This window comes from Nothobranchius furzeri, chromosome 7 (genome assembly GCF_043380555.1).
Source record: "Nothobranchius furzeri strain GRZ-AD chromosome 7, NfurGRZ-RIMD1, whole genome shotgun sequence".
Taxonomy (NCBI): Eukaryota; Metazoa; Chordata; class Actinopteri; order Cyprinodontiformes; family Nothobranchiidae; genus Nothobranchius; species Nothobranchius furzeri.
Window position 1 is genome coordinate 2613785 of NC_091747.1, and position 144179 is coordinate 2757963.

Sequence of the window (144179 nt, forward strand, 5' to 3'; positions counted from 1 at the left end):
CTTCTTTAAAGTGACACCAGATCCGGTGACCTTTGGGACATGGTTTGACCCCCTATAGGAATGTGCGATCATCATGAAACGTTCATATCACTTACAACTCAATAGATTCTACCTTCTTGTAACGTTTCAGCCTGATTGGACCTTGTTTTCACACAAATCGACCCAGAATGATGTGAAATTGTGCTTCGTGCAACATAATTCTGGGTGCCATTTACAAACCATAAGTGCTAATGACTCCATTCCTTTTTGTGGTTGTAGGGGCTGTTGATTGGAGTACACTAAAACAAACCTGATCTCTCTAGGACATTCAGAAGCCAAGTTATAAGCCCACAAATGTGTAACTGGACTACTTCTTTAAAGTGACACCAGATCCGGTGACCTTTGGGACATGGTTTGACTCACTTGGGAATGTGCAATCATCATGAAACGTTCAGATCACTTAACACTCAATAGATTCTACCTTCTTGTAACGTTACAGCCTGATTGGACCTTGTTTTCACACAAATGGATCCAGAATTATGTGAAATTGTGCTTCGTGCAACATAAATCTGGGTGCCATTTAAAAACCACAAGTGCTAATGACTCCATTCCTTTTTGAGGTAATAGGGGCTGTTAATGGGAGTACTCTAAAACAAACCTGACCTCTCTAGGATATTCAGAAGCCAAGTTATAAGCCCACAAAGGTGTAACTGGACTACTTCTTTAAAGTGACACCAGGCCCGGTGACCTTTGGGACATGGTTTGACCCCCTATAGGAATGTGCGATCATCATGAAACGTTCAGATCACTTACAACTCAATAGATTCTACCTTCTTGTAACGTTTCAGCCTGATTGGACCTTGTTTTCACACAAATGGACCCAGAATGATGTGAAATTGTGCTTCGTGCAACATAATTCTGGGTGCCATTTACAAACCATAAGTGCTAATGACTCCATTCCTTTTTGTGGTTGTAGGGGCTGTTGATTGGAGTACACTAAAACAAATCTGACCTCTCTAGGACATTGAGAAGCCAAGTTATAAGCCCACAAATATGTACCTGGACTACTTCTTTAAATTGACACCAGATCCGGTGACCTTTGGGACATGGTTTGACCCCCTTAGGAAAGTGCTATCAACATGAAACGTTCAGATCACTTACAACTCAATTGATTCTACCTTCTTGTAACGTTTCAGCCTGATTGGACCTTGTTTTCACACAAATGGACCCAGAATGATGTGAAATTGTGCTTTGTGCAACATTATTCTGGGTGCCATTTACAAACCATAAGTGCTAATGACTCCATTCCTTTTTGTGGTTGTAGGGGCTGTTGATTGGAGTACACTAAAACAAGCCTGATCTCTCTAGGACATTCAGAAGCCAAGTTATAAGCCCACAAATGTGTAACTGGACTACTTCTTTAAATTGACACCAGATCCGGTGACCTTTGGGACATGGTTTGACCCCCTTAGGAAAGTGCTATCATCATGAAACGTTCAGATCACTTACATTTCAATAGATTCTACCTTCTTGTAACGTTTCAGCCTGATTGGACCTTGTTTTCACACAAATGGACCCAGAATGATGTGAAATTGTGCTTCGTGCAACATAATTCTGGGTGCCATTTAAAAACCATAAGTGCTAATGACTCCATTCCTTTTTGGGGTAATGGGGGCTGTTAATTGGAGTACTCTAAATTAAACCTGACCTCTCTAGGATATTCAGAAGCCGAGTTATAAGCCCACAAAGGTGTAACTGGACTACTTCTTTAAATTGACACCGATCCGGTGACCTTTGGGACATGGTTTTACCCCCTTAGGAAAGTGCTATCATCATGAAACGTTCAGATCACTTATAACTCAATAGATTCTACCTTCCTGTAACGTTTCAGCCTGATTGGACCTTGTTTTCACACAAATGAACCCAGAATGATGTGAAATTGTGCTTTGTGCAACATAATTCTGGGTGCCATTTAAAAACCATAAGTGCTAATGACTCCATTCCTTTTTGGGGTAATGGGGGCTGTTAATTGGAGTACTCTAAATTAAACCTGACCTCTCTAGGATATTCAGAAGCCGAGTTATAAGCCCACAAAGGTGTAACTGGACTACTTCTTTAAAGTGACACCAGGCCCGGTGACCTTTGGGACATGGTTTGACCCCCTATAGCAATGTGCGATCATCATGAAACGTTCAGATCACTTACAACTCAATAGATTCTACCTTCTTGTAACGTTTCAGCCTGATTGGACCTTGTTTTCACACAAATGGACCCAGAATGATGTGAAATTGTGCTTCGTGCAACATAATTCTGGGTGCCATTTAAAAACCTTAAAGAGCAAGTAACGTCTAAATTAACTTTTTTTTGCTGATGAACTGTATAAATGAGTGTCTAATAGTGTTTTAAATGTGTGCATTCTTTATTTTAGCATTTTGGTGCATTTTCTTTAAAAATTAAAAATTCTGTCTAAAAACCACAGTAATGCGCCACCTTCAGCTGAAAACATAGAATTTGAGTCATTTTGAATAAATTTTAGCCAATGGCTAAAGAGTAAAGTACTACGTAAACCAGTAGAGTACTACGTAGCAGCTCCATGCCAAAGTTATAAAAGCAACGAGCGTCTCGGCCACGCCCTGTGGCGAGTGGGAGTTGGATTTGCAAGCGAGTGTAGGAGGTCAGCGGTAGTTCAGCATTAGCATATAGCATTAGCATATCCTAGTCTTTAGCATATCTTTTAGTGTTATAAATACTTATTTAGTGTTAGCTTGGCTGTTGTATATTGTAGTTTAGTTAGTGTTTGGCTGTTAGTGTAATTGGGAAAGTATTTCGGGTTTAGTGTTCCATATCGTCTTAGTATTGGTGAGTAGGTGTAGTGTAGTATGGTTGCGGTGACTCTGTGGGCATTTTACCCGCGATTCTGCACGCCTCCGTTTGAAGAGGGAGGCTGCCCACCGTGGCTCTTCCGCGATTTAGATGCAGCCCACTGACTCTGCTCCCCCACCACGGCGGGCTCCAGTCTGAGGTGAGTCAGCTAAATAAACGTTTTAACATCTTCTAAAGACAATTCCCTACCTAAATGCAAAGTCTGAGAGACGTGGTTCACTTCCTTTAGCTAGTCAGTCGGCAATTCTGCAACAGTGTCTCTAACTAACGCTGCACTAGTTGACAGCATTACAGCGTGAAATCCAGCTTGTGACCCGGTTCTGTGAGGAATTCTGTTCAGGAGGTCGCATTTCAGGCTCTCCACATCATATGTGACTGACTTTTACGTTATAACAACGATCACACACTAGGAATGTTATAAAGCGCCTATATAGGAGATTCTTTTGTATATTATCTGACTTTATAAACTCCCAACAACAATGTGCTTCTATTTTTTTTTTTCAGGCTAAATCTACCCAAGACACTGGCTGTCAGACTGATTTAGCTGCAAGAATGCACTTGTCCAGGCTGACGTGAAACCTTCCCTGTAGCAAAGGTGAATTATTTTTAATAATCTTCTATGTAAACATTTTATTATCACCTTCTAGTTTTAATTTGTTTTACAGATTATTTTTACACGTGATTTTATGCTCTTTTAAACATTTATAAATGTGCTGCTTCTTTGTTTTTACATAGCCAGCCAGAATGGAGTTCACAGCCGCAGTGTGTCTGGTGACCCACAGGGACCATGATGAAAATTCATCTTCCAGAAGGTCCCAGAGCGTCCAGACCCCCTGAAAAGACCAAGATGTAAGGTGTCTGCTGTTGATTCCAGCTTCCACCTCAGTGACAGTGCAAGCTCAGTGAACTGTTCAAGGTAAAAAAAAAAAATTAAAACATTTCAGAATTTTTAAGATATTAACAATTAAATAAGTATGTGATTACATCATGAAGGAGGCTACTGATTCTGCCCCTGTGACACTTGGTGGTGACGTGTGAGCTGATTCTCCTGGAAAATAACTTTTACATTAAATATTTTGTTTTTGCTATCAAAAGTAAAGTAACTAATAACCTGCATTATTGCAGGACATTCAGCAAAATATGGACTCTACACCATGAGGCATGCACACATTAATATTCTATAAGAGCACATAAGGTGAGCAACACCACATATTGTACACTGTCCTGAATTTGTTTTCTTTCTGCATCTCATTAGCCTGGCTGATCACCTGATAACTCCTGTCATCTGGTTATGACAGCATGAGGATGTCCTCACACACCTGTAACCTATCAGATCATCTGGCAGAATAGAGAGAGAAGAGACAACACCACATCTCCTGTTCCTGGAAAGCCTTCAGCCATCCTTCGATGACTGAGAACCTCCATCAGCTCTGTCTCCTGTCTGCCTACAATTATTATAATAAATATTGTGTTTGACAAGTTTTTTGTGCTGCCAAATATCTCATTTAGATTCCAGTTTTGATATTTTAATGGATATTTATAAATTACATTGAATATCACATTTTTGTTGCATGTTTAACTAGCTCTATTGTGATTAATTAAACTAGCACCTCACTGTTAAAAGCTCGTTCTAATTTCAAGCATGTTTAAGTATTTATGGACATGAACAAAAACAGGAAATATATATATTGAGATTTATTTAATTAATATAACAAATAAGGGGGAAAGAGTCATCGAAAGGCACATTCTTCTGGAAGTTCCTGATCCTGAGGACACCAGCAGAGACCAGCTGCAGACACCAGAGGACCTAGAACCGAGAGAGCAGCTGTTATTAGTAAATAAATAAAGAAATCAGGGCAGTTTTAGTGGGCTGAACACATTACAGAATGATTTTCTCATGGGGTATTTTCATAACTTTATATTCAGCAGACTGTAACTTGAGCCCAGGGCTACCGGAGAGCTATCCAGCATGTTTCAGTGGATTTTCCTGCTTTAACAGGTTAGATTAGCTGTTAAGCAGCTCAGCTATTTGTTGCTGATTAAAACCAGGTGTGCTGAAGCAGATAAACCTCTAAAACATGCTGAATACTAGCTTTTTAGGGCCGTGGAGACAAACCCTGCAGCTAATCCAATGCTATGGCTAACGGCTACTTACCTTTCAGAGGTGATTCTGTTGGGTCGGTTCTGGGAGTTTCAGGCAACTCACAAGCTCAAAACAATAAGACTCAGGTCCGCTTGTCTCCTCCAAATAGACTTGGTCCCTTTCTTCTCGAGTGTCTGTGTAAGGAGGGGGAGAAACGTCCTCCACTTCTATCAACTGCTCAGAGTGAAGGGAGCTAGCTTCGTCTAGTTAGCCATCGTCTTCGTCACTGCCGCGGCTCCGCCCTCTCGGTCCTCCAGGCAACGCCTACTAATGTTGCATTTTTTAAAATTGATACGTGGGTGGAGAAGGACTCCGAGGCTCAATTGACCCGCTCTTTAAGTTCTAATGACTCCATTCTTTTTTGTGGTTGTAGGGGCTGTTGATTGGAGTACACTAAAACAAACCTGATCTCTCTAGGACATTCAGAAGCCAAGTTATAAGCCCACAAATGTGTAACTGGACTACTTCTTTAAAGTGACACCAGATCCGGTGACCTTTGGGACATGGTTTGACCCACTTAGGAATGTGCGATCATCATGAAACGTTCAGATCACTTACAACTCAATAGATTCTACCTTCTTGTAACGTTTCAGCCTGATTGGACCTTGTTTTCACCCAAATGGACCCAGAATGATGTGAAATTGTGCTTCGTGCAACATAATTCTGGGTGCCATTTAAAAACCATAAGTGCTAATGACTCCATTCCTTTTTGGGGTAATGGGGGCTGTTAATTGGAGTACTCTAAAACAAACCTGACCTCTTTAGGATATTCAGAAGCCAAGTTATAAGCCCACAAAGGTGTAACTGGACTACTTCTTTAAAGTGACACCAGGCCCGGTGACCTTTGGGACATGGTTTGACCCCCTGTAGGAATGTGCGATCATCATGAAACGTTCAGATCACTTACAACTCAATAGATTCTACCTTCTTGTAACGTTTCAGCCTGATTGGACCTTGTTTTCACACAAATGGACCCAGAATGATGTGAAATTGTGCTTCGTGCCACATAATTCTGGGTGCCATTTACAAACCATAAGTGCTAATGACTCCATTCCTTTTTGTGGTTGTAGGGGCTGTTGATTGGAGTACACTAAAACAAACCTGATCTCTCTAGGACATTCAGAAGCCAAGTTATAAGCCCACAAAAGTGTAACTGGACTACTTCTTTAAATTGACACCGATCCAGTGACCTTTGGGACATGGTTTGACCCCCTATAGGAAAGTGCTATCATCAGGAAACGTTCAGATCACTTACAACTCAATAGATTCTACCTCCCTGTAACATTTCAGCCTGATTGGACCTTGTTTTCACACAAATGAACCAAGAATGATGTGAAATTGTGCTTTGTGCAACATAATTCTGGGTGCCATTTACAAACCATAAGTGCTAATGACTCCATTCCTTTTTGTGGCTGTAGGGGCTGTTGATTGGAGTACACTAAAACAAGCCTGACCTCTCTAGGACATTCAGAAGCCAAGTTATAAGCCCACAAAGGTGTAACTGGACTACTTCTTTAAAGTGGCACCAGGCCCGGTGACCTTTGGGACAAGGTTTGACCCCCTATAGGAATGTGCGATCATCATGAAACGTTCAGATCACTTACAACTCAATAGTTTCTACCTTCTTGTAACGTTTCAGCCTGAATGGACCTTGTTTTCACACAAATGGACCCAGAATGATGTGAAATTGTGCTTTGTGCAACATAATTCTGGGTGCCATTTACAAACCATAAGTGCTAATGACTCCATTCCTTTTTGTGGTTGTAGGGGCTGTTGATTGGAGTACTCTGAAACAAACCTGATCACTCTAGGACATTCAGAAGCCAAGTTATAAGCCCACAAATGTGTAACTGGACTACTTCTTTAAATTGACACCAGATCCAGTGACCTTTGGGACATGGTTTGACCCCCTTAGGAAAGTGCTATCATCATGAAACGTTCAGATCACTTACAACTCAATAGATTCTACCTTCCTGTAACGTTTCAGCCTGAATGGACCTTGTTTTCACACAAATGGACCCAGAATGATGTGAAATTGTGCTTCGTGCCACATAATTCTGGGTGCCATTTACAAACCATAAGTGCTAATGACTCCATTCCTTTTTGTGGTTGTAGGGGCTGTTGATTGGAGTACACTAAAACAAACCTGATCTCTCTAGGAAATTCAGAAGCCAAGTTATAAGCCCACAAATGTGTAACTGGACTACTTCTTTAAAGTGACACCAGATCCGGTGACCTTTGGGACATGGTTTGACACACTTAGGAATGTGCGATCATCATGAAACGTTCAGATCACTTACAACTCAATAGATTCTACCTTCTTGTATCGTTTCAGCCTGATTGGACCTTGTTTTCACACAAATCGACCCAGAATGATGTGAAATTGTGCTTCGTGCAACATAATTCTGGGTGCAATTTACAAACCATAAGGGCTAATGACTCCATTCCTTTTTTTGGTTGTAGGGGCTGTTGATTGGAGTACACTAAAACAAACCTGATCTCTCTAGGACATTCAGAAGCCAAGTTATAAGCCCACAAAGGTGTTACTGGACTACTTCTTTAAAGTGACACCAGGCCCGGTCACCTTTGGGACATGGTTTGACCCCCTATAGGAATGTGCGATCATCATGAAACGTTCATATCACTTACAACTCAATAGATTCTACCTTCTTGTAACGTTTCAGCCTGATTGGACCTTGTTTTCACACAAATCGACCCAGAATGATGTGAAATTGTGCTTCGTGCAACATAATTCTGGGTGCCATTTACAAACCATAAGTGCTAATGACTCCATTCCTTTTTGTGGTTGTAGGGGCTGTTGATTGGAGTACACTAAAACAAACCTGATCTCTCTAGGACATTCAGAAGCCAAGTTATAAGCCCACAAATGTGTAACTGGACTACTTCTTTAAAGTGACACCAGATCCGGTGACCTTTGGGACATGGTTTGACTCACTTGGGAATGTGCAATCATCATGAAACGTTCAGATCACTTACAACTCAATAGATTCTACCTTCTTGTAACGTTACAGCCTGATTGGACCTTGTTTTCACACAAATGGATCCAGAATGATGTGAAATTGTGCTTCGTGCAACATAATTCTGGGTGCCATTTAAAAACCTTAAAGAGCAAGTAACGTCTAAATTAACTTTTTTTTGCTGATGAACTGTATAAATGAGTGTCTAATAGTGTTTTAAATGTGTGCATTCTTTATTTTAGCATTTTGGTGCATTTTCTTTAAAAATTAAAAATTCTGTCTAAAAACCACAGTAATGCGCCACCTTCAGCTGAAAACATAGAATTTGAGTCATTTTGAATAAATTTTAGCCAATGGCTAAAGAGTAAAGTACTACGTAAACCAGTAGAGTACTACGTAGCAGCTCCATGCCAAAGTTATAAAAGCAACGAGCGTCTCGGCCACGCCCTGTGGCGAGTGGGAGTTGGATTTGCAAGCGAGTGTAGGAGGTCAGCGGTAGTTCAGCATTAGCATATAGCATTAGCATATCCTAGTCTTTAGCATATCTTTTAGTGTTATAAATACTTATTTAGTGTTAGCTTGGCTGTTGTATATTGTAGTTTAGTTAGTGTTTGGCTGTTAGTGTAATTGGGAAAGTATTTCGGGTTTAGTGTTCCATATCGTCTTAGTATTGGTGAGTAGGTGTAGTGTAGTATGGTTGCGGTGACTCTGTGGGCATTTTACCCGCGATTCTGCACGCCTCCGTTTGAAGAGGGAGGCTGCCCACCGTGGCTCTTCCGCGATTTAGATGCAGCCCACTGACTCTGCTCCCCCACCACGGCGGGCTCCAGTCTGAGGTGAGTCAGCTAAATAAACGTTTTAACATCTTCTAAAGACAATTCCCTACCTAAATGCAAAGTCTGAGAGACGTGGTTCACTTCCTTTAGCTAGTCAGTCGGCAATTCTGCAACAGTGTCTCTAACTAACGCTGCACTAGTTGACAGCATTACAGCGTGAAATCCAGCTTGTGACCCGGTTCTGTGAGGAATTCTGTTCAGGAGGTCGCATTTCAGGCTCTCCACATCATATGTGACTGACTTTTACGTTATAACAATGATCACACACTAGGAATGTTATAAAGCGCCTATATAGGAGATTCTTTTGTATATTATCTGACTTTATAAACTCCCAACAACAATGTGCTTCTATTTTTTTTTTTCAGGCTAAATCTACCCAAGACACTGGCTGTCAGACTGATTTAGCTGCAAGAATGCACTTGTCCAGGCTGACGTGAAACCTTCCCTGTAGCAAAGGTGAATTATTTTTAATAATCTTCTATGTAAACATTTTATTATCACCTTCTAGTTTTAATTTGTTTTACAGATTATTTTTACACGTGATTTTATGCTCTTTTAAACATTTATAAATGTGCTGCTTCTTTGTTTTTACATAGCCAGCCAGAATGGAGTTCACAGCCGCAGTGTGTCTGGTGACCCACAGGGACCATGATGAAAATTCATCTTCCAGAAGGTCCCAGAGCGTCCAGACCCCCTGAAAAGACCAAGATGTAAGGTGTCTGCTGTTGATTCCAGCTTCCACCTCAGTGACAGTGCAAGCTCAGTGAACTGTTCAAGGTAAAAAAAAAAAATTAAAACATTTCAGAATTTTTAAGATATTAACAATTAAATAAGTATGTGATTACATCATGAAGGAGGCTACTGATTCTGCCCCTGTGACACTTGGTGGTGACGTGTGAGCTGATTCTCCTGGAAAATAACTTTTACATTAAATATTTTGTTTTTGCTATCAAAAGTAAAGTAACTAATAACCTGCATTATTGCAGGACATTCAGCAAAATATGGACTCTACACCATGAGGCATGCACACATTAATATTCTATAAGAGCACATAAGGTGAGCAACACCACATATTGTACACTGTCCTGAATTTGTTTTCTTTCTGCATCTCATTAGCCTGGCTGATCACCTGATAACTCCTGTCATCTGGTTATGACAGCATGAGGATGTCCTCACACACCTGTAACCTATCAGATCATCTGGCAGAATAGAGAGAGAAGAGACAACACCACATCTCCTGTTCCTGGAAAGCCTTCAGCCATCCTTCGATGACTGAGAACCTCCATCAGCTCTGTCTCCTGTCTGCCTACAATTATTATAATAAATATTGTGTTTGACAAGTTTTTTGTGCTGCCAAATATCTCATTTAGATTCCAGTTTTGATATTTTAATGGATATTTATAAATTACATTGAATATCACATTTTTGTTGCATGTTTAACTAGCTCTATTGTGATTAATTAAACTAGCACCTCACTGTTAAAAGCTCGTTCTAATTTCAAGCATGTTTAAGTATTTATGGACATGAACAAAAACAGGAAATATATATATTGAGATTTATTTAATTAATATAACAAATAAGGGGGAAAGAGTCATCGAAAGGCACATTCTTCTGGAAGTTCCTGATCCTGAGGACACCAGCAGAGACCAGCTGCAGACACCAGAGGACCTAGAACCGAGAGAGCAGCTGTTATTAGTAAATAAATAAAGAAATCAGGGCAGTTTTAGTGGGCTGAACACATTACAGAATGATTTTCTCATGGGGTATTTTCATAACTTTATATTCAGCAGACTGTAACTTGAGCCCAGGGCTACCGGAGAGCTATCCAGCATGTTTCAGTGGATTTTCCTGCTTTAACAGGTTAGATTAGCTGTTAAGCAGCTCAGCTATTTGTTGCTGATTAAAACCAGGTGTGCTGAAGCAGATAAACCTCTAAAACATGCTGAATACTAGCTTTTTAGGGCCGTGGAGACAAACCCTGCAGCTAATCCAATGCTATGGCTAACGGCTACTTACCTTTCAGAGGTGATTCTGTTGGGTCGGTTCTGGGAGTTTCAGGCAACTCACAAGCTCAAAACAATAAGACTCAGGTCCGCTTGTCTCCTCCAAATAGACTTGGTCCCTTTCTTCTCGAGTGTCTGTGTAAGGAGGGGGAGAAACGTCCTCCACTTCTATCAACTGCTCAGAGTGAAGGGAGCTAGCTTCGTCTAGTTAGCCATCGTCTTCGTCACTGCCGCGGCTCCGCCCTCTCGGTCCTCCAGGCAACGCCTACTAATGTTGCATTTTTTAAAATTGATACGTGGGTGGAGAAGGACTCCGAGGCTCAATTGACCCGCTCTTTAAGTTCTAATGACTCCATTCTTTTTTGTGGTTGTAGGGGCTGTTGATTGGAGTACACTAAAACAAACCTGATCTCTCTAGGACATTCAGAAGCCAAGTTATAAGCCCACAAATGTGTAACTGGACTACTTCTTTAAAGTGACACCAGATCCGGTGACCTTTGGGACATGGTTTGACCCACTTAGGAATGTGCGATCATCATGAAACGTTCAGATCACTTACAACTCAATAGATTCTACCTTCTTGTAACGTTTCAGCCTGATTGGACCTTGTTTTCACCCAAATGGACCCAGAATGATGTGAAATTGTGCTTCGTGCAACATAATTCTGGGTGCCATTTAAAAACCATAAGTGCTAATGACTCCATTCCTTTTTGGGGTAATGGGGGCTGTTAATTGGAGTACTCTAAAACAAACCTGACCTCTTTAGGATATTCAGAAGCCAAGTTATAAGCCCACAAAGGTGTAACTGGACTACTTCTTTAAAGTGACACCAGGCCCGGTGACCTTTGGGACATGGTTTGACCCCCTGTAGGAATGTGCGATCATCATGAAACGTTCAGATCACTTACAACTCAATAGATTCTACCTTCTTGTAACGTTTCAGCCTGATTGGACCTTGTTTTCACACAAATGGACCCAGAATGATGTGAAATTGTGCTTCGTGCCACATAATTCTGGGTGCCATTTACAAACCATAAGTGCTAATGACTCCATTCCTTTTTGTGGTTGTAGGGGCTGTTGATTGGAGTACACTAAAACAAACCTGATCTCTCTAGGACATTCAGAAGCCAAGTTATAAGCCCACAAAAGTGTAACTGGACTACTTCTTTAAATTGACACCGATCCAGTGACCTTTGGGACATGGTTTGACCCCCTATAGGAAAGTGCTATCATCAGGAAACGTTCAGATCACTTACAACTCAATAGATTCTACCTTCCTGTAACGTTTCAGCCTGATTGGACCTTGTTTTCACACAAATGAACCCAGAATGATGTGAAATTGTGCTTCGTGCAACATAATTCTGGGTGCCATTTAAAAACCATAAGTTCTAATGACTCCATTCCTTTTTGGGGTAATGGGGGCTGTTAATTGGAGTACTCTAAATTAAACCTGACCTCTCTAGGATATTCAGAAGCCAAGTTATAAGCCCACAAAGGTGTAACTGGACTACTTCTTTAAAGTGACACCAGGCCCGGTGACCTTTGGGACATGGTTTGACCCCCTTAGGAATGTGCGATCATCATGAAACGTTCAGATCACTTACACCTCAATAGATTCTACCTTCTTGTAACATTTCAGCCTGATTGGACCTTGTTTTCACACAAATGGACCCAGAATGATGTGAAATTGTGCTTCATGCAACATAATTCTGGGTGCCATTTACAAACCATAATGACTCCATTCCTTTTTGTGGTTGTAGGGGCTGTTGACTGGAGTACACTAAAACAAACCTGATCTCTCTAGGACATTCAGAAGCCAAGTTATAAGCCCACAAAGGTGTAACTGGACTACTTCTTTAAAGTGACACCAGGCCCGGTGACCTTTGGGACATGGTTTTACCCCCTATAGGAATGTGCGATCATCATGAAACGTTCATATCACTTAAAACTCAATTGATTCTACCTTCTTGTGACGTTTCAGCCTGATTGGACCTTGTTTTCACACAAATGGACCCAGAATGATGTGAAATTGTGCTTCGTGCAACATAATTCTGGGTGCCATTTACAAACCATAAGTGCTAATGACTCCATTCCTTTTTGTGGCTGTAGGGGCTGTTGATTGGAGTACACTAAAACAAGCCTGACCTCTCTAGGACATTCCGAAGCCAAGTTATAAGCCCACAAAGGTGTAACTGGACTTCTTCTTTAAAGTGACACCAGGCCCGGTGACCTTTGGGACATGGTTTGACCCCCTATAGGAATGTGCTATCATCATGAAACGTTCAGATCACTTACAACTCAATAGATTCTACTTTCTTAGAAACGTTTCAGCCTGAATGGACATTCTTTTCACACAAATGGACCCAGAATGATGTGAAATTGTGCTTCGTGCAACATAATTCTGGGTGCCATTTACAAACCATAAGTGCTAATGACTCCATTCCTTTTTGTGGTTGTAGGGGCTGTTGATTGGAGTACACTAAAACAAACCTGATCTCTCTAGGACATTCAGAAGCCAAGTTATAAGCCCACAAAGGTGTAACTGGACTACTTCTTTAAAGTGACACCAGGCCCGGTGACCTTTGGGACATGGTTTGACCCCCTATAGCAATCTGCGATCATCATGAAACGTTCAGATCACTTACAACTCAATAGATTCCACCTTCTTGTAACGTTTCAGCCTGATTGGACCTTGTTTTCACACAAATCGACCCAGAATGATGTGAAATTGTGCTTCGTGCAACATAATTCTGGGTGCCATTTAAAAACCATAAGTGCTAATGACTCCATTCCTTTTTGAGGTAATAGGGGCTGTTATTTGGAGTACTCTAAAACAAACCTGACCTCTCTAGGATATTCAGAAGCCAAGTTATAAGCCCACAAATGTGTAACTGGACTACTTCTTTAAAGTGACACAAGATCCGGTGACCTTTAGGACATGGTTTGACCCCCTTAGGAAAGTGCTATCATCATGAAACGTTCAGATCACTTACAACTCAATAGATTCTACCTTCCTGTAACGTTTCAGCCTGATTGGACATTGTTTTCACACAAATGAACCCAGAATGATGTGAAATTGTGCTTTGTGCAACATAATTCTGGGTGCCATTTAAAAACCATAAGTGCTAATGACTCCATTCCTTTTTGGGGAATGGGGGCTGTTATTTGGAGTACTCTAAAACAAACCTGACCTCTTTAGGATATTCAGAAGCCAAGTTATAAGCCCACAAATGTGTAACTGGACTACTTCTTTAAAGTGACACCAGATCTGGTGACCTTTGGGACATGGTTTGACCCCCTTAGGAATGTGCGATCATCATGAAACGTTCAGATCACTTATAACTCAATAGATTCTACCTTCCTGTAACGTTTCAGCCTGATTGGACCTTGTTTTCACACAAATGAACCCAGAATGTTGTGAAATTGTGCTTCGTGCAACATAATTCTGGGTGCCATTTACAAACCATAAGTGCTAATGACTCCATTCCTTTTTGTGGCTGTAGGGGCTGTTGATTGGAGTACACTAAAACAAGCCTGACCTCTCTAGGACATTCAGAAGCCAAGTTATAAGCCCACAAAGGTGTAACTGGACTACTTCTTTAAAGTGGCACCAGGCCCGGTGACCTTTGGGACATGGTTTGACCCCCTATAGGAATGTGCGATCATCATGAAACGTTCAGATCACTTACAACTCAATAGATTCTACCTTCTTGTAACGTTTCAGCCTGAATGGACCTTGTTTTCACACAAATGGACCCAGAATGATGTGAAATTGTGCTTCGTGCAACATAATTCTGGGTGCCATTTACAAACCATAAGTGCTAATGACTCCATTCCTTTTTGTGGTTGTAGGGGCTGTTGATTGGAGTACTCTGAAACAAACCTGATCACTCTAGGACATTCAGAAGCCAAGTTATAAGCCCACAAATGTGTAACTGGACTACTTCTTTAAATTGACACCAGATCCGGTGACCTTTGGGGCATGGTTTGACCCCCTTAGGAAAGTGCTATCATCATGAAACGTTCAGATCACTTACAACTCAATAGATTCTACCTCCCTGTAACATTTCAGCCTGATTGGACCTTGTTTTCACACAAATGAACCAAGAATGATGTGAAATTGTGCTTTGTGCAACATAATTCTGGGTGCCATTTACAAACCATAAGTGCTAATGACTCCATTCCTTTTTGTGGCTGTAGGGGCTGTTGATTGGAGTACACTAAAACAAGCCTGACCTCTCTAGGACATTCAGAAGCCAAGTTATAAGCCCACAAAGGTGTAACTGGACTACTTCTTTAAAGTGGCACCAGGCCCGGTGACCTTTGGGACAAGGTTTGACCCCCTATAGGAATGTGCGATCATCATGAAACGTTCAGATCACTTACAACTCAATAGATTCTACCTTCTTGTAACGTTTCAGCCTGAATGGACCTTGTTTTCACACAAATGGACCCAGAATGATGTGAAATTGTGCTTTGTGCAACATAATTCTGGGTGCCATTTACAAACCATAAGTGCTAATGACTCCATTCCTTTTTGTGGTTGTAGGGGCTGTTGATTGGAGTACTCTGAAACAAACCTGATCACTCTAGGACATTCAGAAGCCAAGTTATAAGCCCACAAATGTGTAACTGGACTACTTCTTTAAATTGACACCAGATCCAGTGACCTTTGGGACATGGTTTGACCCCCTTAGGAAAGTGCTATCATCATGAAACGTTCAGATCACTTACAACTCAATAGATTCTACCTTCCTGTAACGTTTCAGCCTGAATGGACCTTGTTTTCACACAAATGGACCCAGAATGATGTGAAATTGTGCTTCGTGCCACATAATTCTGGGTGCCATTTACAAACCATAAGTGCTAATGACTCCATTCCTTTTTGTGGTTGTAGGGGCTGTTGATTGGAGTACACTAAAACAAACCTGATCTCTCTAGGAAATTCAGAAGCCAAGTTATAAGCCCACAAATGTGTAACTGGACTACTTCTTTAAAGTGACACCAGATCCGGTGACCTTTGGGACATGGTTTGACACACTTAGGAATGTGCGATCATCATGAAACGTTCAGATCACTTACAACTCAATAGATTCTACCTTCTTGTATCGTTTCAGCCTGATTGGACCTTGTTTTCACACAAATCGACCCAGAATGATGTGAAATTGTGCTTCGTGCAACATAATTCTGGGTGCAATTTACAAACCATAAGGGCTAATGACTCCATTCCTTTTTTTGGTTGTAGGGGCTGTTGATTGGAGTACACTAAAACAAACCTGATCTCTCTAGGACATTCAGAAGCCAAGTTATAAGCCCACAAAGGTGTTACTGGACTACTTCTTTAAAGTGACACCAGGCCCGGTCACCTTTGGGACATGGTTTGACCCCCTATAGGAATGTGCGATCATCATGAAACGTTCATATCACTTACAACTCAATAGATTCTACCTTCTTGTAACGTTTCAGCCTGATTGGACCTTGTTTTCACACAAATCGACCCAGAATGATGTGAAATTGTGCTTCGTGCAACATAATTCTGGGTGCCATTTACAAACCATAAGTGCTAATGACTCCATTCCTTTTTGTGGTTGTAGGGGCTGTTGATTGGAGTACACTAAAACAAACCTGATCTCTCTAGGACATTCAGAAGCCAAGTTATAAGCCCACAAATGTGTAACTGGACTACTTCTTTAAAGTGACACCAGATCCGGTGACCTTTGGGACATGGTTTGACTCACTTGGGAATGTGCAATCATCATGAAACGTTCAGATCACTTACAACTCAATAGATTCTACCTTCTTGTAACGTTACAGCCTGATTGGACCTTGTTTTCACACAAATGGATCCAGAATGATGTGAAATTGTGCTTCGTGCAACATAATTCTGGGTGCCATTTAAAAACCTTAAAGAGCAAGTAACGTCTAAATTAACTTTTTTTTGCTGATGAACTGTATAAATGAGTGTCTAATAGTGTTTTAAATGTGTGCATTCTTTATTTTAGCATTTTGGTGCATTTTCTTTAAAAATTAAAAATTCTGTCTAAAAACCACAGTAATGCGCCACCTTCAGCTGAAAACATAGAATTTGAGTCATTTTGAATAAATTTTAGCCAATGGCTAAAGAGTAAAGTACTACGTAAACCAGTAGAGTACTACGTAGCAGCTCCATGCCAAAGTTATAAAAGCAACGAGCGTCTCGGCCACGCCCTGTGGCGAGTGGGAGTTGGATTTGCAAGCGAGTGTAGGAGGTCAGCGGTAGTTCAGCATTAGCATATAGCATTAGCATATCCTAGTCTTTAGCATATCTTTTAGTGTTATAAATACTTATTTAGTGTTAGCTTGGCTGTTGTATATTGTAGTTTAGTTAGTGTTTGGCTGTTAGTGTAATTGGGAAAGTATTTCGGGTTTAGTGTTCCATATCGTCTTAGTATTGGTGAGTAGGTGTAGTGTAGTATGGTTGCGGTGACTCTGTGGGCATTTTACCCGCGATTCTGCACGCCTCCGTTTGAAGAGGGAGGCTGCCCACCGTGGCTCTTCCGCGATTTAGATGCAGCCCACTGACTCTGCTCCCCCACCACGGCGGGCTCCAGTCTGAGGTGAGTCAGCTAAATAAACGTTTTAACATCTTCTAAAGACAATTCCCTACCTAAATGCAAAGTCTGAGAGACGTGGTTCACTTCCTTTAGCTAGTCAGTCGGCAATTCTGCAACAGTGTCTCTAACTAACGCTGCACTAGTTGACAGCATTACAGCGTGAAATCCAGCTTGTGACCCGGTTCTGTGAGGAATTCTGTTCAGGAGGTCGCATTTCAGGCTCTCCACATCATATGTGACTGACTTTTACGTTATAACAACGATCACACACTAGGAATGTTATAAAGCGCCTATATAGGAGATTCTTTTGTATATTATCTGACTTTATAAACTCCCAACAACAATGTGCTTCTATTTTTTTTTTCAGGCTAAATCTACCCAAGACACTGGCTGTCAGACTGATTTAGCTGCAAGAATGCACTTGTCCAGGCTGACGTGAAACCTTCCCTGTAGCAAAGGTGAATTATTTTTAATAATCTTCTATGTAAACATTTTATTATCACCTTCTAGTTTTAATTTGTTTTACAGATTATTTTTACACGTGATTTTATGCTCTTTTAAACATTTATAAATGTGCTGCTTCTTTGTTTTTACATAGCCAGCCAGAATGGAGTTCACAGCCGCAGTGTGTCTGGTGACCCACAGGGACCATGATGAAAATTCATCTTCCAGAAGGTCCCAGAGCGTCCAGACCCCCTGAAAAGACCAAGATGTAAGGTGTCTGCTGTTGATTCCAGCTTCCACCTCAGTGACAGTGCAAGCTCAGTGAACTGTTCAAGGTAAAAAAAAAAAATTAAAACATTTCAGAATTTTTAAGATATTAACAATTAAATAAGTATGTGATTACATCATGAAGGAGGCTACTGATTCTGCCCCTGTGACACTTGGTGGTGACGTGTGAGCTGATTCTCCTGGAAAATAACTTTTACATTAAATATTTTGTTTTTGCTATCAAAAGTAAAGTAACTAATAACCTGCATTATTGCAGGACATTCAGCAAAATATGGACTCTACACCATGAGGCATGCACACATTAATATTCTATAAGAGCACATAAGGTGAGCAACACCACATATTGTACACTGTCCTGAATTTGTTTTCTTTCTGCATCTCATTAGCCTGGCTGATCACCTGATAACTCCTGTCATCTGGTTATGACAGCATGAGGATGTCCTCACACACCTGTAACCTATCAGATCATCTGGCAGAATAGAGAGAGAAGAGACAACACCACATCTCCTGTTCCTGGAAAGCCTTCAGCCATCCTTCGATGACTGAGAACCTCCATCAGCTCTGTCTCCTGTCTGCCTACAATTATTATAATAAATATTGTGTTTGACAAGTTTTTTGTGCTGCCAAATATCTCATTTAGATTCCAGTTTTGATATTTTAATGGATATTTATAAATTACATTGAATATCACATTTTTGTTGCATGTTTAACTAGCTCTATTGTGATTAATTAAACTAGCACCTCACTGTTAAAAGCTCGTTCTAATTTCAAGCATGTTTAAGTATTTATGGACATGAACAAAAACAGGAAATATATATATTGAGATTTATTTAATTAATATAACAAATAAGGGGGAAAGAGTCATCGAAAGGCACATTCTTCTGGAAGTTCCTGATCCTGAGGACACCAGCAGAGACCAGCTGCAGACACCAGAGGACCTAGAACCGAGAGAGCAGCTGTTATTAGTAAATAAATAAAGAAATCAGGGCAGTTTTAGTGGGCTGAACACATTACAGAATGATTTTCTCATGGGGTATTTTCATAACTTTATATTCAGCAGACTGTAACTTGAGCCCAGGGCTACCGGAGAGCTATCCAGCATGTTTCAGTGGATTTTCCTGCTTTAACAGGTTAGATTAGCTGTTAAGCAGCTCAGCTATTTGTTGCTGATTAAAACCAGGTGTGCTGAAGCAGATAAACCTCTAAAACATGCTGAATACTAGCTTTTTAGGGCCGTGGAGACAAACCCTGCAGCTAATCCAATGCTATGGCTAACGGCTACTTACCTTTCAGAGGTGATTCTGTTGGGTCGGTTCTGGGAGTTTCAGGCAACTCACAAGCTCAAAACAATAAGACTCAGGTCCGCTTGTCTCCTCCAAATAGACTTGGTCCCTTTCTTCTCGAGTGTCTGTGTAAGGAGGGGGAGAAACGTCCTCCACTTCTATCAACTGCTCAGAGTGAAGGGAGCTAGCTTCGTCTAGTTAGCCATCGTCTTCGTCACTGCCGCGGCTCCGCCCTCTCGGTCCTCCAGGCAACGCCTACTAATGTTGCATTTTTTAAAATTGATACGTGGGTGGAGAAGGACTCCGAGGCTCAATTGACCCGCTCTTTAAGTTCTAATGACTCCATTCTTTTTTGTGGTTGTAGGGGCTGTTGATTGGAGTACACTAAAACAAACCTGATCTCTCTAGGACATTCAGAAGCCAAGTTATAAGCCCACAAATGTGTAACTGGACTACTTCTTTAAAGTGACACCAGATCCGGTGACCTTTGGGACATGGTTTGACCCACTTAGGAATGTGCGATCATCATGAAACGTTCAGATCACTTACAACTCAATAGATTCTACCTTCTTGTAACGTTTCAGCCTGATTGGACCTTGTTTTCACCCAAATGGACCCAGAATGATGTGAAATTGTGCTTCGTGCAACATAATTCTGGGTGCCATTTAAAAACCATAAGTGCTAATGACTCCATTCCTTTTTGGGGTAATGGGGGCTGTTAATTGGAGTACTCTAAAACAAACCTGACCTCTTTAGGATATTCAGAAGCCAAGTTATAAGCCCACAAAGGTGTAACTGGACTACTTCTTTAAAGTGACACCAGGCCCGGTGACCTTTGGGACATGGTTTGACCCCCTGTAGGAATGTGCGATCATCATGAAACGTTCAGATCACTTACAACTCAATAGATTCTACCTTCTTGTAACGTTTCAGCCTGATTGGACCTTGTTTTCACACAAATGGACCCAGAATGATGTGAAATTGTGCTTCGTGCTACATAATTCTGGGTGCCATTTACAAACCATAAGTGCTAATGACTCCATTCCTTTTTGTGGTTGTAGGGGCTGTTGATTGGAGTACACTAAAACAAACCTGATCTCTCTAGGACATTCAGAAGCCAAGTTATAAGCCCACAAATGTGTAACTGGACTACTTCTTTAAATTGACACCGATCCAGTGACCTTTGGGACATGGTTTGACCCCCTATAGGAAAGTGCTATCATCAGGAAACGTTCAGATCACTTACAACTCAATAGATTCTACCTTCCTGTAACGTTTCAGCCTGATTGGACCTTGTTTTCACACAAATGAACCCAGAATGATGTGAAATTGTGCTTCGTGCAACATAATTCTGGGTGCCATTTAAAAACCATAAGTTCTAATGACTCCATTCCTTTTTGGGGTAATGGGGGCTGTTAATTGGAGTACTCTAAATTAAACCTGACCTCTCTAGGATATTCAGAAGCCAAGTTATAAGCCCACAAAGGTGTAACTGGACTACTTCTTTAAAGTGACACCAGGCCCGGTGACCTTTGGGACATGGTTTGACCCCCTTAGGAATGTGCGATCATCATGAAACGTTCAGATCACTTACACCTCAATAGATTCTACCTTCTTGTAACGTTTCAGCCTGATTGGACCTTGTTTTCACACAAATGGACCCAGAATGATGTGAAATTGTGCTTCATGCAACATAATTCTGGGTGCCATTTACAAACCATAATGACTCCATTCCTTTTTGTGGTTGTAGGGGCTGTTGATTGGAGTACACTAAAACAAACCTGATCTCTCTAGGACATTCAGAAGCCAAGTTATAAGCCCACAAAGGTGTAACTGGACTACTTCTTTAAAGTGACACCAGGCCCGGTGACATTTGGGACATGGTTTGACCCCCTTAGGAATGTGCGATCATCATGAAACGTTCAGATCACTTACAACTCAATAGATTCTACCTTCTTGTTACGTTTCAGCCTGATTGGACCTTGTTTCACACAAATGGACCCAGAATGATGTGAAATTGTGCTTCGTGCAACATAATTCTGGGTGCCATTTACAAACCATAAGTGCTAATGACTCCATTCCTTTTTGTGGTTGTAGGGGCTGTTGATTGGAGTACACTAAAACAAACCTGATCTCTCTAGGACATTCAGAAGCCAAGTTATAAGCCCACAAAGGTGTAACTGGACTACTTCTTTAAAGTGACACCAGGCCCGGTGACCTTTGGGACATGGTTTTACCCCCTATAGCAATCTGCGATCATCATGAAACGTTCAGATCACTTACAACTCAATAGATTCTACCTTCTTGTAACGTTTCAGCCTGATTGGACCTTGTTTTCACACAAATCGACCCAGAATGATGTGAAATTGTGCTTCGTGCAACATAATTCTGGGTGCCATTTAAAAACCATAAATGCTAATGACTCCATTCCTTTTTGAGGTAATAGGGGCTGTTATTTGGAGTACTCTAAAACAAACCTGACCTCTCTAGGATATTCAGAAGCCAAGTTATAAGCCCACAAATGTGTAACTGGACTACTTCTTTAAAGTGACACAAGATCCGGTGACCTTTAGGACATGGTTTGACCCCCTTAGGAAAGTGCTATCATCATGAAACGTTCAGATCACTTACAACTCAATAGATTCTACCTTCCTGTAACGTTTCAGCCTGATTGGACATTGTTTTCACACAAATTAACCCAGAATGATGTGAAATTGTGCTTTGTGCAACATAATTCTGGGTGCCATTTAAAAACCATAAGTGCTAATGACTCCATTCCTTTTTGGGGAATGGGGGCTGTTATTTGGAGTACTCTAAAACAAACCTGACCTCTTTAGGATATTCAGAAGCCAAGTTACAAGCCCACAAAGGTGTAACTGGACTACTTCTTTAAAGTGACACCAGGCCCGGTGACCTTTGGGACATGTTTTGACCCCCTATAGGAATGTGCAATGATCATGAAACATTCAGATCACTTACAACTCAATAGATTCTACCTTCTTGTAACGTTTCAGCCTGATTGGACCTTGTTTTCACACAAATGGACCCAGAATGATGTGAAATTGTGCTTCGTGCAACATAATTCTGGGCGCCATTTACAAACCATAAGTGCTAATGACTCCATTCCTTTTTTTGGTTGTAGGGGCTGTTGATTGGAGTACACTAAAACAAACCTGACCTCTCTAGGACATTCAGAAGCCAAGTTATAAGCCCACAAATGTGTAACTGGACTACTTCTTTAAAGTGACACCAGATCTGGTGACCTTTGGGACATGGTTTGACCCCCTTAGGAATGTGCGATCATCATGAAACGTTCAGATCACTTATAACTCAATAGATTCTACCTTCCTGTAACGTTTCAGCCTGATTGGACCTTGTTTTCACACAAATGAACCCAGAATGTTGTGAAATTGTGCTTCGTACAACATAATTCTGGGTGCCATTTACAAACCATAAGTGCTAATGACTCCATTCCTTTTTGTGGATGTAGGGGCTGTTGATTGGAGTACACTAAAACAAGCCTGACCTCTCTAGGACATTCAGAAGCCAAGTTATAAGCCCACAAAGGTGTAACTGGACTACTTCTTTAAAGTGGCACCAGGCCCGGTGACCTTTGGGACATGGTTTGACCCCCTATAGGAAAGTGCTATCATCATGAAACGTTCAGATCACTTACAACTCAATAGATTCTACCTCCCTGTAACATTTCAGCCTGATTGGACCTTGTTTTCACACAAATGAACCAAGAATGATGTGAAATTGTGCTTTGTGCAAAATAATTCTGGGTGCCATTTACAAACCATAAGTGCTAATGACTCCATTCCTTTTTGTGGCTGTAGGGGCTGTTGATTGGAGTACACTAAAACAAGCCTGACCTCTCTAGGACATTCAGAAGCCAAGTTATAAGCCCACAAAGGTGTAACTGGACTACTTCTTTAAAGTGGCACCAGGCCCGGTGACCTTTGGGACAAGGTTTGACCCCCTATAGGAATGTGCGATCATCATGAAACGTTCAGATCACTTACAACTCAATAGATTCTACCTTCTTGTAACGTTTCAGCCTGAATGGACCTTGTTTTCACACAAATGGACCCAGAATGATGTGAAATTGTGCTTTGTGCAACATAATTCTGGGTGCCATTTACAAACCATAAGTGCTAATGACTCCATTCCTTTTTGTGGTTGTAGGGGCTGTTGAATGGAGTACTCTGAAACAAACCTGATCACTCTAGGACATTCAGAAGCCAAGTTATAAGCCCACAAATGTGTAACTGGACTACTTCTTTAAATTGACACCAGATCCAGTGACCTTTGGGACATGGTTTGACCCCCTTAGGAAAGTGCTATCATCATGAAACGTTCAGATCACTTACAACTCAATAGATTCTACCTTCCTGTAACGTTTCAGCCTGAATGGACCTTGTTTTCACACAAATGGACCCAGAATGATGTGAAATTGTGCTTCGTGCCACATAATTCTGGGTGCCATTTACAAACCATAAGTGCTAATGACTCCATTCCTTTTTGTGGTTGTAGGGGCTGTTGATTGGAGTACACTAAAACAAACCTGATCTCTCTAGGACATTCAGAAGCCAAGTTATAAGCCCACAAATGTGTAACTGGACTACTTCTTTAAAGTGACACCAGATCCGGTGACCTTTGGGACATGGTTTGACACACTTAGGAATGTGCGATCATCATGAAACGTTCAGATCACTTACAACTCAATAGATTCTACCTTCTTGTATCGTTTCAGCCTGATTGGACCTTGTTTTCACACAAATCGACCCAGAATGATGTGAAATTGTGCTTCGTGCAACATAATTCTGGGTGCAATTTACAAACCATAAGGGCTAATGACTCCATTCCTTTTTGTGGTTGTAGGGGCTGTTGATTGGAGTACACTAAAACAAACCTGATCTCTCTAGGACATTCAGAAGCCAAGTTATAAGCCCACAAAGGTGTTACTGGACTACTTCTTTAAAGTGACACCAGGCCCGGTCACCTTTGGGACATGGTTTGACCCCCTATAGGAATGTGCGATCATCATGAAACGTTCAGATCACTTACAACTCAATAGATTCTACCTTCTTGTAACGTTTCAGCCTGATTGAACCTTTTTTTCACACAAATGGACCCAGAATGATGTGAAATTGTGCTTCGTGCAACATAAATCTGGGTGCCATTTAAAAACCACAAGTGCTAATGACTCCATTCCTTTTTGAGGTAATAGGGGCTGTTAATGGGAGTACTCTAAAACAAACCTGACCTCTCTAGGATATTCAGAAGCCAAGTTATAAGCCCACAAAGGTGTAACTGGACTACTTCTTTAAAGTGACACCAGGCCCGGTGACCTTTGGGACATGGTTTGACCCCCTATAGGAATGTGCGATCATCATGAAACGTTCAGATCACTTACAACTCAATAGATTCTACCTTCTTGTAACGTTTCAGCCTGATTGGACCTTGTTTTCACACAAATGGACCCAGAATGATGTGAAATTGTGCTTCGTGCAACATAATTCTGGGTGCCATTTACAAACCATAAGTGCTAATGACTCCATTCCTTTTTGTGGTTGTAGGGGCTGTTGATTGGAGTACACTAAAACAAATCTGACCTCTCTAGGACATTCAGAAGCCAAGTTATAAGCCCACAAATATGTACCTGGACTACTTCTTTAAATTGACACCAGATCCGGTGACCTTTGGGACATGGTTTGACCCCCTTAGGAAAGTGCTATCATCATGAAACGTTCAGATCACTTACAACTCAATTGATTCTACCTTCTTGTAACGTTTCAGCCTGATTGGACCTTGTTTTCACACAAATGGACCCAGAATGATGTGAAATTGTGCTTTGTGCAACATTATTCTGGGTGCCATTTACAAACCATAAGTGCTAATGACTCCATTCCTTTTTGTGGTTGTAGGGGCTGTTGATTGGAGTACACTAAAACAAGCCTGATCTCTCTAGGACATTCAGAAGCCAAGTTATAAGCCCACAAATGTGTAACTGGACTACTTCTTTAAATTGACACCAGATCCGGTGACCTTTGGGACATGGTTTGACCCCCTTAGGAAAGTGCTATCATCATGAAACGTTCAGATCACTTACATTTCAATAGATTCTACCTTCCTGTAACGTTTCAGCCTGATTGGACCTTGTTTTCACTCAAATGAACTCAGAATGATGTGAAATTGTGCTTCGTGCAACATAATTCTGGGTGCCATTTAAAAACCATAAGTGCTAATGACTCCATTCCTTTTTGGGGTAATGGGGGCTGTTAATTGGAGTACTCTAAATTAAACCTGACCTCTCTAGGATATCCAGAAGCCAAGTTTTAAGCCCACAAAGGTGTAACTGGACTACTTCTTTAAAGTGACACCAGGCCCGGTGACCTTTGGGACATGGTTTGACCCCCTATAGGAATGTGCGATCATCATGAAACGTTCAGATCACTTACAACTCAATAGATTCTAAAATATTCTGTATGTGACCACATTATGGTGATCCTTGGGTCGTGATGATGGAGCCCTTGAATATTGTTGCCCAGGGTACAACAAAGTGTTAATCTGGCCCTGGTTCCGCCGTCACATTCCCGCAGAAACTGGTTGATCACACCGGGGCCAGACTAGCATGTGGTTTTACAACCACAATGTCCTCAGAAGCAAAAACGCTTTTAAAAGGGAGGGAGGAGTCCTAACTAATGCTGCAGGCGTGTTGTGTGAGAGTGCAGTTATATACTGGTTAATATATTTTTGGGTTCAGTTGCTTTCATGTGGCCTAATGTGAGTCTATTTGGGATCATTGGAATGATCAGCAGCATTTCTTGATGTGACATTATGGCGTTGCCCAGGGCATCAACGCAAGGAGGATGGCATTCATTTACTTTTGTTTTATTTGGTATTTTTTCAGTCATTTTTGGAAATAGTGATCAATTTTGATTAATTCACGGCCTATGTTTAATTACATTTAAAATAAATGTCAACAGATGAGATCAAACAAAACAGATGAGAATTGCCCTTAAGCTGTTTAACTTGGACCAAGCATTTTAGGTCACAGATAGATGTAGCTTAGGGTCTCTGTCTATACACCTTATGAGACAATTTAGGTGATGGTATGTTGTTTTTCTGCTATTGAACTGTTTTCTAATAATGTTGTGTTAAATAAAGTGAAGGAAGGAGAGAAATAACGTTTCCCTAGCGGTTTTTAAAAATTTCCCCATGTAATCCGATTAATCGATTAATCGTGTCGAGACCCCATCCGATTAATCGATTATCCAAATAATTGTTTGTTGCAGCCCTAATCTGAACGTTTCATGATGATAGCACATTCCTAAGTGGGTCAAACCATGTCCCAAAGGTCACCGGATCTGGTGTCACTTTAAAGAAGTAGTCCAGTTACACCTTTGTGGGCTTATAACTTGGCTTCTGAATGTCCTAGAGAGATCAGGTTTGTTTTAGTGTACTCCAGTCAACAGCCCCTACAACCACAAAAAGGAATGGAGTCATTAGCACTTATGGTTTGTAAATGGCAGCCAGAATTATGTTGCACGAAGCACAATTTCACATCATTCTGGGTCCATTTGTGTGAAAACAAGGTCCAATCAGGCTGAAACGTTACAAGAAGGTAGAATCTATTGAGTTGTAAGTGATCTGAACGTTTCATGATGATCGCACATTCCTAAGGGCGTCAAACCATGTCCCAAAGGTCACCGGGCCTGGTGTCACTTTAAATAAGTAGTCCAGTTACACCTTTGTGGGCTTAAAACTTGGCTTCTGAATATCCTAGAGAGGTCAGGTTTAATTCAGAGTACTCCAATTAACAGCCCCCATTACTCCAAAAAGGAATGGAGTCATTAGCACTTATGGTTTGTAAATGGCACCCAGAACTATGTTGCACGAAGCACAATTTCACATCATTCTGGGTCCATTTGTGTGAAAACAAGGTCCATTCAGGCTGAAACGTTACAAGAAGGTAGAATCTATTGAGTTGTAAGTGATCTGAACGTTTCATGATGATTGCAGATTCATATAGGGGGTCAAACCATGTCCCAAAGGTCACCGGGCCTGGTGTCACTTTAAAGAAGTAGTCCAGTTACACCTTTGTGGGCTTAAAACTTGGCTTCTGGATATCCTAGAGAGGTCAGGTTTAATTTAGAGTACTCCAATTAACAGCCCCCATTACCCCAAAAAGGAATGGAGTCATTAGCACTTATGGTTTTTAAATGGCACCCAGAATTATGTTGCACGAAGCACAATTTCACATCATTCTGAGTTCATTTGAGTGAAAACAAGGTCCAATCAGGCTGAAACGTTACAGGAAGGTAGAATCTATTGAAATGTAAGTGATCTGAACGTTTCATGATGATAGCACTTTCCTAAGGGGGTCAAACCATGTCCCAAAGGTCACCGGATCTGGTGTCAATTTAAAGAAGTAGTCCAGTTACACATTTGTGGGCTTATAACTTGGCTTCTGAATGTCCTAGAGAGATCAGGCTTGTTTTAGTGTACTCCAATCAACAGCCCCTACAACCACAAAAAGGAATGGAGTCATTAGCACTTATGGTTTGTAAATGGCACCCAGAATAATGTTGCACAAAGCACAATTTCACATCATTCTGGGTCCATTTGTGTGAAAACAAGGTCCAATCAGGCTGAAACGTTACAAGAAGGTAGAATCAATTGAGTTGTAAGTGATCTGAACGTTTCATGATGATAGCACTTTCCTAAGGGGGTCAAACCATGTCCCAAAGGTCACCGGATCTGGTGTCAATTTAAAGAAGTAGTCCAGGTACATATTTGTGGGCTTATAACTTGGCTTCTCAATGTCCTAGAGAGGTCAGATTTGTTTTAGTGTACTCCAATCAACAGCCCCTACAACCACAAAAAGGAATGGAGTCATTAGCACTTATGGTTTGTAAATGGCACCCAGAATTATGTTGCACGAAGCACAATTTCACATCATTCTGGGTCCATTTGTGTGAAAACAAGGTCCAATCAGGCTGAAACGTTACAAGAAGGTAGAATCTATTGAGTTGTAAGTGATCTGAACGTTTCCTGATGATCGCACATTCCTATAGGGGGTCAAACCATGTCCCAAAGGTCACCGGGCCTGGTGTCACTTTAAAGAAGTAGTCCAGTTACACCTTTGTGGGCTTATAACTTGGCTTCTGAATATCCTAGAGAGGTCAGGTTTGTTTTAGAGTACTCCCATTAACAGCCCCTATTACCTCAAAAAGGAATGGAGTCATTAGCACTTGTGGTTTTTAAATGGCACCCAGATTTATGTTGCACGAAGCACAATTTCACATCATTCTGGGTCCATTTGTGTGAAAAAAAGGTTCAATCAGGCTGAAACGTTACAAGAAGGTAGAATCTATTGAGTTGTAAGTGATCTGAACGTTTCATGATGATCGCACATTCCTAAGGGGGTCAAACCATGTCCTAAAGGTCACCGGATCTGGTGTCACTTTAAAGAAGTAGTCCAGTTACACCTTTGTGGGCTTATAACTTGGCTTCTGAATATCCTAGAGAGATCAGGTTTGTTTTAGTGTACTCCAATCAACAGCCCCTACAACCACAAAAAGGAATGGAGTCATTAGCACTTATGGTTTGTAAATGGCACCCAGAATTATGTTGCACGAAGCACAATTTCACATCATTCTGGGTCGATTTGTGTGAAAACAAGGTCCAATCAGGCTGAAACGTTACAAGAAGGTAGAATCTATTGAGTTGTAAGTGATATGAACGTTTCATGATGATCGCACATTCCTATAGGGGGTCAAACCATGTCCCAAAGGTGACCGGGCCTGGTGTCACTTTAAAGAAGTAGTCCAGTAACACCTTTGTGGGCTTATAACTTGGCTTCTGAATGTCCTAGAGAGATCAGGTTTGTTTTAGTGTACTCCAATCAACAGCCCCTACAACCACAAAAAGGAATGGAGTCATTAGCCCTTATGGTTTGTAAATTGCACCCAGAATTATGTTGCACGAAGCACAATTTCACATCATTCTGGGTCGATTTGTGTGAAAACAAGGTCCAATCAGGCTGAAACGATACAAGAAGGTAGAATCTATTGAGTTGTAAGTGATCTGAACGTTTCATGATGATCGCACATTCCTAAGTGTGTCAAACCATGTCCCAAAGGTCACCGGATCTGGTGTCACTTTAAAGAAGTAGTCCAGTTACACATTTGTGGGCTTATAACTTGGCTTCTGAATGTCCTAGAGAGATCAGGTTTGTTTTAGTGTACTCCAATCAACAGCCCCTACAACCACAAAAAGGAATGGAGTCATTAGCACTTATGGTTTGTAAATGGCACCCAGAATTATGTGGCACGAAGCACAATTTCACATCATTCTGGGTCCATTTGTGTGAAAACAAGGTCCATTCAGGCTGAAACGTTACAGGAAGGTAGAATCTATTGAGTTGTAAGTGATCTGAACGTTTCATGATGATAGCACTTTCCTAAGGGGGTCAAACCATGTCCCAAAGGTCACTGGATCTGGTGTCAATTTAAAGAAGTAGTCCAGTTACACATTTGTGGGCTTATAACTTGGCTTCTGAATGTCCTAGAGTGATCAGGTTTGTTTCAGAGTACTCCATTCAACAGCCCCTACAACCACAAAAAGGAATGGAGTCATTAGCACTTATGGTTTGTAAATGGCACCCAGAATTATGTTGCACAAAGCACAATTTCACATCATTCTGGGTCCATTTGTGTGAAAACAAGGTCCATTCAGGCTGAAACGTTACAAGAAGGTAGAATCTATTGAGTTGTAAGTGATCTGAATGTTTCATGATGATCGCACATTCCTATAGGGGGTCAAACCTTGTCCCAAAGGTCACCGGGCCTGGTGCCACTTTAAAGAAGTAGTCCAGTTACACCTTTGTGGGCTTATAACTTGGCTTCTGAATGTCCTAGAGAGGTCAGGCTTGTTTTAGTGTACTCCAATCAACAGCCCCTACAGCCACAAAAAGGAATGGAGTCATTAGCACTTATGGTTTGTAAATGGCACCCAGAATTATGTTGCACAAAGCACAATTTCACATCATTCTTGGTTCATTTGTGTGAAAACAAGGTCCAATCAGGCTGAAATGTTACAGGGAGGTAGAATCTATTGAGTTGTAAGTGATCTGAACGTTTCATGATGATAGCACTTTCCTAAGGGGGTCAAACCATGCCCCAAAGGTCACCGGATCTGGTGTCAATTTAAAGAAGTAGTCCAGTTACACATTTGTGGGCTTATAACTTGGCTTCTGAATGTCCTAGAGTGATCAGGTTTGTTTCAGAGTACTCCAATCAACAGCCCCTACAACCACAAAAAGGAATGGAGTCATTAGCACTTATGGTTTGTAAATGGCACCCAGAATTATGTTGCACGAAGCACAATTTCACATCATTCTGGGTCCATTTGTGTGAAAACAAGGTCCATTCAGGCTGAAACGTTACAAGAAGGTAGAATCTATTGAGTTGTAAGTGATCTGAACGTTTCATGATGATCGCACATTCCTATAGGGGGTCAAACCATGTCCCAAAGGTCACCGGGCCTGGTGCCACTTTAAAGAAGTAGTCCAGTTACACCTTTGTGGGCTTATAACTTGGCTTCTGAATGTCCTAGAGAGGTCAGGCTTGTTTTAGTGTACTCCAATCAACAGCCCCTACAGCCACAAAAAGGAATGGAGTCATTAGCACTTATGGTTTGTAAATGGCACCCAGAATTATGTTGCACGAAGCACAATTTCACAACATTCTGGGTTCATTTGTGTGAAAACAAGGTCCAATCAGGCTGAAACGTTACAGGAAGGTAGAATCTATTGAGTTATAAGTGATCTGAACGTTTCATGATGATCGCACATTCCTAAGGGGGTCAAACCATGTCCCAAAGGTCACCAGATCTGGTGTCACTTTAAAGAAGTAGTCCAGTTACACATTTGTGGGCTTATAACTTGGCTTCTGAATGTCCTAGAGAGGTCAGGTTTGTTTTAGTGTACTCCAATCAACAGCCCCTACAACCAAAAAAAGGAATGGAGTCATTAGCACTTATGGTTTGTAAATGGCGCCCAGAATTATGTTGCACGAAGCACAATTTCACATCATTCTGGGTCCATTTGTGTGAAAACAAGGTCCAATCAGGCTGAAACGTTACAGGAAGGTAGAATCTATTGAGTTGTAAGTGATCTGAATGTTTCATGATCATTGCACATTCCTATAGGGGGTCAAAACATGTCCCAAAGGTCACCGGGCCTGGTGTCACTTTAAAGAAGTAGTCCAGTTACACCTTTGTGGGCTTGTAACTTGGCTTCTGAATATCCTAAAGAGGTCAGGTTTGTTTTAGAGTACTCCAAATAACAGCCCCCATTCCCCAAAAAGGAATGGAGTCATTAGCACTTATGGTTTTTAAATGGCACCCAGAATTATGTTGCACAAAGCACAATTTCACATCATTCTGGGTTAATTTGTGTGAAAACAATGTCCAATCAGGCTGAAACGTTACAGGAAGGTAGAATCTATTGAGTTGTAAGTGATCTGAACGTTTCATGATGATAGCACTTTCCTAAGGGGGTCAAACCATGTCCTAAAGGTCACCGGATCTTGTGTCACTTTAAAGAAGTAGTCCAGTTACACATTTGTGGGCTTATAACTTGGCTTCTGAATATCCTAGAGAGGTCAGGTTTGTTTTAGAGTACTCCAAATAACAGCCCCTATTACCTCAAAAAGGAATGGAGTCATTAGCATTTATGGTTTTTAAATGGCACCCAGAATTATGTTGCACGAAGCACAATTTCACATCATTCTGGGTCGATTTGTGTGAAAACAAGGTCCAATCAGGCTTAAACGTTACAAGAAGGTAGAATCTATTGAGTTGTAAGTGATCTGAACGTTTCATGATGATCGCAGATTGCTATAGGGGGTCAAACCATGTCCCAAAGGTCACCGGGCCTGGTGTCACTTTAAAGAAGTAGTCCAGTTACACCTTTGTGGGCTTATAACTTGGCTTCTGAATGTCCTAGAGAGATCAGGTTTGTTTTAGTGTACTCCAATCAACAGCCCCTACAACCACAAAAAGGAATGGAGTCATTAGCACTTATGGTTTGTAAATGGCACCCAGAATTATGTTGCACGAAGCACAATTTCACATCATTCTGGGTCCATTTGTGTGAAACAAGGTCCAATCAGGCTGAAACGTAACAAGAAGGTAGAATCTATTGAGTTGTAAGTGATCTGAACGTTTCATGATGATCGCACATTCCTAAGGGGGTCAAACCATGTCCCAAATGTCACCGGGCCTGGTGTCACTTTAAAGAAGTAGTCCAGTTACACCTTTGTGGGCATATAACTTGGCTTCTGAATGTCCTAGAGAGATCAGGTTTGTTTTAGTGTACTCCAATCAACAGCCCCTACAACCACAAAAAGGAATGGAGTCATTAGCACTTATGGTTTGTAAATGGCACCCAGAATTATGTTGCACGAAGCACAATTTCACATCATTCTGGGTCCATTTGTGTGAAAAGAATGTCCATTCAGGCTGAAACGTTTCTAAGAAGGTAGAATCTATTGAGTTGTAAGTGATCTGAACGTTTCATGATGATCGCACATTCCTATAGGGGGTCAAACCATGTCCCAAAGGTCACCGGGCCTGGTGTCACTTTAAAGAAGTAGTCCAGTTACACCTTTGTGGGCTTATAACTTGGCTTCGGAATGTCCTAGAGAGGTCAGGCTTGTTTTAGTGTACTCCAATCAACAGCCCCTACAACCACAAAAAGGAATGGAGTCATTAGCACTTATGGTTTGTAAATGGCACCCAGAATTATGTTGCACGAAGCACAATTTCACATCATTCTGGGTCCATTTGTGTGAAAACAAGGTCCAATCAGGCTGAAACGTCACAAGAAGGTAGAATCAATTGAGTTTTAAGTGATATGAACGTTTCATGATGATCGCACATTCCTATAGGGGGTCAAACCATGTCCCAAAGGTCACCGGGCCTGGTGTCACTTTAAAGAAGTAGTCCAGTTACACCTTTGTGGGCTTATAACTTGGCTTCTGAATGTCCTAGAGAGATCAGGTTTGTTTTAGTGTACTCCAATCAACAGCCCCTACAACCACAAAAAGGAATGGAGTCATTATGGTTTGTAAATGGCACCCAGAATTATGTTGCATGAAGCACAATTTCACATCATTCTGGGTCCATTTGTGTGAAAACAAGGTCCAATCAGGCTGAAACGTTACAAGAAGGTAGAATCTATTGAGGTGTAAGTGATCTGAACGTTTCATGATGATCGCACATTCCTAAGGGGGTCAAACCATGTCCCAAAGGTCACCGTGCCTGGTGTCACTTTAAAGAAGTAGTCCAGTTACACCTTTGTGGGCTTATAACTTGGCTTCTGAATATCCTAGAGAGGTCAGGTTTAATTTAGAGTACTCCAATTAACAGCCCCCATTACCCCAAAAAGGAATGGAGTCATTAGAACTTATGGTTTTTAAATGGCACCCAGAATTATGTTGCACGAAGCACAATTTCACATCATTCTGGGTTCATTTGTGTGAAAACAAGGTCCAATCAGGCTGAAACGTTACAGGAAGGTAGAATCTATTGAGTTGTAAGTGATCTGAACGTTTCCTGATGATAGCACTTTCCTATAGGGGGTCAAACCATGTCCCAAAGGTCACTGGATCGGTGTCAATTTAAAGAAGTAGTCCAGTTACACATTTGTGGGCTTATAACTTGGCTTCTGAATGTCCTAGAGAGATCAGGTTTGTTTTAGTGTACTCCAATCAACAGCCCCTACAACCACAAAAAGGAATGGAGTCATTAGCACTTATGGTTTGTAAATGGCACCCAGAATTATGTAGCACGAAGCACAATTTCACATCATTCTGGGTCCATTTGTGTGAAAACAAGGTCCAATCAGGCTGAAACGTTACAAGAAGGTAGAATCTATTGAGTTGTAAGTGATCTGAACGTTTCATGATGATCGCACATTCCTACAGGGGGTCAAACCATGTCCCAAAGGTCACCGGGCCTGGTGTCACTTTAAAGAAGTAGTCCAGTTACACCTTTGTGGGCTTATAACTTGGCTTCTGAATATCCTAAAGAGGTCAGGTTTGTTTTAGAGTACTCCAATTAACAGCCCCCATTACCCCAAAAAGGAATGGAGTCATTAGCACTTATGGTTTTTAAATGGCACCCAGAATTATGTTGCACGAAGCACAATTTCACATCATTCTGGGTCCATTTGGGTGAAAACAAGGTCCAATCAGGCTGAAACGTTACAAGAAGGTAGAATCTATTGAGTTGTAAGTGATCTGAACGTTTCATGATGATCGCACATTCCTAAGTGGGTCAAACCATGTCCCAAAGGTCACCGGATCTGGTGTCACTTTAAAGAAGTAGTCCAGTTACACATTTGTGGGCTTATAACTTGGCTTCTGAATGTCCTAGAGAGATCAGGTTTGTTTTAGTGTACTCCAATCAACAGCCCCTACAACCACAAAAAAGAATGGAGTCATTAGAACTTAAAGAGCGGGTCAATTGAGCCTCGGAGTCCTTCTCCACCCACGTATCAATTTTAAAAAATGCAACATTAGTAGGCGTTGCCTGGAGGACCGAGAGGGCGGAGCCGCGGCAGTGACGAAGACGATGGCTAACTAGACGAAGCTAGCTCCCTTCACTCTGAGCAGTTGATAGAAGTGGAGGACGTTTCTCCCCCTCCTTACACAGACACTCGAGAAGAAAGGGACCAAGTCTATTTGGAGGAGACAAGCGGACCTGAGTCTTATTGTTTTGAGCTTGTGAGTTGCCTGAAACTCCCAGAACCGACCCAACAGAATCACCTCTGAAAGGTAAGTAGCCGTTAGCCATAGCATTGGATTAGCTGCAGGGTTTGTCTCCACGGCCCTAAAAAGCTAGTATTCAGCATGTTTTAGAGGTTTATCTGCTTCAGCACACCTGGTTTTAATCAGCAACAAATAGCTGAGCTGCTTAACAGCTAATCTAACCTGTTAAAGCAGGAAAATCCACTGAAACATGCTGGATAGCTCTCCGGTAGCCCTGGGCTCAAGTTACAGTCTGCTGAATATAAAGTTATGAAAATACCCCATGAGAAAATCATTCTGTAATGTGTTCAGCCCACTAAAACTGCCCTGATTTCTTTATTTATTTACTAATAACAGCTGCTCTCTCGGTTCTAGGTCCTCTGGTGTCTGCAGCTGGTCTCTGCTGGTGTCCTCAGGATCAGGAACTTCCAGAAGAATGTGCCTTTCGATGACTCTTTCCCCCTTATTTGTTATATTAATTAAATAAATCTCAATATATATATTTCCTGTTTTTGTTCATGTCCATAAATACTTAAACATGCTTGAAATTAGAACGAGCTTTTAACAGTGAGGTGCTAGTTTAATTAATCACAATAGAGCTAGTTAAACATGCAACAAAAATGTGATATTCAATGTAATTTATAAATATCCATTAAAATATCAAAACTGGAATCTAAATGAGATATTTGGCAGCACAAAAAACTTGTCAAACACAATATTTATTATAATAATTGTAGGCAGACAGGAGACAGAGCTGATGGAGGTTCTCAGTCATCGAAGGATGGCTGAAGGCTTTCCAGGAACAGGAGATGTGGTGTTGTCTCTTCTCTCTCTATTCTGCCAGATGATCTGATAGGTTACAGGTGTGTGAGGACATCCTCATGCTGTCATAACCAGATGACAGGAGTTATCAGGTGATCAGCCAGGCTAATGAGATGCAGAAAGAAAACAAATTCAGGACAGTGTACAATATGTGGTGTTGCTCACCTTATGTGCTCTTATAGAATATTAATGTGTGCATGCCTCATGGTGTAGAGTCCATATTTTGCTGAATGTCCTGCAATAATGCAGGTTATTAGTTACTTTACTTTTGATAGCAAAAACAAAATATTTAATGTAAAAGTTATTTTCCAGGAGAATCAGCTCACACGTCACCACCAAGTGTCACAGGGGCAGAATCAGTAGCCTCCTTCATGATGTAATCACATACTTATTTAATTGTTAATATCTTAAAAATTCTGAAATGTTTTAATTTTTTTTTTTTACCTTGAACAGTTCACTGAGCTTGCACTGTCACTGAGGTGGAAGCTGGAATCAACAGCAGACACCTTACATCTTGGTCTTTTCAGGGGGTCTGGACGCTCTGGGACCTTCTGGAAGATGAATTTTCATCATGGTCCCTGTGGGTCACCAGACACACTGCGGCTGTGAACTCCATTCTGGCTGGCTATGTAAAAACAAAGAAGCAGCACATTTATAAATGTTTAAAAGAGCATAAAATCACGTGTAAAAATAATCTGTAAAACAAATTAAAACTAGAAGGTGATAATAAAATGTTTACATAGAAGATTATTAAAAATAATTCACCTTTGCTACAGGGAAGGTTTCACGTCAGCCTGGACAAGTGCATTCTTGCAGCTAAATCAGTCTGACAGCCAGTGTCTTGGGTAGATTTAGCCTGAAAAAAAAAAATAGAAGCACATTGTTGTTGGGAGTTTATAAAGTCAGATAATATACAAAAGAATCTCCTATATAGGCGCTTTATAACATTCCTAGTGTGTGATCGTTGTTATAACGTAAAAGTCAGTCACATATGATGTGGAGAGCCTGAAATGCGACCTCCTGAACAGAATTCCTCACAGAACCGGGTCACAAGCTGGATTTCACGCTGTAATGCTGTCAACTAGTGCAGCGTTAGTTAGAGACACTGTTGCAGAATTGCCGACTGACTAGCTAAAGGAAGTGAACCACGTCTCTCAGACTTTGCATTTAGGTAGGGAATTGTCTTTAGAAGATGTTAAAACGTTTATTTAGCTGACTCACCTCAGACTGGAGCCCGCCGTGGTGGGGGAGCAGAGTCAGTGGGCTGCATCTAAATCGCGGAAGAGCCACGGTGGGCAGCCTCCCTCTTCAAACGGAGGCGTGCAGAATCGCGGGTAAAATGCCCACAGAGTCACCGCAACCATACTACACTACACCTACTCACCAATACTAAGACGATATGGAACACTAAACCCGAAATACTTTCCCAATTACACTAACAGCCAAACACTAACTAAACTACAATATACAACAGCCAAGCTAACACTAAATAAGTATTTATAACACTAAAAGATATGCTAAAGACTAGGATATGCTAATGCTATATGCTAATGCTGAACTACCGCTGACCTCCTACACTCGCTTGCAAATCCAACTCCCACTCGCCACAGGGCGTGGCCGAGACGCTCGTTGCTTTTATAACTTTGGCATGGAGCTGCTACGTAGTACTCTACTGGTTTACGTAGTACTTTACTCTTTAGCCATTGGCTAAAATTTATTCAAAATGACTCAAATTCTATGTTTTCAGCTGAAGGTGGCGCATTACTGTGGTTTTTAGACAGAATTTTTAATTTTTAAAGAAAATGCACCAAAATGCTAAAATAAAGAATGCACACATTTAAAACACTATTAGACACTCATTTATACAGTTCATCAGCAAAAAAAAGTTAATTTAGACGTTACTTGCTCTTTAAGGTTTTTAAATGGCACCCAGAATTATGTTGCACGAAGCACAATTTGACATCATTCTGGGTCCATTTGTGTGAAAACAAGGTCCAATCAGGCTGAAACGTTACAAGAAGGTAGAATCTATTGAGTTGTAAGTGATCTGAACGTTTCATGATGATCGCACATTGCTATAGGGGGTCAAACCATGTCCCAAAGGTCACCGGGCCTGGTGTCACTTTAAAGAAGTAGTCCAGTTACACCTTTGTGGGCTTATAACTCGGCTTCTGAATATCCTAGAGAGGTCAGGTTTAATTTAGAGTACTCCAATTAACAGCCCCCATTACCCCAAAAAGGAATGGAGTCATTAGCACTTATGGTTTTTAAATGGCACCCAGAATTATGTTGCACAAAGCACAATTTCACATCATTCTGGGTTCATTTGTGTGAAAACAAGGTCCAATCAGGCTGAAACGTTACAGGAAGGTAGAATCTATTGAGTTATAAGTGATCTGAACGTTTCATGATGATAGCACTTTCCTAAGGGGGTAAAACCATGTCCCAAAGGTCACCGGATCGGTGTCAATTTAAAGAAGTAGTCCAGTTACACCTTTGTGGGCTTATAACTCGGCTTCTGAATATCCTAGAGAGGTCAGGTTTAATTTAGAGTACTCCAATTAACAGCCCCCATTACCCCAAAAAGGAATGGAGTCATTAGCACTTATGGTTTTTAAATGGCACCCAGAATTATGTTGCACGAAGCACAATTTCACATCATTCTGGGTCCATTTGTGTGAAAACAAGGTCCAATCAGGCTGAAACGTTACAAGAAGGTAGAATCTATTGAAATGTAAGTGATCTGAACGTTTCATGATGATAGCACTTTCCTAAGGGGGTCAAACCATGTCCCAAAGGTCACCGGATCTGGTGTCAATTTAAAGAAGTAGTCCAGTTACACATTTGTGGGCTTATAACTTGGCTTCTGAATGTCCTAGAGAGATCAGGCTTGTTTTAGTGTACTCCAATCAACAGCCCCTACAACCACAAAAAGGAATGGAGTCATTAGCACTTATGGTTTGTAAATGGCACCCAGAATAATGTTGCACAAAGCACAATTTCACATCATTCTGGGTCCATTTGTGTGAAAACAAGGTCCAATCAGGCTGAAACGTTACAAGAAGGTAGAATCTATTGAGTTGTAAGTGATCTGAACGTTTCATGATGATCGCACATTCCTATAGGGGGTCAAACCATGTCCCAAAGGTCACCGGGCCTGGTGTCACTTTAAAGAAGTAGTCCAGTTACACCTTTGTGGGCTTATAACTTGGCTTCTGAATATCCTAGAGAGGTCAGGTTTGTTTTAGAGTACTCCCATTAACAGCCCCTATTACCTCAAAAAGGAATGGAGTCATTAGCACTTGTGGTTTTTAAATGGCACCCAGATTTATGTTGCACGAAGCACAATTTCACATAATTCTGGATCCATTTGTGTGAAAACAAGGTCCAATCAGGCTGTAACGTTACAAGAAGGTAGAATCTATTGAGTTGTAAGTGATCTGAACGTTTCATGATGATTGCACATTCCCAAGTGAGTCAAACCATGTCCCAAAGGTCACCGGATCTGGTGTCACTTTAAAGAAGTAGTCCAGTTACACATTTGTGGGCTTATAACTTGGCTTCTGAATGTCCTAGAGAGATCAGGTTTGTTTTAGTGTACTCCAATCAACAGCCCCTACAACCACAAAAAGGAATGGAGTCATTAGCACTTATGGTTTGTAAATGGCACCCAGAATTATGTTGCACGAAGCACAATTTCACATCATTCTGGGTCGATTTGTGTGAAAACAAGGTCCAATCAGGCTGAAACGTTACAAGAAGGTAGAATCTATTGAGTTGTAAGTGATATGAACGTATTATGATGATCGCACATTCCTATAGGGGGTCAAACCATGTCCCAAAGGTGACCGGGCCTGGTGTCACTTTAAAGAAGTAGTCCAGTAACACCTTTGTGGGCTTATAACTTGGCTTCTGAATGTCCTAGAGAGATCAGGTTTGTTTTAGTGTACTCCAATCAACAGCCCCTACAACCAAAAAAAGGAATGGAGTCATTAGCCATTATGGTTTGTAAATTGCACCCAGAATTATGTTGCACGAAGCACAATTTCACATCATTCTGGGTCGATTTGTGTGAAAACAAGGTCCAATCAGGCTGAAACGATACAAGAAGGTAGAATCTATTGAGTTGTAAGTGATCTGAACGTTTCATGATGATCGCACATTCCTAAGTGTGTCAAACCATGTCCCAAAGGTCACCGGATCTGGTGTCACTTTAAAGAAGTAGTCCAGTTACACATTTGTGGGCTTATAACTTGGCTTCTGAATTTCCTAGAGAGATCAGGTTTGTTTTAGTGTACTCCAATCAACAGCCCCTACAACCACAAAAAGGAATGGAGTCATTAGCACTTATGGTTTGTAAATGGCACCCAGAATTATGTGGCACGAAGCACAATTTCACATCATTCTGGGTCCATTTGTGTGAAAACAAGGTCCATTCAGGCTGAAACGTTACAGGAAGGTAGAATCTATTGAGTTGTAAGTGATCTGAACGTTTCATGATGATAGCACTTTCCTAAGGGGGTCAAACCATGTCCCAAAGGTCACTGGATCTGGTGTCAATTTAAAGAAGTAGTCCAGTTACACATTTGTGGGCTTATAACTTGGCTTCTGAATGTCCTAGAGTGATCAGGTTTGTTTCAGAGTACTCCAATCAACAGCCCCTACAGCCACAAAAAGGAATGGAGTCATTAGCACTTATGGTTTGTAAATGGCACCCAGAATTATGTTGCACAAAGCACAATTTCACATCATTCTTGGTTCATTTGTGTGAAAACAAGGTCCAATCAGGCTGAAATGTTACAGGGAGGTAGAATCTATTGAGTTGTAAGTGATCTGAACGTTTCATGATGATAGCACTTTCCTAAGGGGGTCAAACCATGCCCCAAAGGTCACCGGATCTGGTGTCAATTTAAAGAAGTAGTCCAGTTACACATTTGTGGGCTTATAACTTGGCTTCTGAATGTCCTAGAGTGATCAGGTTTGTTTCAGAGTACTCCAATCAACAGCCCCTACAACCACAAAAAGGAATGGAGTCATTAGCACTTATGGTTTGTAAATGGCACCCAGAATTATGTTGCACGAAGCACAATTTCACATCATTCTGGGTCCATTTGTGTGAAAACAAGGTCCATTCAGGCTGAAACGTTACAAGAAGGTAGAATCTATTGAGTTGTAAGTGATCTGAACGTTTCATGATGATCGCACATTCCTATAGGGGGTCAAACCATGTCCCAAAGGTCACCGGGCCTGGTGCCACTTTAAAGAAGTAGTCCAGTTACACCTTTGTGGGCTTATAACTTGGCTTCTGAATGTCCTAGAGAGGTCAGGCTTGTTTTAGTGTACTCCAATCAACAGCTCCTACAGCCACAAAAAGGAATGGAGTCATTAGCACTTATGGTTTGTAAATGGCACCCAGAATTATGTTGCACGAAGCACAATTTCACAACATTCTGGGTTCATTTGTGTGAAAACAAGGTCCAATCAGGCTGAAACGTTACAGGAAGGTAGAATCTATTGAGTTATAAGTGATCTGAACGTTTCATGATGATCGCACATTCCTAAGGGGGTCAAACCATGTCCCAAAGGTCACCAGATCTGGTGTCACTTTAAAGAAGTAGTCCAGTTACACATTTGTGGGCTTATAACTTGGCTTCTGAATGTCCTAGAGAGGTCAGGTTTGTTTTAGTGTACTCCAATCAACAGCCCCTACAGCCACAAAAAGGAATGGAGTCATTGGCACTTATGGTTTGTAAATGGCACCCAGAATTATGTTGCACGAAGCACAATTTCACAACATTCTGGGTTCATTTGTGTGAAAACAAGGTCCAATCAGGCTGAAACGTTACAAGAAGGTAGAATCTATTGAGTTGTAAGTGATCTGAATGTTTCATGATCATTGCACATTCCTATAGGGGGTCAAACCATGTCCCAAAGGTCACCGGGCCTGGTGTCACTTTAAAGAAGTAGTCCAGTTACACCTTTGTGGGCTTGTAACTTGGCTTCTGAATATCCTAAAGAGGTCAGGTTTGTTTTAGAGTACTCCAAATAACAGCCCCCATTCCCCAAAAAGGAATGGAGTCATTAGCACTTATGGTTTTTAAATGGCACCCAGAATTATGTTGCACAAAGCACAATTTCACATCATTCTGGGTTCATTTGTGTGAAAACAATGTCCAATCAGGCTGAAACGTTACAGGAAGGTAGAATCTATTGAGTTGTAAGTGATCTGAACGTTTCATGATGATAGCACTTTCCTAAGGGGGTCAAACCATGTCCTAAAGGTCACCGGATCTTGTGTCACTTTAAAGAAGTAGTCCAGTTACACATTTGTGGGCTTATAACTTGGCTTCTGAATATCCTAGAGAGGTCAGGTTTGTTTTAGAGTACTCCAAATAACAGCCCCTATTACCTCAAAAAGGAATGGAGTCATTAGCACTTATGGTTTTTAAATGGCACCCAGAATTATGTTGCACGAAGCACAATTTCACATCATTCTGGGTCGATTTGTGTGAAAACAAGGTCCAATCAGGCTGAAACGTTACAAGAAGGTAGAATCTATTGAGTTGTAAGTGATCTGAACGTTTCATGATGATCGCAGATTGCTATAGGGGGTCAAACCATGTCCCAAAGGTCACCGGGCCTGGTGTCACTTTAAAGAAGTAGTCCAGTTACACCTTTGTGGGCTTATAACTTGGCTTCTGAATGTCCTAGAGAGATCAGGTTTGTTTTAGTGTACTCCAATCAACAGCCCCTACAACCACAAAAAGGAATGGAGTCATTAGCACTTATGGTTTGTAAATGGCACCCAGAATTATGTTGCACGAAGCACAATTTCACATCATTCTGGGTCCATTTGTGTGAAACAAGGTCCAATCAGGCTGAAACGTAACAAGAAGGTAGAATCTATTGAGTTGTAAGTGATCTGAATGTTTCATGATGATCGCACATTCCTAAGGGGGTCAAACCATGTCCCAAATGTCACCGGGCCTGGTGTCACTTTAAAGAAGTAGTCCAGTTACACCTTTGTGGGCTTATAACTTGGCTTCTGAATGTCCTAGAGAGATCAGGTTTGTTTTAGTGTACTCCAATCAACAGCCCCTACAACCACAAAAAGGAATGGAGTCATTAGCACTTATGGTTTGTAAATGGCACCCAGAATTATGTTGCACGAAGCACAATTTCACATCATTCTGGGTCCATTTGTGTGAAAAGAATGTCCATTCAGGCTGAAACGTTTCTAAGAAAGTAGAATCTATTGAGTTGTAAGTGATCTGAACGTTTCATGATGATAGCACATTCCTATAGGGGGTCAAACCATGTCCCAAAGGTCACCGGGCCTGGTGTCACTTTAAAGAAGAAGTCCAGTTACACCTTTGTGGGCTTATAACTTGGCTTCGGAATGTCCTAGAGAGGTCAGGCTTGTTTTAGTGTACTCCAATCAACAGCCCCTACAGCCACAAAAAGGAATGGAGTCATTAGCACTTATGGTTTGTAAATGGCACCCAGAATTATGTTGCACGAAGCACAATTTCACATCATTCTGGGTCCATTTGTGTGAAAACAAGGTCCAATCAGGCTGAAACGTCACAAGAAGGTAGAATCAATTGAGTTTTAAGTGATATGAACGTTTCATGATGATCGCACATTCCTATAGGGGGTCAAACCATGTCCCAAAGGTCACCGGGCCTGGTGTCACTTTAAAGAAGTAGTCCAGTTACACCTTTGTGGGCTTATAACTTGGCTTCTGAATGTCCTAGAGAGATCAGGTTTGTTTTAGTGTACTCCAATCAACAGCCCCTACAACCACAAAAAGGAATGGAGTCATTATGGTTTGTAAATGGCACCCAGAATTATGTTGCATGAAGCACAATTTCACATCATTCTGGGTCCATTTGTGTGAAAACAAGGTCCAATCAGGCTGAAATGTTACAAGAAGGTAGAATCTATTGAGGTGTAAGTGATCTGAACGTTTCATGATGATCGCACATTCCTAAGGGGGTCAAACCATGTCCCAAAGGTCACCGGGCCTGGTGTCACTTTAAAGAAGTAGTCCAGTTACACCTTTGTGGGCTTATAACTTGGCTTCTGAATATCCTAGAGAGGTCAGGTTTAATTTAGAGTACTCCAATTAACAGCCCCCATTACCCCAAAAAGGAATGGAGTCATTAGAACTTATGGTTTTTAAATGGCACCCAGAATTATGTTGCACGAAGCACAATTTCACATCATTCTGGGTTCATTTGTGTGAAAACAAGGTCCAATCAGGCTGAAACGTTACAGGAAGGTAGAATCTATTGAGTTGTAAGTGATCTGAACGTTTCCTGATGATAGCACTTTCCTATAGGGGGTCAAACCATGTCCCAAAGGTCACTGGATCGGTGTCAATTTAAAGAAGTAGTCCAGTTACACATTTGTGGGCTTATAACTTGGCTTCTGAATGTCCTAGAGAGATCAGGTTTGTTTTAGTGTACTCCAATCAACAGCCCCTACAACCACAAAAAGGAATGGAGTCATTAGCACTTATGGTTTGTAAATGGCACCCAGAATTATGTGGCACGAAGCACAATTTCACATCATTCTGGGTCCATTTGTGTGAAAACAAGGTCCAATCAGGCTGAAACGTTACAAGAAGGTAGAATCTATTGAGTTGTAAGTGATCTGAACGTTTCATGATGATCGCACATTCCTACAGGGGGTCAAACCATGTCCCAAAGGTCACCGGGCCTGGTGTCACTTTAAAGAAGTAGTCCAGTTACACCTTTGTGGGCTTATAACTTGGCTTCTGAATATCCTAAAGAGGTCAGGTTTGTTTTAGAGTACTCCAATTAACAGCCCCCATTACCCCAAAAAGGAATGGAGTCATTAGCACTTATGGTTTTTAAATGGCACCCAGAATTATGTTGCACGAAGCACAATTTCACATCATTCTGGGTCCATTTGGGTGAAAACAAGGTCCAATCAGGCTGAAACGTTACAAGAAGGTAGAATCTATTGAGTTGTAAGTGATCTGAACGTTTCATGATGATCGCACATTCCTAAGTGGGTCAAACCATGTCCCAAAGGTCACCGGATCTGGTGTCACTTTAAAGAAGTAGTCCAGTTACACATTTGTGGGCTTATAACTTGGCTTCTGAATGTCCTAGAGAGATCAGGTTTGTTTTAGTGTACTCCAATCAACAGCCCCTACAACCACAAAAAAGAATGGAGTCATTAGAACTTAAAGAGCGGGTCAATTGAGCCTCGGAGTCCTTCTCCACCCACGTATCAATTTTAAAAAATGCAACATTAGTAGGCGTTGCCTGGAGGACCGAGAGGGCGGAGCCGCGGCAGTGACGAAGACGATGGCTAACTAGACGAAGCTAGCTCCCTTCACTCTGAGCAGTTGATAGAAGTGGAGGACGTTTCTCCCCCTCCTTACACAGACACTCGAGAAGAAAGGGACCAAGTCTATTTGGAGGAGACAAGCGGACCTGAGTCTTATTGTTTTGAGCTTGTGAGTTGCCTGAAACTCCCAGAACCGACCCAACAGAATCACCTCTGAAAGGTAAGTAGCCGTTAGCCATAGCATTGGATTAGCTGCAGGGTTTGTCTCCACGGCCCTAAAAAGCTAGTATTCAGCATGTTTTAGAGGTTTATCTGCTTCAGCACACCTGGTTTTAATCAGCAACAAATAGCTGAGCTGCTTAACAGCTAATCTAACCTGTTAAAGCAGGAAAATCCACTGAAACATGCTGGATAGCTCTCCGGTAGCCCTGGGCTCAAGTTACAGTCTGCTGAATGAAAATACCCCATGAGAAAATCATTCTGTAATGTGTTCAGCCCACTAAAACTGCCCTGATTTCTTTATTTATTTACTAATAACAGCTGCTCTCTCGGTTCTAGGTCCTCTGGTGTCTGCAGCTGGTCTCTGCTGGTGTCCTCAGGATCAGGAACTTCCAGAAGAATGTGCCTTTCGATGACTCTTTCCCCCTTATTTGTTATATTAATTAAATAAATCTCAATATATATATTTCCTGTTTTTGTTCATGTCCATAAATACTTAAACATGCTTGAAATTAGAACGAGCTTTTAACAGTGAGGTGCTAGTTTAATTAATCACAATAGAGCTAGTTAAACATGCAACAAAAATGTGATATTCAATGTAATTTATAAATATCCATTAAAATATCAAAACTGGAATCTAAATGAGATATTTGGCAGCACAAAAAACTTGTCAAACACAATATTTATTATAATAATTGTAGGCAGACAGGAGACAGAGCTGATGGAGGTTCTCAGTCATCGAAGGATGGCTGAAGGCTTTCCAGGAACAGGAGATGTGGTGTTGTCTCTTCTCTCTCTATTCTGCCAGATGATCTGATAGGTTACAGGTGTGTGAGGACATCCTCATGCTGTCATAACCAGATGACAGGAGTTATCAGGTGATCAGCCAGGCTAATGAGATGCAGAAAGAAAACAAATTCAGGACAGTGTACAATATGTGGTGTTGCTCACCTTATGTGCTCTTATAGAATATTAATGTGTGCATGCCTCATGGTGTAGAGTCCATATTTTGCTGAATGTCCTGCAATAATGCAGGTTATTAGTTACTTTACTTTTGATAGCAAAAACAAAATATTTAATGTAAAAGTTATTTTCCAGGAGAATCAGCTCACACGTCACCACCAAGTGTCACAGGGGCAGAATCAGTAGCCTCCTTCATGATGTAATCACATACTTATTTAATTGTTAATATCTTAAAAATTCTGAAATGTTTTAATTTTTTTTTTTTACCTTGAACAGTTCACTGAGCTTGCACTGTCACTGAGGTGGAAGCTGGAATCAACAGCAGACACCTTACATCTTGGTCTTTTCAGGGGGTCTGGACGCTCTGGGACCTTCTGGAAGATGAATTTTCATCATGGTCCCTGTGGGTCACCAGACACACTGCGGCTGTGAACTCCATTCTGGCTGGCTATGTAAAAACAAAGAAGCAGCACATTTATAAATGTTTAAAAGAGCATAAAATCACGTGTAAAAATAATCTGTAAAACAAATTAAAACTAGAAGGTGATAATAAAATGTTTACATAGAAGATTATTAAAAATAATTCACCTTTGCTACAGGGAAGGTTTCACGTCAGCCTGGACAAGTGCATTCTTGCAGCTAAATCAGTCTGACAGCCAGTGTCTTGGGTAGATTTAGCCTGAAAAAAAAAATAGAAGCACATTGTTGTTGGGAGTTTATAAAGTCAGATAATATACAAAAGAATCTCCTATATAGGCGCTTTATAACATTCCTAGTGTGTGATCGTTGTTATAACGTAAAAGTCAGTCACATATGATGTGGAGAGCCTGAAATGCGACCTCCTGAACAGAATTCCTCACAGAACCGGGTCACAAGCTGGATTTCACGCTGTAATGCTGTCAACTAGTGCAGCGTTAGTTAGAGACACTGTTGCAGAATTGCCGACTGACTAGCTAAAGGAAGTGAACCACGTCTCTCAGACTTTGCATTTAGGTAGGGAATTGTCTTTAGAAGATGTTAAAACGTTTATTTAGCTGACTCACCTCAGACTGGAGCCCGCCGTGGTGGGGGAGCAGAGTCAGTGGGCTGCATCTAAATCGCGGAAGAGCCACGGTGGGCAGCCTCCCTCTTCAAACGGAGGCGTGCAGAATCGCGGGTAAAATGCCCACAGAGTCACCGCAACCATACTACACTACACCTACTCACCAATACTAAGACGATATGGAACACTAAACCCGAAATACTTTCCCAATTACACTAACAGCCAAACACTAACTAAACTACAATATACAACAGCCAAGCTAACACTAAATAAGTATTTATAACACTAAAAGATATGCTAAAGACTAGGATATGCTAATGCTATATGCTAATGCTGAACTACCGCTGACCTCCTACACTCGCTTGCAAATCCAACTCCCACTCGCCACAGGGCGTGGCCGAGACGCTCGTTGCTTTTATAACTTTGGCATGGAGCTGCTACGTAGTACTCTACTGGTTTACGTAGTACTTTACTCTTTAGCCATTGGCTAAAATTTATTCAAAATGACTCAAATTCTATGTTTTCAGCTGAAGGTGGCGCATTACTGTGGTTTTTAGACAGAATTTTTAATTTTTAAAGAAAATGCACCAAAATGCTAAAATAAAGAATGCACACATTTAAAACACTATTAGACACTCATTTATACAGTTCATCAGCAAAAAAAAGTTAATTTAGACGTTACTTGCTCTTTAAGGTTTTTAAATGGCACCCAGAATTATGTTGCACGAAGCACAATTTCACATCATTCTGGGTCCATTTGTGTGAAAACAAGGTCCAATCAGGCTGAAACGTTACAAGAAGGTAGAATCTATTGAGTTGTAAGTGATCTGAACGTTTCATGATGATCGCACATTGCTATAGGGGGTCAAACCATGTCCCAAAGGTCACCGGGCCTGGTGTCACTTTAAAGAAGTAGTCCAGTTACACCTTTGTGGGCTTATAACTCGGCTTCTGAATATCCTAGAGAGGTCAGGTTTAATTTAGAGTACTCCAATTAACAGCCCCCATTACCCCAAAAAGGAATGGAGTCATTAGCACTTATGGTTTTTAAATGGCACCCAGAATTATGTTGCACAAAGCACAATTTCACATCATTCTGGGTTCATTTGTGTGAAAACAAGGTCCAATCAGGCTGAAACGTTACAGGAAGGTAGAATCTATTGAGTTATAAGTGATCTGAACGTTTCATGATGATCGCACATTCCTAAGGGGGTCAAACCATGTCCCAAAGGTCACCAGATCTGGTGTCACTTTAAAGAAGTAGTCCAGTTACACATTTGTGGGCTTATAACTTGGCTTCTGAATGTCCTAGAGAGGTCAGGTTTGTTTTAGTGTACTCCAATCAACAGCCCCTACAACCAAAAAAAGGAATGGAGTCATTAGCACTTATGGTTTGTAAATGGCACCCAGAATTATGTTGCACGAAGCACAATTTCACATCATTCTGGGTCCATTTGTGTGAAAACAAGGTCCAATCAGGCTGAAACGTTACAAGAAGGTAGAATCTATTGAGTTGTAAGTGATCTGAACTAGGGCTGCAACAACGAATCGATAAATTCGCTGAAAATCGATTACTAATAGTGTTGGCAACGAATTGCGTCATCGATTCGTTGTGTCGCACAACTCTTCCAAAAGCGCCCCCCCCACCCCCTTCCTGCCCGCCGTTGCGCGCAGACCAGAGCAAGTCAGATCAGCGTGAGGGAGAGCCGGCAGATCAGCGGGAGGGAGAGCCGCAGATCAGCGCGAGGGAGAGCCGGCAGATCAGCGCGAGGGAGAGCCGGCAGATCAGCGCGAGGGAGAGCCGCAGATCAGCGGGAGGGAGAGCCGCAGATCAGCGCGAGGGAGAGCCGGCAGATCAGCGCAAGGGAGAGCCGGCAGATCAGCGCGAGGGAGAGCCGCAGATCAGCGTGAGGGAGAGCCGGTAGCTGCAGATCAGCGCGAGGGAGAGCCGGCAGACTTGCGCTGCTGCGAACCGGTTCCGCATTGTTGCACAGCGATCCAGGCAGCTGCTTCCAGCGCACGGTCCATTCTCAAAGTGGCGCAACCAAAAAACTATAATTAGCACACGATCGTTCATGTCCGCACATGTTCTCTATTTTCTGTCTTATTTGTGCCTGAAGCGCGCTACTGCGGAGCTCATCACCTGTGCTGCGGTGATTTCACCTCACGCAGCGTCGAAAACGCGCTCTCCGCTTTATGGTCAGGAGATCCCTTTGATCTGCTCAAAAGTAACTGATGAGGTGAAAAGGTAAGAATCCAGGCAGCAGTTTTTCTGGAGAATTAAGAGGAGATGCAGGAAGATGAGAGACAGACAGGACAGGAAAATAGTTCAATAAAAACAAGAAAACAAAACAAAGTGTTGAAAAGTAAAATGTAGGTAGATTTATCTCCACTACACGTTTTTACCAGTAAAAAACAATAAGTTATACACATGTAATATTTATACATCTGATACAATTCAGATCACCTTCAAAACTCAGTCACACACCCAGGGCCGTTTCAAGACATTTTGGGGGCCAAGGCAAAATGCCCCCCCCCACCCCCCCAATAACTGGGCTCCCCAGAAGCCTCAGTGTAATTCATGCCCTCTCCAGTAGTGTTAGTTATATGGTGTTTATAAAAGCCCCTCAGACATTACTGACATGTTCTAATATTATCAGATGAAAAACTAAATTATCAGACATGCTGTCTCATCTGCTTCTTTTCTAAACTTGCAAAAAGTAACAAAACCATGTGAAAGCCACTATTTGTGGATTCTCTGAAAGTTTCCATGGAGTGTGTGACAACTTATTTTTTCATTGATCCTATCGTCTAATCTCACAGCTGAAACAAGCATCCTTAATAATCTGTGCATAGGAAGCTTACCGATGCTGTAGTAAAACAAAAGGTATTATAATTTATTATTAATAAAACCTTGTTGCAGCACTAAAGCAGAAAAATTAGATTTTGCATTAAATATGCAAAATATTTACATATGAATTGTTTTAGAGCCCTTTAATTGGCAGAATCTGATATTAATTTAGTTCTTACAAAAAATGGGTCCCAACATGGTTTGTGTGGCGTTGCCATAGTGTGACGTCATAGGCACAGATCCCTGTCCTCTTGTTTGGAAATGGAAATATGGTCACCCTACATTAAACAAACTGTCCACCCGGGCTTTTGCGCTGCACAGAGACGCATCGCTGCCTACGACTGAACGTCAGTTGAGAGTCAGTCTCATGCAGAATGACCAATGAAGAGAGGGCCTCAAGTTAAGACCCTTTCCTCATTGGTCAGTCCACACGAGGTGGGTCAAAGGTTACTCTGGGCGGGTTACGTGTTGTCAGGCATTCAAGTATTGAGTATATTTACTGCACATTACAGTAAAATATTCTGTATGTGACCACATTATGGTGATCCTTGGGTCGTGATGATGGAGCCCTTGAATATTGTTGCCCAGGGTACAACAAAGTGTTAATCTGGCCCTGGTTCCGCCGTCACATTCCCGCAGAAACTGGTTGATCACACCGGGGCCAGACTAGCATGTGGTTTTACAACCACAATGTCCTCAGAAGCAAAAACGCTTTTAAAAGGGAGGGAGGACTCCTAACTGTTGCTGCAGGCGTGTTGTGTGAGAGTGCAGTTATATACTGGTTAATATATTTTTGGGTTCAGTTGCTTTCATGTGGCCTAATGTGAGTCTATTTGGGATCATTGGAATGATCAGCAGCATTTCTTGATGTGACTTTATGGCAGTTGCCCAGGGCATCAACGCAAGGAGGATGGCATTCATTTACTTTTGTTTTATTTGGTATTTTTTCAGTCATTTTTGGAAATAGTGATCAATTTTGATTAATTCACGGCCTATGTTTAATTACATTTAAAATAAATGTCAACAGATGAGATCAAACAAAACAGATGAGAATTGCCCTTAAGCTGTTTAACTTGGACCAAGCATTTTAGGTCACAGATAGATGTAGCTTAGGGTCTCTGTCTATACACCTTATGAGACAATTTAGGTGATGGTATGTTGTTTTTCTGCTATTGAACTGTTTTCTAATAATGTTGTGTTAAATAAAGTGAAGGAAGGAGAGAAATAACGTTTCCCTAGCAGTTTTTAAAAATTTCCCCATGTAATCCGATTAATCGATTAATCGTGTCGAGACCCCATCCGATTAATCGATTATCCAAATAATCGTTTGTTGCAGCCCTAATCTGAACGTTTCATGATGATAGCACATTCCTAAGTGGGTCAAACCATGTCCCAAAGGTCACCGGATCTGGTGTCACTTTAAAGAAGTAGTCCAGTTACACCTTTGTGGGCTTATAACTTGGCTTCTGAATGTCCTAGAGAGATCAGGTTTGTTTTACTGTACTCCAATCAACAGCCCCTACAACCACAAAAAGGAATGGAGTCATTAGCACTTATGGTTTGTAAATGGCAGCCAGAATTATGTTGCACGAAGCACAATTTCACATCATTCTGGGTCCATTTGTGTGAAAACAAGGTCCAATCAGGCTGAAACGTTACAAGAAGGTAGAATCTATTGAGTTGTAAGTGATCTGAACGTTTCATGATGATCGCAGATTCATGTAGGGGGTCAAACCATGTCCCAAAGGTCACCGGGCCTGGTGTCACTTTAAAGAAGTAGTCCAGTTACACCTTTGTGGGCTTAAAACTTGGCTTCTGAATATCCTAGAGAGGTCAGGTTTAATTTAGAGTACTCCAATTAACAGCCCCCATTACCCCAAAAAGGAATGGAGTCATTAGCACTTATGGTTTTTAAATGGCACCCAGAATTATGTTGCACGAAGCACAATTTAACATCATTCTGAGTTCATTTGTGTGAAAACAAGGTCCAATCAGGCTGAAACGTTACAGGAAGGTAGAATCTATTGTGTTGTAAGTGATCTGAACGTTTCATGATGATAGCACTTTCCTAAGGGGGTAAAACCATGTCCCAAAGGTCACCGGATCGGTGTCAATTTAAAGAAGTAGTCCAGTTACACCTTTGTGGGCTTATAACTTGGCTTCTGAATGTCCTAGAGAGGTCAGGTTTGTTTTAGTGTACTCCAATCAACAGCCCCTACAACCACAAAAAGGAATGGAGTCATTAGCACTTATGGTTTGTAAAGAGCACCCAGAATTATGTTGCACGAAGCACAATTGCACGTCATTCTGGGTCCATTTGTGTGAAAACAAGGTCCAATCACGCTGAAACGTTACAAGAAGGTAGAATCTATTGAAATGTAAGTGATCTGAACGTTTCATGATGATAGCACTTTCCTAAGGGGGTCAAACCATGTCCCAAAGGTCACCGGATCTGGTGTCAATTTAAAGAAGTAGTCCAGTTACACATTTGTGGGCTTATAACTTGGCTTCTGAATGTCCTAGAGAGATCAGGCTTGTTTTAGTGTACTCCAATCAACAGCCCCTACAACCACAAAAAGGAATGGAGTCATTAGCACTTATGGTTTGTAAATGGCACCCATAATTATGTTGCACAAAGCACAATTTCACATCATTCTGGGTCCATTTGTGTGAAAACAAGGTCCAATCAGGCTGAAACGTTACAAGAAGGTAGAATCAATTGAGTTGTAAGTGATCTGAACGTTTCATGATGATAGCACTTTCCTAAGGGGGTCAAACCATGTCCCAAAGGTCACCGGATCTGGTGTCAATTTAAAGTAGTCCAGTTACATATTTGTGGGCTTATAACTTGGCTTCTCAATGTCCTAGAGAGGTCAGATTTGATTTAGTGTACTCCAATCAACAGCCCCTACAACCACAAAAAGGAATGGAGTCATTAGCACTTATGGTTTGTAAATGGCACCCAGAATTATGTTGCACGAAGCACAATTTCACATCATTCTGGGTCCATTTGTGTGAAAACAAGGTCCAATCAGGCTGAAACGTTACAGGAAGGTAGAATCTATTGAGTTGTAAGTTATCTGAACGTTTTATGATGATAGCACTTTCCTAAGGGGGTCAAACCATGTCCTAAAGGTCACCGGATCTGGTGTCACTTTAAAGAAGTAGTCCAGTTACACATTTGTGGGCTTATAACTTGGCTTCTGAATATCCTAGAGAGGTCAGGTTTGTTTTAGAGTACTCCAATTAACAGCCCCTATTACCTCAAAAAGGAATGGAGTCATTAGCACTTATGGTTTTTAAATGGCACCCAGAATTATGTTGCACGAAGCACAATTTCACATCATTCTGGGTCCATTTGTGTGAAAACAAGGTCCAATCAGGCTGTAACGTTACAAGAAGGTAGAATCTATTGAGTTGTAAGTGATCTGAACGTTTCATGATGATTGCACATTCCTAAGTGAGTCAAACCATGTCCCAAAGGTCACCGGATCTGGTGTCACTTTAAAGAAGTAGTCCAGTTACACATTTGTGGGCTTATAACTTGGCTTCTGAATGTCCTAGAGAGATCAGGTTTGTTTTAGTGTACTCCAATCAACAGCCCCTACAACCACAAAAAGGAATGGAGTCATTAGCACTTATGGTTTGTAAATGGCACCCAGAATTATGTTGCACGAAGCACAATTTCACATCATTCTGGGTCGATTTGTGTGAAAACAAGGTCCAATCAGGCTGAAACGTTAGAAGAAGGTAGAATCTATTGAGTTGTAAGTGATATGAACGTTTCATGATGATCGCACATTCCTATAGGGGGTCAAACCATGTCCCAAAGGTGACCGGGCCTGGTGTCACTTTAAAGAAGTAGTCCAGTAACACCTTTGTGGGCTTATAACTTGGCTTCTGAATGTCCTACAGAGATCAGGTTTGTTTTAGTGTACTCCAATCAACAGCCCCTACAACCACAAAAAGGAATGGAGTCATTAGCACTTATGGTTTGTAAATGGCACCCAGAATTATGTTGCACGAAGCACAATTTCACATCATTCTGGGTCGATTTGTGTGAAAACAAGGTCCAATCAGGCTGAAACGATACAAGAAGGTAGAATCTATTGAGTTGTAAGTGATCTGAACGTTTCATGATGATCGCACATTCCTAAGTGTGTCAAACCATGTCCCAAAGGTCACCGGATCTGGTGTCACTTTAAAGAAGTAGTCCAGTTACACATTTGTGGGCTTATAACTTGGCTTCTAAATGTCCTAGAGAGATCAGGTTTGTTTTAGTGTACTCCAATCAACAGCCCCTACAACCACAAAAAGGAATGGAGTAATTAGCACTTATGGTTTGTAAATGGCACCCAGAATTATGTGGCACGAAGCACAATTTCACATCATTCTGGGTCCATTTGTGTGAAAACAAGGTCCAATCAGGCTGAAACGTTACAAGAAGGTAGAATCTATTGAGTTGTAAGTGATCTGAACGTTTCATGATGATCGCACATTCCTACAGGGGGTCAAACCATGTCCCAAAGGTCACCGGGCCTGGTGTCACTTTAAAGAAGTAGTCCAGTTACACCTTTGTGGACTTATAACTTGGCTTCTGAATGTCCTAGAGAGATCAGGTTTGTTTTAGTGTACTCCAATCAACAGCCCCTACAACCACAAAAAGGAATGGAGTCATTAACACTTATGGTTTGTAAATGGCACCCAGAATTATGTTGCACGAAGCACAATTTCACATCATTCTGGGTCGATTTGTGTGAAAACAAGGTCCAATCAGGCTGAAACGATACAAGAAGGTAGAATCTATTGAGTTGTAAGTGATCTGAACGTTTCATGATGATAGCACTTTCCTAAGGGGGTCAAACCATGTCCCAAAGGTCACTGGATCTGGTGTCAATTTAAAGAAGTAGTCCAGTTACACATTTGTGGGCTTATAACTTGGCTTCTGAATGTCCTAGAGTGATCAGGTTTGTTTCAGAGTACTCCAATCAACAGCCCCTACAACCACAGAAAGGAATGGAGTCATTAGCACTTATGGTTTGTAAATGGCACCCAGAATTATGTTGCACGAAGCACAATTTCACATCATTCTGGGTTCATTTGTGTGAAAACAAGGTCCATTCAGGCTGAAACGTTACAAGAAGGTAGAATCTATTGAGTTGTAAGTGATCTGAACGTTTCATGATGATCGCACATTCCTATAGGGGGTCAAACCATGTCCCAAAGGACACCGGGCCTGGTGCCACTTTAAAGGAGACATAACATGCTTTTAAGTTATTCCTTTTTACATCTAAATCCTTCAGTTGGGGGTCTAAAAACAGTGGAACTGCAGTTCTTTGGTCTGATTTCCTCATTATTGTTGCTCTACAGACCCTCATCTACCCCTGTTCTGAGGAGAGTCTTGAGAACGAGCCGTTTTGGGGTACTGTCTCTTTAAACTGGAGGAGGAGCTGTAAACTCCGCCCCCCTCCATAGTGCAGTCCTGTACTCTCCTCCCCCAGTCGGACTTTGTAGTTCTATAGAGAAATCATTATTTAGCATAGCAGATTTAGCATAGCATATTAGCATTTTTAAAACACGTGGGGAGAGTAGTTCATCAAGCTGTTTCATGGCTGCTAACTCTCTCATGCATTTGTCTGTAGTCACTCACACACACCCGTCACGGCCGACGGAGGGACAAGCGAGCAGGCACACGCGCGCGCGCACACACACACACAAGGAATGCTGCTTGCTTATTTCTGTAAAAAAAATTTAAAAAAATGATACACCTCATTAAAACACCATTCAAAGAATATATTTTATTAAGATCTCTATCTATATACATACATATAATTATAAATAATTTTATAAGTAGTCTTATTTTATATTGGGTGTCTTAATGGCTGAAAATGGATAAAAAGCAGTTACATTTTAATTTAAAGAGTTGAGATTCTAGTCAAAAATAAAGAACATTCCTCCAAGTGTTCTTTAATATCATCATTATAATTCTAATGCTTACAACTTTGTTTTTATTGTCTGCAATGCGTAGCCTATATCTTTATTAAATGTGTTTATAGCTGTAAAGTGGTAATTCTCTCTAATGTGTACAGATAGGTGGACATCAGTGCTGCAGTGAAATTCCCAAGATCAGTCTGCTTTGCTAACAAATATAGTTAAATCTTACCTGCATTCTAAATAAATACCGTTAGGTGAAAACATCAGTAGGCATTGAGTTATTGATACAATCCCTAACAGCCAGAATGGAAGAAGAGCATGCTGGGTCATCCTGGACCTGAGCCTGTTCTGTGTATTTACCTACAGGATGCAATAAATGTCTACAAGGCTGAGTTTGGACCATTACATCTAAAAGAAAGCATACAATCAGTGATTTTTTTTATTGTTTACATTAATATACAAATTTTCTAAGTATTAACCTCACAGCAAATAAGTAGAACAATATAATAAACAGGCTTTAGTAGTTAAAACAGGCGTTGTGCACACAGGTGCTTTGTGTCCCGGTGCTGGTGGTATCTAGGTCTCAGAGTTCCTGTCCTCCTGCCGTCTTCTGTTGTCCTCAGGATACGGATTGATGTTTCCTGATGATGAGGGAGGGGCAGTATGTGGGCTTCAAACTGGTCCTGGACAACAGTGGGAGACCTCCGTTGTCTGAATACTGAGACCAGAGAGTTGGTGAGATGCAGATCTTCTCTACCTCATCTAGAAACGGAGTTGGTTCAGGGAAAACTTTTCCAAAGACCAGTTCCATGATGTCATCGCCATATTCTGCAATGATAGACAATAACTTTAATGACATATTTTGTTTACAAGCAGCTTTAGGAAAGTTGTTTCTTTAGCTTTCATGTTTATAGTCACGTTTGTGTTGTTTTGGTTTACTTTGTTTACAAGTTCACTTTGCTGCAGTGACTTCATATTTTCTTACAAATGTGATAAAATAGTGACACTAAAATTATACGAATGATTCCTTATGAAAGGAAGCTCATTAGAGAGCAGTGCAGACAGACTTACTACATGCTGCAGCTGTTTTTGTAGGCCAGCTGCTGCTGAATTTGGGGAAAGTTATTCTGCACACATCCAGATCAGATGGTCGATTACAGAAAATAATGTAATTCAATAATTTCTAAACAGACTAAACAAGTAAAACATCAAATAAATCACTCTGCTGTCATCAGACGGAGTGATTCAGGGAGTGAGGTGTTCTTAATGATGAGGGTGGCTGAGGTGTGTCATCACTCACTTTGGTCTGGTCCAGCTACCATCTCTTTACTGGTGGGTCTCCTTCCTCAGTAGGTGACGTGAAACGCCAACATCTGAACGTTCTGTGTTCCTTAGAGGAGAAGAAAAGTAACATTAGCAAGCTGGCTAAATTATTTTTTACTAGCATCTCAAGGCCTTGGAGAAGCAGATCTTCACTTACCTAAACATCAGACCAGTTTGTCCCAGCTGAGCTCATCAGGGCGTTAGTCTGACAGCCTGTCAGTGAAACACGGCTCCAGTCTTCTGGATGTGGACTCTAAAAAGCAAAGGAACATTTTTACTTTGTTTTAATTATTTTACAGCCAATTTTATCAGCTTTCCGACGCTCACGCTCATACAGACGGTGAGCTTTGCTGCGTCTGACTGATGCAGAGTTAGTTTTTATATCTGCAGTGAGACAAAAAACTAACCTCACTTCACTTAGAGATCGTTCTTTAAAACTCTATTAAATCCACTGTGTTGACGCACTTTAATGACTTTGTCACGCTGCATTTTAGCTGATATGGGACTTTATTTACTGGATGCTAAGATTATATCACACTCATGTAGAATAACACACAGGCTCTCTGCTGTTACAATCAGTGGGAGGTTATCATCTGGTGTAAAATAAGGCGTTGATCAGAAATAAAGTTTTATTCCACGAAAATCAGCCAAATCCACATTAATCTGGGTGCTAACTTTACTAGCATACTGTGCTAGCGATAGCAAGCCGGATGCTAACGCTTTAGTGCTGCTAATGCCCGTAAATCTAAAGTAAAGTTTGTCGACATTTTAGAGTGATATGAAGCTTACCGCTCTGCTGCTGTGTCCCGGTGCTGCCAAATTCAGATGGAAATAACTCCTTTTAGATAGATGAAGCCCTCAGTACTTAGCCACTAGCCTGGAGACAGAACGAACGAACCACGCGCGCGCGCGCGCACGCACACACACACAAACAAACAAACAAACGCAAACACACTACTTTTTCTTCTGTGTTTTTTTTAGCAGTAGTGTCATCAGCTCCTGGGTTTAAATACTGCCACACCACCCTTCCTTAAAACGAGGAACAGTTTTGAGCTGTGTGTGGCTAAAATAACCAGACATTCTGCATTTTTCCAATAGGACTACAAAAAATCTTAGCGAGAAGAAAAAATGGCGGATTGGCTCTGTGTTTAGCCGAGGGCCATTACCATATTTGGTAGTTATCCTCACTAAATTAATTACTGATGTAATAGATAATGTAAAAACTGAACGGGTGGACAAATATGCCCAAAACTTAATTATTAAATATCTAAATAGCAACTCCAGTGAATAATATAAGCCTTTTTGCTCACTTAGACACTTAAAATGTGAAACACACCGTGTTAATGGATAAAAAAGTGGGTTTTTCATGTTATGTCTCCTTTAAAGAAGTAGTCCAGTTACACCTTTGTGGGCTTATAACTTGGCTTCTTAATGTCCTAGAGAGGTCAGGCTTGTTTTAGTGTACTCCAATCATCAGCCCCTACAGCCACAAAAAGGAATGGAGTCATTAGCACTTATGGTTTGTAAATGGCACCTAGAATTATGTTGCACAAAGCACAATTTCACATCATTCTGGGTTCATTTGTGTGAAAACAAGGTCCAATCAGGCTGAAATGTTACAGGAAGGTAGAATCTATTGAGTTGTAAGTGATCTGAACGTTTCATGATGATAGCACTTTCCTAAGGGGGTCAAACCATGTCCCAAAGGTCACTGGATCTGGTGTCAATTTAAAGAAGTAGTCCAGTTACACATTTGTGGGCTTATAACTTGGCTTCTTAATGTCCTAGAGAGGTCAGGCTTGTTTTAGTGTACTCCAATCATCAGCCCCTACAGCCACAAAAAGGAATGGAGTCATTAGCACTTATGGTTTGTAAATGGCACCTAGAATTATGTTGCACAAAGCACAATTTCACATCATTCTGGGTTCATTTGTGTGAAAACAAGGTCCAATCAGGCTGAAATGTTACAGGAAGGTAGAATCTATTGAGTTGTAAGTGATCTGAACGTTTCATGATGATAGCACTTTCCTAAGGGGGTCAAAGCATGTCCCAAAGGTCACTGGATCTGGTGTCAATTTAAAGAAGTAGTCCAGTTACACATTTGTGGGCTTATAACTTGGCTTCTGAATGTCCTAGAGTGATCAGGTTTGTTTCAGAGTACTCCAATCAACAGCCCCTACAACCACAAAAAGGAATGGAGTCATTAGCACTTATGGTTTGTAAATGGCACCCAGAATTATGTTGCACGAAGCACAATTTCACATCATTCTGGGTCCATTTGTGTGAAAACAAGGTCCAATCAGGCTGTAACGTTACAAGAAGGTAGAATCTATTGAGTTGTAAGTGATCTGAACGTTTCATGATGATTGCACATTCCTATAGGGGGTCAAACCATGTCCCGAAGGTCACCGGATCTGGTGTCACTTTAAAGAAGTAGTCCAGTTACACATTTGTGGGCTTATAACTTGGCTTCTGAATGTCCTAGAGAGATCAGGTTTGTTTTAGTGTACTCCAATCAACAGCCCCTACAACCACAAAAAGGAATGGAGTCATTAGCACTTATGGTTTGTAAATGGCACCCAGAATTATGTTGCACGAAGCACAATTTCACATCATTCTGGGTCGATTTGTGTGAAAACAAGGTCCAATCAGGCTGAAACGTTACAAGAAGGTAGAATCTATTGAGTTGTAAGTGATATGAACGTTTCAAATGATCGCACATTCCTATAGGGGGTCAAACCATGTCCCAAAGGTGACCGGGCCTGGTGTCACTTTAAAGAAGTAGTCCAGTAACACCTTTGTGGGCTTATAACTTGGCTTCTGAATGTCCTAGAGAGATCAGGTTTGTTTTAGTGTACTCCAATCAACAGCCCCTACAACCACAAAAAGGAATGGAGTCATTAGCACTTATGGTTTGTAAATGGCACCCAGAATTATGTTGCACGAAGCACAATTTCACATCATTCTGGGTCCATTTGTGTGAAAACAAGGTCCAATCAGGCTGAAACGTTATAAGAAGGTAGAATCTATTGAGTTGTAAGTTATATGAATGTTTCATGATGATCGCACATTCCTATAGGGGGTCAAACCATGTCCCAAAGGTCACCGGGCCTGGTGTCACTTTAAAGAAGTAGTCCAGTTACACCTTTGTGGGCTTATAACTTGGCTTCTGAATGTCCTAGAGAGATCAGGTTTGTTTTAGTGTACTCCAATCAACAGCCCCTACAACCACAAAAAGGAATGGAGTCATTAACACTTATGGTTTGTAAATGGCACCCAGAATTATGTTGCACGAAGCACAATTTCACATCATTCTGGGTTCATTTGTGTGAAAACAAGGTCCAATCAGGCTGAAACGTTACAGGAAGGTAGAATCTATTGAGTTGTAAGTGATCTGAACGTTTCATGATGATAGCACTTTCCTAAGGGGGTCAAACCATGTCCCAAAGGTCACCGGATCTGGTGTCAATTTAAAGAAGTAGTCCAGTTACACATTTGTGGGCTTATAACTTGGCTTCTGAATGTCCTATAGTGATCAGGTTTGTTTCAGAGTACTCCAATCAACAGCCCCTACAACCACAAAAAGGAATGGAGTCATTAGCACTTATGGTTTGTAAATGGCACCCAGAATTATGTTGCACGAAGCACAATTTCACATCATTCTGGGACCATTTGTGTGAAAACAAGGTCCATTCAGGCTGAAACGTTACAAGAAGGTAGAATCTATTGAGTTGTAAGTGATCTGAACTAGGGCTGCAACAACGAATCGATAAATTCGATGAAAATCGATTACTAAAAGCGTTGGCAACGAATTGCGTCATCGATTCGTTGTGTCGCACAACTCTTCCAAAAGCACCCCCCCCCCTTCACGCCCGCCGTTGCGCGCAGACCAGAGCAAGTCAGATCAGCGTGAGGGAGAGCCGGCAGATCAGCGGGAGGGAGAGCCGCAGATCAGCGCGAGGGAGAACCGGCAGATCAGCGCGAGGGAGAGCCGGCAGATCAGCGCGAGGGAGAGCCGCAGATCAGCGGGAGGGAGAGCCGCAGATCAGCGCGAGGGAGAGCCGGCAAATCAGCGCAAGGGAGAGCCGGCAGATCAGCGCGAGGGAGAGCCGCAGATCAGCGTGAGGGAGAGCCGGTAGCTGCAGATCAGCGTGAGGGAGAGCCGGCAGACTTGCGCTGCTGCGAACCGGTTCCGCATTGTTGCACAGTGATCCAAGCAGCTGCTTCCAGCGCACGGTCCATTCTCAAAGTGGCGCAACCAAAAAACTATAATTAGCACACGATCGTTCATGTCTGCACATGTTCTCTATTTTCTGTCTTATTTGTGCCTGAAGCGCGCTACTGCGGAGCTCATCACCTGTGCTGCGGTGATTTCACCTCACGCAGCGTCGAAAACGCGCTCTCCGCTTTATGGTCAGGAGATCCCTTTGATCTGCTCAAAAGTAACTGATGAGGTGAAAAGGTAATAATCCAGGCAGCAGTTTTTCTGGAGAATTAAGAGGAGATGCAGGAAGATGAGGGACAGACAGGACAGGAAAATAGTTCAATAAAAACAAGAAAACAAAACAAAGTGTTGAAAAGTAAAATGTAGGTAGATTTATCTCCACTACACGTTTTTACCAGTAAAAAACAATAAGTTATACACATGTAATATTTATACATCTGATACAATTCAGATCACCTTCAAAACTCAGTCACACACCCAGGGCCGTTTCAAGACATTTTGGGGGCCAAGGCAAAATGCCCCCCCCCCACCCCCCCAATAACTGGGCTCCCCAGAAGCCTCAGTGTAATTCATGCCCTCTCCAGTAGTGTTAGTTATATGGTGTTTATAAAAGCCCCTCAGACATTACTGACATGTTCTAATATTATCAGATGAAAAACTAAATTATCAGACATGCTGTCTCATCTGCTTCTTTTCTAAACTTGCAAAAAGTAACAAAACCATGTGAAAGCCACTATTTGTGGATTCTCTGAAAGTTTCCATGGAGTGTGTGACAACTTATTTTTTCATTGATCCTATCGTCTAATCTCACAGCTGAAACAAGCATCCTTAATAATCTGTGCATAGGAAGCTTACCGATGCTGTAGTAAAACAAAAGGTATTATAATTTATTATTAATAAAACCTTGTTGCAGCACTAAAGCAGAAAAATTAGATTTTGCATTAAATATGCAAAATATTTACATATGAATTGTTTTAGAGCCCTTTAATTGGCAGAATCTGATATTAATTTAGTTCTTACAAAAAATGGGTCCCAACATGGTTTGTGTGGCGTTGCCATAGTGTGACGTCATAGGCACAGATCCCTGTCCTCTTGTTTGGAAATGGAAATATGGTCACCCTACATTAAACAAACTGTCCACTCGGGCTTTTGCGCTGCACAGAGACGCATCGCTGCCTACGACTGAACGTCAGTTGAGAGTCAGTCTCATGCAGAATGACCAATGAAGAGAGGGCCTCAAGTTAAGACCCTTTCCTCATTGGTCAGTCCACACGAGGTGGGTCAAATGTTACTCTGGGCGGGTTACGTGTTGTCAGGCATTCAAGTATTGAGTATATTTACTGCACATTACAGTAAAATATTCTGTATGTGACCACATTATGGTGATCCTTGGGTCGTGATGATGGAGCCCTTGAATATTGTTGCCCAGGGTACAACAAAGTGTTAATCTGGCCCTGGTTCCGCCGTCACATTCCCGCAGAAACTGGTTGATCACACCGGGGCCAGACTAGCATGTGGTTTTACAACCACAATGTCCTCAGAAGCAAAAACGCTTTTAAAAGGGAGGGAGGAGTCCTAACTGTTGCTGCAGGCGTGTTGTGTGAGAGTGCAGTTATATACTGGTTAATATATTTTTGGGTTCAGTTGCTTTCATGTGGCCTAATGTGAGTCTATTTGGGATCATTGGAATGATCAGCAGCATTTCTTGATGTGACTTTATGGCAGTTGCCCAGGGCATCAACGCAAGGAGGATGGCATTCATTTACTTTTGTTTTATTTGGTATTTTTTCAGTCATTTTTGGAAATAGTGATCAATTTTGATTAATTCACGGCCTATGTTTAATTACATTTAAAATAAATGTCAACAGATGAGATCAAACAAAACAGATGAGAATTGCCCTTAAGCTGTTTAACTTGGACCAAGCATTTTAGGTCACAGATAGATGTAGCTTAGGGTCTCTGTCTATACACCTTATGAGACAATTTAGGTGATGGTATGTTGTTTTTCTGCTATTGAACTGTTTTCTAATAATGTTTTGTTAAATAAAGTGAAGGAAGGAGAGAAATAACGTTTCCCTAGCAGTTTTTAAAAATTTCCCCATGTAATCCGATTAATCGATTAATCGTGTCGAGACCCCATCCGATTAATCGATTATCCAAATAATCGTTTGTTGCAGCCCTAATCTGAACGTTTCATGATGATAGCACATTCCTAAGTGGGTCAAACCATGTCCCAAAGGTCACCGGATCTGGTGTCACTTTAAAGAAGTAGTCCAGTTACACCTTTGTGGGCTTATAACTTGGCTTCTGAATGTCCTAGAGAGATCAGGTTTGTTTTAGTGTACTCCAATCAACAGCCCCTACAACCACAAAAAGGAATGGAGTCATTAGCACTTATGGTTTGTAAATGGCAGCCAGAATTATGTTGCACGAAGCACAATTTCACATCATTCTGGGTCCATTTGTGTGAAAACAAGGTCCAATCAGGCTGAAACGTTACAAGAAGGTAGAATCTATTGAGTTGTAAGTGATCTGAACGTTTCATGATGATCGCACATTCCTAAGGGCGTCAAACCATGTCCCAAAGGTCACCGGGCCTGGTGTCACTTTAAAGAAGTAGTCCAGTTACACCTTTGTGGGCTTAAAACTTGGCTTCTGAATATCCTAGAGAGGTCAGGTTTAATTTAGAGTACTCCAATTAACAGCCCCCATTACTCCAAAAGGAATGGAGTCATTAGCACTTATGGTTTGTAAATGGCACCCAGAACTATGTTGCACGAAGCACAATTTCACATCATTCTGGGTCCATTTGTGTGAAAACAAGGTCCATTCAGGCTGAAACGTTACAAGAAGGTAGAATCTATTGAGTTGTAAGTGATCTGAACGTTTCATGATGATCGCAGATTCATATAGGGAGTCAAACCATGTCCCAAAGGTCACCGGGCCTGGTGTCACTTTAAAGAAGTAGTCCAGTTACACCTTTGTGGGCTTAAAACTTGGCTTCTGAATATCCTAGAGAGGTCAGGTTTAATTTAGAGTACTCCAATTAACAGCCCCCATTACCCCAAAAAGGAATGGAGTCATTAGCACTTATGGTTTTTAAATGGCACCCAGAATTATGTTGCACGAAGCACAATTTCACATCATTCTGTGTCCATTTGTGTGAAAACAAGGTCCAATCAGGCTGAAACGTTACAAGAAGGTAGAATCTATTGAAATGTAAGTGATCTGAACGTTTCATGATGATAGCACTTTCCTAAGGGGGTCAACCCATGTCCCAAAGGTCACCGGATCTGGTGTCAATTTAAAGAAGTAGTCCAGTTACACATTTGTGGGCTTATAACGTGGCTTCTGAATGTCCTAGAGAGATCAGGCTTGTTTTAGTGTACTCCAATCAACAGCCCCTACAACCACAAAAAGGAATGGAGTCATTAGCACTTATGGTTTGTAAATGGCACCCAGAATAATGTTGCACAAAGCACAATTTCACATCATTCTGGGTCCATTTGTGTGAAAACAAGGTCCAATCAGGCTGAAACGTTACAAGAAGGTAGAATCAATTGAGTTGTAAGTGATCTGAACGTTTCATGATGATAGCACTTTCCTAAGGGGGTCAAACCATGTCCCAAAGGTCACCGGATCTGGTGTCAATTTAAAGAAGTAGTCCAGGTACATATTTGTGGGCTTATAACTTGGCTTCTCAATGTCCTAGAGAGGTCAGATTTGTTTTAGTGTACTCCAATCAACAGCCCCTACAACCACAAAAAGGAATGGAGTCATTAGCACTTATGGTTTGTAAATGGCACCCAGAATTATGTTGCACGAAGCACAATTTCACATCATTCTGGGTCCATTTGTGTGAAAACAAGGTCCAATCAGGCTGAAACGTTACAAGAAGGTAGAATCAATTGAGTTGTAAGTGATCTGAACGTTTCATGATGATCGCACATTCCTATAGGGGGTCAAACCATGTCCCAAAGGTCACCGGGCCTGGTGTCACTTTAAAGAAGTAGTCCAGTTACACCTTTGTGGGCTTATAACTTGGCTTCTGAATATCCTAGAGAGGTCAGGTTTGTTTTAGAGTACTCCCATTAACAGCCCCTATTACCTCAAAAAGGAATGGAGTCATTAGCACTTGTGGTTTTTAAATGGCACCCAGATTTATGTTGCACGAAGCACAATTTCACATCATTCTGGGTCCATTTGTGTGAAAAAAAGGTTCAATCAGGCTGAAACGTTACAAGAAGGTAGAATCTATTGAGTTGTAAGTGATCTGAACGTTTCATGATGATCGCACATTCCTAAGGGGGTCAAACCATGTCCCAAAGGTCACCAGATCTGGTGTCACTTTAAAGAAGTAGTCCAGTTACACATTTGTGGGCTTATAACTTGGCATCTGATTGTCCTAGAGAGGTCAGGTTTGTTTTAGTGTACTCCAATCAACAGCCCCTACAACCACAAAAAGGAATGGAGTCATTAGCACTTATGGTTTGTAAATGGCACCCAGAATTATGTTGCACGAAGCACAATTTCACATCATTCTGGGTCCATTTGTGTGAAAACAAGGTCCAATCAGGCTGAAACGTTACAGGAAGGCAGAATCTATTGAGTTGTAAGTGATCTGAACGTTTTATGATGATAGCACTTTCCTAAGGGGGTCAAACCATGTCCTAAAGGTCACCGGATCTGGTGTCACTTTAAAGAAGTAGTCCAGTTACACCTTTGTGGGCTTATAACTTGGCTTCTGAATATCCTAGAGAGGTCAGGTTTGTTTTAGAGTACTCCAATTAACAGCCCCTATTACCTCAAAAAGGAATGGAGTCATTAGAACTTATGGTTTTTAAATGGCACCCAGAATTATGTTGCACGAAGCACAATTTCACATAATTCTGGATCCATTTGTGTGAAAACAAGGTCCAATCAGGCTGTAACGTTACAAGAAGGTAGAATCTATTGAGTTGTAAGTGATCTGAACGTTTCATGATGATTGCACATTCCTAAGTGAGTCAAACCATGTCCCAAAGGTCACCGGATCTGGTGTCACTTTAAAGAAGTAGTCCAGTTACACATTTGTGGGCTTATAACTTGGCTTCTGAATGTCCTAGAGAGATCAGGTTTGTTTTAGTGTACTCCAATCAACAGCCCCTACAACCACAAAAAGGAATGGAGTCATTAGCACTTATGGTTTGTAAATGGCACCCAGAATTATGTTGCACGAAGCACAATTTCACATCATTCTGGGTCGATTTGTGTGAAAACAAGGTCCAATCAGGCTGAAACGTTACAAGAAGGTAGAATCTATTGAGTTGTAAGTGATATGAACGTTTCATGATGATCGCACATTCCTATAGGGGGTCAAACCATGTCCCAAAGGTGACCGGGCCTGGTGTCACTTTAAAGAAGTAGTCCAGTAACACCTTTGTGGGCTTATAACTTGGCTTCTGAATGTCCTAGAGAGATCAGGTTTGTTTTAGTGTACTCCAATCAACAGCCCCTACAACCACAAAAAGGAATGGAGTCATTAGCCCTTATGGTTTGTAAATTGCACCCAGAATTATGTTGCACGAAGCACAATTTCACATCATTCTGGGTCGATTTGTGTGAAAACAAGGTCCAATCAGGCTGAAACGATACAAGAAGGTAGAATCTATTGAGTTGTAAGTGATCTGAACGTTTCATGATGATCGCACATTCCTAAGTGTGTCAAACCATGTCCCAAAGGTCACCGGATCTGGTGTCACTTTAAAGAAGTAGTCCAGTTACACATTTGTGGGCTTATAACTTGGCTTCTGAATGTCCTAGAGAGATCAGGTTTGTTTTAGTGTACTCCAATCAACAGCCCCTACAACCACAAAAAGGAATGGAGTCATTAGCACTTATGGTTTTTAAATGGCACCCAGAATTATGTGGCACGAAGCACAATTTCACATCATTCTGGGTCCATTTGTGTGAAAACAAGGTCCATTCAGGCTGAAACGTTACAGGAAGGTAGAATCTATTGAGTTGTAAGTGATCTGAACGTTTCATGATGATAGCACTTTCCTAAGGGGGTCAAACCATGTCCCAAAGGTCACTGGATCTGGTGTCAATTTAAAGAAGTAGTCCAGTTACACATTTGTGGGCTTATAACTTGGCTTCTGAATGTCCTAGAGTGATCAGGTTTGTTTCAGAGTACTCCAATCAACAGCCCCTACAACCACAAAAAGGAATGGAGTCATTAGCACTTATGGTTTGTAAATGGCACCCAGAATTATGTTGCACAAAGCACAATTTCACATCATTCTGGGTCCATTTGTGTGAAAACAAGGTCCATTCAGGCTGAAACGTTACAAGAAGGTAGAATCTATTGAGTTGTAAGTGATCTGAACGTTTCATGATGATCGCACATTCCTATAGGGGGTCAAACCTTGTCCCAAAGGTCACCGGGCCTGGTGCCACTTTAAAGAAGTAGTCCAGTTACACCTTTGTGGGCTTATAACTTGGCTTCTGAATTTCCTAGAGAGGTCAGGCTTGTTTTAGTGTACTCCAATCAACAGCCCCTACAGCCACAAAAAGGAATGGAGTCATTAGCACTTATGGTTTGTAAATGGCACCCAGAATTATGTTGCACGAAGCACAATTTCACATCATTCTGGGTCGATTTGTGTGAAAACAAGGTCCAATCAGGCTGAAACGTTACAAGAAGGTAGAATCTATTGAGTTGTAAGTGATATGAACGTTTCATGATGATCGCACATTCCTATAGGGGGTCAAACCATGTCCCAAAGGTGACCGGGCCTGGTGTCACTTTAAAGAAGTAGTCCAGTAACACCTTTGTGGGCTTATAACTTGGCTTCTGAATGTCCTAGAGAGATCAGGTTTGTTTTAGTGTACTCCAATCAACAGCCCCTACAACCACAAAAAGGAATGGAGTCATTAGCCCTTATGGTTTGTAAATTGCACCCAGAATTATGTTGCACGAAGCACAATTTCACATCATTCTGGGTCGATTTGTGTGAAAACAAGGTCCAATCAGGCTGAAACGATACAAGAAGGTAGAATCTATTGAGTTGTAAGTGATCTGAACGTTTCATGATGATCGCACATTCCTAAGTGTGTCAAACCATGTCCCAAAGGTCACCGGATCTGGTGTCACTTTAAAGAAGTAGTCCAGTTACACATTTGTGGGCTTATAACTTGGCTTCTGAATGTCCTAGAGAGATCAGGTTTGTTTTAGTGTACTCCAATCAACAGCCCCTACAACCACAAAAAGGAATGGAGTCATTAGCACTTATGGTTTTTAAATGGCACCCAGAATTATGTGGCACGAAGCACAATTTCACATCATTCTGGGTCCATTTGTGTGAAAACAAGGTCCATTCAGGCTGAAACGTTACAGGAAGGTAGAATCTATTGAGTTGTAAGTGATCTGAACGTTTCATGATGATAGCACTTTCCTAAGGGGGTCAAACCATGTCCCAAAGGTCACTGGATCTGGTGTCAATTTAAAGAAGTAGTCCAGTTACACATTTGTGGGCTTATAACTTGGCTTCTGAATGTCCTAGAGTGATCAGGTTTGTTTCAGAGTACTCCAATCAACAGCCCCTACAACCACAAAAAGGAATGGAGTCATTAGCACTTATGGTTTGTAAATGGCACCCAGAATTATGTTGCACAAAGCACAATTTCACATCATTCTGGGTCCATTTGTGTGAAAACAAGGTCCATTCAGGCTGAAACGTTACAAGAAGGTAGAATCTATTGAGTTGTAAGTGATCTGAACGTTTCATGATGATCGCACATTCCTATAGGGGGTCAAACCTTGTCCCAAAGGTCACCGGGCCTGGTGCCACTTTAAAGAAGTAGTCCAGTTACACCTTTGTGGGCTTATAACTTGGCTTCTGAATTTCCTAGAGAGGTCAGGCTTGTTTTAGTGTACTCCAATCAACAGCCCCTACAGCCACAAAAAGGAATGGAGTCATTAGCACTTATGGTTTGTAAATGGCACCCAGAATTATGTTGCACAAAGCACAATTTCACATCATTCTTGGTTCATTTGTGTGAAAACAAGGTCCAATCAGGCTGAAATGTTACAGGGAGGTAGAATCTATTGAGTTGTAAGAGATCTGAACGTTTCATGATGATAGCACTTTCCTAAGGGGGTCAAACCATGCCCCAAAGGTCACCGGATCTGGTGTCAATTTAAAGTAGTCCAGTTACACATTTGTGGGCTTATAACTTGGCTTCTGAATGTCCTAGAGTGATCAGGTTTGTTTCAGAGTACTCCAATCAACAGCCCCGACAACCACAAAAAGGAATGGAGTCATTAGCACTTATGGTTTGTAAATGGCACCCAGAATTATGTTGCACGAAGCACAATTTCACATCATTCTGGGTCCATTTGTGTGAAAACAAGGTCCATTCAGGCTGAAACGTTACAAGAAGGTAGAATCTATTGAGTTGTAAGTGATCTGAACGTTTCATGATGATCGCACATTCCTATAGGGGGTCAAACCATGTCCCAAAGGTCACCGGGCCTGGTGTCACTTTAAAGAAGTAGTCCAGTTACACCTTTGTGGGCTTATAACTTGGCTTCTGAATATCCTAGAGAGGTCAGGTTTGTTTTAGAGTACTCCCATTAACAGCCCCTATTACCTCAAAAAGGAATGGAGTCATTAGCACTTGTGGTTTTTAAATGGCACCCAGATTTATGTTGCACGAAGCACAATTTCACATCATTCTGGGTCCATTTGTGTGAAAAAAAGGTTCAATCAGGCTGAAACGTTACAAGAAGGTAGAATCTATTGAGTTGTAAGTAATCTGAACGTTTCATGATGATCGCACATTCCTAAGGGGTTAAACCATGTCCCAAAGGTCACCAGATCTGGTGTCACTTTAAAGAAGTAGTCCAGTTACACATTTGTGGGCTTATAACTTGGCATCTGATTGTCCTAGAGAGGTCAGGTTTGTTTTAGTGTACTCCAATCAACAGCCCCTACAACCACAAAAAGGAATGGAGTCATTAGCACTTATGGTTTGTAAATGGCACCCAGAATTATGTTGCACGAAGCACAATTTCACATCATTCTGGGTCCATTTGTGTGAAAACAAGGTCCAATCAGGCTGAAACGTTACAGGAAGGCAGAATCTATTGAGTTGTAAGTGATCTGAACGTTTTATGATGATAGCACTTTCCTAAGGGGGTCAAACCATGTCCTAAAGGTCACCGGATCTGGTGTCACTTTAAAGAAGTAGTCCAGTTACACCTTTGTGGGCTTATAACTTGGCTTCTGAATATCCTAGAGAGGTCAGGTTTGTTTTAGAGTACTCCAATTAACAGCCCCTATTACCTCAAAAAGGAATGGAGTCATTAGCACTTATGGTTTTTAAATGGCACCCAGAATTATGTTGCACGAAGCACAATTTCACATAATTCTGGATCCATTTGTGTGAAAACAAGGTCCAATCAGGCTGTAACGTTACAAGAAGGTAGAATCTATTGAGTTGTAAGTGATCTGAACGTTTCATGATGATTGCACATTCCTAAGTGAGTCAAACCATGTCCCAAAGGTCACCGGATCTGGTGTCACTTTAAAGAAGTAGTCCAGTTACACATTTGTGGGCTTATAACTTGGCTTCTGAATGTCCTAGAGAGATCAGGTTTGTTTTAGTGTACTCCAATCAACAGCCCCTACAACCACAAAAAGGAATGGAGTCATTAGCACTTATGGTTTGTAAATGGCACCCAGAATTATGTTGCACGAAGCACAATTTCACATCATTCTGGGTCGATTTGTGTGAAAACAAGGTCCAATCAGGCTGAAACGTTACAAGAAGGTAGAATCTATTGAGTTGTAAGTGATATGAACGTTTCATGATGATCGCACATTCCTATAGGGGGTCAAACCATGTCCCAAAGGTGACCGGGCCTGGTGTCACTTTAAAGAAGTAGTCCAGTAACACCTTTGTGGGCTTATAACTTGGCTTCTGAATGTCCTAGAGAGATCAGGTTTGTTTTAGTGTACTCCAATCAACAGCCCCTACAACCACAAAAAGGAATGGAGTCATTAGCCCTTATGGTTTGTAAATTGCACCCAGAATTATGTTGCACGAAGCACAATTTCACACCATTCTGGGTCGATTTGTGTGAAAACAAGGTCCAATAAGGCTGAAACGATACAAGAAGGTAGAATCTATTGAGTTGTAAGTGATCTGAACGTTTCATGATGATCGCACATTCCTAAGTGTGTCAAACCATGTCCCAAAGGTCACCGGATCTGGTGTCACTTTAAAGAAGTAGTCCAGTTACACATTTGTGGGCTTATAACTTGGCTTCTGAATGTCCTAGAGAGATCAGGTTTGTTTTAGTGTACTCCAATCAACAGCCCCTACAACCAAAAAAAGGAATGGAGTCATTAGCACTTATGGTTTGTAAATGGCACCCAGAATTATGTGGCACGAAGCACAATTTCACATCATTCTGGGTCCATTTGTGTGAAAACAAGGTCCATTCAGGCTGAAACGTTACAGGAAGGTAGAATCTACTGAGTTGTAAGTGATCTGAACGTTTCATGATGATAGCACTTTCCTAAGGGGGTCAAACCATGTCCCAAAGGTCACTGGATCTGGTGTCAATTTAAAGAAGTAGTCCAGTTACACATTTGTGGGCTTATAACTTGGCTTCTGAATGTCCTAGAGTGATCAGGTTTGTTTCAGAGTACTCCACTCAACAGCCCCTACAACCACAAAAAGGAATGGAGTCATTAGCACTTATGGTTTGTAAATGGCACCCAGAATTATGTTGCACAAAGCACAATTTCACATCATTCTGGGTCCATTTGTGTGAAAACAAGGTCCATTCAGGCTGAAACGTTACAAGAAGGTAGAATCTATTGAGTTGTAAGTGATCTGAACGTTTCATGATGATCGCACATTCCTATAGGGGGTCAAACCTTATCCCAAAGGTCACCGGGCCTGGTGCCACTTTAAAGAAGTAGTCCAGTTACACCTTTGTGGGCTTATAACTTGGCTTCTGAATGTCCTAGAGAGGTCAGGCTTGTTTTAGTGTACTCCAAATAACAGCCCCCATTCCCCAAAAAGGAATGGAGTCATTAGCACTTATGGTTTGTAAATGGCACCCAGAATTATGTTGCACAAAGCACAATTTCACATCATTCTTGGTTCATTTGTGTGAAAACAATGTCCAATCAGGCTGAAATGTTACAGGGAGGTAGAATCTATTGAGTTGTAAGTGATCTGAACGTTTCATGATGATAGCACTTTCCTAAGGGGGTCAAACCATGCCCCAAAGGTCACCGGATCTGGTGTCAATTTAAAGAAGTAGTCCAGTTACACATTTGTGGGCTTATAACTTGGCTTCTGAATATCCTAGAGAGGTCAGGTTTGTTTTAGAGTACTCCAAATAACAGCCCCTATTACCTCAAAAAGGAATGGAGTCATTAGCACTTATGGTTTTTAAATGGCACCCAGAATTATGTTGCACGAAGCACAATTTCACATCATTCTGGGTCCATTTGTTTGAAAACAAGGTCCATTCAGGCTGAAACGTTACAAGAAGGTAGAATCTATTGAGTTGTAAGTTATCTGAACGTTTCATGATGATCGCAGATTGCTATAGGGGGTCAAACCATGTCCCAAAGGTCACCGGGCCTGGTGTCACTTTAAAGAAGTAGTCCAGTTACACCTTTGTGGGCTTATAACTTGGCTTCTGAATGTCCTAGAGAGAACAGGTTTGTTTTAGTGTACTCCAATCAACAGCCCCTACAACCACAAAAAGGAATGGAGTCATTAGCACTTATGGTTTGTAAATGGCACCCAGAATTATGTTGCACGAAGCACAATTTCACATCATTCTGGGTCCATTTGTGTGAAACAAGGTCCAATCAGGCTGAAACGTAACAAGAAGGTAGAATCTATTGAGTTGTAAGTGATCTGAACGTTTCATGATGATCGCACATTCCTAAGGGGGTCAAACCATGTCCCAAATGTCACCGGGCCTGGTGTCACTTTAAAGAAGTAGTCCAGTTACACCTTTGTGGGCTTATAACTTGGCTTCTGAATGTCCTAGAGAGATCAGGTTTGTTTTAGTGTACTCCAATCAACAGCCCCTACAACCACAAAAAGGAATGGAGTCATTAGCACTTATGGTTTGTAAATGGCACCCAGAATTATGTTGCACGAAGCACAATTTCACATCATTCTGGGTCCATTTGTGTGAAAAGAATGTCCATTCAGGCTGAAACGTTTCTAAGAAGGTAGAATCTATTGAGTTGTAAGTGATCTGAACGTTTCATGATGATCGCACATTCCTATAGGGGGTCAAACCATGTCCCAAAGGTCACCGGGCCTGGTGTCACTTTAAAGAAGTAGTCCAGTTACACCTTTGTGGGCTTATAACTTGGCTTCGGAATGTCCTAGAGAGGTCAGGCTTGTTTTAGTGTACTCCAATCAACAGCCCCTACAACCACAAAAAGGAATGGAGTCATTAGCACTTATGGTTTGTAAATGGCACCCAGAATTATGTTGCACGAAGCACAATTTCACATCATTCTGGGTCCATTTGTGTGAAAACAAGGTCCAATCAAGCTGAAACGTCACAAGAAGGTAGAATCAATTGAGTTTTAAGTGATATGAACGTTTCATGATGATCGCACATTCCTATAGGGGGTCAAACCATGTCCCAAAGGTCACCGGGCCTGGTGTCACTTTAAAGAAGTAGTCCAGTTACACCTTTGTGGGCTTATAACTTGGCTTCTGAATGTCCTAGAGAGATCAGGTTTGTTTTAGTGTACTCCAATCAACAGCCCCTACAACCACAAAAAGGAATGGAGTCATTATGGTTTGTAAATGGCACCCAGAATTATGTTGCATGAAGCACAATTTCACATCATTCTGGCTACATTTGTGTGAAAACAATGTCCAATCAGGCTGAAACGTTACAAGAAGGTAGAATCTATTGAGGTGTAAGTGATCTGAACGTTTCATGATGATCGCACACTCCTAAGGGGGTCAAACCATGTCCCAAAGGTCACCGGGCCTGGTGTCACTTTAAAGAAGTAGTCCAGTTACACCTTTGTGGGCTTATAACTTGGCTTCTGAATATCCTAGAGAGGTCAGGTTTAATTTAGAGTACTCCAATTAACAGCCCCCATTACCCCAAAAAGGAATGGAGAACTTATGGTTTTTAAATGGCACCCAGAATTATGTTGCACGAAGCACAATTTCACATCATTCTGGGTTCATTTGTGTGAAAACAAGGTCCAATCAGGCTGAAACGTTACAGGAAGGTAGAATCTATTGAGTTGTAAGTGATCTGAACGTTTCCTGATGATAGCACTTTCCTATAGGGGGTCAAACCATGTCCCAAAGGTCACTGGATCGGTGTCAATTTAAAGAAGTAGTCCAGTTACACATTTGTGGGCTTATAACTTGGCTTCTGAATGTCCTAGAGAGATCAGGTTTGTTTTAGTGTACTCCAATCAACAGCCCCTACAACCACAAAAAGGAATGGAGTCATTAGCACTTATGGTTTGTAAATGGCACCCAGAATTATGTGGCACGAAGCACAATTTCACATCATTCTGGGTCCATTTGTGTGAAAACAAGGTCCAATCAGGCTGAAACGTTACAAGAAGGTAGAATCTATTGAGTTGTAAGTGATCTGAACGTTTCATGATGATCGCACATTCCTACAGGGGGTCAAACCATGTCCCAATGGTCACCGGGCCTGGTGTCACTTTAAAGAAGTAGTCCAGTTACACCTTTGTGGGCTTATAACTTGGCTTCTGAATATCCTAAAGAGGTCAGGTTTGTTTTAGAGTACTCCAATTAACAGCCCCCATTACCCCAAAAAGGAATGGAGTCATTAGCACTTATGGTTTTTAAATGGCACCCAGAATTATGTTGCACGAAGCACAATTTCACATCATTCTGGGTCCATTTGGGTGAAAACAAGGTCCAATCAGGCTGAAACGTTACAAGAAGGTAGAATCTATTGAGTTGTAAGTGATCTGAACGTTTCATGATGATCGCACATTCCTAAGTGGGTCAAACCATGTCCCAAAGGTCACCGGATCTGGTGTCACTTTAAAGAAGTAGTCCAGTTACACATTTGTGGGCTTATAACTTGGCTTCTGAATCTCCTAGAGAGATCAGGTTTGTTTTAGTGTACTCCAATCAACAGCCCCTACAACCACAAAAAAGAATGGAGTCATTAGAACTTAAGGTTTTTAAATGGCACCCAGAATTATGTTGCACGAAGCACAATTTCACATCATTCTGGGTCCATTTGTGTGAAAACAAGGTCCAATCAGGCTGAAACGTTACAAGAAGGTAGAATCTATTGAGTTGTAAGTGATCTGAACGTTTCATGATGATCGCACATTGCTATAGGGGGTCAAACCATGTCCCAAAGGTCACCGGGCCTGGTGTCACTTTAAAGAAGTAGTCCAGTTACACCTTTGTGGGCTTATAACTCGGCTTCTGAATATCCTAGAGAGGTCAGGTTTAATTTAGAGTACTCCAATTAACAGCCCCCATTACCCCAAAAAGGAATGGAGTCATTAGCACTTATGGTTTTTAAATGGCACCCAGAATTATGTTGCACAAAGCACAATTTCACATCATTCTGGGTTCATTTGTGTGAAAACAAGGTCCAATCAGGCTGAAACGTTACAGGAAGGTAGAATCTATTGAGTTATAAGTGATCTGAACGTTTCATGATGATCGCACATTCCTAAGGGGGTCAAACCATGTCCCAAAGGTCACCAGATCTGGTGTCACTTTAAAGAAGTAGTCCAGTTACACATTTGTGGGCTTATAACTTGGCTTCTGAATGTCCTAGAGAGGTCAGGTTTGTTTTAGTGTACTCCAATCAACAGCCCCTACAACCAAAAAAAAGGAATGGAGTCATTAGCACTTATGGTTTGTAAATGGCACCCAGAATTATGTTGCACGAAGCACAATTTCACATCATTCTGGGTCCATTTGTGTGAAAACAAGGTCCAATCAGGCTGAAACGTTACAAGAAGGTAGAATCTATTGAGTTGTAAGTGATCTGAATGTTTCATGATCATTGCACATTCCCTATAGGGGGTCAAACCATGTCCCAAAGATCACCGGGCCTGGTGTCACTTTAAAGAAGTAGTCCAGTTACACCTTTGTGGGCTTGTAACTTGGCTTCTGAATATCCTAAAGAGGTCAGGTTTGTTTTAGAGTACTCCAATTAACAGCCCCCATTACCCAAAAAGGAATGGAGTCATTAGCACTTATGGTTTTTAAATGGCACCCAGAATTATGTTGCACAAAGCACAATTTCACATCATTCTGGGTTCATTTGTGTGAAAACAAGGTCCAATCAGGCTGAAACGTTACAGGAAGGTAGAATCTATTGAGTTGTAAGTGATCTGAACGTTTCATGATGATAGCACTTTCCTAAGGGGGTCAAACCATGTCCTAAAGGTCACCGGATCTTGTGTCACTTTAAAGAAGTAGTCCAGTTACACATTTGTGGGCTTATAACTTGGCTTCTGAATATCCTAGAGAGGTCAGGTTTGTTTTAGAGTACTCCAAATAACAGCCCTATTACCTCAAAAAGGAATGGAGTCATTAGCACTTATGGTTTTTAAATGGCACCCAGAATTATGTTGCACGAAGCACAATTTCACATCATTCTGGGTCGATTTGTGTGAAAACAAGGTCCAATCAGGCTGAAACGTTACAAGAAGGTAGAATCTATTGAGTTGTAAGTGATCTGAACGTTTCATGATGATCGCACATTGCTATAGGGGGTCAAACCATGTCCCAAAGGTCACCGGGCCTGGTGTCACTTTAAATAAGTAGTCCAGTTACACCTTTGTGGGCTTATAACTTGGCTTCTGAATGTCCTAGAGAGATCAGGTTTGTTTTAGTGTACTCCAATCAACAGCCCCTACAACCACAAAAAGGAATGGAGTCATTAGCACTTATGGTTTGTAAATGGCACCCAGAATTATGTTGCACGAAGCACAATTTCACATCATTCTGGGTCCATTTGTGTGAAAACAAGGTCCAATCAGGCTGAAACGTAACAAGAAGGTAGAATCTATTGAGTTGTAAGTGATCTGAACGTTTCATGATGATCGCACATTCCTAAGGGGGTCAAACCATGTCCCAAATGTCACCGGGCCTGGTGTCACTTTAAAGAAGTAGTCCAGTTACACCTTTGTGGGCTTATAACTTGGCTTCTGAATGTCCTAGAGAGATCAGGTTTGTTTTAGTGTACTCCAATCAACAGCCCCTACAACCACAAAAAGGAATGGAGTCATTAGCACTTATGGTTTGTAAATGGCACCCAGAATTATGTTGCACGAAGCACAATTTCACATCATTCTGGGTCCATTTGTGTGAAAAGAATGTCCATTCAGGCTGAAACGTTTCTAAGAAGGTAGAATCTATTGAGTTGTAAGTGATCTGAACGTTTCATGATGATCGCACATTCCTAAGGGGGTCAAACCATGTCCCAAAGGTCACCGGGCCTGGTGTCACTTTAAAGAAGTAGTCCAGTTACACCTTTGTGGGCTTATAACTTGGCTTCTGAATATCCTAGAGAGGTCAGGTTTAATTTAGAGTACTCCAATTAACAGCCCCCATTACCCCAAAAAGGAATGGAGTCATTAGAACTTATGGTTTTTAAATGGCACCCAGAATTATGTTGCACGAAGCACAATTTCACATCATTCTGGGTTCATTTGTGTGAAAACAAGGTCCAATCAGGCTGAAACGTTACAGGAAGGTAGAATCTATTGAGTTGTAAGTGATCTGAACGTTTCCTGATTATAGCACTTTCCTATAGGGGGTCAAACCATGTCCCAAAGGTCACTGGATCGGTGTCAATTTAAAGAAGTAGTCCAGTTACACATTTGTGGGCTTATAACTTGGCTTCTGAATGTCCTAGAGAGATCAGGTTTGTTTTAGTGTACTCCAATCAACAGCCCCTACAACCACAAAAAGGAATGGAGTCATTAGCACTTATGGTTTGTAAATGGCACCCAGAATTATGTGGCACGAAGCACAATTTCACATCATTCTGGGTCCATTTGTGTGAAAACAAGGTCCAATCAGGCTGAAATGTTACAAGAAGGTAGAATCAATTGAGTTGTAAGTGATCTGAACGTTTCATGATGATCGCACATTCCTACAGGGGGTCAAACCATGTCCCAAAGGTCACCGGGCCTGGTGTCACTTTAAAAAAGTAGTCCTTTTACACCTTTGTGGGCTTATAACTTGGCTTCTGAATATCCTAAAGAGGTCAGGTTTGTTTTAGAGTACTCCAATTAACAGCCCCCATTACCCCAAAAAGGAATGGAGTCATTAGCACTTATGGTTTTTAAATGGCACCCAGAATTATGTTGCACGAAGCACAATTTCACATCATTCTGGGTCCATTTGGGTGAAAACAAGGTCCAATCAGGCTGAAACGTTACAAGAAGGTAGAATCTATTGAGTTGTAAGTGATCTGAACGTTTCATGATTATCGCACATTCCTAAGTGGGTCAAACCATGTCCCAAAGGTCACCGGATCTGGTGTCACTTTAAAGAAGTAGTCCAGTTACACATTTGTGGGCTTATAACTTGGCTTCTGAATGTCCTAGAGAGATCAGGTTTGTTTTAGTGTACTCCAATCAACAGCCCCTACAACCACAAAAAAGAATGGAGTCATTAGAACTTAAGGTTTGTAAATGGCACCCAGAATTATGTTGCATGAAGCACAATTTCACATCATTCTGGGTCCATTTGTGTGAAAACAAGGTCCAATCAGGCTGAAACGTTACAAGAAAGTAGAATATATTGAGTTGTAAGTGATATGAACGTTTCATGATGATCGCACATTCCTATAGGGGGTCAAATCATGTCCCAAAGGTCAACGGGCCTGGTGTCACTTTAAAGAAGTAGTCCAGTTACACCTTTGTGGGCTTATAACTTGGCTTCTGAATGTCCTAGAGTGATCAGGTTTGTTTCAGAGTACTACAATCAACAGCCCCTACAACCACAAAAAGGAATGGAGTCATTAGCACTTATGGTTTGTAAATGGCACCCAGAATTATGATGCACGAAGCACAATTTCACATCATTCTGGGTCCATTTGTGTGAAAACAAGGTCCATTCAGGCTGAAACGTTACAAGAAGGTAGAATCTATTGAGTTGTAAGTGATCTGAACTTTTCATTATGATCGCACATTCCTATAGGGGGTCAAACCATGTCCCAAAGGTCACCGGGCCTGGTGTCACTTTAAATAAGTAGTCCAGTTACACATTTGTGGGCTTTTAACTTGGCTTCTGAATGTCCTAGAGAGATCAGGTTTGTTTTAGTGTACTCCAATCAACAGCCCCTACAACCACAAAAAGGAATGGAGTCATTAGCACTTATGGTTTGTAAATGGCGCCCAGAATTATGTTGCACGAAGCACAATTTCACATCATTCTGGGTTCATTTGTGTGAAAACAAGGTCCAATCAGGCTGAAACGTTACAGGAAGGTAGAATCTATTGAGTTATAAGTGATCTGAACGTTTCATGATGATCGCACATTCCTAAGGGGGTCAAACCATGTCCCAAATGTCACCAGATCTGGTGTCACTTTAAAGAAGTAGTCCAGTTACACATTTGTGGGCTTATAACTTGGCTTCTGAATGTCCTAGAGAGGTCAGGTTTGTTTTAGTGTACTCCAATCAACAGCCCTTACAACCACAAAAAGGAATGGAGTCATTAGCACTTATGGTTTGTAAATGGCACCCAGAATTATGTTGCACGAAGCACAATTTCACATCATTCTGGGTCCATTTGTGTGAAAAAAAGGTCCAATCAGGCTGAAACGTTACAAGAAGGTAGAATCTATTGAGTTGTAAGTGATCTGAATGTTTCATGATCATCGCACATTCCTATAGGGGGTCAAACCATGTCCCAAAGGTCACCGGGCCTGGTGTCACGTTAAAGAAGTAGTCCAGTTACACCTTTGTGGGCTTGTAACTTGGCTTCTGAATATCCTAAAGAGGTCAGGTTTGTTTTAGAGTACTCCAATTAACAGCCCCCATTCCCCAAAAAGGAATGGAGTCATTAGCACTTATGGTTTTTAAATGGCACCCAGAATTATGTTGCACAAAGCACAATTTCACATCATTCTGGGTTCATTTGTGTGAAAACAAGGTCCAATCAGGCTGAAACGTTACAGGAAGGTAGAATCTATTGAGTTGTAAGTGATCTGAACGTTTCATGATGATAGCACTTTCTTAAGGGGGTCAAACCATGTCCTAAAGGTCACCGGATCTTGTGTCACTTTAAAGAAGTAGTCCAGTTACACATTTGTGGGCTTATAACTTGGCTTCTGAATATCCTAGAGAGGTCAGGTTTGTTTTAGAGTACTCCAAATAACAGCCCCTATTACCTCAAAAAGGAATGGAGTCATTAGCACTTATGGTTTTTAAATGGCACCCAGAATTATGTTGCACGAAGCACAATTTCACATCATTCTGGGTCAATTTGTGTGAAAACAAGGTCCAATCAGGCTGAAACGTTACAAGAAGGTAGAATCTATTGAGTTGTAAGTGATCTGAACGTTTCATGATGATCGCACATTGCTATAGGGGGTCAAACCATGTCCCAAAGGTCACCGGGCCTGGTGTCACTTTAAAGAAGTAGTCCAGTTACACCTTTGTGGGCTTATAACTTGGCTTCTGAATGTCCTAGAGAGATCAGGTTTGTTTTAGTGTACTCCAATCAACAGCCCCTACAACCACAAAAAGGAATGGAGTCATTAGCACTTATGGTTTGTAAATGGCACCCAGAATTATGTTGCACGAAGCACAATTTCACATCATTCTGGGTCCATTTGTGTGAAAACAAGGTCCAATCAGGCTGAAACGTAACAAGAAGGTAGAATCTATTGAGTTGTAAGTGATCTGAACGTTTCATGATGATCGCACATTCCTAATGGGGTCAAACCATGTCCCAAAGGTCACCGGGCCTGGTGTCACTTTAAAGAAGTAGTCCAGTTACACCTTTGTGGGCTTATAACTCGGCTTCTGAATATCCTAGAGAGGTCAGGTTTAATTTTGAGTACTCCAATTAACAGCCCCCATTACCCCAAAAAGGAATGGAGTCATTAGTACTTATGGTTTTTAAATGGCACCCAGAATTATGTTGCACAAAGCACAATTTCACATCATTCTGGGTTCATTTGTGTGAAAACAAGGTCCAATCAGGCTGAAACGTTACAGGAAGGTAGAATCTATTGAGTTGTAAGTGATCTGAACGTTTCCTGATGATAGCACTTTCCTATAGGGGGTCAAACCATGTCCCAAAGGTCACTGGATCGGTGTCAATTTAAAGAACTAGTCCAGTTACACATTTGTGGGCTTATAACTTGGCTTCTGAATGTCCTAGAGAGGTCAGGTTTGTTTTAGTGTACTCCAATCAACAGCCCCTACAACCGCAAAAAGGAATGGAGTCATTAGCACTTATAGTTTGTAAATGGCACCCAGAATTATGTTGCACGAAGCACAATTTCACATCATTCTGGGTCCATTTGTGTGAAAAGAATGTCCATTCAGGGTGAAACGTTTCTAAGAAGGTAGAATCTATTGAGTTGTAAGTGATCTGAACGTTTCATGATGATCGCACATTCCTATAGGGGGTCAAACCATGTCCCAAAGGTCACCGGGCCTGGTGTCACTTTAAAGAAGTAGTCCAGTTACACCTTTGTGGGCTTATAACTTGGCTTCGGAATGTCCTAGAGAGGTCAGGCTTGTTTTAGTGTACTCCAATCAACAGCCCCTACAGCCACAAAAAGGAATGGAGTCATTAGCACTTATGGTTTGTAAATGGCACCCAGAATTATGTTGCACGAAGCACAATTTCACATCATTCTGGGTCCATTTGTGTGAAAACAAGGTCCAATCAGGCTGAAACGTCACAAGAAGGTAGAATCAATTGAGTTTTAAGTGATATGAACGTTTCATGATGATCGCACATTCCTATAGGGGGTCAAACCATGTCCCAAAGGTCACCGGGCCTGGTGTCACTTTAAAGAAGTAGTCCAGTTACACCTTTGTGGGCTTATAACTTGGCTTCTGAATGTCCTAGAGAGATCAGGTTTGTTTTAGTGTACTCCAATCAACAGCCCCTACAACCACAAAAAGGAATGGAGTCATTATGGTTTGTAAATGGCACCCAGAATTATGTTGCATGAAGCACAATTTCACATCATTCTGGGTCCATTTGTGTGAAAACAAGGCCCAATCAGGTTGAAACGTTACAAGAAGGTAGAATCTATTGAGGTGTAAGTGATCTGAACGTTTCATGATGATCGCACATTCCTAAGGGGGTCAAACCATGTCCCAAAGGTCACCGGGCCTGGTGTCACTTTAAAGAAGTAGTCCAGTTACACCTTTGTGGGCTTATAACTTGGCTTCTGAATATCCTAGAGAGGTCAGGTTTAATTTAGAGTACTCCAATTAACAGCCCCCATTACTCCAAAAAGGAATGGAGTCATTAGAACTTATGGTTTTTAAATGGCACCCAGAATTATGTTGCACGAAGCACAATTTCACATCATTCTGGGTTCATTTGTGTGAAAACAAGGTCCAATCAGGCTGAAACGTTACAGGAAGGTAGAATCTATTGAGTTGTAAGTGATCTGAACGTTTCCTGATGATAGCACTTTCCTATAGGGGGTCAAACCATGTCCCAAAGGTCACTGGATCGGTGTCAATTTAAAGAAGTAGTCCAGTTACACATTTGTGGGCTTAGAACTTGGCTTCTGAATGTCCTAGAGAGATCAGGTTTGTTTTAGTGTACTCCAATCAACAGCCCCTACAACCACAAAAAGGAATGGAGTCATTAGCACTTATGGTTTGTAAATGGCACCCAGAATTATGTGGCACGAAGCACAATTTCACATCATTCTGGGTCCATTTGTGTGAAAACAAGGTCCAATCAGGCTGAAACGTTACAAGAAGGTAGAATCTATTGAGTTGTAAGTGATCTGAACGTTTCATGATGATCGCACATTCCTACAGGGGGTCAAACCATGTCCCAAAGGTCACCGGGCCTGGTGTCACTTTAAAGAAGTAGTCCAGTTACACCCTTGTGGGCTTATAACTTGGCTTCTGAATATCCTAAAGAGGTCAGGTTTGTTTTAGTGTACTCCAATTAACAGCCCCCATTACCCCAAAAAGGAATGGAGTCATTAGCACTTATGGTTTTTAAATGGCACCCAGAATTATGTTGCACGAAGAACAATTTCACATCATTCTGGGTCCATTTGGGTGAAAACAAGGTCCAATCAGGCTGAAACGTTACAAGAAGGTAGAATCTATTGAGTTGTAAGTGATCTGAACGTTTCATGATGATCGCACATTCCTAAGTGGGTCAAACCATGTCCCAAAGGTCACCGGATCTGGTGTCACTTTAAAGAAGTAGTCCAGTTACACATTTGTGGGCTTATAACTTGGCTTCTGAATGTCCTAGAGAGATCAGGTTTGTTTTAGTGTACTCCAATCAACAGCCCCTACAACCACAAAAAGGAATGGAGTCATTAGCACTTATGGTTTGTAAATGGCACCCAGAATTATGTGGCACGAAGCACAATTTCACATCATTCTGGGTCCATTTGTGTGAAAACAAGGTCCAATCAGGCTGAAACGTTACAAGAAGGTAGAATCTATTGAGTTGTAAGTGATCTGAACGTTTCATGATGATCGCACATTCCTACAGGGGGTCAAACCATGTCCCAAAGGTCACCGGGCCTGGTGTCACTTTAAAGAAGTAGTCCAGTTACACCTTTGTGGGCTTATAACTTGGCTTCTGAATATCCTAAAGAGGTCAGGTTTGTTTTAGAGTACTCCAATTAACAGCCCCCATTACCCCAAAAAGGAATGGAGTCATTAGCACTTATGGTTTTTAAATGGCACCCAGAATTATGTTGCACGAAGCACAATTTCACATCATTCTGGGTCCATTTGGGTGAAAACAAGGTCCAATCAGGCTGAAACGTTACAAGAAGGTAGAATCTATTGAGTTGTAAGTGATCTGAACGTTTCATGATGATCGCACATTCCTAAGTGGGTCAAACCATGTCCCAAAGGTCACCGGATCTGGTGTCACTTTAAAGAAGTAGTCCAGTTACACATTTGTGGGCTTATAACTTGGCTTCTGAATGTCCTAGAGAGATCAGGTTTGTTTTAGTGTACTCCAATCAACAGCCCCTACAACCACAAAAAAGAATGGAGTCATTAGAACTTAAGGTTTGTAAATGGCACCCAGAATTATGTTGCACGAAGCACAATTTCACATCATTCTGGGTCCATTTGTGTGAAAACAAGGTCCAATCAGGCTGAAACGTTACAAGAAGGTAGAATATATTGAGTTGTAAGTGATATGAACGTTTCATGATGATCGCACATTCCTATAGGGGGTCAAATCATGTCCCAAAGGTCAACGGGCCTGGTGTCAATGTAAAGAAGTAGTCCAGTTACACATTTGTGGGCTTATAACTTGGCTTCTGAATGTCCTAGAGTGATCAGGTTTGTTTCAGAGTACTACAATCAACAGCCCCTACAACCACAAAAAGGAATGGAGTCATTAGCACTTATGGTTTGTAAATGGCACCCAGAATTATGATGCACGAAGCACAATTTCACATCATTCTGGGTCCATTTGTGTGAAAACAAGGTCCATTCAGAATGAAACGTTACAAGAAGGTAGAATCTATTGAGTTGTAAGTGATCTGAACTTTTCATTATGATCGCACATTCCTATAGGGGGTCAAACCATGTCCCAAAGGTCACCGGGCCTGGTGTCACTTTAAAGAAGTAGTCCAGTTACACCTTTGTGGGCTTATAACTTGGCTTCTGAATGTCCTAGAGAGATCAGGTTTGTTTTAGTGTACTCCAATCAACAGCCCCTACAACCACAAAAAGGAATGGAGTCATTAGCACTTATGGTTTGTAAATGGCACCCAGAATTATGTTGCACGAAGCGCAATTTCACATCATTCTGGGTCCATTTGTGTGAAAACAAGGTCCAATCAGGCTGAAACGTAACAAGAAGGTAGAATCTATTGAGTTGTAAGTGATCTGAACGTTTCATGATGATCGCACATTCCTAAGGGGGTCAAACCATGTCCCAAATTTCACCGGGCCTGGTGTCACTTTAAAGAAGTAGTCCAGTTACACCTTTGTGGGCTTATAACTTGGCTTCTGAATGTCCTAGAGAGATCAGGTTTGTTTTAGTGTACTCCAATCAACAGCCCCTACAACCACAAAAAGGAATGGAGTCATTAGCACTTATGGTTTGTAAATGTCACCCAGAATTATGTTGCACGAAGCACAATTTCACATCATTCTGGGTCCATTTGTGTGAAAAGAATGTCCATTCAGGCTGAAACGTTTCTAAGAAGGTAGAATCTATTGAGTTGTAAGTGATCTGAACGTTTCATGATGATCGCACATTCCTATAGGGGGTCAAACCATGTCCCAAAGGTCACCGGGCCTGGTGTCACTTTAAAGAAGTAGTCCAGTTACACCTTTGTGGGCTTATAACTTGGCTTCGGAATGTCCTAGAGAGGTCAGGCTTGTTTTAGTGTACTCCAATCAACAGCCCCTACAGCCACAAAAAGGAATGGAGTCATTAGCACTTATGGTTTGTTAATGGCACCCAGAATTATGTTGCACGAAGCACAATTTCACATCATTCTGGGTCCATTTGTGTGAAAACAAGGTCCAATCAGGCTGAAACGTTACAAGAAGGTAGAATCAATTGAGTTTTAAGTGATATGAACGTTTCATGATGATCGCACATTCCTATAGGGGGTCAAACCATGTCCCAAAGGTCACCGGGCCTGGTGTCACTTTAAAGAAGTAGTCCAGTTACACCTTTGTGGGCTTATAACTTGGCTTCTGAATGTCCTAGAGAGATCAGGTTGGTTTTAGTGTACTCCAATCAACAGCCCCTACAACCACAAAAAGGAATGGAGTCATTATGGTTTGGAAATGGCACCCAGAATTATGTTGCATGAAGCACAATTTCACATCATTCTGGGTCCATTTGTGTGAAAACAAGGTCCAATCAGGCTGAAACGTTACAAGAAGGTAGAATCTATTGAGGTGTAAGTGATCTGAACGTTTCATGATGATCGCACATTCCTAAGGGGGTCAAACCATGTCCCAAAGGTCACCGGGCCTGGTGTCACTTTAAAGAAGTAGTCCAGTTACACCTTTGTGGGCTTATAACTCGGCTTCTGAATATCCTAGAGAGGTCAGGTTTAATTTAGAGTACTCCCATTAACAGCCCCCATTACCCCAAAAAGGAATGGAGTCATTAGCACTTATGGTTTTTAAATGGCACCCAGAATTATGTTGCACAAAGCACAATTTCACATCATTCTGGGTTCATTTGTGTGAAAACAAGGTCCAATCAGGCTGAAACGTTACAGGAAGGTAGAATCTATTGAGTTGTAAGTGATCTGAACGTTTCCTGATGATAGCACTTTCCTAAGGGGGTCAAACCATGTCCCAAAGGTCACTGGATCGGTGTCAATTTAAAGAACTAGTCCAGTTACACATTTGTGGGCTTATAACTTGGCTTCTGAATGTCCTAGAGAGATCAGGTTTGTTTTAGTGTACTCCAATCAACAGCCCCTACAACCACAAAAAGGAATGGAGTCATTAACACTTATGGTTTGTAAATGGCACCCAGAATTATGTTGCACGAAGCACAATTTCACATCATTCTGGGTCCATTTGTGTGAAAACAAGGTCCAATCAGGCTGAAACGTTACAAGAAGGAAGAATCTATTGAGTTGTAAGTGATCTGAATGTTTCATGATCATCGCACATTCCTATATGGGGTCAAACCATGTCCCAAAGGTCACCGGGCCTGGTGTCACGTTAAAGAAGTAGTCCAGTTACACCTTTGTGGGCTTGTAACTTGGCTTCTGAATATCCTAAAGAGGTCAGGTTTGTTTTAGAGTACTCCAATTAACAGCCCCCATTCCCCAAAAAGGAATGGAGTCATTAGCACTTATGGTTTTTAAATGGCACCCAGAATTATGTTGCACAAAGCACATTTTCACAACATTCTGGGTTCATTTGTGTGAAAACAAGGTCCAATCAGGCTGAAACGTTACAGGAAGGTAGAATCTATTGAGTTGTAAGTGATCTGAACGTTTCATGATGATAGCACTTTCTTAAGGGGGTCAAACCATGTCCTAAAGGTCACCGGATCTTGTGTCACTTTAAAGAAGTAGTCCAGTTACACATTTGTGGGCTTATAACTTGGCTTCTGAATATCCTAGAGAGGTCAGGTTTGTTTTAGAGTACTCCAAATAACAGCCCCTATTACCTCAAAAAGGAATGGAGTCATTAGCACTTATGGTTTTTAAATGGCACCCAGAATTATGTTGCACGAAGCACAATTTCACATCATTCTGGGTCAATTTGTGTGAAAACAAGGTCCAATCAGGCTGAAACGTTACAAGAAGGTAGAATCTATTGAGTTGTAAGTGATCTGAACGTTTCATGATGATCGCACATTGCTATAGGGGGTCAAACCATGTCCCAAAGGTCACCGGGCCTGGTGTCACTTTAAAGAAGTAGTCCAGTTACACCTTTGTGGGCTTATAACTTGGCTTCTGAATGTCCTAGAGAGATCAGGTTTGTTTTAGTGTACTCCAATCAACAGCCCCTACAACCACAAAAAGGAATGGAGTCATTAGCACTTATGGTTTGTAAATGGCACCCAGAATTATGTTGCACGAAGCACAATTTCACATCATTCTGGGTCCATTTGTGTGAAAACAAGGTCCAATCAGGCTGAAACGTAACAAGAAGGTAGAATCTATTGAGTTGTAAGTGATCTGAACGTTTCATGATGATCGCACATTCCTAAAGGGGTCAAACCATGTCCCAAATTTCACCGGGCCTGGTGTCACTTTAAAGAAGTAGTCCAGTTACACCTTTGTGGGCTTATAACTTGGCTTCTGAATGTCCTAGAGAGATCAGGTTTGTTTTAGTGTACTCCAATCAACAGCCCCTACAACCACAAAAAGGAATGGAGTCATTAGCACTTATGGTTTGTAAATGGCACCCAGAATTATGTTGCACGAAGCACAATTTCACATCATTCTGGGTCCATTTGTGTGAAAACAAGGTCCAATCAGGCTGAAACGTTACAAGAAGGTAGAATCAATTGAGTTTTAAGTGATATGAACGTTTCATGATGATCGCACATTCCTATAGGGGGTCAAACCATGTCCCAAAGGTCACCGGGCCTGGTGTCACTTTAAAGAAGTAGTCCAGTTACACCTTTGTGGGCTTATAACTTGGCTTCTGAATGTCCTAGAGAGATCAGGTTTGTTTTAGTGTACTCCAATCAACAGCCCCTACAACCACAAAAAGGAATGGAGTCATTATGGTTTGTAAATGGCACCCAGAATTATGTTGCATGAAGCACAATTTCACATCATTCTGGGTCCATTTGTGTGAAAACAAGGTCCAATCAGGCTGAAACGTTACAAGAAGGTAGAATCTATTGAGGTGTAAGTGATCTGAACGTTTCATGATGATCGCACATTCCTAAGGGGGTCAAACCATGTCCCAAAGGTCACCGGGCCTGGTGTCACTTTAAAGAAGTAGTCCAGTTACACCTTTGTGGGCTTATAACTCGGCTTCTGAATATCCTAGAGAGGTCAGGTTTAATTTAGAGTACTCCAATTAACAGCCCCCATTACCCCAAAAAGGAATGGAGTCATTAGCACTTATGGTTTTTAAATGGCACCCAGAATTATGTTGCACGAAGCACAATTTCACATCATTCTGGGTTCATTTGTGTGAAAACAAGGTCCAATCAGGCTGAAACGTTACAGGAAGGTAGAATCTATTGAGTTGTAAGTGATCTGAACGTTTCCTGATGATAGCACTTTCCTATAGGGGGTCAAACCATGTCCCAAAGGTCACTGGATCGGTGTCAATTTAAAGAAGTAGTCCAGTTACACATTTGTGGGCTTATAACTTGGCTTCTGAATGTCCTAGAGAGATCAGGTTTGTTTTAGTGTACTCCAATCAACAGCCCCTACAACCACAAAAAGGAATGGAGTCATTAGCACTTATGGTTTGTAAATGGCACCCAGAATTATGTGGCACGAAGCACAATTTCACATCATTCTGGGTCCATTTGTGTGAAAACAAGGTCCAATCAGGCTGAAACGTTACAAGAAGGTAGAATCTATTGAGTTGTAAGTGATCTGAACGTTTCATGATGATCGCACATTCCTACAGGGGGTCAAACCATGTCCCAAAGGTCACCGGGCCTGGTGTCACTTTAAAGAAGTAGTCCAGTTACACCTTTGTGGGCTTATAACTTGGCTTCTGAATATCCTAAAGAGGTCAGGTTTGTTTTAGAGTACTCCAATTAACAGCCCCCATTACCCCAAAAAGGAATGGAGTCATTAGCACTTATGGTTTTTAAATGGCACCCAGAATTATGTTGCACGAAGCACAATTTCACATCATTCTGGGTCCATTTGGGTGAAAACAAGGTCCAATCAGGCTGAAACGTTACAAGAAGGTAGAATCTATTGAGTTGTAAGTGATCTGAACGTTTCATGATGATCGCACATTCCTAAGTGGGTCAAACCATGTCCCAAAGGTCACCGGATCTGGTGTCACTTTAAAGAAGTAGTCCAGTTACACATTTGTGGGCTTATAACTTGGCTTCTGAATGTCCTAGAGAGATCAGGTTTGTTTTAGTGTACTCCAATCAACAGCCCCTACAACCTCAAAAAAGAATGGAGTCATTAGAACTTAAGGTTTGTAAATGGCACCCAGAATTATGTTGCACGAAGCACAATTTCACATCATTCTGGGTCCATTTGTGTGAAAACAAGGTCCAATCAGGCTGAAACGTTACAAGAAGGTAGAATATATTGAGTTGTAAGTGATATGAACGTTTCATGATGATCGCACATTCCTATAGGGGGTCAAATCATGTCCCAAAGGTCAACGGGCCTGGTGTCAATGTAAAGAAGTAGTCCAGTTACACATTTGTGGGCTTATAACTTGGCTTCTGAATGTCCTAGAGTGATCAGGTTTGTTTCAGAGTACTACAATCAACAGCCCCTACAACCACAAAAAGGAATGGAGTCATTAGCGCTTATGGTTTGTAAATGGCACCCAGAATTATGATGCACGAAGCACAATTTCACATCATTCTGGGTCCATTTGTGTGAAAACAAGGTCCAATCAGGCTGAAACGTTACAAGAAGGAAGAATCTATTGAGTTGTAAGTGATCTGAATGTTTCATGATCATCGCACATTCCTATATGGGGTCAAACCATGTCCCAAAGGTCACCGGGCCTGGTGTCACGTTAAAGAAGTAGTCCAGTTACACCTTTGTGGGCTTGTAACTTGGCTTCTGAATATCCTAAAGAGGTCAGGTTTGTTTTAGAGTACTCCAATTAACAGCCCCCATTCCCCAAAAAGGAATGGAGTCATTAGCACTTATGGTTTGTAAATGGCACCCAGAATTATGTGGCACGAAGCACAATTTCACATCATTCTGGGTCCATTTGTGTGAAAACAAGGTCCAATCAGGCTGAAACGTTACAAGAAGGTAGAATCTATTGAGTTGTAAGTGATCTGAACGTTTCATGATGATCGCACATTCCTACAGGGGGTCAAACCATGTCCCAAAGGTCACCGGGCCTGGTGTCACTTTAAAGAAGTAGTCCAGTTACACCTTTGTGGGCTTATAACTTGGCTTCTGAATATCCTAAAGAGGTCAGGTTTGTTTTAGAGTACTCCAATTAACAGCCCCCATTACCCCAAAAAGGAATGGAGTCATTAGCACTTATGGTTTTTAAATGGCACCCAGAATTATGTTGCACGAAGCACAATTTCACATCATTCTGGGTCCATTTGGGTGAAAACAAGGTCCAATCAGGCTGAAACGTTACAAGAAGGTAGAATCTATTGAGTTGTAAGTGATCTGAACGTTTCATGATGATCGCACATTCCTAAGTGGGTCAAACCATGTCCCAAAGGTCACCGGATCTGGTGTCACTTTAAAGAAGTAGTCCAGTTACACATTTGTGGGCTTATAACTTGGCTTCTGAATGTCCTAGAGAGATCAGGTTTGTTTTAGTGTACTCCAATCAACAGCCCCTACAACCTCAAAAAAGAATGGAGTCATTAGAACTTAAGGTTTGTAAATGGCACCCAGAATTATGTTGCACGAAGCACAATTTCACATCATTCTGGGTTCATTTGTGTGAAAACAAGGTCCAATCAGGCTGAAACGTTACAAGAAGGTAGAATATATTGAGTTGTAAGTGATATGAACGTTTCATGATGATCGCACATTCCTATAGGGGGTCAAATCATGTCCCAAAGGTCAACGGGCCTGGTGTCAATGTAAAGAAGTAGTCCAGTTACACATTTGTGGGCTTATAACTTGGCTTCCGAATGTCCTAGAGTGATCAGGTTTGTTTCAGAGTACTACAATCAACAGCCCCTACAACCACAAAAAGGAATGGAGTCATTAGCACTTATGGTTTGTAAATGGCACCCAGAATTATGATGCACGAAGCACAATTTCACATCATTCTGGGTCCATTTGTGTGAAAACAAGGTCCATTCAGGCTGAAACGTTACAAGAAGGTAGAGTCTATTGAGTTGTAAGTGATCTGAACTTTTCATTATGATCGCACATTCCTATAGGGGGTCAAACCATGTCCCAAAGTTCACCGGGCCTGGTGTCACTTTAAATAAGTAGTCCAGTTACACCTTTGTGGGCTTATAACTTGGCTTCTGAATGTCCTAGAGAGGTCAGGCTTGTTTTAGTGTACTCCAATAAACAGCCCCTACAGCCACAAAAAGGAATGGAGTCATTAGCACTTATGGTTTGTAAATGGCGCCCAGAATTATGTTGCACGAAGCACAATTTCACATCATTCTGGGTCCATTTGTGTGAAAACAAGGTCCAATCAGGCTGAAACGTTACAAGAAGGTAGAATCTATTGAGTTGTAAGTGATCTGAACGTTTCATGATGATCACACATTCCTAAGGGGGTCAAACCATTTCCCAAAGGTCACCGGGCCTGGTGTCACTTTAAAGAAGTAGTCCAGTTACACCTTTGTGGGCTTATAACTTGGCTTCTGAATGTCCTAGAGGGGTCAGGTTTAATTTAGAGTACTCCAATTAACAGCCCCCATTACCCCAAAAAGGAATGGAGTCATTAGCACTTATGGGTTGTAAATGGCACCCAGAATTATGTGGCACGAAGCAAAATTTCACATCATTCTGGGTTCATTTGTGTGAAAACAAGGTCCAATCAGGCTGAAACGTTACAGGAAGGTAGAATCTATTGAGTTGTAAGTGATCTGAAAGTTTCATGATGATAGCACTTTCCTAAGGAGGTAAAACCATGTCCCAAAGGTCACCGGATCGGTGTCAATTTAAAAAAGTAGTCCAGTTACACATTTGTGGGCTTATAACTTGGCTTCTGAATGTCCTAGAGAGATCAGGTTTGTTTTAGTGTGCTCCAATCAACAGCCCCTACAACCACAAAAAGGAATGGAGTCATTAGCACTTATGGTTTTTAAATGGCACCCAGAATTATGTTGCACGAAGCACAATTTCACATCATTCTGGGTTCATTTGTGTGAAAACAAGGTCCAATCAGGCTGAAACGTTACAGGAAGGTAGAATCTATTGAGTTGTAAGTGATCTGAACGTTTCATGATGATAGCACATTCCTAAGGGGGTCAAACCATGTCCCAAAGGTCACCGGGCCTGGTGCCACTTTAAAGAAGTAGTCCAGTTACACCTTTGTGGGCTTATAACTTGGCTTCTGAATGTCCTAGAGAAGTCAGGCTTGTTTTAGTGTACTTCTTCAATAAACAGCCCCTACAACCACAAAAAGGAATGGAGTCATTAGCACTTATGGTTTTTAAATGGCACCCAGAATTATGTTGCACATGGTTTTTAAATGGCACCCAGAATTATGTTGCACAAAGCACAATTTCACATCATTCTGGGTTCATTTGTGTGAAAACAAGGTCCAATCAGGCTGAAACGTTACAAGAAGGTAGAATCTGTTGAGTTGTAAGTGATCTGAACGTTTCATGATGATTGCACTTTCCTAAGGGGGTCAAACCATGTCCCAGAGGTCACCGGATCTGGTGTCAATTTAAAGAAGTAGTCCAGTTACACATTTGTGGGCTTATAACTTGGCTTCTAAATGTCCTAGAGAGATCAGGTTTGTTTTAGTGTACTCCAATCAACAGCCCCTACAACCACAAAAAGGAATGGAGTCATTAGCACTTATGGCTTTTAAATGGCACCCAGAATTATGTTGCACGAAGCACAATTTCACATCATTCTGGGTCCATTTGTGTGAAAACAAGGTCCAGTCAGGCTGAAACGTTACAAGAAGGTAGAATCTGTTGAGTTGTAAGTGATCTGAAAGTTTCATGATGATCGCATATTCCTATAGGGGGTCAAACCATGTCCCAAAGGTCACCGGGCCTGGTGTCACTTTAAAGAAGTAGTCCAGTTACACCTTTGTGGGCTTATAACTTAGCTTCTGAATATCCTACAGAGGTCAGGTTTGTTTTAGAGTACTCCAATTAACAGCCCCCATTACCCCAAAAAGGAATGGAGTCATTAGCACTTATGGTTTTTAAATGGCACCCAGAATTATGTTGCACAAAGCACAATTTCACATCATTCTGGGTTCATTTGTGTGAAAACAAGGTCCAATCAGGCTGAAACGTTACAAGAAGGTAGAATCAATTGAGTTGTAAGTGATCTGAAAGTTTCATGATGATCGCACATTCCTATAGGGGGTCAAACCATGTCCCAAAGGTCACCGGGCCTGGTGTCACTTTAAAGAAGTAGTCCAGTTACACCTTTGTGGGCTTATAACTTGGCTTCTGAATGTCCTAGAGAGATCAGGTTTGTTTTAGTGTACTCCAATCAACAGCCCCTACAACCACTAAAAGGAATGGAGTCATTATGGTTTGTAAATGGCACCCAGAATTATGTTGCATGAAGCACAATTTCACATCATTCTGGGTCCATTTGTGTGAAAACAAGGTCCAATCAGGCTGAAACGTTACAAGAAGGTAGAATCTATTGAGTTGTAAGTGATCTGAACGTTTCATGATGATCGCACATTCCTATAGGGGGTCAAACCATGTCCCAAAGGTCACCGGGCCTGGTGTCACTTTAAAGAAGTAGTCCAGATACACCTTTGTGGGCTTATAACTTGGCTTCTGAATATCCTAGAGAGGTCAGGTTTAATTTAGAGTACTCCAATTAACAGCCCCCATTACCCCAAAAAGGAATGGAGTCATTAGAACTTATGGTTTTTAAATGGCACCCAGAATTATGTTGCACGAAGCACAATTTCACATCATTCTGGGTTCATTTGTGTGAAAACAAGGTCCAATCAGGCTGAAACGTTACAGGAAGGTAGAATCTATTGAGTTGTAAGTGAACTGAACGTTTCATGATGATAGCACTTTCCTATAGGGGGTCAAACCATGTCCCAAAGGTCACTGGATCGGTGTCAATTTAAAGAAGTAGTCCAGTTACACATTTGTGGGCATATAACTTGGCCTCTGAATGTCCTAGAGAGATCAGGTTTGTTTTAGTGTACTCCAATCAACAGCCCCTACAACCACAAAAAGGAATGGAGTCATTAGCACTTATGGTTTGTAAATGGCACCCAGAATTATGTGGCACGAAGCACAATTTCACATCATTCTGGGTCCATTTGTGTGAAAACAAGGTCCAATCAGGCTGAAACGTTACAAGAAGGTAGAATCTATTGAGTTGTAAGTGATCTGAACGTTTCATGATGATCGCACATTCCTACAGGTGTTCAAACCATGTCCCAAAGGTCACCGGGCCTGGTGTCACTTTAAAGAAGTAGTCCAGTTACACCTTTGTGGGCTTATAACTTTGCTTCTGAATATCCTAAAGAGGTCAGGTTTGTGTTAGAGTACTCCAATTAACAGCCCCCATTACCCCAAAAAGGAATGGAGTCATTAGCACTTATGATTTTAAATGGCACCCAGAATTATGTTGCACAAAGCACAATTTCACATCATTCTGGGTTCATTTGTGTGAAAACAAGGTCCAATCAGGCTGAAACGTTACAGGAAGGTAGAATCTATTGAGTTGTAAGTGATCTGAACGTTTCCTGATGATAGCAGTTTCCTAAGGGTGTCAATCCATGTCCTAGAGGTCACCGGATCTGGTGTCACTTTAAAGAAGTAGTCCAGTTACACATTTGTGGGCTTATAACTTGGCTTCTGAATATCCTAGAGAGGTCAGGTTTGTTTTAGAGTACTCCAATTAACAGCCCCTATTCCCTCAAAAAGGAATGGAGTCATTAGCACTTACTGTTTTTAAATGGCACCCAGAATTATGTTGCACGAAGCACAATTTCACATCATTCTGGGTCCATTTGGGTGAAAACAAGGTCCAATCAGGCTGAAACGTTACAAGAAGGTAGAATCTATTGAGTTGTAAGTGATCTGAACGTTTCATGATGATCGCACATTCCTAAGTGGGTCAAACCATGTACCAAAGGTCACCGGATCTGGTGTCACTTCAAAGAAGTAGTCCAGTTACACATTTGTGGGCTTATAACTTGGCTTCTGAATGTCCTAGAGAGATCAGGTTTGTTTTAGTGTACTCCAATCAACAGCCCCTACAACCACAAAAAAGAATGGAGTCATTAGAACTTATGGTTTGTAAATGGCACCCAGAAGTATGTTGCACGAAGCACAATTTCACATCATTCTGGGTCCATTTGTGTGAAAACAAGGTCCAATCAGGCTGAAATGTTACAAGAAGGTAGAATCTATTGAGTTGTAAGTGATATGAACGTTTCATGATGATCGCACATTCCTATAGGGGGTCAAACCATGTCCCAAAGGTCAACGGGCCTGGTGTCAATGTAAATAAGTTGTCCAGTTACACATTTGTGGGCTTATAACTTGGCTTCTGAATGTCCCAGAGTGATCAGGTTTGTTTCAGAGTACTACAATCAACAGCCCCTACAACCACAAAAAGGAATGGAGTCATTAGCACTTATGGTTTGTAAATGGCACCCAGATTTATGATGCACGAAGCACAATTTCACATCATTCTGGGTCCATTTGTGTGAAAACAAGGTCAATTCAGGTTGAAACGTTACAAGAAGGTAGAATCTATTGAGTTGTAAGTGATTTGAACGTTTCATGATGATCGCACATTCCTATAGGGGGTCAAACCATGTCCCAAAGGTCACCGGGCCTGGTGTCACTTTAAATAAGTAGTCCAGTTACACCTTTGTGGGCTTATAACTTGGCTTCTGAATGTCCTAGAGAGGTCAGGCTTGTTTTAGTGTACTCCAATAAACAGCCCCTACAGCCACAAAAAGGAATGGAGTCATTAGCACTTATGGTTTGTAAATGGCGCCCAGAATTATGTTGCACGAAGCACAATTTCACATCATTCTGGGTCCATTTGTGTGAAAACAAGGTCCAATCAGGCTGAAACGTTACAAGAAGGTAGAATCTATTGAGTTGTAAGTGATCTGAACGTTTCATGATGATCGCACTTTCCTAAGGGGGTCAAACCATGTCCCAAAGGTCACCGGGCCTGGTGTCACTTTAAAGAAGTAGTCCAGTTACACCTTTGTGGGCTTATAACTCTGCTTCTGAATATCCTAGAGAGGTCAGGTTTAATTTAGAGTACTCCAATTAACAGCCCCCATTACCCCAAAATGGAATGGAGTCATTAGCACTTATGGGTTGTAAATGGCACCCAGAATTATGTGGCACGAAGCAAAATTTCACATCATTCCGGGTTCATTTGTGTGAAAACAAGGTCCAATCAGGCTGAAACGTTACAGGAAGGTAGAATCTATTGAGTTGTAAGTGATCTGAACGTTTCATGATGATAGCACTTTCCTAAGGAGGTAAAACCATGTCCCAAAGGTCACAAGATCGGTGTCAATTTAAAAAAGTAGTCCAGTTACACATTTGTGGGCATATAACTTGGCTTCTGAATGTCCTAGAGAGATCAGGTTTGTTTTAGTGTACTCCAATCAACAGCCCCTACAACCACAAAAAGGAATGGAGTCATTAGCACTTATGGTTTGTAAATGGCACCCAGAATTATGTGGCACGAAGCACAATTTCACATCATTCTGGGTTCAATTGTGTGAAAACAAGGTCCAATCAGGCTGAAACGTTACAAGAAGGTAGAATCTATTGAGTTGTAAGTGATCTGAACGTTTCATGATGATAGCACTTTCCTATAGGGGGTCAAACCATGTCCCAAAGGTCACTGGATCGGTGTCAATTTAAAGAAGTAGTCCAGTTACACATTTGTGGGCATATAACTTGGCTTCTGAATGTCCTAGAGAGATCAGGTTTGTTTTAGTGTACTCCAATCAACAGCCCCTAAAACCACAAAAAGGTATGGAGTCATTAGCACTTATGGTTTGTAAATGGCACCCAGAATTATGTGGCACGAAGCACAATTTCACATCATTCTGGGTCCATTTGTGTGAAAACAAGGTCCAATCAGGCTGAAACGTTACAAGAAGGTAGAATCTATTGAGTTGTAAGTGATCTGAACGTTTCATGATGATCGCACATTCCTACAGGTGGTCAAACCATGTCCCAAAGGTCACCGGGCCTGGTGTCACTTTAAAGAAGTAGTCCAGTTACACCTTTGTGGACTTATAACTTGGCTTCTGAATATCCTAAATAGCTCAGGTTTGTCTTAGAGTACTCCAATTAACAGCCCCCATTACCCCAAAAAGGAATGGAGTAATTAGCACTTATGGTTTTTAAATGGCACCCAGAATTATGTTGCACGAAGCACAATTTCACATCATTCTGGGTTCATTTGTGTGAAAACAAGGTCCAATCAGACTGAAACGTTACAGGAAGGTAGAATCTATTGAGTTGTAAGTGATCTGAACGTTTCATGATGATAGCACTTTCCTAAGGGGGTCAAACCATGTCCCAGAGGTCACCGGATCTGGGGTCAATTTAAAGAAGTAGTCCAGTTACACATTTGTGGGCTTATAACTTGGCTTCTGAATTTCCTAGAGAGATCAGGTTTGTTTTAGTGTACTCCAATCAACAGCCCCTACAACCACAAAAAGGAATGGAGTCATTAGCACTTATGGTTTTTAAATGGCACCCAGAATTATGTTGCACGAAGCACAATTTCACATCATTCTGGGTCCATTTGTGTGAAAACAAGGTCCATTCAGGCTGAAACGTTACAAGAAGGTAGAATCTATTGAGTTGTAAGTGATCTGAACGTTTCATGATGATAGCACTTTCCTAAGGGGGTCAAACCATGTCCCAGAGGTCACCGGATCTGTTGTCAATTTAAAGAAGTAGTCCAGTTACACATTTGTGGGCTTATAACCTGGCTTCTGAATATCCTAAAGAGGTCAGGTTTTTTTAGAGTACTCCAATCAACAGCCCCTACAACCACAAAAAGGAATGGAGTCATTTTGGTTTGTAAATGGCACCCAGAATTATGTTGCACGAAGCACAATTTCAAATATTTCTGGGTTCATTTGTGTGAAAACAAGGTCCAATCAGGCTGAAACATTACAGGAAGGTAGAATCTATTGAGTTGTAAGTGATCTGAACGTTTCATTATGATAGCACTTTCCTAAGGGGGTCAAACCATGTCCCAAAGGTCGCCGGATCTGGTGTCAATTTAAAGAAGTACTCCAGTTACACATTTGTGGGCTTATAACTTGGCTTCTGAATGTCCTAGAGAGATCAGGTTTGTTTTAGTGTACTCCAATCAACAGCCCTTACAACCACAAAAAGGAATGGAGTCATTAGCACTTATGGTTTGTAAATGGCACCCAGAATTATGTTGCACGAAGCACAATTTCACATCATTCTGGGTCCATTTGTGTGAAAAAGAGGTCCATGCAGGCTGAAACGTTACAAGAAAGTAGACTCTATTGAGTTGTAAGTGATCTGAACGTTTCATGATGATCGCACATTCCTATAGGGGGTCAAACCATGTCCCAAAGGTCACCGGGCCTGGTGTCACTTTAAAGAAGTAGTCCAGTTACACCTTTGTGGACTTATAACTTGGCTTCTGAATATCCTAAATAGGTCAGGTTTGTCTTAGAGTACTCCAATTAACAGCCCCCATTACCCCAAAAAGGAATGGAGTAATTAGCACTTATGGTTTTTAAATGGCACCCAGAATTATGTTGCACGAAGCACAATTTCACATCATTCTGGGTTCATTTGTGTGAAAACAAGGTCCAATCAGACTGAAACGTTACAGGAAGGTAGAATCTATTGAGTTGTAAGTGATCTGAACGTTTCATGATGATAGCACTTTCCTAAGGGGGTCAAACCATGTCCCAGAGGTCACCGGATCTGGGGTCAATTTAAAGAAGTAGTCCAGTTACACATTTGTGGGCTTATAACTTGGCTTCTGAATTTCCTAGAGAGATCAGGTTTGTTTTAGTGTACTCCAATCAACAGCCCCTACAACCACAAAAAGGAATGGAGTCATTAGCACTTATGGTTTTTAAATGGCACCCAGAATTATGTTGCACAAAGCACAATTTCACATCATTCTGGGTCCATTTGTGTGAAAACAAGGTCCATTCAGGCTGAAACGTTACAAGAAGGTAGAATCTATTGAGTTGTAAGTGATCTGAACGTTTCATGATGATAGCACTTTCCTAAGGGGGTCAAACCATGTCCCAGAGGTCACCGGATCTGTTGTCAATTTAAAGAAGTAGTCCAGTTACACATTTGTGGGCTTATAACCTGGCTTCTGAATATCCTAAAGAGGTCAGGTTTTTTTAGAGTACTCCAATCAACAGCCCCTACAACCACAAAAAGGAATGGAGTCATTTTGGTTTGTAAATGGCACCCAGAATTATGTTGCACGAAGCACAATTTCAAATATTTCTGGGTTCATTTGTGTGAAAACAAGGTCCAATCAGGCTGAAACATTACAGGAAGGTAGAATCTATTGAGTTGTAAGTGATCTGAACGTTTCATTATGATAGCACTTTCCTAAGGGGGTCAAACCATGTCCCAAAGGTCGCCGGATCTGGTGTCAATTTAAAGAAGTACTCCAGTTACACATTTGTGGGCTTATAACTTGGCTTCTGAATGTCCTAGAGAGATCAGGTTTGTTTTAGTGTACTCCAATCAACAGCCCTTACAACCACAAAAAGGAATGGAGTCATTAGCACTTATGGTTTGTAAATGGCACCCAGAATTATGTTGCACGAAGCACAATTTCACATCATTCTGGGTCCATTTGTGTGAAAAAGAGGTCCATGCAGGCTGAAACGTTACAAGAAAGTAGACTCTATTGAGTTGTAAGTGATCTGAACGTTTCATGATGATCGCACATTCCTATAGGGGGTCAAACCATGTCCCAAAGGTCACCGGGCCTGGTGTCACTTTAAAGAAGTAGTCCAGTTACACATTTGTGGGCTTATAACTTGGCTTCTGAATGTCCTAGAGAGGTCAGGCTTGTTTTAGTGTACTCCAATCAACAGCCCCTACAGCCACAAAAAGGAATGGAGTCATTAGCACTTATGGTTTTTAAATGGCACCCAGAATTATGTTGCACGAAGAACAATTTCACATCATTCTGGGTCCATTTGTGTGAAAACAAGGTCCAATCAGGCTGAAACGTTACAGGAAGGTAGAATCTATTGAGTTGTAAGTGATCTGAACGTTTCATGATGATAGCACTTTCCTAAGGGGGTCAAACCATGTCCCAGAGGTCACCGGATCTGGTGTCAATTTAAAGAAGTAGTCCAGTTACACATTTGTGGGCTTATAACTTGGCTTCTGAATGTCCTAGAGAGATCAGTTTTGTTTTAGTGTACTCCAATCAACAGCCCCTACAACCACAAAAAGGAATGGAGTCATTAGCACTTATGGCTTTTAAATGGCACCCAGAATTATGTTGCACGAAGCACAATTTCACATCATTCTGGGTCCATTTGTGTGAAAACAAGGTCCAGTCAGGCTGAAACGTTACAAGAAGGTAGAATCTGTTGAGTTGTGTCACTTTAAAGAAGTAGTCCAGTTACACCTTTGTGGGCTTATAACTTGGCTTCTGAATATCCTACAGAGGTCAGGTTTGTTTTAGAGTACTCCAATTAACAGCCCCCATTACCCCAAAAAGGATTGGAGTCATTTGCACTTATGGTTTTTAAATGGCACCCAGAATTATGTTGCACAAAGCACAATTTCACATCATTCTGGGTTCATTTGTGTGAAAACAAGGTCCAATCAGGCTGAAACGTTACAGGAAGGTAGAATCTATTGAGTTGTAAGTGATCTGAACGTTTCATGATGATAGCACTTTCCTAAGGGGGTCAAACCATGTCCTAAAGGTCACCGGATCTGGTGTCACTTTAAAGAAGTAGTCCAGTTACACATTTGTGGGCTTATAACTTGGCTTCTGAATATCCTAGAGAGGTCAGGTTTGTTTTAGAGTACTCCAATTAACAGCCCATATTACCTCAAAAAGGAATGGAGTCATTAGCACTTATGGTTTTTAAATGGCACCCAGAATTATGTTGCACGAAGCACAATTTCACATCATTCTGGGTCCATTTGGGTGAAAACAAGGTCCAATCAGGCTGAAACGTTACAAGAAGGTAGAATCTATTGAGTTGTAAGTGATCTGAACGTTTCATGATGATCGCACATTCCTAAGTGGGTCAAACCAGTACCAAAGGTCACCGGATCTGGTGTCACTTTAAAGAAGTAGTCCAGTTACACATTTGTGGGCTTATAACTTGGCTTCTGAATGTCCTAGAGAGATCAGGTTTGTTTTAGTGTACTCCAATCAACAGCCCCTACAACCACAACAAAAGAATGGAGTCATTAGAACTTATGGTTTGTAAATGGCACCCAGAATTATGTTGCACGAAGCACAATTTCACATCATTCTGGGTCCATTTGTGTGAAAACAAGGTCCAATCAGGCTGAAACGTTACAAGAAGGTAGAATCTATTGAGTTTTAAGTGATATGAACGTTTCATGATGATCGCACATTCCTATAGGGGGTCAAACCATGTCCCAAAGGTCAACGGGCCTGGTGTCAATGTAAATAAGTTGTCCAGTTACACATTTGTGGGCTTATAACTTGGCTTCTGAATGTCCCAGAGTGATCAGGTTTGTTTCAGAGTACTACAATCAACAGCCCCTACAACCACAAAAAGGAATGGAGTCATTAGCACTTATGGTTTGTAAATGGCACCCAGATTTATGATGCACGAAGCACAATTTCACATCATTCTGGGTCCATTTGTGTGAAAACAAGGTCAATTCAGGTTGAAACGTTACAAGAAGGTAGAATCTATTAAGTTGTAAGTGATTTGAACGTTTCATGATGATCGCACATTCCTATAGGGGGTCAAACCATGTCCCAAAGGTCACCGGGCCTGGTGTCACTTTAAATAAGTAGTCCAGTTACACCTTTGTGGGCTTATAACTTGGCTTCTGAATGTCCTAGAGAGGTCAGGCTTGTTTTAGTGTACTCCAATAAACAGCCCCTACAGCCACAAAAAGGAATGGAGTCATTAGCACTTATGGTTTGTAAATGGCGCCCAGAATTATGTTGCACGAAGCACAATTTCACATCATTCTGGGTCCATTTGTGTGAAAACAAGGTCCAATCAGGCTGAAACGTTACAAGAAGGTAGAATCTATTGAGTTGTAAGTGATCTGAACGTTTCATGATGATCGCACATTCCTAAGGGGGTCAAACCATGTCCCAAAGGTCACCGGGCCTGGTGTCACTTTAAAGAAGTAGTCCAGTTACACCTTTGTGGGCTTATAACTCTGCTTCTGAATATCCTAGAGAGGTCAGGTTTAATTTAGAGTACTCCAATTAACAGCCCCCATTACCCCAAAATGGAATGGAGTCATTAGCACTTATGGGTTGTAAATGGCACCCAGAATTATGTGGCACGAAGCAAAATTTCACATCATTCCGGGTTCATTTGTGTGAAAACAAGGTCCAATCAGGCTGAAACGTTACAGGAAGGTAGAATCTATTGAGTTGTAAGTGATCTGAACGTTTCATGATGATAGCACTTTCCTAAGGAGGTCAAACCATGTCCCAAAGGTCACAAGATCGGTGTCAATTTAAAGAAGTAGTCCAGTTACACATTTGTGGGCATATAACTTGGCTTCTGAATGTCCTAGAGAGATCAGGTTTGTTTTAGTGTACTCCAATCAACAGCCCCTACAACCACAAAAAGGTATGGAGTCATTAGCACTTATGGTTTGTAAATGGCACCCAGAATTATGTGGCACGAAGCACAATTTCACATCATTCTGGGTCCATTTGTGTGAAAACAAGGTCCAATCAGGCTGAAACGTTACAAGAAGGTAGAATCTATTGAGTTGTAAGTGATCTGAACGTTTCATGATGATCGCACATTCCTACAGGTGGTCAAACCATGTCCCAAAGGTCACCGGGCCTGGTGTCACTTTAAAGAAGTAGTCCAGTTACACCTTTGTGGGCTTATAACTTGGCTTCTGAATATCCTAAAGAGGTCAGGTTTGTGTTAGAGTACTCCAATTAACAGCCCCCATTACCCCAAAAAGGAATGGAGTAATTAGCACTTATGGTTTTTAAATGGCACCCAGAATTATGTTGCACAAAGCACAATTTCACATCATTCTGGGTTCATTTGTGTGAAAACAAGGTCCAATCAGGCTGAAACGTTACAGGAAGGTAGAATCTATTGAGTTGTAAGTGATCTGAACGTTGCATGATGATAGCAGTTTCCTAAGGGTGTCAATCCATGTCCTAGAGGTCACCGGATCTGGTGTCACTTTAAAGAAGTAGTCCAGTTACACATTTGTGGGCTTATAACTTGGCTTCTGAATGTCCTAGAGAGATCAGGTTTGTTTTAGTGTACTCCAATCAACAGCCCCTACAACCACAAAAAGGAATGGAGTCATTAGCACTTATGGTTTGTAAATGGCACCCAGAATCATGTTGCACGAAGCACAATTTCACATCATTCTGGGTCCATTTGTGTGAAAACAAGCTCCAGTCAGGCTGAAACGTTACAAGAAGGTAGAATCTATTGAGTTGTAAGTGATCTGAACGTTTCATGATGATCGCACATTCCTATAGGGGGTCAAACCATGTCCCAAAGGTCACCGGGCCTGCTGTCACTTTAAAGAAGTAGTCCAGTTACACATTTGTGGGCTTATAACTTGGTTTCTGAATGTCCTAGAGAGGTCAGGCTTGTTTTAGTGTACTTCAATAAACAGCCCCTACAACCACAAAAAGGAATGGAGTCATTAGCACTTATGGTTTTTAAATGGCACCCAGAATTGTGTTGCACGAAGCACAATTTCACATCATTCTGGGTTCATTTGTGTGAAAACAAGGTCCAATCAGACTGAAACGTTACAGGAAGGTAGAATCTATTGAGTTGTAAGTGATCTGAACGTTTCATGATGATAGCACTTTCCTAAGGGCGTCAAACCATGTCCCAGAGGTCACCGGATCTGGTGTCAATTTAAAGAAGTAGTCCAGTTACACATTTGTGGGCTTATAACTTGGCTTCTGAATTTCCTAGAGAGATCAGGTTTGTTTTAGTGTACTCCAATCAACAGCCCCTACAACCACAAAAAGGAATGGAGTCATTAGCACTTATGGTTTTTAAATGGCACCCAGAATTATGTTGCACGAAGCACAATTTCACATCATTCTGGGTCCATTTGTGTGAAAACAAGGTCCATTCAGGCTGAAACGTTACAAGAAGGTAGAATCTATTGAGTTGTAAGTGATCTGAACGTTTCATGATGATAGCACTTTCCTAAGGGGGTCAAACCATGTCCCAGAGGTCACCGGATCTGTTGTCAATTTAAAGAAGTAGTCCAGTTACACATTTGTGGGCTTATAACCTGGCTTCTGAATATCCTAAAGAGGTCAGGTTTTTTTAGAGTACTCCAATCAACAGCCCCTACAACCACAAAAAGGAATGGAGTCATTATGGTTTGTAAATGGCACCCAGAATTATGTTGCACGAAGCACAATTTCAAATATTTCTGGGTTAATTTGTGTGAAAACAAGGTCCAATCAGGCTGAAACATTACAGGAAGGTAGAATCTATTGAGTTGTAAGTGATATGAACGTTTCATGATGATCGCACATTCCTATACGGGGTCAAACCATGTCCCAAAGGTCAACGGGCCTGGTGTCAATGTAAATAAGTTGTCCAGTTACACATTTGTGGGCTTATAACTTGGCTTCTGAATGTCCCAGAGTGATCAGGTTTGTTTCAGAGTACTACAATCAACAGCCCCTACAACCACAAAAAGGAATGGAGTCATTAGCACTTATTGTTTGTAAATGGCACCCAGATTTATGATGCACGAAGCACAATTTCACATCATTCTGGGTCCATTTGTGTGAAAACAAGGTCCATTCAGGTTGAAACGTGACAAGAAGGTAGAATCTATTGAGTTGTAAGTGATCTGAATGTTTCATGATGACTGCACATTCCTATAGGGGGTCAAACCATGTCCCAAAGGTCACCGGGCCTGGTGTCACTTTAAATAAGTAGTCCAGTTACACCTTTGTGGGCTTATAACTTGGCTTCTGAATGTCCTAGAGAGATCAGGTTTGTTTTAGTGTACTCCAATCAACAGCCCCTACAACCACAAAAAGGAATGGAGTCATTAGCACTTATGGTTTGTAAATGGCACCCAGAATTATGTTGCACAAAGCACAATTTCACATCATTCTGGGTTCATTTGTGTGAAAACAAGGTCCAATCAGGCTGAAACGTTACAGGAAGGTAGAATCTATTGAGTTGTAAGTGATCTGAACGTTTCATGATGATAGCAGTTTCCTAAGGGTGTCAATCCATGTCCTAGAGGTCACCGGATCTGGTGTCACTTTAAAGAAGTAGTCCAGTTACACATTTGTGGGCTTATAACTTGGCTTCTGAATATCCTAGAGAGGTCAGGTTTGTTTTAGAGTACTCCAATTAACAGCCCCTATTACGTCAAAAAGGAATGGAGTCATTAGCACTTATGGTTTTTAAATGGCACCCAGAATTATGTTGCACGAAGCACAATTTCACATCATTCTGGGTCCATTTGGGTGAAAACAAGGTCCAATCAGGCTGAAACGTTACAAGAAGGTAGAATCTATTGAGTTGTAAGTGATCTGAACGTTTCATGATGATCGCACATTCCTAAGTGGGTCAAACCATGTACCAAAGGTCACCGGATCTGGTGTCACTTTAAAGAAGTAGTCCAGTTACACATTTGTGGGCTTATAACTTGGCTTCTGAATGTCCTAGAGAGATCAGGTTTGTTTTAGTGTACTCCAATCAACAGCCCCTACAACCACAAAAAAGAATGGAGTCATTAGAACTTATGGTTTGTAAATGGCACCCAGAATTATGTTGCACGAAGCACAATTTCACATCATTCTGGGTCCATTTGTGTGAAAACAAGGTCCAATCAGGCTGAAACGTTACAAGAAGGTAGAATCTATTGAGTTGTAAGTGATATGAACGTTTCATGATGATCGCACATTCCTATAGGGGGTCAAACCATGTCCCAAAGGTCAACGGGCCTGGTGTCAATGTAAATAAGTAGTCCAGTTACACATTTGTGGGCTTATAACTTGGCTTCTGAATGTCCCAGAGTGATCAGGTTTGTTTCAGAGTACTACAATCAACAGCCCCTACAACCACAAAAAGGAATGGAGTCATTAGCACTTATGGTTTGTAAATGGCACCCAGATATATGATGCACGAAGCACAATTTCACATCATTCTGGGTCCATTTGTGTGAAAACAAGGTCCATTCAGGTTGAAACGTTACAAGAAGGTAGAATCTATTGAGTTGTAAGTGATCTGAATGTTTCATGATGATCGCACATTCCTATAGGGGGTCAAACCATGTCCCAAAGGTCACCGGGCCTGGTGTCACTTTAAATAAGTAGTCCAGTTACACCTTTGTGGGCTTATAACTTGGCTTCTGAATGTCCTAGAGAGGTCAGGCTTGTTTTAGTGTACTCCAATAAACAGCCCCTACAGCCACAAAAAGGAATGGAGTCATTAGCACTTATGGTTTGTAAATGGCGCCCAGAATTATGTTGCACGAAGCACAATTTCACATCATTCTGGGTCCATTTGTGTGAAAACAAGGTCCAATCAGCCTGAAACGTTACAAGAAGGTTGAATCTATTGAGTTGTAAGTGATCTGAACGTTTCATGATGATAGCACTTTCCTAAGGGGGTCAAACCATGTCCTAAAGGTCACCGGATCTGGTGTCACTTTAAAGAAGTAGTCCAGTTACACATTTGTGGGCTTATAACTTGGCTTCTGAATATCCTAGAGAGGTCAGGTTTGTTTTAGAGTACTCCAATTAACAGCCCATATTACCTCAAAAAGGAATTGAGTCATTAGCACTTATGGTTTTTAAATGGCACCCAGAATTATGTTGCACGAAGCACTATTTCACATCATTCTGGGTCCATTTGTGTGAAAACAAGGTCCAATCAGGCTGAAACGTTACAAGAAGGTAGAATCTATTGAGTTGTAAGTGATCTGAACGTTTCATGATGATCGCACATTCCTAAGTGGGTCAAACCATGTCCCAAAAGTCACCGGATCTGGTGTCACTTTAAAGAAGTAGTCCAGTTACACATTTGTGGGCTTATAACTTGGTTTCTGAATGTCCTAGAGAGGTCAGGCTTGTTTTAGTGTACTTCAATAAACAGCCCCTACAACCACAAAAAGGAATGGAGTCATTAGCACTTATGGTTTTTAAATGGCACCCAGAATTATGTTGCACGAAGCACAATTTCACATCATTCTGGGTTCATTTGTGTGAAAACAAGGTCCAATCAGACTGAAACGTTACAGGAAGGTAGAATCTATTGAGTTGTAAGTGATCTGAACGTTTCATGATGATAGCACTTTCCTAAGGGGGTCAAACCATGTCCCAGAGGTCACCGGATCTGGTGTCAATTTAAAGAAGTAGTCCAGTTACACATTTGTGGGCTTATAACTTGGCTTCTGAATTTCCTAGAGAGATCAGGTTATTTTTAGTGTACTCCAATCAACAGCCCCTACAACCACAAAAAGGAATGGAGTCATTAGCACTTATGGTTTTTAAATGGCACCCAGAATTATGTTGCACGAAGCACAATTTCACATCATTCTGGGTCCATTTGTGTGAAAACAAGGTCCATTCAGGCTGAAACGTTACAAGAAGGTAGAATCTATTGAGTTGTAAGTGATCTGAACGTTTCATGATGATAGCACTTTCCTAAGGGGGTCAAACCATGTCCCAGAGGTCACCGGATCTGTTGTCAATTTAAAGAAGTAGTCCAGTTACACGTTTGTGGGCTTATAACCTGGCTTCTGAATATCCTAAAGAGGTCAGGTTTTTTTAGAGTACTCCAATCAACAGCCCCTACAACCACAAAAAGGAATGGAGTCATTATGGTTTGTAAATGGCACCCAGAATTATGTTGCACGAAGCACAATTTCAAATATTTCTGGGTTCATTTGTGTGAAAACAAGGTCCAATCAGGCTGAAACATTACAGGAAGGTAGAATCTATTGAGTTGTAAGTGATCTGAACGTTTCATTATGATAGCACTTTCCTAAGGGGGTCAAACCATGTCCCAAAGGTCACCGGATCTGGTGTCAATTTAAAGTACTCCAGTTACACATTTCTGGGCTTATAACTTGGCTTCTGAATGTCCTAGAGAGATCAGGTTTGTTTTAGTGTACTCCAATCAACAGCCCCTACAACCACAAAAAGGAATGGAGTCATTAGCACTTATGGTTTGTAAATGGCACCCAGAATTATGTTGCACGAAGCACAATTTCACATCATTCTGGGTCCATTTGTGTGAAAACAAGGTCCAATCAGGCTGAAACGTTACAAGAAGGTAGAATCTATTGAGTTGTAAGTGATCTGAACGTTTCATGATGATCGCACAATCCTATAGGGGGTTAAACCATGTCCCAAAGGTCACCGGGCCTGGTGTCACTTTAAAGAAGTAGTCCAGTTACACCTTTGTGGGGTTATAACTTGGCTTCTGAATGTCCTAGAGAGATCAGGTTTGTTTTAGTGTACTCCAATCAACAGCCCCTACAACCACAAAAAGGAATGGAGTCATTAGCACTTATGGTTTGTAAATGGCACCCAGAATTATGTTGCACGAAGCACAATTTCACATCATTCTGGGTTCATTTGTGTGAAAACAAGGTCCAATCAGGCTGAAACGTTACAGGAAGGTAGAATCTATTGAGTTGTAAGTGATCTGAACGTTTCATGATGATAGCACTTTCCTAAGGGGGTCAAACCATGTCCCAAAGGTCACCGGATCGGTGTCAATTTAAAGAAGTAGTCCAGTTACACATTTGTGGGCTTATAACTTGGCTTCTGAATGTCCTAGAGTGATCAGGTTTGTTTCCGAGTACTCCAATCAACAGCCCCTACAACCACAAAAAGGAATGGAGTCATTAGCACTTATGGTTTGTAAATGGCACCCAGAATTATGTTGCACGAAGCACAATTTCACATCATTCTGGGTCCATTTGTGTGAAAAAGAGGTCCATTCAGGCTGAAACGTTACAAGAAAGTAGAATCTATTGAGTTGTAAGTGATCTGAACGTTTCATGATGATCGCACATTCCTATAGGGGGTCAAACCATGTCCCAAAGGTCACCGGGCCTGGTGTCACTTTAAAGAAGTAGTCCAGTTACACATTTGTGGGCTTATAACTTGGCTTCTGAATGTCCTAGAGAGGTCAGGCTTGTTTTAGTGTACTCCAATCAACAGCCCCTACAGCCACAAAAAGGAATGGAGTCATTAGCACTTATGGTTTTTAAATGGCACCCAGAATTATGTTGCACGAAGCACAATTTCACATCATTCTGGGTCCATTTGTGTGAAAACAAGGTCCAATCAGGCTGAAACGTTACAGGAAGGTAGAATCTTTTGAGTTGTAAGTGATCTGAACGTTTCATGATGATAGCACTTTCCTAAGGGGGTCAAACCATGTCCCAGAGGTCACCGGATCTGGTGTCAATTTAAAGAAGTAGTCCAGTTACACATTTGTGGGCTTATAACTTGGCTTCTGAATGTCCTAGAGAGATCAGGTTTGTTTTAGTGTACTCCAATCAACAGCCCCTACAACCACAAAAAGGAATGGAGTCATTAGCACTTATGGCTTTTAAATGGCACCCAGAATTATGTTGCACGAAGCACAATTTCACATCATTCTGGGTCCATTTGTGTGAAAACAAGGTCCAGTCAGGCTGAAACGTTACAAGAAGGTAGAATCTGTTGAGTTGTGTCACTTTAAAGAAGTAGTCCAGTTACACCTTTGTGGGCTTATAACTTGGCTTCTGAATATCCTACAGAGGTCAGGTTTGTTTTAGAGTACTCCAATTAACAGCCCCCATTACCCCAAAACGGAATGGAGTCATTAGCACTTATGGTTTTTAAATGGCACCCAGAATTATGTTGCACAAAGCACAATTTCACATCATTCTGGGTTCATTTGTGTGAAAACAAGGTCCAATCAGGCTGAAAAGTTACAGGAAGGTAGAATGTATTGAGTTGTAAGTGATCTGAACGTTTCATTATGATAGCACTTTCCTAAGGGGGTCAAACCATGTCCCAAAGGTCACCGGATCTGGTGTCAATTTAAAGTACTCCAGTTACACATTTCTGGGCTTATAACTTGGCTTCTGAATGTCCTAGAGAGATCAGGTTTGTTTTAGTGTACTCCAATCAACAGCCCCTACAACCACAAAAAGGAATGGAGTCATTAGCACTTATGGTTTGTAAATGGCACCCAGAATTATGTTGCACGAAGCACAATTTCACATCATTCTGGGTCCATTTGTGTGAAAACAAGGTCCAATCAGGCTGAAACGTTACAAGAAGGTAGAATCTATTGAGTTGTAAGTGATCTGAACGTTTCATGATGATCGCACAATCCTATAGGGGGTTAAACCATGTCCCAAAGGTCACCGGGCCTGGTGTCACTTTAAAGAAGTAGTCCAGTTACACCTTTGTGGGGTTATAACTTGGCTTCTGAATGTCCTAGAGAGATCAGGTTTGTTTTAGTGTACTCCAATCAACAGCCCCTACAACCACAAAAAGGAATGGAGTCATTAGCACTTATGGTTTGTAAATGGCACCCAGAATTATGTTGCACGAAGCACAATTTCACATCATTCTGGGTTCATTTGTGTGAAAACAAGGTCCAATCAGGCTGAAACGTTACAGGAAGGTAGAATCTATTGAGTTGTAAGTGATCTGAACGTTTCATGATGATAGCACTTTCCTAAGGGGGTCAAACCATGTCCCAAAGGTCACCGGATCGGTGTCAATTTAAAGAAGTAGTCCAGTTACACATTTGTGGGCTTATAACTTGGCTTCTGAATGTCCTAGAGTGATCAGGTTTGTTTCCGAGTACTCCAATCAACAGCCCCTACAACCACAAAAAGGAATGGAGTCATTAGCACTTATGGTTTGTAAATGGCACCCAGAATTATGTTGCACGAAGCACAATTTCACATCATTCTGGGTCCATTTGTGTGAAAAAGAGGTCCATTCAGGCTGAAACGTTACAAGAAAGTAGAATCTATTGAGTTGTAAGTGATCTGAACGTTTCATGATGATCGCACATTCCTATAGGGGGTCAAACCATGTCCCAAAGGTCACCGGGCCTGGTGTCACTTTAAAGAAGTAGTCCAGTTACACATTTGTGGGCTTATAACTTGGCTTCTGAATGTCCTAGAGAGGTCAGGCTTGTTTTAGTGTACTCCAATCAACAGCCCCTACAGCCACAAAAAGGAATGGAGTCATTAGCACTTATGGTTTTTAAATGGCACCCAGAATTATGTTGCACGAAGCACAATTTCACATCATTCTGGGTCCATTTGTGTGAAAACAAGGTCCAATCAGGCTGAAACGTTACAGGAAGGTAGAATCTTTTGAGTTGTAAGTGATCTGAACGTTTCATGATGATAGCACTTTCCTAAGGGGGTCAAACCATGTCCCAGAGGTCACCGGATCTGGTGTCAATTTAAAGAAGTAGTCCAGTTACACATTTGTGGGCTTATAACTTGGCTTCTGAATGTCCTAGAGAGATCAGGTTTGTTTTAGTGTACTCCAATCAACAGCCCCTACAACCACAAAAAGGAATGGAGTCATTAGCACTTATGGCTTTTAAATGGCACCCAGAATTATGTTGCACGAAGCACAATTTCACATCATTCTGGGTCCATTTGTGTGAAAACAAGGTCCAGTCAGGCTGAAACGTTACAAGAAGGTAGAATCTGTTGAGTTGTGTCACTTTAAAGAAGTAGTCCAGTTACACCTTTGTGGGCTTATAACTTGGCTTCTGAATATCCTACAGAGGTCAGGTTTGTTTTAGAGTACTCCAATTAACAGCCCCCATTACCCCAAAACGGAATGGAGTCATTAGCACTTATGGTTTTTAAATGGCACCCAGAATTATGTTGCACAAAGCACAATTTCACATCATTCTGGGTTCATTTGTGTGAAAACAAGGTCCAATCAGGCTGAAAAGTTACAGGAAGGTAGAATGTATTGAGTTGTAAGTGATCTGAACGTTTCATGATGATAGCACTTTCCTAAGGGGGTCAAACCATGTCCTAAAGGTCACCGGATCTGGTGTCACTTTAAAGAAGTAGTCCAGTTACACATTTGTGGGCTTATAACTTGGCTTCTGAATATCCTAGAGAGGTCAGGTTTGTTTTAGAGTACTCCAATTAACAGCCCATATTACCTCAAAAAGGAATGGAGTCATTAGCACTTATGGTTTTTAAATGGCACCCAGAATTATGTTGCACGAAGCACAATTTCACATCATTCTGGGTTCATTTGTGTGAAAACAAGGTCCAATCAGGCTGAAACGTTACAAGAAGGTAGAATCTATTGAGTTGTAAGTGATCTGATTGTTTCATGATGATCGCACATTCCTAAGTGGGTCAAACCATGTCCCAAAAGTCACCGGATCTGGTGTCACTTTAAAGAAGTAGTCCAGTTACACATTTGTGGGCTTATAACTTGGCTTCTGAATGTCCTAGAGAGGTCAGGCCTTTTTTAGTGTACTTCAATAAACAGCCCCTACAACCACAAAAAGGAATGGAGTCATTAGCACTTATGGTTTTTAAATGGCACCCAGAATTATGTTGCACGAAGCACAATTTCACATCATTCTGGGTTCATTTGTGTGAAAACAAGGTCCAATCAGACTGAAACGTTACAGGAAGGTAGAATCTATTGAGTTGTAAGTGATCTGAACGTTTCATGATGATAGCACTTTCCTAAGGGGGTCAAACCATGTCCCAGAGGTCACCGGATCTGGTGTCAATTTAAAGAAGTAGTCCAGTTACACATTTGTGGGCTTATAACTTGGCTTCTGAATTTCCTAGAGAGATCAGGTTTGTTTTAGTGTACTCCAATCAACAGCCCCTACAACCACAAAAAGGAATGGAGTCATTATGGTTTGTAAATGGCACCCAGAATTATGTTGCACGAAGCACAATTTCAAATATTTCTGGGTTCATTTGTGTGAAAACAAGGTCCAATCAGGCTGAAACATTACAGGAAGGTAGAATCTACTGAGTTGTAAGTGATCTGAACGTTTCGTGATGATCGCACATTCCTATAGGGGGTCAAACCATGTCCCAAAGGTCACCGGGCCTGGTGTCACTTTAAAGAAGTAGTCCAGTTACACCTTTGTGGGCTTATAACTTGGCTTCTGAATGTCCTAGAGAGATCAGGTTTGTTTTATTGTACTCCAATCAACAGCCCCTACAACCACAAAAAGGAATGGAGTCATTAGCACTTATGGTTTGTAAATGGCACCCAGAATTATGTTGCACGAAGCACAATTTCACATCATTCTGGGTTCATTTGTGTGAAAACAAGGTCCAATCAGGCTGAAACGTTACAGGAAGGTAGAATCTATTGAGTTGTAAGTGATCTGAACGTTTCATGATGATAGCACTTTCCTAAGGGGGTCAAACCATGTCCCAAAGGTCACCGGATCGGTGTCATTTTAAAGAAGTAGTCCAGTTACACATTTGTGGGCTTATAACTTGGCTTCTGAATGTCCTAGAGTGATCAGGTTTGGTTCAGAGTACTCCAATCAACAGCCCCTACAACCACAAAAAGGAATGGAGTCATTAGCACTTATGGTTTGTAAATGGCACCCAGAATTATGTTGCACGAAGCACAATTTCACATCATTCTGGGTCCATTTGTGTGAAAACAAGGTCCATTCAGGCTGAAACGTTACAAGAAAGTAGAATCTATTGAGTTGTAAGTGATCTGAACGTTTCATGATGATCGCACATTCCTATAGGGGGTCAAACCATGTCCCAAAGGTCACCGGGCCTGGTGTCACTTTAAAGAAGTAGTCCAGTTACACATTTGTGGTCTTATAACTTGGCTTCTGAATGTCCTAGAGAGGTCAGGCTTGTTTTAGTGTACTCCAATCAACAGCCCCTACAGCCACAAAAAGGAATGGAGTCATTAGCACTTATGGTTTTTAAATGGCACCCAGAATTATGTTGCACGAAGCACAATTTCACATCATTCTGGGTCCATTTGTGTGAAAACAAGGTCCAATCAGGCTGAAACGTTACAGGAAGGTAGAATCTTTGAGTTGTAGGTGATCTGAACGTTTCATGATGATAGCACTTTCCTAAGGGGGTCAAACCATGTCCCAGAGGTCACCGGATCTGTTGTCAATTTAAAGAAGTAGTCCAGTTACACATTTGTGGGCTTATAACTTGGCTTCTGAATGTCCTAGAGAGATCAGGATTGTTTTAGTGTACTCCAATCAACAGCCCCTACAACCACAAAAAGGAATGGAGTCATTAGCACTTATGGTTTTTAAATGGCACCCAGAATTATGTTGCACGAAGCACAATTTCACATCATTCTGGGTCCATTTGTGTGAAAACAAGGTCCAGTCAGGCTGAAACGTTACAGGACGGTAGAATCTATTGAGTTGTAAGTGATCTGAACGTTTCATGATGATAGCACTTTCCTAAGGGGGTCAAACCATGTCCCAGAGGTCACCGGATCTGTTGTCAATTTAAAGAAGTAGTCCAGTTACACATTTGTGGGCTTATAACCTGGCTTCTGAATATCCTAAAGAGGTCAGGTTTGTTTTAGAGTACTCCAATCAACAGCCCCTACAACCAGAAAAAGGAATGGAGTCATTATGGTTTGTAAATGGCACCCAGAATTATGTTGCATGAAGCACAATTTCACATCATTCTGGGTCCATTTGTGTGAAAACAAGGTCCAATCAGGCTGAAACGTTACAAGAAGGTAGAATCTATTGCGTTGTAAGTGATCTGAACGTTTCATGATGATCGCACATTCCTACAGGTGGTCAAACCATGTCCCAAAGGTCACCGGGCCTGGTGTCACTTTAAAGAAGTAGTCCAGTTACACCTTTGTGGGCTTATAACTTGGCTTCTGAATATCCTAAAGAGGTCAGGTTTGTTTTAGAGTACTCCAATTAACAGCCCCCATTACCCCAAAAAGGAATGGAGTCATTAGCACTTATGGTTTTTAAATGGCACCCAGAATTATGTTGCACAAAGCACAATTTCACATCATTCTGGGTTCATTTGTGTGAAAACAAGGTCCAATCAGGCTGAAACGTTACAGGAAGGTAGAATCTATTGAGTTGTAAGTGATCTGAACGTTTCATGATGATAGCAGTTTCCTAAGGGTGTCAATCCATGTCCTAAAGGTCACCGGATCTGGTGTCACTTTATAGAAGTAGTCCAGTTACACATTTGTGGGCTTATAACTTGGCTTCTGAATATCCTAGAGAGGTCAGGTTTGTTTTAGAGTACTCCAATTAACAGCCCCTATTACTTCAAAAAGGAATGGAGTCATTAGCACTTATGGTTTTTAAATGGCACCCAGAATTATGTTGCACGAAGCACAATTTCACATCATTCTGCGTCCATTTGGGTGAAAACAAGGTCCAATCAGGCTGAAACGTTACAAGAAGGTAGAATCTATTGAGTTGTAAGTGATCTGAACGTTTCATGATGATAGCACTTTCCTAAGGAGGTAAAACCATGTCCCAAAGGTCACCGGATCGGTGTCAATTTAAAAAAGTAGTCCAGTTACACATTTGTTGGCTTATAACTTGGCTTCTGAATGTCCTAGAGAGATTAGGTTTGTTTTAGTGTACTCCAATCAACAGCCCCTACAACCACAAAAAGGAATGGAGTCATTAGCACTTATGGTTTTTAAATGGCACCCAGAATTATGTTGCACGAAGCACAATTTCACATCATTCTGGGTTCATTTGTGTGAAAACAAGGTCCAATCAGGCTGAAACGTTACACGAAGGTAGAATCTATTGAGTTGTAAGTGATCTGAACGTTTCATGATGATAGCACATTCCAAAGGGGGTCAAACCATGTCCCAAAGGTCACCGGGCCTGGTGCCACTTTAAAGAAGTAGTCCAGTTACACCTTTGTGGGCTTATAACTTGGCTTCTGAATGTCCTAGAGAGGTCAGGCTTGTTTTAGTGTACTTCAATAAACAGCCCCTACAACCACAAAAAGGAATGGAGTCATTAGCACTTATGGTTTTTAAATGGCACCCAGAATTATGTTGCACAAAGCACAATTTCACATCATTCTGGGTTCATTTGTGTGAAAACAAGGTCCAATCAGGCTGAAACGTTACAGGAAGGTAGAATCTATTGAGTTGTAAGTGATCTGAACGTTTCATGATGATAGCACTTTCCTAAGGGGGTCAAACCATGTCCCAGAGGTCACCGGATCTGGTGTCAATTTAAAGAAGTAGTCCAGTTACACATTTGTGGGCTTATAACTTGGCTTCTGAATGTCCTAGAGAGATCAGGTTTGTTTTAGTGTACTCCAATCAACAGCCCCTACAACCACAAAAAGGCATGGAGTCATTAGCACTTATGGCTTTTAAATGGCACCCAGAATTATGTTGCACGAAGCACAATTTCACATCATTCTGGGTCCATTTGTGTGAAAACAAGGTCCAGTCAGGCTGAAACGTTACAAGAAGGTAGAATCTGTTGAGTTGTAAGTGATCTGAAAGTTTCATGATGATATCACATTCCTATAGGGGGTCAAACCATGTCCCAAAGGTCACCGGGCCTGGTGTCACTTTAAAGAAGTAGTCCAGTTACACCTTTGTGGGCTTATAACTTGGCTTCTGAATATCCTACAGAGGTCAGATTTGTTTTAGAGTACTCCAATTAACAGCCCCCATTACCCCAAAAAGGAATGGAGTCATTAGCACTTATGGTTTTTAAATGGCACCCAGAATTATGTTGCACAAAGCACAATTTCACATCATTCTGGGTTCATTTGTGTGAAAACAAGGTCCAATCAGGCTGAAACGTTACAGGAAGGTAGAATCTATTGAGTTGTAAGTGATCTGAACGTTTCATGATGATAGCACTTTCCTAAGGGGGTCAAACCATGTCCTAAAGGTCACCGGATCTGGTGTCACTTTAAAGAAGTAGTCCAGTTACACATTTGTGGGCTTATAACTTGGCTTCTGAATATCCTAGAGAGGTCAGGTTTGTTTTAGAGTACTCCAATTAACAGCCCATATTACCTCAAAAAGGAATGGAGTCATTAGCACTTATGGTTTTTAAATGGCACCCAGAATTATGTTGCACGAAGCACAATTTCACATCATTCTGGGTCCATTTGGGTGAAAACAAGGTCCAATCAGGCTGAAACGTTACAAGAAGGTAGAATCTATTGAGTTGTAAGTGATCTGAACGTTTCATGATGATCGCACATTCCTAAGTGGGTCAAACCATGTACCAAAGGTCACCGGATCTGGTGTCACTTTAAAGAAGTAGTCCAGTTACACATTTGTGGGCTTATAACTTGGCTTCTGAATGTCCTAGAGAGATCAGGTTTGTTTTAGTGTACTCCAATCAACAGCCCCTACAACCACAAAAAAGAATGGAGTCATTAGAACTTATGGTTTGTAAATGGCACCCAGAATTATGTTGCACGAAGCACAATTTCACATCATTCTGGGTCCATTTGTGTGAAAACAAGGTCCAATCAGGCTGAAACGTTACAAGAAGGTAGAATCTATTGAGTTGTAAGTGATATGAACGTTTCATGATGATCGCACATTCCTATAGGGGGTCAAACCATGTCCCAAAGGTCAACGGGCCTGGTGTCAATGTAAATAAGTTGTCCAGTTACACATTTGTGGGCTTATAACTTGGCTTCTGAATGTCCCAGAGTGATCAGGTTTGTTTCAGAGTACTACAATCAACAGCCCCTACAACCACAAAAAGGAATGGAGTCATTAGCACTTATGGTTTGTAAATGGCACCCAGATTTATGATGCACGAAGCACAATTTCACATCATTCTGGGTCCATTTGTGTGAAAACAAGGTCAATTCAGGTTGAAACGTTACAAGAAGGTAGAATCTATTGAGTTGTAAGTGATTTGAACGTTTCATGATGATCGCACATTCCTATAGGGGGTCAAACCATGTCCCAAAGGTCACCGGGCCTGGTGTCACTTTAAATAAGTAGTCCAGTTACACCTTTGTGGGCTTATAACTTGGCTTCTGAATGTCCTAGAGAGGTCAGGCTTGTTTTAGTGTACTCCAATAAACAGCCCCTACAGCCACAAAAAGGAATGGAGTCATTAGCACTTATGGTTTGTAAATGGCGCCCAGAATTATGTTGCACGAAGCACAATTTCACATCATTCTGGGTCCATTTGTGTGAAAACAAGGTCCAATCAGGCTGAAACGTTACAAGAAGGTAGAATCTATTGAGTTGTAAGTGATCTGAACGTTTCATGATGATCGCACATTCCTAAGGGGGTCAAACCATGTCCCAAAGGTCACCGGGCCTGGTGTCACTTTAAAGAAGTAGTCCAGTTACACCTTTGTGGGCTTATAACTCTGCTTCTGAATATCCTAGAGAGGTCAGGTTTAATTTAGAGTACTCCAATTAACAGCCCCTACAACCACAAAAAAGAATGGAGTCATTAGAACTTATGGTTTGTAAATGGCACCCAGAATTATGTTGCACGAAGCACAATTTCACATCATTCTGGGTCCATTTGTGTGAAAACAAGGTCCAATCAGGCTGAAACGTTACAGGAAGGTAGAATCTATTGAGTTGTAAGTGATCTGAACGTTTCATGATGATAGCACTTTCCTAAGGGGGTCAAACCATGTCCCAAAGGTCACCGGATCGGTGTCAATTTAAAGAAGTAGTCCAGTTACACATTTGTGGGCTTATAACTTGGCTTCTGAATGTCCTAGAGTGATCAGGTTTGGTTCAGAGTACTCCAATCAACAGCCCCTACAACCACAAAAAGGAATGGAGTCATTAGCACTTATGGTTTGTAAATGGCACCCAGAATTATGTTGCACGAAGCACAATTTCACATCATTCTGGGTCCATTTGTGTGAAAACAAGGTCCATTCAGGCTGAAACGTTACAAGAAAGTAGAATCTATTGAGTTGTAAGTGATCTGAACGTTTCATGATGATCGCACATTCCTATAGGGGGTCAAACCATGTCCCAAAGGTCACCGGGCCTGGTGTCACTTTAAAGAAGTAGTCCAGTTACACATTTGTGGGCTTATAACTTGGCTTCTGAATGTCCTAGAGAGGTCAGGCTTGTTTTAGTGTACTCCAATCAACAGCCCCTACAGCCACAAAAAGGAATGGAGTCATTAGCACTTATGGTTTTTAAATGGCACCCAGAATTATGTTGCACGAAGCACAATTTCACATCATTCTGGGTCCATTTGTGTGAAAACAAGGTCCAATCAGGCTGAAACGTTACAGGAAGGTAGAATCTTTGAGTTGTAGGTGATCTGAACGTTTCATGATGATAGCACTTTCCTAAGGGGGTCAAACCATGTCCCAGAGGTCACCGGATCTGTTGTCAATTTAAAGAAGTAGTCCAGTTACACATTTGTGGGCTTATAACTTGGCTTCTGAATGTCCTAGAGAGATCAGGATTGTTTTAGTGTACTCCAATCAACAGCCCCTACAACCACAAAAAGGAATGGAGTCATTAGCACTTATGGTTTTTAAATGGCACCCAGAATTATGTTGCACGAAGCACAATTTCACATCATTCTGGGTCCATTTGTGTGAAAACAAGGTCCAGTCAGGCTGAAACGTTACAGGACGGTAGAATCTATTGAGTTGTAAGTGATCTGAACGTTTCATGATGATAGCACTTTCCTAAGGGGGTCAAACCATGTCCCAGAGGTCACCGGATCTGTTGTCAATTTAAAGAAGTAGTCCAGTTACACATTTGTGGGCTTATAACCTGGCTTCTGAATATCCTAAAGAGGTCAGGTTTGTTTTAGAGTACTCCAATCAACAGCCCCTACAACCACAAAAAGGAATGGAGTCATTAGGACTTATGGTTTGTAAATGGCACCCAGAATTATGTTGCATGAAGCACAATTTCACATCATTCTGGGTCCATTTGTGTGAAAACAAGGTCCAATCAGGCTGAAACGTTACAAGAAGGTAGAATCTATTGAGTTGTAAGTGATCTGAACGTTTCATGATGATCGCACATTCCTAAGGGGGTCAAACCATGTACCAAAGGTCACCGGGCCTGGTGTCACTTTAAAGAAGTAGTCCAGTTACACCTTTGTGGGCTTATAACTTGGCTTGTGAATATCCTAGAGAGGTCAGGTTTAATTTAGAGTACTCCAATTAACAGCCCCCATTACCCCAAAAAGGAATGGAGTCATTAGAACTTATGGTTTTTAAATGGCACCCAGAATTATGTTGCACGAAGCACAATTTCACATCATTCTGGGTTCATTTGTGTGAAAACAAGGTCCAATCAGGCTGAAACGTTACAGGAAGGTAGAATCTATTGAGTTGTAAGTGATCTGAACGTTTCATGATGATCGCACATTCCTACAGGTGGTCAAACCATGTCCCAAAGGTCACCGGGCCTGGTGTCACTTTAAAGAAGTAGTCCAGTTACACCTTTGTGGGCTTATAACTTGGCTTCTGAATATCCTAAAGAGGTCAGGTTTGTTTTAGAGTACTCCAATTAACAGCCCCCATTACCCCAAAAAGGAATGGAGTCATTAGCACTTATGGTTTTTAAATGGCACCCAGAATTATGTTGCACAAAGCACAATTTCACATCATTCTGGGTTCATTTGTGTGAAAACAAGGTCCAATCAGGCTGAAACGTTACAGGAAGGTAGAATCTATTGAGTTGTAAGTGATCTGAACGTTTCATGATGATAGCAGTTTCCTAAGGGTGTCAATCCATGTCCTAAAGGTCACCGGATCTGGTGTCACTTTAAAGAAGTAGTCCAGTTACACATTTGTGGGCTTATAACTTGGCTTCTGAATATCCTAGAGAGGTCAGGTTTGTTTTAGAGTACTCCAATTAACAGCCCCTATTACTTCAAAAAGGAATGGAGTCATTAGCACTTATGGTTTTTAAATGGCACCCAGAATTATGTTGCACGAAGCACAATTTCACATCATTCTGCGTCCATTTGGGTGAAAACAAGGTCCAATCAGGCTGAAACGTTACAAGAAGGTAGAATCTATTGAGTTGTAAGTGATCTGAACGTTTCATGATGATCGCACATTCCTAAGTGGGTCAAACCATGTACCAAAGGTCACCGGATCTGGTGTCACTTTAAAGAAGTAGTCCAGTTACACATTTGTGGGGTTATAACTTGGCTTCTGAATGTCCTAGAGAGATCAGGTTTGTTTTAGTGTACTCCAATCAACAGCCCCTACAACCACAAAAAAGAATGGAGTCATTAGAACTCATGGTTTGTAAATGGCACCCAGAATTATGTTGCACGAAGCACAATTTCACATCATTCTGGGTCCATTTGTGTGAAAACAAGGTCCAATCAGGCTGAAACGTTACAAGAAGGTAGAATCTATTGAGTTGTAAGTGATATGAACGTTTCATGATGATCGCACATTCCTATAGGGGGTCAAACCATGTCCCAAAGGTCAACGGGCCTGGTGTCAATGTAAATAAGTTGTCCAGTTACACATTTGTGGGCTTATAACTTGGCTTCTGAATGTCCCAGAGTGATCAGGTTTGTTTCAGAGTACTACAATCAACAGCCCCTACAACCACAAAAAGGAATGGAGTCATTAGCACTTATGGTTTGTAAATGGCACCCAGAATTATGTTGCACGAAGCAAAATTTCACATCATTCTGGGTCCATTTGTGTGAAAACAAGGTCCAATCAGGCTGAAACGTTACAAGAAGGTAGAATCTATTGAGTTGTAAGTGATCTGAACGTTTCATGATGATCGCACATTCCTAAGGGGGTCAAACCATGTCCCAAAGGTCACCGGGCCTGGTGTCACTTTAAAGAAGTAGTCCAGTTACACCTTTGTGGGCTTATAACTCTGCTACTGAGTATCCTAGAGAGGTCAGGTTTAATTTAGAGTACTCCAATTAACAGCCCTCATTACCCCAAAAAGGAATGTAGTCATTAGCACTTATGGGTTGTAAATGGCACCCAGAATTATGTGGCACGAAGCAAAATTTCACATCATTCTGGGTTCATTTGTGTGAAAACAAGGTCCAATCAGGCTGAAACGTTACAGGAAGGTAGAATCTATTGAGTTATTAGTGATCTGAACGTTTCATGATGATAGCACTTTCCTAAGGGGGTCAAACCATGTCCTAAAGGTCACCGGATCTGGTGTCACTTTAAAGAAGTAGTCCAGTTACACATTTGTGGGCTTATAACTTGGCTTCTGAATATCCTAGAGAGGTCAGGTTTGTTTTAGAGTACTCCAATTAACAGCCCATATTACCTCAAAAAGGAATGGAGTCATTAGCACTTATGGTTTTTAAATGGCACCCAGAATTATGTTGCACGAAGCACAATTTCACATCATTCTGGGTCCATTTGGGTGAAAACAAGGTCCAATCAGGCTGAAACGTTACAAGAAGGTAGAATCTATTGAGTTGTAAGTGATCTGAACGTTTCATGATGATCGCACATTCCTAAGTGGGTCAAACCATGTACCAAAGGTCACCGGATCTGGTGTCACTTTAAAGAAGTAGTCCAGTTACACATTTGTGGGCTTATAACTTGGCTTCTGAATGTCCTAGAGAGATCAGGTTTGTTTTAGTGTACTCCAATCAACAGCCCCTACAACCACAAAAAAGAATGGAGTCATTAGAACTTATGGTTTGTAAATGGCACCCAGAATTATGTTGCACGAAGCACAATTTCACATCATTCTGGGTCCATTTGTGTGAAAACAAGGTCCAATCAGGCTGAAACGTTACAAGAAGGTAGAATCTATTGAGTTGTAAGTGATATGAACGTTTCATGATGATCGCACATTCCTATAGGGGGTCAAACCATGTCCCAAAGGTCAACGGGCCTGGTGTCAATGTAAATAAGTTGTCCAGTTACACATTTGTGGGCTTATAACTTGGCTTCTGAATGTCCCAGAGTGATCAGGTTTGTTTCAGAGTACTACAATCAACAGCCCCTACAACCACAAAAAGGAATGGAGTCATTAGCACTTATGGTTTGTAAATGGCACCCAGATTTATGATGCACGAAGCACAATTTCACATCATTCTGGGTCCATTTGTGTGAAAACAAGGTCAATTCAGGTTGAAACGTTACAAGAAGGTAGAATCTATTGAGTTGTAAGTGATTTGAACGTTTCATGATGATCGCACATTCCTATAGGGGGTCAAACCATGTCCCAAAGGTCACCGGGCCTGGTGTCACTTTAAATAAGTAGTCCAGTTACACCTTTGTGGGCTTATAACTTGGCTTCTGAATGTCCTAGAGAGGTCAGGCTTGTTTTAGTGTACTCCAATAAACAGCCCCTACAGCCACAAAAAGGAATGGAGTCATTAGCACTTATGGTTTGTAAATGGCGCCCAGAATTATGTTGCACGAAGCACAATTTCACATCATTCTGGGTCCATTTGTGTGAAAACAAGGTCCAATCAGGCTGAAACGTTACAAGAAGGTAGAATCTATTGAGTTGTAAGTGATCTGAACGTTTCATGATGATCGCACATTCCTAAGGGGGTCAAACCATGTCCCAAAGGTCACCGGGCCTGGTGTCACTTTAAAGAAGTAGTCCAGTTACACCTTTGTGGGCTTATAACTCTGCTTCTGAATATCCTAGAGAGGTCAGGTTTAATTTAGAGTACTCCAATTAACAGCCCCTACAACCACAAAAAAGAATGGAGTCATTAGAACTTATGGTTTGTAAATGGCACCCAGAATTATGTTGCACGAAGCACAATTTCACATCATTCTGGGTCCATTTGTGTGAAAACAAGGTCCATTCAGGCTGAAACGTTACAAGAAAGTAGAATCTATTGAGTTGTAAGTGATCTGAACGTTTCATGATGATCGCACATTCCTATAGGGGGTCAAACCATGTCCCAAAGGTCACCGGGCCTGGTGTCACTTTAAAGAAGTAGTCCAGTTACACATTTGTGGGCTTATAACTTGGCTTCTGAATGTCCTAGAGAGGTCAGGCTTGTTTTAGTGTACTCCAATCAACAGCCCCTACAGCCACAAAAAGGAATGGAGTCATTAGCACTTATGGTTTTTAAATGGCACCCAGAATTATGTTGCACGAAGCACAATTTCACATCATTCTGGGTCCATTTGTGTGAAAACAAGGTCCAATCAGGCTGAAACGTTACAGGAAGGTAGAATCTTTGAGTTGTAGGTGATCTGAACGTTTCATGATGATAGCACTTTCCTAAGGGGGTCAAACCATGTCCCAGAGGTCACCGGATCTGTTGTCAATTTAAAGAAGTAGTCCAGTTACACATTTGTGGGCTTATAACTTGGCTTCTGAATGTCCTAGAGAGATCAGGATTGTTTTAGTGTACTCCAATCAACAGCCCCTACAACCACAAAAAGGAATGGAGTCATTAGCACTTATGGTTTTTAAATGGCACCCAGAATTATGTTGCACGAAGCACAATTTCACATCATTCTGGGTCCATTTGTGTGAAAACAAGGTCCAGTCAGGCTGAAACGTTACAGGACGGTAGAATCTATTGAGTTGTAAGTGATCTGAACGTTTCATGATGATAGCACTTTCCTAAGGGGGTCAAACCATGTCCCAGAGGTCACCGGATCTGTTGTCAATTTAAAGAAGTAGTCCAGTTACACATTTGTGGGCTTATAACCTGGCTTCTGAATATCCTAAAGAGGTCAGGTTTGTTTTAGAGTACTCCAATCAACAGCCCCTACAACCACAAAAAGGAATGGAGTCATTAGGACTTATGGTTTGTAAATGGCACCCAGAATTATGTTGCATGAAGCACAATTTCACATCATTCTGGGTCCATTTGTGTGAAAACAAGGTCCAATCAGGCTGAAACGTTACAAGAAGGTAGAATCTATTGAGTTGTAAGTGATCTGAACGTTTCATGATGATCGCACATTCCTAAGGGGGTCAAACCATGTACCAAAGGTCACCGGGCCTGGTGTCACTTTAAAGAAGTAGTCCAGTTACACCTTTGTGGGCTTATAACTTGGCTTGTGAATATCCTAGAGAGGTCAGGTTTAATTTAGAGTACTCCAATTAACAGCCCCCATTACCCCAAAAAGGAATGGAGTCATTAGAACTTATGGTTTTTAAATGGCACCCAGAATTATGTTGCACGAAGCACAATTTCACATCATTCTGGGTTCATTTGTGTGAAAACAAGGTCCAATCAGGCTGAAACGTTACAGGAAGGTAGAATCTATTGAGTTGTAAGTGATCTGAACGTTTCATGATGATCGCACATTCCTACAGGTGGTCAAACCATGTCCCAAAGGTCACCGGGCCTGGTGTCACTTTAAAGAAGTAGTCCAGTTACACCTTTGTGGGCTTATAACTTGGCTTCTGAATATCCTAAAGAGGTCAGGTTTGTTTTAGAGTACTCCAATTAACAGCCCCCATTACCCCAAAAAGGAATGGAGTCATTAGCACTTATGGTTTTTAAATGGCACCCAGAATTATGTTGCACAAAGCACAATTTCACATCATTCTGGGTTCATTTGTGTGAAAACAAGGTCCAATCAGGCTGAAACGTTACAGGAAGGTAGAATCTATTGAGTTGTAAGTGATCTGAACGTTTCATGATGATAGCAGTTTCCTAAGGGTGTCAATCCATGTCCTAAAGGTCACCGGATCTGGTGTCACTTTAAAGAAGTAGTCCAGTTACACATTTGTGGGCTTATAACTTGGCTTCTGAATATCCTAGAGAGGTCAGGTTTGTTTTAGAGTACTCCAATTAACAGCCCCTATTACTTCAAAAAGGAATGGAGTCATTAGCACTTATGGTTTTTAAATGGCACCCAGAATTATGTTGCACGAAGCACAATTTCACATCATTCTGCGTCCATTTGGGTGAAAACAAGGTCCAATCAGGCTGAAACGTTACAAGAAGGTAGAATCTATTGAGTTGTAAGTGATCTGAACGTTTCATGATGATCGCACATTCCTAAGTGGGTCAAACCATGTATCAAAGGTCACCGGATCTGGTGTCACTTTAAAGAAGTAGTCCAGTTACACATTTGTGGGGTTATAACTTGGCTTCTGAATGTCCTAGAGAGATCAGGTTTGTTTTAGTGTACTCCAATCAACAGCCCCTACAACCACAAAAAAGAATGGAGTCATTAGAACTTATGGTTTGTAAATGGCACCCAGAATTATGTTGCACGAAGCACAATTTCACATCATTCTGGGTCCATTTGTGTGAAAACAAGGTCCAATCAGGCTGAAACGTTACAAGAAGGTAGAATCTATTGAGTTGTAAGTGATATGAACGTTTCATGATGATCGCACATTCCTATAGGGGGTCAAACCATGTCCCAAAGGTCAACGGGCCTGGTGTCAATGTAAATAAGTTGTCCAGTTACACATTTGTGGGCTTATAACTTGGCTTCTGAATGTCCCAGAGTGATCAGGTTTGTTTCAGAGTACTACAATCAACAGCCCCTACAACCACAAAAAGGAATGGAGTCATTAGCACTTATGGTTTGTAAATGGCACCCAGAATTATGTTGCACGAAGCAAAATTTCACATCATTCTGGGTCCATTTGTGTGAAAACAAGGTCCAATCAGGCTGAAACGTTACAAGAAGGTAGAATCTATTGAGTTGTAAGTGATCTGAACGTTTCATGATGATCGCACATTCCTAAGGGGGTCAAACCATGTCCCAAAGGTCACCGGGCCTGGTGTCACTTTAAAGAAGTAGTCCAGTTACACCTTTGTGGGCTTATAACTCTGCTACTGAGTATCCTAGAGAGGTCAGGTTTAATTTAGAGTACTCCAATTAACAGCCCTCATTACCCCAAAAAGGAATGGAGTCATTAGCACTTATGGGTTGTAAATGGCACCCAGAATTATGTGGCACGAAGCAAAATTTCACATCATTCCGGGTTCATTTGTGTGAAAACAAGGTCCAATCAGGCTGAAACGTTACAGGAAGGTAGAATCTATTGAGTTGTAAGTGATCTGAACGTTTCATGATGATAGCACTTTCCTAAGGAGGTAAAACCATGTCCCAAAGGTCACCGGATCGGTGTCAATTTAAAAAAGTAGTCCAGTTACACATTTGTTGGCTTATAACTTGGCTTCTGAATGTCCTAGAGAGATTAGGTTTGTTTTAGTGTACTCCAATCAACAGCCCCTACAACCACAAAAAGGAATGGAGTCATTAGCACTTATGGTTTTTAAATGGCACCCAGAATTATGTTGCACGAAGCACAATTTCACATCATTCTGGGTTCATTTGTGTGAAAACAAGGTCCAATCAGGCTGAAACGTTACAGGAAGGTAGAATCTATTGAGTTGTAAGTGATCTGAACGTTTCATGATGATAGCACATTCCAAAGGGGGTCAAACCATGTCCCAAAGGTCACCGGGCCTGGTGCCACTTTAAAGAAGTAGTCCAGTTACACCTTTGTGGGCTTATAACTTGGCTTCTGAATGTCCTAGAGAGGTCAGGCTTGTTTTAGTGTACTTCAATAAACAGCCCCTACAACCACAAAAAGTAATGGAGTCATTAGCACTTATGGTTTTTAAATGGCACCCAGAATTATGTTGCACAAAGCACAATTTCACATCATTCTGGGTTCATTTGTGTGAAAACAAGGTCCAGTCAGGCTGAAACGTTACAAGAAGGTAGAATCTGTTGAGTTGTAAGTGATCTGAAAGTTTCATGATGATATCACATTCCTATAGGGGGTCAAACCATGTCCCAAAGGTCACCGGGCCTGGTGTCACTTTAAAGAAGTAGTCCAGTTACACCTTTGTGGGCTTATAACTTGGCTTCTGAATATCCTACAGAGGTCAGGTTTGTTTTAGAGTACTCCAATTAACAGCCCCCATTACCCCAAAAAGGAATGGAGTCATTAGCACTTATGGTTTTTAAATGGCACCCAGAATTATGTTGCACAAAGCACAATTTCACATCATTCTGGGTTCATTTGTGTGAAAACAAGGTCCAATCAGGCTGAAACGTTACAGGAAGGTAGAATCTATTGAGTTGTAAGTGATCTGAACGTTTCATGATGATAGCACTTTCCTAAGGGGGTCAAACCATGTCCTAAAGGTCACCGGATCTGGTGTCACTTTAAAGAAGTAGTCCAGTTACACATTTGTGGGCTTATAACTTGGCTTCTGAATGTCCTAGAGAGGTCAGGCTTGTTTTAGTGTACTTCAATAAACAGCCCCTACAACCACAAAAAGGAATGGAGTCATTAGCATTTATGGTTTTTAAATGGCACCCAGAATTATGTTGCACGAAGCACAATTTCACATCATTCTGGGTTCATTTGTGTGAAAACAAGGTCCAATCAGACTGAAACGTTACAGGAAGGTAGAATCTATTGAGTTGTAAGTGATCTGAACGTTTCATGATGATAGCACTTTCCTAAGGGGGTCAAACCATGTCCCAGAGGTCACCGGATCTGGTGTCAATTTAAAGAAGTAGTCCAGTTACACATTTGTGGGCTTATAACTTGGCTTCTGAATTTCCTAGAGAGATCAGGTTTGTTTTAGTGTACTCCAATCAACAGCCCCTACAACCACAAAAAGGAATGGAGTCATTAGCACTTATGGTTTTTAAATGGCACCCAGAATTATGTTGCACGAAGCACAATTTCACATCATTCTGGGTCCATTTGTGTGAAAACAAGGTCCAGTCAGGCTGAAACGTTACAAGAAGGTAGAATCTGTTGAGTTGTAAGTGATCTGAAAGTTTCATTATGATCGCACATTCCTATAGGGGGTCAAACCATGTCCCAAAGGTCACCGGCCCTGGTGTCACTTTAAAGAAGTAGTCCAGTTACACCTTTGTGGGCTTATAACTTGGCTTCTGAATATCCTAAAGAGGTCAGGTTTGTTTTAGAGTACTCCAATTAACAGCCCCTATTACCTCAAAAAGGAATGGAGTCATTAGCACTTATGGTTTTTAAATGGCACCCAGAATTATGTTGCACGAAGCACAATTTCACATCATTCTGGGTCCATTTGTGTGAAAACAATGTCCAATCAGGCTGAAACGTTACAAGAAGGTAGAATCTATTGAGTTGTAAGTGATCTGAACGTTTCATGATGATCGCACTTTCCTAAGTGGGTCAAACCATGTCCCAAAAGTCACCGGATCTGGTGTCACTTTAAAGAAGTAGTCCAGTTACACATTTGTGGGCTTATAACTTGGCTTCTGAATGTCCTAGAGAGATCAGGTTTGTTTTAGTGCACTCCAATCAACAGCCCCTACAACCACAAAAAAGAATTCAGTCATTAGCACTTATGGTTTGTAAATGGCACCCAGAATTATGTTGCACGAAGCACAATTTCACATCATTCTGGGTCCATTTGTGTGAAAACAAGGTCCAATCAGGCTGAAACGTTACAAGAAGGTAGAATCTATTGAGTTGTAAGTGATATGAACGTTTCATGATGATCGCACATTCCTATAGGGGGTCAAACCATGTCCCAAAGGTCACCGGGCCTGGTGTCACTTTAAAGAAGTAGTCCAGTTACACATTTGTGGCTTTATAACCTGGCTTCTGAATGTCCTAGAGAGATCAGGTTTGTTTTAGTGTACTCCAATCAACAGCCCATACAACCACAAAAAGGAATGGAGTCATTAGCACTTATGGTTTGTAAATGGCACCCAGAATTATGTTGCACGAAGCACAATTTCACATCATTCTGGGTCCATTTGTTTGAAAACAAGGTCCATTCAGGCTGAAACGTTACAAGAAGGTAGAATCTATTGAGTTGTAAGTGATCTGAACATTTCATGATGATCGCACATTCCTAAAGGGGGTCAAACCATGTCCCAAAGGTCACCGGGCCTGGTGTCACTTTAAAGAAGTAGTCCAGTTACACCTTTGTGGGCTTATAACTTGGCTTCTGAATGTCCTAGAGAGATCAGGTTTGTTTTAGTGTATTCCAATCAACAGCCCCTACATCCAGAAAAAGGAATGGGGTCATTAGCACTTATGGTTTGTAAATGGCACCCAGAATTATGTTGCACGAAGCACAATTTCACATCATTCTGGGTCCATTTGTGTGAAAACAAGGTCCAGTCAGGCTGAAACGTTACAAGAAGGTAGAATCTATTGAGTTGTAAGTGATCTGAACGTTTCATGATGATCGCACATTCCTAAGTGGGTCAAACCATGTCCCAAAGGTCACCAGATCAGGTGTCTTTTTAAAGAAGTAGTCCAGTTACACATTTGTGGGCTTATAACTTGGCTTCTGAATGTCCTAGAGAGATCAGGTTTGTTTTAGTGTACTCCAATCAACAGCCCCTACAACCACAAAAAGGAATGGAGTCATTAGCACTTATGGTTTGTAAATGGTACCCAGAATTATGTTGCACGAAGCACAATTTCACATCATTCTGGGTCCATTTGTGTGAAAACAAGGTCCAATCAGGCTGAAACGTTACAAGAAGGTAGAATCTATTGAGTTGTAAGTGATCTGAACGTTTCATGATGATCGCACATTCCTATAGGGGGTCAAACCATGTCCCAAAGGTCACCGGGCCTGGTGTCACTTTAAAGAAGTAGTCCAGTTACACCTTTGTGGGCTTATAACTTGGCTTCTGAATGTCCTAGAGAGATCAGGTTTGTTTTAGTGTACTCCAATCAACAGCCCCTACAACCACAAAAAGGAATGGAGTCATTAGCACTTATGGTTTGTAAATGGCACCCAGAATTATGTTGCACGAAGCACAATTTCACATCATTCTGGGTTCATTTGTGTGAAAACAAGGTCCAATCAGGCTGAAACGTTACAGGAAGGTAGAATCTATTGAGTTGTAAGTGATCTGAACTTTTCATGATGATAGCACTTTCCTAAGGGGGTCAAACCATGTCCCAAAGGTCACCGGATCGGTGTCAATTTAAAGAAGTAGTCCAGTTACACATTTGTGGGCTTATAACTTGGCTTCTGAATGTCCTAGAGTGATCAGGTTTGTTTCAGAGTACTCCAATCAACAGCCCCTACAACCACAAAAAGGAATGGAGTCATTAGCACTTATGGTTTGTAAATGGCACCCAGAATTATGTTGCACGAAGCACAATTTCACATCATTCTGGGTCCATTTGTGTGAAAACAAGGTCCATTCAGGCTGAAACGTTACAAGAAAGTAGAATCTATTGAGTTGTAAGTGATCTGAACGTTTCATGATGATCGCACATTCCTATAGGGGGTCAAACCATGTCCCAAAGGTCACCGGGCCTGGTGTCACTTTAAAGAAGTAGTCCAGTTACACAGTTGTGGGCTTATAACTTGGCTTCTGAATGTCCTAGAGAGGTCAGGCTTGTTTTAGTGTACTCCAATCAACAGCCCCTACAGCCACAAAAAGGAATGGAGTCATTAGCACTTATGGTTTTTAAATGGCACCCAGAATTATGTTGCACGAAGCACAATTTCACATCATTCTGGGTCCATTTGTGTGAAAACAAGGTCCAATCAGGCTGAAACGTTACAGGAAGGTAGAATCTTTGAGTGTTAAGTGATCTGAATGTTTCATGATGATAGCACTTTCCTAAGGGGGTCAAACCATGTCCCAGAGGTCACCGGATCGGTTGTCAATTTAAAGAAGTAGTCCAGTTACACATTTGTGGGCTTATAACTTGGCTTCTGAATGTCCTAGAGAGATCAGGTTTGTTTTAGTGTACTCCAATCAACAGCCCCTACAACCACAAAAAGGAATGGAGTCATTAGCACTTATGGTTTTTAAATGGCACCCAGAATTATGTTGCACGAAGCACAATTTCACATCATTCTGGGTCCATTTGTGTGAAAACAAGGTCCAGTCAGGCTGAAACGTTACAGGACGGTAGAATCTATTGAGTTGTAAGTGATCTGAATGTTTCATGATGATAGCACTTTCCTAAGGGGGTCAAACCATGTCCCAGAGGTCACCGGATCTGTTGTCAATTTAAAGAAGTAGTCCAGTTACACATTTGTGGGCTTATAACCTGGCTTCTGAATATCCTAAAGAGGTCAGGTTAATTTTAGATTACTCCAATTAACAGCCCCCATTACCCCAAAAAGGAATGGAGTCATTAGCACTTATGGTTTTTAAATGGCACCCAGAATTATGTTGCACAAAGCACAATTTCACATCATTCTGGGTTCATTTGTGTGAAAACAAGGTCCAATCAGGCTGAAACGTTACAGGAAGGTAGAATCTATTGAGTTGTAAGTGATCTGAACGTTTCGTGATGATAGCACTTTCCTAAGGGTGTCAATCCATGTCCTAAAGGTCACCGGATCTGGTGTCACTTTAAAGAAGTAGTCCAGTTACACATTTGTGGGCTTATAACTTGGCTTCTGAATATCCTAGAGAGGTCAGGTTTGTTTGAGAGTACTCAAATTAACAGCCCCTATTACCTCAAAAAGGAATGGAGTCATTAGCACTTATGGTTTTTAAATGGCACCCAGAATGCTGTTGCAAGAAGCACAATTTCACATCATTCTGGGTCCATTTGGGTGAAAACAAGGTCCAATCAGGCTGAAACGTTACAAGAAGGTAGAATCTATTGAGTTGTAAGTGATCTGAACGTTTCATGATGATCGCACATTCCTAAGTGGGTCAAACCATGTCCCAAAGGTCACCGGATCTGGTGTCACTTTAAAGAAGTAGTCCAGTTACACATTTGTGGGCTTATAACTTGGCTTCTGAATGTCCTAGAGAGATCAGGTTTGTTTTAGTGTACTCCAATCAACTACCCCTACAACCACAAAAAAGAATGGAGTCATTAGAACTTATGGTTTGTAAATGGCACCCAGAATTATGTTGCACGAAGCACAATTTCACATCATTCTGGGTCCATTTATGTTAAAACAAGGTCCAATCAGGCTGAAACGTTACAAGAAGGTAGAATCTATTGAGTTGTAAGTGATATGAACGTTTCATGATGATCGCACATTCCTATAGGGCAGACCTGGGCATTTTACGGCCCGCGGGCCACATCCGGCCCTTTGGTTGATTTTGACCGGCCCGCGTAAGGTTAATTGGAAATTACAAAATAAATGTATTTTCTCATTTTACCTCATGCATGGGCTAAGGCTGCATTGCTTTTATTTTGAAGTTGTATTTTACGTGCACAATGACGCAATACGTATAGCAACAAGTGCCCGCGGTTGACATGGTGATTGTAGCCTGAGAAATGTCCGCTCATGCAAAAAAAAAAAAAAAAAAAAAGAAAGATGCCGAATGCAGGATTTTCAACAAAAATTGGACTGCTAAGTATTTTTTTTACTGAAGTCGGAGGTAAAACCGTGTGTTTGGTTTGCGGGGAGGAGATTGCCGTGTTTAAGGACTACAATTTGAGTCGGCATTACGACAAGAAACACTCGGAAAAATACAAGAACTTGTCTGATGCTGAGAGGGCACGGACATCCGAAGCTTTGCTAGCAAAGTTGCAAAAGCAGCAAGGCTGTTTTACTAAGCTTCACACATCCAGGGATGCAGCAACCAGGACCAGCTCTGTGATATCCCACAAAACAGCTAAAAACAGCGAACCGTGACCAGGAGGATCGAGGACATTGCGGGGAACCTGGAGCTTCAGCTGCAACGTGAAGTGGCAAGTTTTGACTTTTTCTCATTAGACGGGAGCTGTGATGTCCGGGACACAGCCCAGCTGCTCGTATTTGTCCGGGGGATAACGGACTTCAAGCTCACAGAGGAGCGGGCAGCAATGCGGTCGATGAGAGGGACAACGACAGGGAGTGATGTTTCTACAGAGGTAAATGCGTGCATGGACACTCCGGGATTGAAATGGGAGAGACTGTCACAGCCGGGCGTACACTGTGCGACTTTTTCACTTTTTTGAGCCGATTTTCCAGTCGTGCGAGAATCCACGACATCGGGGCGAGTTTTGCGCCGAGTGGTCGTGTAGTGTACAGGGGGTTACGAGAGGCGATTAACACCACGTGACCAGCCGCCGATCAGCAGTCGTGAGGTCGCACTCTGGTGTGTTTAATATTTCGCTCGTCCCTCGTGAGGGTATCGCACTGTTGAAGCGGCGCTGCGAGCTGCTGCGACCCAAAAAGTATCAGAACCACTCACGGCGCATGCGCGCGCAATCCTGCATCAACGCTTGTCGCTCGCTATTTCCCTAATAACACACGCTGTTCGTTTTTGTTTCTACACGTTTTTTTTACTCACAAAGATTGTCAAGAAAGCGTGTTTTTCGTGTTCGTGTCAAATTAAACTGATCACAAAACACAGATTTACTTTCTTTATTTGGTTTTCCTCATCCAACCCCCATAAATCCCTGTGTGTCCTCCTGCAGCACTCCCGAAGGACAACAGGCAAGACAAGACAAAAAACTCTGACGTGTTGAGTAAAAACTGCTATTTTTAGCACATTTTTAGGGCCGACGTGTTGCTACCAGACGTACAGTGTGAGCAGTCAGGTCGCATGCGAGAACTGGGTCGTACAGTGTGAGCACATGACTCGTGAGATCTGCCCTGCGAGGAAGTCGTACAGTTTGAGCTGAAGCTGAGTGCTACAAGTGAAAAAGTCGCACAGTGTACGTCCGGCTTTACAGGGAAAAATGTCGACTTTTGAAACGCATGCAAGATAAAGTGACAGAAATCGATGCAGATCAAAAATAGGTGTTTTTGCATTGTATTATACACCAACATGTGTTGTGCAAGTCAGTGCTAAAAATCAACCATGTTACTGATGTTGTTACTAAAATAATAAACTTCATCAGGGCGCGGGCGATGAATCACAGAGAGTTTGTGGCTCTTGTGGAGGACTCCACACAGCTGTCAGCTGGCTCAGCCTGGGGAAAGTGCTGAAGAGGGTTTGGGACTCGAAAGCAGAGATTCAGGATCTCTGCTGGATTTCTACTCTTCTCTTAAGGAGGACTTTCCAAACCTGAAGAGACATGCTCAGAAGATGTTGGTTCTCTTCAGCTCTACCTACATTTGTGAACAAACATTTTCAATGATGAAGTTTACAAAATCCAGGTAAAGATCCTCTCTCACTGATGATCATGTGTCAGCTGTGCTTCGCATCTCCACCTCAGACATTCAGCCTGACTTTGATGCACTCGTTAAAGCCCAGCAGAGACTAGATTTCTCTCACTGAATAAGAAAAAAATTGCTTAAAAACACAAAATAAGGTGTTTGGACCACAAATGTAGGCAACTAGCAGTGAACTGGGACACTTTTTTTAAACCTCTTTCTCAAGATCACAGTTCAGTGATTTTATTTTACAGACAATACTGTGTGTCTGTAGAATGCTAAGAACCTCTTTCCAACAATATTTGAAACTCAGAATGTGTTTTGGAGTGAATGTGACTGAAACTGTTAACTAATAGAAGTCACAAATGTTTAACAAAAACCAAATGCGCACTTTGTTTACCATTGCCTTGGGACATTTGAATAAATCACATTTTTGTAAGCCAACCTCACTTTTTCCTTTTTGCTCATTTATAACATATAGTCTACTCTTACCAGCTTGAAGAAACAATGGTATTTACTGCTTTTTATAAAGAAATACCATTAATATTATGCATAATTGACTTCAGCCTTTTGGTCTGCGGCCCTCCACAATATTTTCTATTTCTCATGTGGCCCCATGGAAAAAATAATTGCCCACCCCTGCTATAGGGGGTCAAATCATGTCCCAAAGGTCAACGGGCCTGGTGTCAATGTAAAGAAGTAGTCCAGTTACACATTTGTGGGCTTATAACTTGGCTTCTGAATGTCCTAGAGTGATCAGGTTTGTTTCAGAGTACTACAATCAACAGCCCCTACAACCACAAAAAGGAATGGAGTCATTAGGACTTATGGTTTGTAAATGGCACCCAGAATTATGATGCACGAAGCACAATTTCACATCATTCTGGGTCCATTTGTGTGAAAACAAGGTCCATTCAGGCTGAAACGTTACAAGAAGGTAGAATCTATTGAGTTGTAAGTGATCTGAACGTTTCATGATGATCGCACATTCCTATAGGGGGTCAAACCATGTCCCAAAGGTCACCGGGCCTGGTGTCACTTTAAATAAGTAGTCCAGTTACACCTTTGTGGGCTTATAACTTGGCTTCTGAATGTCCTTGAGAGGTCAGGCTTGTTTTAGTGTACTCCAATAAACAGCCCCTACAGCCACAAAAAGGAATGGAGTCATTAGCACTTATGGTTTGTAAATGGCGCCCAGAATTATGTTGCACGAAGCACAATTTCACATCATTCTGGGTCCATTTGTGTGAAAACAAGGTCCAATCAGGCTGAAACGTTACAAGAAGGTAGAATCTATTGAGTTGTAAGGGATCTGAACGTTTCATGATGATCGCACATTCCTAAGGGGGTCAAACCATGTCCCAAAGGTCACCGGGCCTGGTGTCAATTTAAAGAGGTAGTCCTGTTACACCTTTGTGGGCTTATAACTTGGCTTCTGAATATCCTAGAGAGGTCAGGTTTAATTTAGAGTACTCCAATTAACAGCCCCCATTACCCCAAAAAGGAATGGAGTCATTAGCACTTATGGGTTGTAAATGGCACCCAGAATTATGTGGCACGAAGCAAAATTTCACATCATTCTGGGTTCATTTGTGTGAAAACAAGGTCCAATCAGGCTGAAACGTTACAGGAAGGTAGAATCTATTGAGTTGTAAGTGATCTGAACGTTTCATGATGATAGCACTTTCCTAAGGAGGTAAAACCATGTCCCAAAGGTCACCGGATCGGTGTCAATTTAAAAAAGTAGTCCAGTTACACATTTGTGGGCTTATAACTTGGCTTCTGAATTTCCTAGAGAGATCAGGTTTGTTTTAGTGTACTCCAATTAACAGCCCCTACAACCACAAAAAGGAATGGAGTCATTAGCACTTATGGTTTTTAAATGGCACCCAGAATTATGTTGCACGAAGCACAATTTCACATCATTCTGGGTCCATTTGTGTGAAAACAAGGTCCAGTCAGGCTGAAACGTTACAAGAAGGTAGAATCTGTTGAGTTGTAAGTGATCTGAAAGTTTCATGATGATCGCACATTCCTATAGGGGGTCAAACCATGTCCCAAAGGTCACCGGCCCTGGTGTCACTTTAAAGAAGTAGTCCAGTTACACCTTTGTGGGCTTATAACTTGGCTTCTGAATATCCTAAAGAGGTCAGGTTTGTTTTAGAGTACTCCAATTAACAGCCCCTATTTCCTCAAAAAGGAATGGAGTCATTAGCACTTATGGTTTTTAAATGGCACCCAGAATTATGTTGCACGAAGCACAATTTCACATCATTCTGGGTCCATTTGTGTGAAAACAAGGTCCAGTCAGGCTGAAACGTTACAAGAAGGTAGAATCTGTTGAGTTGTAAGTGATCTGAAAGTTTCATGATGGTCGCACATTCCTATAGGGGGTCAAACCATGTCCCAAAGGTCACCGGCCCTGGTGTCACTTTAAAGAAGTAGTCCAGTTACACATTTGTGGGCTTAAACTTGGCTTCTGAATGTCCTAGAGAGATCAGGTTTGTTTTAGTGCACTCCAATCAACAGCCCCTACAACCACAAAAAAGAATTCAGTCATTAGCACTTATGGTTTGTAAATGGCACCCAGAATTATGTTGCACGAAGCACAATTTCACATCATTCTGGGTCCATTTGTGTGAAAACAAGGTCCAATCAGGCTGAAACGTTACAAGAAGGTAGAATCTATTGAGTTGTAAGTGATATGAACGTTTCATGATGATCGCACATTCCTATAGGGGGTCAAACCATGTCCCAAAGGTCACCGGGCCTGGTGTCACTTTAAAGAAGTAGTCCAGTTACACATTTGTGGCTTTATAACCTGGCTTCTGAATGTCCTAGAGAGATCAGGTTTGTTTTAGTGTACTCCAATCAACAGCCCCTACAACTACAAAAAGGAATGGAGTCATTAGCACTTATGGTTTGTAAATGGCACCCAGAATTATGTTAAACGAAGCACAATTTCACATCATTCTGGGTCCATTTGTGTGAAAACAAGGTCCAATCAGGCTGAAACGTTACAAGAAGGTAGAATCTATTGAGTTGTAAGTGATCTGAAAGTTTCCTGATGATCGCACATTCCTAAGTGGGTCAAACCATGTCCCAAAGGTCACCGGATCTGGTGTCACTTTAAAGAAGTAGTCCAGTTACACCTTTGTGGGCTTATAACTTGGCCTCTGAATGTCCTAGAGAGATCAGGTGTGTTTTAGTGTACTCCAATCAACAGCCCATACAACCACAAAAAGGAATGGAGTCATTAGCACTTATGGTTTGTAAATGGCACCCAGAATTATGTTGCACGAAGCACAATTTCACATCATTCTGGGTCCATTTGTTTGAAAACAAGGTCCATTCAGGCTGAAACGTTACAAGAAGGTAGAATCTATTGAGTTGTAAGTGATCTGAACGTTTCATGATGATCGCACATTCCTAAGTGGGTCAAACCATGTCCCAAAGGTCACCAGATCTGGTGTCACTTTAAAGAAGTAGTCCAGTTACACATTTGTGGGCTTATAACTTGGCTTCTGAATGTCCTAGAGAGATCAGGTTTGTTTTAGTGTACTCCAATCAACAGCCCCTACAACCACAAAAAGGAATGGAGTCATTAGCACTTATGGTTTGTAAATGGCACCCAGAATTATGTTGCACGAAGCACAATTTCACATCATTCTGGGTCCATTTGTGTGAAAACAAGGTCCAATCAGGCTGAAACGTTACAAGAAGGTAGAATCTATTGAGTTGTAAGTGATCTGAACGTTTCATGATGATCGCACATTCCTATAGGGGGTCAAACCATGTCCCAAAGGTCACCGGGCCTGGTGTCAATTTAAAGAAGTAGTCCAGTTACACATTTGTGGGCTTATAACTTGGCATCTGAATGTCCTAGAGTGATCAGGTTTGTTTCAGAGTACTCCAATCAACAGCCCCTACAACCACAAAAAGGAATGGAGTCATTAGCACTTATGGTTTGTAAATGGCACCCAGAATTATGTTGCACGAAGCACAATTTCACATCATTCTGGGTCCATTTGTGTGAAAACAAGGTCCAATCAGGCTGAAACGTTACATGAAGGTAGAATCTTTGAGTTGTAAGTGATCTGAATGTTTCATGATGATAGCACTTTCCTAAGGGGGTCAAACCATGTCCCAGAGGTCACCGGATCTGTTGTCAATTTAAAGAAGTAGTCCAGTTACACATTTGTGGGCTTATAACTTGGCTTCTGAATGTCCTAGAGAGATCAGGTTTTTTTTAGTGTACTCCAATCAACAGCCCCCATTACCCCAAAAAGGAATGGAGTCATTAGCACTTATGGTTTTTAAATGGCACCCAGAATTATGTTGCACAAAGCACAATTTCACATCATTCTGGGTCCATTTGTGTGAAAACAAGGTCCAGTCAGGCTGAAACGTTACAGGACGGTAGAATCTATTGAGTTGTAAGTGATCTGAACGTTTCATGATGATCGCACATTCCTATAGGGGGTCAAACCATGTCCCAAAGGTCACCGGGCCTGGTGTCACTTTAAAGAAGTAGTCCAGTTACACCTTTGTGGGCTTATAACTTGGCTTCTGAATGTCCTAGAGAGATCAGGTCTGTTTTAGTGTATTCCAATCAACAGCCCCTACAACCACAAAAAGGAATGGAGTCATTAGCACTTATGGTTTGTAAATGGCACCCAGAATTATGTTGCACGAAGCACAATTTCACATCATTCTGGATCCATTTGTGTGAAAACAAGGTCCAATCAGGCTGAAACGTTACAAGAAGGTAGAATCTATTGAGTTGTAAGTGATCTGAACGTTTCATGATGATCGCACATTCCTAAGTGGGTCAAACCATGTCCCAAAGGTCACCAGATCTGGTGTCACTTTAAAGAAGTAGTCCAGTTACACATTTGTGGGCTTATAACTTGGCTTCTGAATGTCCTAGAGAGATCAGGTTTGTTTTATTGTACTCCAGTCAACAGCCCCTACAACCACAAAAAGGAATGGAGTCATTAGCACTTATGGTTTGTAAATGGCACCCAGAATTATGTTGCACGAAGCACAATTTCACATCATTCTGGGTCCATTTGTGTGAAAACAAGGTCCAATCAGGCTGAAACGTTACAAGAAGGTAGAATCTATTGAGTTGTAAGTGATCTGAACGTTTCATGATGATCGCAGATTCCTAAGTGGGTCAAACCATGTCCCAAAGGTCACCAGATCTGGTGTCACTTTAAAGAAGTAGTCCAGTTACACATTTGTGGGCTTATAACTTGGCTTCTGAATGTCCTAGAGAGATCAGGTTTGTTTTATTGTACTCCAATCAACAGCCCCTACAACCACAAAAAGGAATGGAGTCATTAGCACTTATGGTTTGTAAATGGCACCCAGAATTATGTTGCACGAAGCACAATTTCACATCATTCTGGGTCCATTTGTGTGAAAACAAGGTCCAATCAGGCTGAAACGTTACAAGAAGGTAGAATCTATTGAGTTGTAAGTGATCTGAACGTTTCATGATGATCGCACATTCCTATAGGGGGTCAAACCATGTCCCAAAGGTCACCGGGCCTGGTGTCAATTTAAAGAAGTAGTCCAGTTACACATTTGTGGGCTTATAACTTGGCATCTGAATGTCCTAGAGTGATCAGGTTTGTTTCAGAGTACTCCAATCAACAGCCCCTACAACCACAAAAAGGAATGGAGTCATTAGCATGTTGGGGTTATTAGGAGCGAACAATTAGTAAGCTTCAACTTACTTTTGGATTCTTCAATAAATTCTGTAAATATGGGAATATTTACTGATTTATTAATTAATTAAGATATTCTTAGATATACGGGGCACCATTCCCCTTTTTCCGGGGAAAAATTGAATCCAAAACTCTTATCAGTCTTTCTTGAAGTTCGTAGAATCCTTGGAGCAGAGACTTCTCTTCGACACAACAAAGCTACTGGAGACGAAAATCTGAATTTTATAACGTTTAATTAACAATTTGTCAAATGAATAAACAGTGGCATAAATGAATAATAACCATGTGATATAATAAAAGGATGTATATTCAAAATAATGTTCAAGGTGTTTTGTGTGTATGTAGGATGTATGAATGGGGTCCTTTGTTCTCACAAAGGAGTAGTGTGTGTGCGTGTGTATGGATTCAAAATGGAGTCTTGAATACAAGATGGCTGACTCCTTTGTCTGGCTAAAGTGTGGGTGGCAACTTGCACTTTAACTTCCAAAGCACTTAGAATCAGTAGTAACTTAACCTTAAATCACTCAAAACATTTCAAAGGATCATGCAACAACACAAAAGATTAATCACGAGTTAATATCCTTAGTTTATCAGCCTGGCCATGGCCGAACATTTAAAGATACCAAACAATGATTAATAAGCAGTTTATTCTTTCAAAAATGACCCGAAGGACGAATTTGGAACGAAAGAGGAAAACACGAAGCTACTTTTTAAGCAATAGACGCGGTTTATTGCTTATTCTGGACTATAGAGGAAACGGGAGAAGAAAAGAATGAGAGAAAAATGAGTTTTCTGATCACCAAAAGAGCGAGGCGTCCCTTCCCCTTTTGATTTGACGGTTCTCCGTGTTTCTCCGCAGTTTTCAGCGTCATCCGCCGGTTTGATGCTTTCTCCGTTGTTTGGCTCCACGAGTGTTTCTCCACGGCTGGACACAAAGAAAACGAAGTTCCTTTTGGGCTGAGTTTGACAACTTACAGCGTTTCTGAGAGCTGGATGGAGTTGTTGTTTCCCTCCGCAGTTCTGTGTCCTCAAACATCAGCTGGAGGGGAGCAGAAACGAGCAGATCTGATGGGCTTGCAGTTTAGTTTCCAGCAGTTCCGTGGCTCAACTTGGCACTTAGAGCTTCCGCGTGCTCAAGTTGTCGGAGCGTCGATAAGCGTGTCCTTACCGCCAGGTATCCTGGGCAAAAGAACGAGGTTTCTTTGTCTCATTCATGATTTATAGTCTTTGAAGTCGCGGGAAAGCTCCAAGCTCCCGCCTCCCGCAGATCGTGTTTCTGGTATTAGGCGGTGACGTCATCACAATGCTTCCGTGTGCAAAGCATCATGGGAAATGAAGTTTCTTGGCGCTGATGTGATTATTTGCTTTTCAGAGCAATTTAAGCACAGTCATTTTGGAGAAAATCACTGCATAGTAATTTCCTCATGAGGTCAGACCCTCAACATTCCCCCTTTTGGTTTCGGGGATCGCGCCCAAAGCTCGATCGTCGGAAGCACAGATGGGTTTGTTCCTCATGAACGTAGGTCGACTTGATTGTCGGAAGCACAGGTGGGTTTGTCCCTTAGGACGTTGGTCTCCTTGGACACCTTTGTCTTTGGTCCTTGTCTTGGATCCTGGCGCCTTTGGTCTTTGTCTTTGTCTTGGATCCTGGTCAGGCACAAAACAAAAGAGGATAGGAAACGGGATAGTCCCCAACGCGCATAACGAGAAGAAGCCACTCACGCAGGTGGTACGCAATGATGATGTCGTCCATGCGAGTGGTAGTAGTGTAGCAGGAGGAAGGTCGGTGGGCGGTTAACTCCACGAGGGGACC

At 41.4% G+C, this 144179-nt stretch overlaps 1 long non-coding RNA gene across 2 annotated transcripts; it reads right to left on the reverse strand.

Annotated features, from left to right (window-relative positions):
* Nucleotides 1-56830: 56830 nt before the first annotated feature.
* Nucleotides 56831-59104, reverse strand: LOC139070632 (uncharacterized). Of its 2 annotated transcripts, XR_011521117.1 has the most exons (4): nt 58522-59104; nt 57890-57985; nt 57710-57799; nt 56831-57237 (listed from the first exon to the last, which is right to left on the reverse strand). It is a non-coding gene; the product is annotated as an uncharacterized lncRNA (long non-coding RNA). The 2 variants fall into 2 exon arrangements; XR_011521116.1 differs by having other exon boundaries at nt 57890-59104.
* Nucleotides 59105-144179: the final 85075 nt, after the last annotated feature.